This window comes from Peromyscus maniculatus, chromosome 4, assembly GCF_049852395.1.
Source record: "Peromyscus maniculatus bairdii isolate BWxNUB_F1_BW_parent chromosome 4, HU_Pman_BW_mat_3.1, whole genome shotgun sequence".
Classification (NCBI taxonomy): Eukaryota; Metazoa; Chordata; class Mammalia; order Rodentia; family Cricetidae; genus Peromyscus; species Peromyscus maniculatus.
Genome location: NC_134855.1, coordinates 58,354,958 through 58,499,136, shown reverse-complemented (window position 1 = coordinate 58,499,136; position 144,179 = coordinate 58,354,958). Strand labels below are relative to the sequence as shown.

The following is a 144,179-nucleotide window of genomic DNA, read 5'->3' as shown; positions in this document are numbered from 1 at the left end:
CAACATTTCTCAGCAGAGGAAGTGAGGTCTAGAGAAATAAACCCATTTGCCAAATGTCACGTCACTTGTGATCCCAGATCCCTTGATTCGATATATAATGCAGATTCTATTTTGTTGAAAGTATTTTAAAGGTAAAACCATTCACAAAGCTGGCCTGGGTGCAGAGGTGGTGGCAGCAGCACCATTCTTGGGCCTGTAGTACTTGCAGGAGAGAAAGAAGCAAAATGCCATGAGAACCAGGCCAGAGAGAAAAGGAGGCATTTCACCCATGGGGTGGCATTGTCTGTTTCCACCAGGATCAGTAAGGCGTCATTCTGGGAGAGGGGTATTCAGGAGTATCATTTTAACCTCTGTCTGGGTTGCACATGGTCATGATAACTTTAATGAGAGCATGATCATTTAAAGATAAGGATGAGATCAAGATAGTAACACTCCCTTGTGGAGGGGTGGAGGCTCACAAGGCTCCTCCCTTCCCTGAAATTAAATGATGTGAGCATTGACTATGGGGTGGGACCCCCCTACCCAGCTGTGCAGCTTTTCATGAGTCATCCAGAGGCCTGGGAGTCCTTCAGTGGTGCATCAGCCTTTGAGTCATCAATGCTTCTGTAACTAACCCCAGTAAACTCACTGACTCACCAAAAGGGACTCGAATAGACTCAGTGCCATTTCCATCTGAAGTGATCGAATATTTACTTCTTTAGGTCTCTCCAGGAGAAGAAATGAAACATTTGACACCCCAAACAGGAACTGGCAGAATCAAAGATGTGAGGTAGAGCATCACAGTGGAAATTCTGGTATAGGCATCTTCATCGATGTGGTGGGGTGGTGTGCTTCCTTGTCGTGACCACACTTGTACAGCCCTTACTATGAGAAGTAGAACATTCAGCTGAGACTGAACTGTCTGCTCAGAGGGAACTGACCCATGTAAGGGAGAAATTAAAATGGAAAATAAGCATATCGGAGGTATCCTCCATGTTAAGTTCTGATTTAGAAGGATGAGATACTCACTGGCTTGCCACCTCTCAGCTGTGGGTGTAAGGGACAGACAAACCTGTCTGAGTTACTCAAAGCAATGGTGTCAAGATTTGTGTCAAGCCAGATTTCCTACGGGAAAATTTAACAAAAAGCCAGATGCTGCGCTTGTAAGCTGGACATCTTTAATAACTGCATGAGAGTTTGATGAAGGGGTAAAAGGTGAGGAGAGGACCATGCTCCCCTATGTACCACGTTACAAAGGGAGAGGATCTCCTGGGTGGCAACCAGTCAAGACATTTCCTCATGGGGTAGCCAATGCTTCCTTCCTTCCTTCCTTCCTTCCTTCCTTCCTTCCTTCCTTCCTTCCTTCCTTCCTTCCTTCCTCTCTCTCTCTCTCTTCCAATCTCTCTCTCTCTCTCTCTCTCTCTCTCTCTCTCTCTCTCTCTCTCTCTCTCTCTCTCTCTCTCTCTCTCCCTCTCTCCCTCCCTTCCTTCCTTCCTTCTTTCTTTCTTTTTCAGTTTTTCGAGACAGGGTTTCTCTGTGTTGCTTTGGAGCCTGTCCTGGAACTCACTCTGTAGACCAGGCTGGCCTCACACTCATAGAGATCCACCTGCCTCTGCCTCCCGAGTGCTGGGATTAAAGGCATGCACCACCACTTCTTAGCACCAATGCTTCTTACAGGCAAGGATTGCACGGGGTGATAAGGGACCCATGCTGAATTATAGATTTTTTTTTTTTTGGATTCTCAACTAATGTGAAGAATACTTGTGATTTGCTTTGGTATGGAAGTGGAGTGCACCTTAATTCATGGTGACTTCTGAAAGTCCCAGGGGCAATGGGCTGCAGTGGGTCGATAAGGAGACAAAGCAGAGCAAGTGGAAAGGTTAAGCTTGATCTGTGGGTAGACTGTTCACCCAAACAGTATGTTTCCCTCCTGCAAGAAAGTATTCTGGGGATGGATATACTACTAGGAAACACACTGCATATCACACTTGAAGAAATTTTGTCTGTAGGTGCAAATTTTAAAGTTAGTCAAATATGGTAGGATGAAACTGGAACCAAAGAAGTTGAGAGAGATGGTTCATCCAGCCTAATGTGGAGGCCCACAGAGACACCCCAGTAAGGCCTTACTTAGGGTCTGAAAGTCTGAGCTTGCTTTACACAGCTGGGCTGCATAATGGGATGATTTGGCCAAGGGCAAGGTTACCAGGTGTTTTGAAGGGTCTACACTTGTTGGTACTTTTTACTTTGACCTTGGAAGGGGGTGGCCTTTTGCCTCTCCCCTTTCTGATGTATAAAAAGCCTATTATGAATATGTCGGGGCAGCTGGGTATTTACCCAGGACCCTCCTGAAGATATCCTGTGTCTCTCTTGTGTTGTCTCCATCTATACTTCTTTTCGTTCTCTTTTTTCTTTCTTTCTTTCTTTCTTTTTTTTTTTTTTTTTTTTTTGGTGTTTCAAGACAGGGTTGCTCTGTGTAGTTTTGGTGCCTGTCCTGGATCTCGCTCTGTAGACCAGTCTGGTCTTGAACTCACAGAGATCTGCCTGGCTCTGCCTCCCAGTACTGGGATTAAAGGTGTGTGCCACTACCGCCCAGCTCCATCTATATTTCTATCTAATACTTCCTCATTTCTCCCTCCTCCCTCCAAGAACCCTTTGACAGGTTGGAGCTGGTCTCCCACAGCCTGAGACCATTTCACTGACAGAATGTGGCCGACAAGGATCCCAGATAGCTTTGAGGCAACATTATGGTTTATGAAAGGTTAGATGGAGTAGATCACCTCCCTGATGCTGCTCTGCTGTACTCACTAATACTTTTTTTAAAACGTTTTCTCCCACTTTCTGATAAAATTATTTATTATTCTGTGTGTGTGTGTGTGTGTGTGTGTGTGATGGATGAGTGTAGGTGTGTGTGTGTGTGTGTGTGTGTGTGTGTGATGGATGAGTGTAGGTGTGTGTGTGTGTGTGTGTGTGTGTGTGTGTGTGTGATGGATGAGTGTAGGTGTGTGTGCTTCGATGGCTCAAGTGTGAGAGTCGGGGACAACACTGTACAATGTGTTTTCTTCTTGCATGTTTGCATTAGTTCTCCTGGTTGAATTCCATCCCCAGGCTTGTGCAGCAAACGCATTCCCTCAGAGCCATCTTGCTGGTCCCATTACTTTTTTTGACAGAGGAATTGATACAAGTGATGGGTGTCTTTTTATACTGTTTTTATATATATACACAAAACACAGGCCTCATTTCAAAGGGAATAAGAAAGTGTTTCTTTTTAGCCAAATGTGAATGATCATGGTCCAGAAACAGATGGAAGTTGTCATAAATGACATGTGCCATGCCAAAGTGGTTTTGTGAAACTTTTAAAGTTATAAAACAAAAGAAAATCAAGTTATTTCCTATTGGTGAGATCATCAGGTAGGTGGGTTACAGTCAAGGGGGGGGGGACTTCCCACCATCAGTTTTAGATGCTCACTAATAAGAGTCTTACTTAGCTGGTGGGTGTTGGAGCTGGCTATCTGCTATGGGTTTCAACTGATAGGCACGAGGATATTATCCCACAGGCCTAGAGAGATGGTCCAGTCGTTAAGAGTACTAGCTGCTCTTGCAGAGGATCCAGGTTCAATTCTCAGCACCCATATGGCATCATACAACCATCTGTAACTCTAATTCCTGGGATCCTACATCATCTACTAGTCCCCTCTGATACCATGCACTCTGTCTTTAACATAGGTGTGGCCTTTTTTCTGTAAAGTTCAATTCCTGGCTCCCCTCGTTGGGTGAGTATTACGTTTGTTCACATGAAGGACAAATGTTGGCATAGTACAACCCACATTTAGGGTGGGACTTCAATTAACGTAATTAAAAAAATCCCTCACAAATATGTCTAGAGGTTGTATCCATGGCAAACCTAAATTTATCAGATTCGGGCCGGTCGGTGGTGGCGCACGCCTTTAATCCCAGCACTCGGGAGGCAGAGCCAGGCGGATCTCTGTGAGTTCGAGGCCAGCCTGGGCTACCAAGTGAGTTCCAGGAAAGGCACAAAGCTACACAGAGAAACCCTGTCTCGAAAAACAAAACAAAAAACAAACAAAAAAAATCAGATTCATAAGATTAACTACCACAATCATTAATAACTATACATTTACCTTTTGGGTGTATACTATCAAATATTTCATTTGATACTTGGAATATTTAAAATAATGCATTATTTTTTAATTAAGTTTATTGGGGAGATGATTTTGTAGCTATGGTCTCATGTGGAGGTTTTAATTTTTAGAAAGACTGGTCTTTCATGTCTGTTTTAGTCACTGTTCTATTGCTATGAAGACACACTATAACCAAGGCAACTTTTTTGTTTGTTTGTTTTTATATCCCAATCAAACTTTCCCCTTCCCTCTCTTCCCAGTTCCTTCCCCACTTCCCCCCAACACACACACACACACACACACACACACACACACACACACACACCCTATTTTCACTCTTTCTCCACTGTTTCTCTTCAGATACAGGCAGATTTCCCATGGATATCAGTCAGCCATGGCATACAAAGTTGCAGTGAGATTAGGGTCTTCCTCTTTTATTAAGGATGGAAGAGGTGATCTGGTAGGAAGAATGGGTCCCAAAAGCTGGCAACACAGTCAGAGACAGTCCCTGCCCCTGTAGTGGGTAGCCATTCCAGTTTTGATCTGGAAGTTCCAACCCTCACACTTACAAGGTGGAGCCAAGAGAGGACCCTGAAGACCCGAGATCCGGATGCACCGCCTCACTTGGTTCCTGGAACCTGGACGCTGGAAATAGACCGAGCAGAGTTCTCCAGAGAACACCGCTGGACTGAGCTACATCTTTCCCAGACCCTGCAACCTACCTATCCCTTCATTTGTAAGTTATGCCATTAAATAAACCTCCCTTTTAACTACATGGAGTGGCCTTAATAATTTTGCCAATATGCCCCCACTGTTAGGAGTCCAACAAAACGACCAAGCCACACAACTGTAACATATATACAGAGGGCCTAGGTCAGTCCCATGCAGGCTCTCTGGTGGTTGGCTCAGTCTCTGTGAGCCCCTAGGAGCCCAGGTTAGTTATTTCTGTGGGTTTTCTTATGGTGCCCTTGACAACACTTAGAATCCTTCCTCCCACTCTTGTGAAGGATTCCCCAAGATGCACCTAATATTTCGTTGTGAGTCTCTGAACCAAGACAACTCTTACAAAAGAAAGCATTTAATTGGGGTCTTGCTTATAGTTTCAGAGGGTTTGTCCATTATCATTATGTTGGGAAGACCTGCTCCCACATTTATGACCAGGGAACTCTTGAGGGGGGAGAAGTGAGAAATATTTAGATAGAAAGAGATACCTAGATGACAAGAGGAAAGATAGAAACACAGGATGGCTTCTGGAGGACCTGGGTCAATATCCAATAGCCCAGAACTTTATTCAAAAGGGCTTTTTATCACATTGCCAAGGGGAGGAGCAAAAGACTTCCCCCTTGCTAGATACAGCCAAGTGCAGACTCTTCCAAACACCTGCACTCAGGCCCATGGTCCAATCATCCTCTTATGCAGCCCTGCTGGTAAAATAAGCTCAGATCTCACTAGGAAACCTCTGTGAGCTACAACAATGGTAGAATGCATGCAGATACTGAAGCAGTCACTGAGAGCTATGTCGTAATCTGTAGGCAGGGAGGGGCAGGGACACTGGGCCTAGCATGGTGTCTGTAGCACGAATTTTAACTGGTCTTAATAAAAACCTGTAGCCAGATATTAGGGTGAAAGCTGAAAGATCAGAGCAGAGCAGCAGCCACTAGAGTTCTTCCCTCTATTGAATCTTCAGCCTGAAAGAGACCTGAGCTCCTGTCTCCTCCTACCTGTCTCTCTCTGCCCAGCCACATCACTTTCTGTCTCCACTTCCCTAGTACTGGGATCAAAGGCATGAGCCTCCACTGCCTGGCACTGTTTCTCTTTTAGACTGGATCAATCTGTCTAGCTCATGGTGGCCTTGAACTCACAGAGATCTGTCTGCCTCTGCCTCCGGAGTGCTGGGATTAAAGGTGTGCACCACCACTGCCTGGCCTCTGTGGCTAACTAGTGGCTTAGCTCCCCACTCCAATCTTCAGGCAAGCTTTATTTGTTAGATCACAAACAAAATATCACCACAGATGTCTTAGTGTTTCTACTGCTGTGAAGAGACACCATGACCACGGCAATTCTTATAAGAAAACATATTTGGGGTGCTCACTTATAGTTTCAGGGATTCAGTCCATTATCATCATGGCAGAGAGCATGGCAGCATGCAAGCAGACATGTGCTGGAGAGGTAGCTGAGATTCCTGCATCTTGTATGCAACAGGAAGTGGACTGTCACACTGGGTGAAGCTTAAGGAAAAGAGACCACAAAGCCTGCCCCTACAGTGACGACACATTTCCTTCAAAAAAGGCTACACCTACTTAAACAAGGCCACACCTCCCAATAGTGTCACTCCCTATGAGTTTATGAGAAACAATTACATCCAAACTATCACACATGGACTTTTGAAACCTCAAAGCCCACCAGGAGTGAAACTCTTCCTCGTAAGCCTTGTTATCTTTTCAAATAGTGCCACTCTCCATATGAGCCTATGGGGGCCATTCTTATTCAAACCTCCACAATGTCCAAATTATTATACTTTTTATTTATGATTAGTAATTTCATTTGTTTTTATTATTTTGGCATTATACCAGATTCTAACCTGGGGAATTAAATGGACAGTCACATTACAGAAAAAAAAATCAAATAACAACATAACTTTAATTTCCTTTCTAATGAAGTTGAGCTTTCTTCATGTAATAAATATTATTAGTGACATTAGTAGAGACAAGAGGCCAGAATTGTGAGAAATCTGGATTTCATAGACTTTGTGAGATAATTTTGGCTCTGGATCTATTCCAACTCTCTACCATCACAAAGCTTCTATCACTAGTCTTATCAAATCTAGGTGTGAATCTTTTTACCCTAGGAGTATCAGCTTATACTATGCTGGTAAGTCCCTTGGCTGCTAAGTCCCAAGTCCAATTTTCTCTCATGAGATGGATGGCAACAGACCTTCTGAGATCCTGTCCACCTGACACAAAGCTGCCATTAGACAATGCCTCCCATTGTGACTTATGGATTTGAAAAAGCCATAAAGAATAATAGTGAAAACAGAAAAAGACAAGACACCCTGCATGGGTGAGAAAAGGAACTTTAAGATAAAGTTATTTTGCAAAAACCCAAATGCTGAGAGTATTGACTGACATCCTGAAACACAATACAAGCTATTATCACTATTGTTGAAGACCCTAAGCCTTGAAGAACATGGAGAAATCAGGCTGGGACAGAGCTGGAAGCTCCCTCCTGATTGTCTGGTATTCATAGTGCTTGAAGGCAGTATGTGGGCTGCTCTGAGAGAGTTGTCAGTGAATTCCCAACTATGGAGCTTGTGTTTTATGCTACAATAGGGTAGAGGAGACATATTCACAGGTGCAATCACTGCATAACTTTTATGAATGAAAACAACTCTTCCAATTAGATCTCAGTCCCTCCCTATAAGAAGGAACCTGTGTTTGGTACTGTGAGCCCTGGCAAAAATCTGTGACTGAGGAAATCACAGGCCCCAACCATCTGCATGTTACTGCTGCTATCAGACCAGTCAGAGGAGGCTTCTGTTTTGCAGTGGTTAACATGGAGGCATGTGACTGGGGTGGTGGTTGACTGAGAATGGGCTCCATAGGCCCATATATTTGAACGCTTGGTCCCCAGTTAGTGGAACTGTTTGGGAAGGATTAGGAGGCATGGCCTCATTGGAGGAGGTGTGTCACTGGCACAAGGCCTGTGGTCCCGTCTCTCTCGTCTTTCTGCCTAGAGATCAGTAAGTAAAGCCTCAGCTGTCTGTCCAGCACGATGCCTGTCTATGCATTGCCACAATTTCCACCATGATGGCAATGGACTAACCCTCTGAAACTGTAAGGAAGCCCCCCAATTAAATACTTTCTTTTATAAGAGTTACCTTGGTCATGTTGTCTCTTCACAGCAATGGAACAGTAACTAAGACTGTAGCTGGAAGAATTCCTGTGTCCCAGCCTGCCGGCAGTGAGGACAAATCTCTCCCACTCATGTCCTCCAAGTAAACACACAGAGGCTTATATTAATCATAACTGCATGGCCAGGGCTCAAGCTTTTTGCTAGCTAGCTTTTATATTTTAAATTAGCCCATAACTATTAATCTATATATTGCTACATATTCCATGGCTTGACCTGTGTCCCATTACATGTTGCTCCTTAGGCAGCTGGCTGGCATCTCCTCTTGGTCTTTTTCCTATCTCCTCTTTGAATTTCCTGCCTGCCTCTAAGCTGCCTTGCCATAGGCCAAACAGCTTTATTTATCAACCAATCAGAGAAACATATTCGCAGTACAGAAAGACATTCCCCCATCATAAGATAACTGGTCAAACTGCTGAGAGTGTCTGGTGCTGTGGCACAGAAAAGAATCAAAACTATCTTTCTGAGTCTGAGTTTCCTCACTCAGGATGATATTTTCTGGTTCCATCCATTTGCCTGGAAATTTCATGATGTCATTGTTTTTTTTTACTGCTGAGTAGTACTCCATTGTGTACATGTACCACATTTTTTTTTTAAATCCATTCTTCAGTTGAAGGGCATCTAGGTTGTTTCCAGGTTCTGGCTATTACATCGAGATCATGATGGGGAAACCTACAGAGACAACCGAACCAAGCTAGTAGGAACTCATGAACTTTAGACCAACAGCTGTGGAGCCTCCATGGGACTAGGCTAGGCCCTCTGCATAATCGAGACAGTTGTATAACTTGGTCTTCTTAAGGGCCTCCCTGACAGTAGGATCAGGATCTATCCCTGGTGCATGAACTAGCTTTTTGGAGCCCATTACCTATGGTGAGACACCTTGCACAGCCTTAATGCCGGAGGAAGGGCTTGGACCTGCCTCAACTGAATGTACCATGCTTTGCTGACTCCCCATGGGGGGCCTTACCTTTTCGGAGGAGGGAAAAGCTGGGGAGGGGAGTGGGAAGAGAAAAGATAGGGGGATCTGTGGTTGGTATGTAAAATGAATAAAAAAATTTTAAAAAGAATCATAAATAACACACACACACACACACACACACACACACACACACACACACACACACACACGCGCGCGCGCAGTTTGGAGATCACTGTAGAAAAGAAGTAGAACGAATGTAAGAGCCAAAGGAAGAGTGGAGTTTGGTGAAGCCCATCTTGAAGCAAACCAGCTGCGATGACCCACATCAGAGTCTCACGAGATCAAACCTATTACTATTCCCTCATGAGCTGGGTGTAGTGGCATAAGCTTTTAATCCCAGCACTCAGGAGGCAGAGGCAGGAGGATCTCTGTGTGTTTGAGGCCAGACTGGTCTACAGAGTGAGTCCCAGGCCAGCCAGGGTTACAGAAAGACCTTGTCTCAAAAAAACAAAACAAAACAAAAATTTTCCGCATGGAGGGAGGATGGAGGTCCCCAAAGCCGTCAGGGTAACCTTTCCCGGAAGTAGTCAATGGAGAGGGGTGACCTCCAGCGCTTCAGCTGCCGTCAGTAAGGCATGGATGGTGTGCGACGTTCTGAGGCTGCAACTGCCTTTGAGTCACTCATACTCCCATAAGAAGCTTTGATAAACTAATTTGCTCTTTCAGCTGGACATGAGTAGAATCCTTTCTGTGGCCTGCCTGTGCCCGCTCTGTCTGGATGACTACCTTTACAGCTTCTCAGGGGTCACACAACAAAGGCCAAGGGGACTGGGAATGAAGAGCAGGAAGAGACCGGAAGTGAATCTACCCTGAAACACGCTTCTCTGCTCTCCAGATAATTTCTCGTGTTCTCTTCCCCTTCTTTTTCCTCCTTTCCTCCCACGGTAATAAGTATTAAGCCTGCACTCCTGAACATGCCACGCAAAGTACTCTACAGCCCCATTTTCGCTTTTGGTTTGTTTGTTTTGTTGGGAGAAGTGGTCTCACTAAGTTGTTCAGGCTGACTCTAAACTCATTACATGTAGCCCAGGCAGGCCTTGAACTGGCGTTCTTCTGTCTCAGACCCCTGGGTATCTGGGATTATGGGCCTGTGCCTCCAGGTCTGGCTCCCTTTCTCTGTCTTGGCAGATTTAGAGTGCCTATGCCAAGTAGTACACTGGGCATTTTCCCAGCGTTGGCTCTAATCTGTCTGAAAACCTCAATTTCCACAAAATAACTAAAATGCAAAGCACCAGTAAGCCGCAGATCTTGTGTCCTCTCTGAGGTCTGGATCTTAAGACTCCTCTTCATCTTGCCGCACTATCTGGCCTGACATTTTGCATGATAAAATCTGCCATGGGAACATGTGATCTTTATTAATTCAGAATGACTAGATGGGTAAAGTCTTTGTGCGAATGTGGCAGTCAGAATCCTTCCCTTTGCATTACAGTTTCTGGCCCGAGTTGGTGATCCCATCTGCAATCGCTCGGGAAGCAAAGGCACAGACTGAAATGAGCGCAGGGAAAAGCTCCTCTTGAGGGGTTTGGCACCTGCTCCCTGATCTTTCCACAGACATTTAGAAATTAGATAAATTACAGCCAGTTTGAGCGCAGATTTCCTTTGTGAATTCAATGCCTCATAAGTGAATTTGCTAATGGGACATTTTGTCCCACAATGTGTTTTTATCTTATTTGCATGGCTCTATTTATATTATAATAATATAAAGAGAAACAATAAGACAGAAATAGATCCTTCTGCCTTCCCTACAAATATTCATTATTTGAGCATTTAGGGTACTATTTAAGTACTCTGCATTACCTAAAAAAGCAGATCTTTTCAAAATTTAGAGAAATTTGGCTTAGAACATAATTCAGAATTTTAGTCTTCTGAGATATACTTTATACATATAAAAAGTAGGGTTAGCATAATTGTCAACTTCTTCTTCATCTGTTCTTCCCTCAAAAATAGACACTTTATAACTTACTTTTGAAATTAATGGCATGTTAATTATATGATTATAATTAAATGATATATATGTTAATTAATGAGATGTTAATTATGTGAACTATATTACAGTCATTTATGCTTCAAAACCTCATGATGAGGAAATCAACCAATAATCTTCTGGAGTATCTGCAATGAGTACTGTGCTTCATCAAAGGCTAGGAAGTAAATATACAGAAAAATATCCTTACTGAACTTCAGGGATCATTCATTGTAAGACATATCACTATTTTATGTCAAACAGAAAAGAAATATTTCCAGTTGAACAATGTCACATGTATAAAGCACTTATTGTTCATAATATGCATTCTAATCTCAGAAAAAATTAGTAAGATTTTTTAAAATGTACATTCTAATTGATAAAACTCAAAAATAAAAAAAAGATTCTGATTTTCAAGAACCTACAGGTCCATAGGAGAGGGATGAAAACCAAGCCAGAGCAGGTGAAGAGAAGGCTGAGCAGTCAAGAGCATTTTGCTGTTCTTACATAGTTCAGTTCCTAGCACCCACATGGATACCAGCTCACCATACTCTGTAACTCCAGTTTCAGAAGGTCTGATGCACAGTTGTGGTGCACACACATATACTCCGACACACACACACACACACACACACACACACACACACACACACACACACACACGTACATAAAATAAATTTTGTTTGGGGAAAAAAACAACTCAGAAAAGAAAAAAGAAATCATAGAAGAAGAAAATCCACATTATTAACAAAATCATAGGTGTAAAACTTAAAACATGTTTGCAGGGATACATCCTGAGTATAAAAGGTACAAGTTTAAATTAATTTCTACACTGTGTATTAATCAGGGCTCCCTAGAGAAACAAACTTAAAGGATGAATATACTGTTACAAAGGGGATTTATTAGATTGGCTTACAGGATACAGGCTGTCTAACAATAGCTGTTTGCATGCTGGGGAGGCTGAGAAATTGGTAGATGCTCAATTTACAGGGCAGGATGCCCCTGCGGTTTCAATCTGGTACTGAAGTAAGGATGGCAAGATTCCTGGGGAGACATCAGTCTTCAGTTCATGCTGAAGGATGAGAAAGCTGGGTTGTGACTGTAGTGAAATGATGGCAATTGCCACAGTAACAAGTTAGACACACCGGCGACCAGTGGAGGTGAGCAAGCAAAAGTCAACAGTGCTTTCCCCTCGGGACCACTGCCAGAAAATTTTGTGTGCTACCAAGGTCTTCCTCTTCATTTAATCCTCCCAAGAAATGCTCCTGCAGACCCACCAACAGATGTGTATCTTAGCTGACAGTCAAGATTAAACATCATATCCATACTAGATCACGTAAGCCTCAAAGACCATGCAGAGTTATTTGGGTTTATAGTGTTTATGAACATTGGGGATGTCATAATCAAATATTATTACAAGAGCTGAAGAAAATGTATCTGAGGACCGATTAGGAAACCAAAGTATTAATTTAGTTATACGGGACATGAAAAACTTGATTTTTGTTAAAACCCTTTTGAAAACATGACTCACCAGGCACTGTTTTAAAACATAATTCATAGGGGCTAGAGTAATGGCTCAGAGCACTCATTGCTCTTTCAGAGGACCTGGCTTCAGTTCCTAGTACCCACATGGTTAGCTCACAGCCATCCATACCTCCAGTTCTTGGGGCTTGGACTTCCTCTTCTGATCTCCATGGATATCAGGCACACATGTGGTGTACTTACATACATGCAGGCAAAACAATTATACACAAAAACTAAGTAAATCTAAATTTTAAAAAATAGTCAAGATGTATATAGGAATTGAAGACAGATGCCATTACATGGATTTTTGACGAAACATAAATAAATGTCTTTTTCCTACAGGCAGAGAGAGCACCAAGGGATCAAAAGGATTCTCTCCAAGTTCAGTTGAGTCAATCAGTGAAGTTATCAATGTTACTCACAAGAACATAGGTGACTCATTATGCAACTCTACCAAGATGTCCATCCCAGTCAACTGTTTGTCTCTTAAACAGTGGTGACTGGAATCTTGGGGTGTGGAGGGGTCAAATGAGGATCTCATGAGACTCCTGAGTCTTGTAGTGATCTCATCTCCATCCATAAAGGAGTGTTGATCTCATGAGGATCCCATACAGGTCAACACAGGTGCCTTGCTTCAAAATGACTAGGATAATGTCTTCTCTGAAGAAGACAGTACAGAAGCCCATCAAAGATAACATGATTGTATTTAGTCAGTGAACATGACATTAGTATTTAATTTACATGGTGTGTTTTATTGTTTGTTTCTTCTTCTGTTTTGGGGGAAGGTTGTAGGTAAGCTATCCTTGAACTGGTTATGTGGCAGAGGATGATCTTGAATGATCTGCCTGCCTCCAACTCCCAAGTGCTGGTGTTATGGATGTGCACCACCGCCCTCATTTTAAAAGTATATTATTAACCCTAGAATTTGACACAGACCACATCATCATACATTTTTAAATGTGCAGACTCTGCTGGCCCTTCTACCGCCAGAGGTCATTGCTGAATTAAATGTTATTATTTTACAAAAAACAGGGGAAAGACATGACTTCAGTGTGCATGGGTTGTTGTGTATTTGTGTCTATATGGCTATTTATGTCTCAGTAGCATAGATGATTCTGACTCGCCAGCTGTAGAGTCATACAACGGGTGCTCATCTCTATGGCAACCATTTCTAAGATAAACGTGTTCCTGAACAATGGGCCCAAAATAGTCTATTACCCATGTTGGTAGATTTCCACCATAGCAGCAAAGAACAATTTAGAAAAACCTGATCCATTCCTTAACCAATAAGCACATCGACAACAAACACAGGCAAACCTGCAGAGAAAATAAGTGTGTCTTTGGGTTTAGGGAGAGCTATTTTTTTATATTACATTTCACATTAGTGTGTGAACAGCTTCTCTCTTTCCACTGTGTGGGCTCTGGAGATCCAACTTAGGTTCGTGGGACTTGACAGCACGAGCCTTTTACCTGAGTCATCTCTCCAACCCTGTTTCATGCTTTGGGGGCTGAAGCCTCAATAGCTAAGGAGAGTTTTAGAACTGCCCTAACAACCAGGTAGACTAAATACTTTATCTAATTTTAAAAATGTGTTTGTGTATGTAGGAATGCATATTTATACCTGAGGATGTAGACAACGCCAGGTGTCATGCTCAGGAGGGCTGCCTACTTCCTTTAAGACGGGGTCTTTTGTTGGCCTGATGCTCACAAATTAGGCTGGACCCACTAGCAAGCAAGCCTCAGGGGTCCTCCTATCTCTGCATCCGCAGAGCCTGGATTATGAGGACACACCACCAAGCTCAGCATTTCATGTGGGTTCTGGGGTCAAACTCATGTCTACTAGTAAGGCCAAATGTTTTACTGGCTGAGCCATCTCCTAGCCCTTGTCTGATTTTATTTATTTATTTTTATTGGAGATGGTTGCATTTCCTTAAAGATTAGAGATAAGAATATCTTAAATATCTTAATTTTCCTAGAGAGGAGAGATTAGAAAGGGTTCGGGGTTCTCATATTGGGGCAAACACCATCACATAGTTTTATGGGTAGCACAATTTGGTCTTGAAGATTTTTTTTTTTTCCAAAAAGGACCCAAAGTTTGGGTGGGTAAGGAAGTGGAGGTGGATTTGGAAAAAGGGGGGGGGGCAGCAAATATGACCAAAACATATGGTGTGAAATTCTCAAAGACCTAATAAAAATAAATCCACTGACACCCCAGTAAAATGTATTTACTCTACAAACACACCTCTACATTCCTCTGCTGGGGTTTCAACTTCAGAGTCCCCCCAAGGAGCAGGAAATACTTTGAGACCATCAAATGAGTGTGACCAGGAAACTGTCCAAAGATGGATAGAGTCCTGAAGGCAAAGATGACTCTACTCAACCCTTTCCATTGCCTGAAAGTAGAAACCTGGCTCCACGGTTTTTGTGGCTCTATTCAATATCATGTCACAGTTTCCAGTGCCATTAAACTCTCTGTGGTCCAAGATTTAGATAGAAAGGCACCTCAATGGCAAGTACCCAAGTGTTCTTTTATTGGTGTGGAATTACTTAGAAACATCAGGGCTTGTGTGTGCTATATGCCTCCTATACCCACTCCCTTCTTTGACAACCTACATTGTGTTCAATCTACATTAATATAATCAGTGTATTTGTGTGTAATTTGAGAAGGGAATTTCTCTTAGGGGCAATTTCCAGTAAAATTTGAAATGTAAGAACCTGTTCACATTTAGAAGCTATGAATAATTTGAATGCTCTTGACAGATATTAAATTAATCTCCAAAAAGGTTAGAGCCATATGTGGAAGTACCTCTTTATATAAACCAAAATCGATTTGGGCTGGGGAAATAGTTCAGCTGGCAAAGGTACTCCCCTCAAGCCTGACAATGTAAGTTCAATCTCTGGGGTACACTCTGTTACACCGTCCTCTGACCACCAGGAGTGTGCCTTGGAATGTGTGCACCTATACCCACTCAAAATAAATAAAAATAGAATAAAGATTTTAAAAGCAATTCTTTTATAAACTTAATTTTGTCTGTTTTCTTTTTTTTTTTTTTTTTTTTTTTTTTTTTTTTTTTTTTTTTGGTTTTTTCGAGACAGGGTTTCTCTGTGTAGCTTTGCGCCTTTCCTGGAACTCACTTGGTAGACCAGGCTGGCCTCGAACTCACAGAGATCCGCCTGCCTCTGCCTCCCGAGTGCTGGGATTAAAGGCGTGCGCCACCACCGCCCGGCTAATTTTGTCTGTTTTCTAAAATGTAGAATCTTGGTGCTCTTAATTTTGAAGATCACTTTTTTCTCATGGTGTAAACAATGAAGGAAATTAGGTGTGGGTAGTTTTGTGTGTCATCAAGAGCAGAATTTTATTTCACAAATGACACAAAATTATAGAGGTTAATATTTCACTATTTTATTATAGCTCTTTTCAATGACTTGAATTAAACTTAAAATTTACTAAATAAGAATTAAATGAGTATATTGTCAATAAAGCTACAGATGATATTATCAGCAAAATACAAACAAAAAGCTCTTTCATTTTTTTTTGTAATGGAAGGAGGGCTCATTATTTTTACTAGTTGACTCAAAATAATTTTATGTTTTTCTTGTCAGTATAAATCTCTAGCAATGTTTAATATTGAGGGAGACAGTCAATAATACTTCACTATGAGTACGAATATTATCTGATTAGAAAATCAGAAGTTGTTTTTCCTTCTATCTACATAGCAGCCAGAGTACTTTTTGCATAATCAAATTCCCTGTTCTTGTCTCCTTGGCTGAATCCACTGAACAGTCGATAGTGGAGGAGTGTTGTGAACAGAACGGCAGCACCAGGCTGGACTGGTTCAGCCTGTGAGTCTGTAAAGGTTGAACTGGCTGGGAGAAGAAACGGCAGTTATTCTGAAGGGGGATTCTTGTTCTTTCCTGCCAGTGACTCAGCACAGTGAAAAACCCCATGCATTCTTCATCTCAAAGATACAAACAGTTAGAAAGCAGGGATCATGTGGCTACCATATCACATGCTGTTAGCTTAGGTTCCGTTTGCTAGAGATATGCATACTTAACTGATCTCATAAATTTGGCCCTCCGTAGTGGCTGCTGCCAGAAGTATCACTTTTGAAAAAAGACTTACTTTTTATTGTGTGTGTGTGTGTGTGTGTGTGTGTGTGTGTGTGTGTGCTTGTATGCATGTATGTGTTGTGTGTAGTGTGTGTATGTGTGTGTATGTGTAGTGTGTGTGTAGTGTGTATGTAGTGTGTGTGTAATGTGTAGTGTGTATTTAGTGTGTGTATGTGTGTAGTGTGTTTAGTGTGTATGTGTAGTGTATATAGTGTGTTCAGTATTCTGTTTTTTTCTGCCAGGCTGGAGGCCAGCAAGACCCAGTGATGTTCCTATCTCTGGTCCCTCTCAGATCTTGGTTACAGACATGTGTGCGGCTCCTGGCTTGTTACATAGGTGCTGTAGATACAAACTCTGGTACTCATGATTACACACCACTTATTCAGTGAGCAATCTCTCCAGCCCCCAGGAGTATCATTTTGATATTTATTCTTAGTTCTTTCAAAACTTGCTAATAATTACCATTAATAAATTTGAAAAAGAAAAAAGTCTGGACCAGCAAGATGCTTCAGATGATAAAGCAATTGCCAAACCACTGAGCCGTCTCTCCAGCACCCATTAAAAAAAATCTTTTAAAGAGGAAAATGAAAATAAAATTAGCCTCATCTTGAAAATATTGTAGATAGCTTCAGTGTCTACCTGAGGGAATTAAGAATAGTTGTCATTGAAAAAATGTTTCAGAGCTTATTTTAAGAGGTTTTGAGGGCCAGTTGTACCAGGGCCCCAGACTTAGTGAGTCCTGAGTCCATGGTGGAAGTACCATTCAGGTTGTAAAACAAGATGTAGACAGCACCACCTGCCAAAACGAAAACAAAGGCCTAATCCATCGACGTCTGTAGTCCTGGGAAAATCTCTAAATGTACTAACCTTGCCTCTTTGACTTCTGTGGTCCTGCTTCTGGCTAAGTGTTCCTTTTAACTGTAGTATGTCAATCCAGAACATGGCTGTGTACTTAAAAGCTCACCCTGAGAAAGGCTCACAGATACACTGGAATTCCAATTGCCGGCCTGCTAATAAAGACTTTCTATTGGCCTAAAGCCATGTACAATCTTCCCTGGTAAAAACCTCACAATATTTCTGGAGGCCCCAGCAAGACCCCAGAGAACAGACCTCGAGACATTTGAGGTCTCAGAGCCCCTTGGAGCTTGGAAGAGTGCAGTGACCAGTGACTCCAAAGAGGTGTACAACCTGAGATGTTCCAGGTCCCCAGGGGTCCCTTTGATCAGTCACTTCCTAACACTTCAGAGAGGTCTGACACTTGTGGTGGTTTGAATAGAAATGACTCCCAAAGACACATGTTTGAATGCTTGATCCATTGGGAGTGGCAGTATTAGGAGGTGTGGCCTTCTTGGAGGAGGTGTATCACTAGGCCGTGGGCTTCGAGGTCATATATGCTAAAGCTAAGTCTAGTGTGGCAGTCTCCTTCTGATGCTTGCAGATCAACATATATAACTCTCAGCTCCTTCTCCAGCACCATGTCTGCCTGCACACTGCCGTGCTTCCTGCCATGACAACAATGGACTAAACCTCTGAAACTGTAAGCCAGTCTCAATTAAATGGCTTCCTTTATAAGAGTTGCCGTAGTCATGGTGTCTCTTCACAGCAATTGAAACCCTAAGACACACCTCCACCCCCAAAGAAAATAGAAAGCCGCCTGGTCTGTCACCTCCAGAGGAAAGTCTGGTTAAGGCTCTGTGGTAGTTTCAATATAATTGTCCCCATGAGCTCATAAAGAGTGGCACTATTAGGAGGTATGGCCTTGTTGGAGGAGGTGTGTCACTGTGGGGGTGGGCTTTGAGGTCTCATATATGTTCAAGCCACACCCAATGAGTCAGTCCACTTTCCTGTTGCCTTTGATCAAGATGTACCCAGCTCTGTGTCTGCCTGCATGGCACCATGCTCCCCACCATGATGATAATGGACTAAACCTCTAAAACTGGAAGCGAGCCACCCCAATGAAATGTTTTCTTTATAAGAGTTGCTGTGGTCACATCTTTTTACAGCAATAGAAACCCTAACTAAGGCACCTTCTGTTTGGACACATAGGAGAGGTCAGATGTGGCTGCTGATCCAGTGTCCAAGATCCATGTGAGACATCACTGGATCCCTCTGCTGTTTAGGTGTATGAATGTGTAGTGGCCACCCCTGGTTGTCTTTACTCATGTGTGTGTGTGTGTGTGTGTGTGTGTGTGTGTGTGTGTGTGTGTGTTTATGCGTTTCTGTCAGTTCTGTTTCCCTGTATTGACCAGTGGCTTTTTCTCATGTGAGAACTCCATGGCTTAAGACCCATGCCCCCTCCTTTTAAGGACCTAAATCCTTTTGGCTCTGCCAGGTCATCTAAAGAAATCCAAAAAACCTGCACTCTGGGAGCAGGAGCACTTGCTTGTTTCCTGCTCATGGTCAGGGTCGGTCCTTGTATAGGGGTGGGGAGAGGTTGGGCCTTTCATCCAGGGCCCCCTGCTAACTAAGCAGAATACACACAGGGAGGGGGAAACAGTTCCCCCAGGTGAGCATTCCCTCTGCTCCACTCTGTTCTAAGTGGCCCCAGGAACGGAGAAAGTTATCCTGAGATAAGCCTGAAGAAAAAGAGAAAGTTCCACTCCTTTCTCTTTCATAATTTATATTTCTTTTAAACTAATTATCTGTAAAATGAACAAATAAAAAACAAAACAAAACAAAAAAGTCCCTGGGCTGGGGAGGGGAATTAATGGATTTTCCCTTCTGCCCAACACTGACCCAGGAGACTTTAGAATTCAAGACAGCTGCTAAAAAGATTTCCTTTGTTACCCAGTTGGCCCAAGATACTAGAAAAAAGTTATCAAAATTAGAAAAATTTAAAGGTATTACGTAGGTCCCAATTGCTAGAGGTAGCTTAAAGGTGCTTAACAACAGAGACCTGATGGGGACAAGGCCCTTTGCATAAACTGAAAGCCACCGTCACCTTCTCTGATGATGAGACACAATTAGACTTACAGAGAAATTCCCTCTGTCCGAAGATTATCTCCTAGCTGAAAGTTCTGCCTCCAATCAAAAGATACAGTTGGACAGTCTCTCAGATTGACAACAAAGATTCCAGGGGATGTGGGCAGAAACCAACTCCCCAGGACTTCCCAACACCAAGCTCCCATAATTGTTCAACTAACCAACTCAGCTACGTCCATCCAGATTAAACAATAGCCAATGACCCTGGAAACAAAAGGGTAAGTTGTTGTAAGTTGTTGGTTTATAGAGCTGGACATCCTGGTGGCCTGCTGGTCACTCTGGAATACACCTTTCCTGCCTATGAAGAAACCTGGGACCTCGGATTCTCATGAGTCCGATTCTTCCAAAGAAACAGGTATACACTGTCATGGACCAAAAAGATTCATTCTTTAGCCTCCCATTGGCAGAAGTGAGTCAACCCATCTTTGCTTTTAAATGGACAGATCCAGTGCGATGTTACAGTGGGCAACATAGCTGCACCAGGTTGCCCCAGGATTTAAAGACCCTAAACACAGACTTCCTGCCTCTCTGTAAGATAGTTCCTAGAAAAATAGATTATAAAACGGACACTGAGGGACTGTGGCCAGAGTTACACACCGTGGGCTACAGTATGTCAGCTAAGAAAGCCCAACTTTGTACATCAGAGGCTACCTATCTCGGCTGCCAGCTGAGGGGAGGCAAAAGGAGCCTATCTCAGATAGGACTGCTGCTGTCCTTCAGATTCCAACTCCAAAGACTAAGAGACAGGTTCCAGAGTTCCTAGGTGCAGCTGGATACTGCTGCCTCTGGATACCAGAGTTTGTGGAAATAGTAAGGCCTCTATACACTCGTACAAAGACTGGCACTAAGCTCCTAATCTGGACTGAGACTAAACAAAAGGCATTTGAGGCTTTAAAAACAGCTCTGGACTTCGGCTCATGCCCTAGAACCTTTGTTTGTCCATAAAACAAAAGACAGAAGGGGGTTTTAACTGAAACTTCAGGGCCATAAAAACGCCCTGTGATGTAACTATCTAAATGATTGGAGCCTGTAGCCACAAGATGGCTCACCTGTCTGAGAGCTGTGGCAGTTACTGCTAGTTTAATGAAAGAAATCAAACAAGTTAGCTCGGGGCCCAGATCTTATACTCACAGCACCCCATGACACAGTTGAGGCCCTCCTCTGAGAAACCCCAAAATGCTGGCTATCTAATGACTGAGTGACCCAATAACAGGCCCTACTCCTGACCCACTCTCAAGTTCGGTTTGAGAAACCCACAGCCATCAGTCTGGCCACCCTCTTGCCTAATAACCCAGGTGCTCATCCACAACTGTCACAAGATGAAAGATGAAGAAGCCAGGTACCTGGGAGCTGCAGTAGTTACTTTAACCAAAATGATCTGGGAACAAGTCAGGTGTCTCAGCCCAGAGATAAGAACTGATTGACCCAGGCTTCAGTACCAAATCCTACTCCTGGCCCACCCTAGAGTCTGGTCTGAGAAACCCACCACCATCGATTTGGCTAACCTCTTGTCTGATGACTCAGGCGCTCACCCATGACCACCAGGAGATGAAAGATGAAACTAGGAACGTGGGAGTTGTGATAGTTACTTTAACCAAAATGATTTGGGTGCAAGCCAGGTACTTCAGCCTAGAGAGCAGAACTGATTGATCTGACCTAGGCTCTCAGATTGGGAAAAGGAAAGTCCACCACCATATACATGGACTATCAGTTGGTATGCTTTTACTACTGGGCCTATCCACAGTATGATCTATATAGAAAGAGAGGTTTTCACTGCAGGGGGAAAAGGACATAAAAAAGTTTTGGCCTCCTAGAGACTATTTAGTTTCTGCTACAAATTGCTGTCCTACACTGCTGGGCCACTGACCTGGCTGCCCAACAAACGGCCCTAAGACCAGTGGGGCATATTGATATTCTGATGAAATGCCACACCCTGGAGCTGCCTGAGACTCATGGTAAAGAAGAAATGGACAGCTTAAACCCACAGGTTGATGGAGGAAAAGATCATTCTCCCAGAAGCAACTGGCAGGACTCCGGTAACTGACCGTCACCAGGCTACTCATCTGGGATCCACAAAACTTTCTGAGTTGCCCAGATCAAGGTATGTTATAGCTAGACTGGACAGCCTAGCACAGGACACCTTAGGCAGATGCCAGGTTTGTGCTTAAGTGAATCCAAAATAGAGAGCCCTTACCAACCAAGGTTTCAAGTGAGGAGCCAACACCCCAGCAAACTCTGGGATAACTAACTTCACCAAGATCTGGTCTGCTGTGAGAGATAAAAGTAGTTGCTAGTTTTTACTGATACCTTTTCTGAGTAGGTAAAAGCATTCCCAACCTGGACTAAAACTGCTAAAAAGTTCCTCCCTCCCTAGCAATGGGGTCTGACAAATGCCTGGCTTTCATAGCCAAAACCTCTCAATTAACAGCTAAAGCTTTAGACATAAATTGAAAACATTGTACATATAGACCTCAGAGTTCTGGCCAAGTTAAAAAAAATAATAAGCAGGACATTAAAAGAAACTTGCATCAAAACTCTCATTGGAGTCCAGCAAAGGGTGGATAGGCCTCCTTCCTTTGCTTTGCTCTAGCCCACTACCTATAAGGGAAGGATTTATCCCACTATGAGACTATGTTTAGAACTTCCCCCACTGCTTCCAAGGCTCAGAGACCAGCAGTTGGTAGAACTCTCTAACCATTCCTTTCTCAAGTTATTACAGGTCCTCCAGTATTCCATACAGGCTATTCATTGAACTATCTGAGAGACCTAACTGACCTCTGAGTCCACAGCCAGTTTCCCCTTGCTTGAGTCCAGTGATACTATCTGGGTCAGGTGAATAGACAAAGGGATGCTGAAACTAACCTGGAAAGGGCCCTGCAAAGTGATTTTCTCCACTCCTACAGTGGTGAAGGTAGCTGGTATTATTCCATGGATCCACACCCAGGTCAAGAAAATGAAAGCTACAGATACTGCTACCAAATGGACAGTCTCTGAACTATGGGCCCGTAGAAATTAAGGTTTCATTAGACTATGGGCCTTTCGACTCCCTGTCCCTTTACTTCCTCCTGAGTCTTGTGTTTTGCAGAATGAGTGTGAATGCAGGGTCATGGTACAGCCCCCACTACTCTCAGGCCTGGACTGGAAACTGAAGGAGACAGACACAGGGAAGGTATTAGCTGGTGTGACTACAGACCTGTAACCCATATTCCATCTTGTCCCTTACTTGCTGATGTCTACTTTAAGTGTCTGTTTGTATGGAGAAAAGGAAAGCTATGGGAATTTGTCTTTTGAGATAGGAAAACAGAGTTTAAAAACAACTATGCATGCCCTGTGGCTGGGCTCCCAGCTTCCAGAAACAAGAGAATTTCCATTGCAAAAATTGGGGTTGTAAAACTGAAAAACTCGCTGGGGGGTGGTGGCTCACGCCTTTAATCCCAGCACTCAGGAGGCAGAGGCAGGCAGATCTCTGTGAGTTTGAGGCCAGCCTGGTCTACAGAGTGAGTTCCAGGACAGGCTCCAAAGCTACACAGAGAAACCCTGTCTTGAAAAACAACAACAAAAACAAACAAACAAACTGAAAAATTCCTTCTAAAAGATTCTGGCCTTTGGGAAACAGGAAAGACCTGCAGATCAGACTCTATGCTATAGAAAGGGACTCTGGGAGTAGAGTTAATCATTCCCAGCCAGAAATCAGGCAAGACTGCTGGTTATGCTTAGCCCTGCAGCCCCTGTACTTCATAGGAATAGGAACTAACTAGACTGTCATCCCATTGATTGACAAAGCTCATTTGTGACTGGGGGCAGTCCAAATCAACATTAGAGGGCTTAGGGTCTAAAAGTTGTCTAATATCCTAAATCTTTAACCCTGACACTTCCCGTTATTCCTATGCCCACTCTTCTGCCTTATGGGTTAATTCATCTTGATAAGAGCAATATGACCAAGCCCCCGAGGCTACTTGGTGGGCATGTACTAACGGTTTGACTAAACATGCTTCTTCAGATGCTTTCCAAACTAAGTAGACAGGTTGATCAGGACCTAGAGGTATTATAACAACAGTTAGATCCCCCTACAGAAATGATCCTACACACACACACACACACACACACACACACACACACACACACACACACGGGGGGGGGGGGGGGGGCGGGGGGATGATTCTACAAAATTGGAGAGGCTTAGACTTATTCCTCATGAGATAAAGGAAACTATGTCTGGCTTTGAAAAGAAAACGGTTGTTTCTATGCTAACTTATCAAGAGTAATTTAAAAAAAATTCTTGCCATGTTTGGGGTAAAAAAAAAACCCTCAAAAAGAGGAAGAGACAAAGACATAAATCAGATAATCGGTACCAGTCTCTCTTCTCTGGTCCCCCTGGCTGACTATTCTGCTATCAGCACTGACTGGGTCTTTAATTCTCATTCTGATTGAATTAATGGTGGGCCCCTGCCTGCATTTTAGACTCTACGGCCCATTATGTATCAGTTCAGTAAAATCAGAGGTCCTTAGGACCAACTACACCTCTTCAGAGCAGGATTAGCCCACGATTTGACTCATTCACTAAGACCAGTGGGGAATGTAACACAGTCCCAGACTTAGCAGGCCCAAGACTTTAATGCAACTGACTCTGTGGTGGAAGTACCATTCCGGCCGGAGACAGCACCACCTGCCAAAATAAAACAAAGGCCTAACCTATCAAAGTGTATAGTTCCGTGAAAGACTCTAAATGTACTGATCTTGCTGTTTGGCTTCTGTAGTCCTGCTTCTGGCTAAGAGTTCTTGTTAACTGAAGTGTGTCAATCCAGAACGTGGTTTTGTGCTTAAAGGCTCACCCTGAGAAAAGCTTGGAGCTACACTGGGATCCTATACATCCAGTGTAGTCACCAGCTGGCTAATAAATATGGGCTTAAAAACCACGTCCGAGTAATCTTCTCTCGTGAATACCCCACAGCACAGTGAAATGGCTTGATAGATAAAGGCACATGCTACCTGAATTCAAGCCCCAGGACATACATGGTAGAAGGGGAGGACCAAGCCCTGTTAGCTGTCCTCTGATCTCCATCCAATACCATGGGACAAACACACAGACCACACACAAATTGATAAATGTGACTAAAATAAATAATGGGCTAGAGAGATGGTTCAGAGGTAAGAATTGAACTGCTTTTTCAGAGGACCCAAGTTCATTCCCAGCACCCAAATCAGCTGGCTCACGACTATATAACTCAGCTCCAGGGGATTTGAAGCACACTTCTACCTTACATGGGCACCTGAACACATGTCACACAGATACACATACACACACACACACACACACACATACAAACACACACACACAAACACTTTCTCACACACATACACACACACCCATAAAAAATTTAAAAAGTTTTTAAAAATAGAGGAAAAAAAGTTGTTGACTATCATTTATATTCTGTTTGACATAGCAATAAAAATCTGGTTTAGATTATAGGCAAATAAACTATTTCACACTTAAGTTTGGAAAAATATCCCTAATGAGTTAAAGCTGGCTGTGCATTGTAGGGAACACCTCTAATCCCAGAACTCAGATGGCTGAGGCAGGAGGATCACGATGAGTTTGAGGTCAGCTTAGGCTACATTTCAAACCTCTGTCTCAAAAAAAAAAAAAAAAAAAAATTGAAAGGGCGGGGGGGGGGGGGGGTGTGAAAGCTGAGTGACCTCTACCAGCAAAATTATATCTCTGTCTCTCAAAAGCTTTAGGAAACTCAGAACCTTCTCATTAAAGGCAAGACTGTTCCTTTAAGTTCGAAGGACACAAAGAAAAAGAAACCACTCACATGAATTGAACTAATTTGTTCCCCATGGACCGAAGAAAACAAATTTCTCATTACTTGTAACTGAGTATCTTTTACACTGAGTTGTTCCACAGAGTCCAGCCTGCTGCCCTAACTCTGGTAACCATTGTTACTTAATACAAACTGTTCGTTAACTTTACATGAGAATAATCCATGGCTTTTTACTTCCTGTTTTTCTCCAAAGAAAACACTAGCAGTTTGAAACAGAGGATCAATTGTATCAGCGGGTGGGATTGCCACTTGTTCCAAAAGTCAAGGGAGGTATTTACCGGGAGGCTCTCAGCTCTGAAGCCTGTGGGTGTCTGGGTGTTTGAAAGCCTAGCAGTACTAGCTGCTTCTTCTTTGGTGTTTGTGATCATTGTGGTAGCTTATGTCTCTTCTTCCTCCTGTTAAGTCTTCTTAGGAAAAGGATAAGAGGAGGGTGTACCAGCAACAGATTTCCCGCGACACGTACTGCTTCACACAGAGCAGCTTTGAAACCTGAAAAACTGGCTGCGTGTACTTCAGCATCAGGTTTCAGAGTCTAAATTTGCAATGTTTCTGCAACCGTTCTAAGGCAGACTAAGTATGGCTTGTGTCATGTGCAGAAACCACGGACTTGCTATAAAACACTGCATTTAATTTAGGACAAAACAGCCAACCCTGTGCTACTTACAGCAATAGGGGAAAGGGAAACGCAGACAAATGACAACCTGCAGACAGTTTAAATCCTCATGCTAAGCAGCAGTTTCCACTTCTTCCGTTCCATGAAAACATTTGGCCAAGGTGTTCAACTGAAAAGCAAAACGAATTGGGTTTCACATTTCTATCTCTCCTTCTATCTTCTGTGGGAGGTGCCAGGCCTGGCAGCCAGAGAGCGTGATAAAGAAGGAACTTGAGAGGTTGATCTATTTGGGCTATTTGGCCTTGATAAAATGTTGATTATAGAGGCTACCCTGCTGCAGAGGCTAGTGTATTGAACTCATCAGGAAATCTCTACAGCTCTAGATGACATACATTAAAAACTTCACTTTCTGCCATGTATGTCCAGCTTAAACATGAACACTTCACAGTTACTTGCTCCGATTATGTCTCTTTTCTTTTTCCTAATTCCTCTTTTTTTGTTTTGAAACAGTTTCACTAGATATTCTAGGTGGACTAGAGCTCCATATACTCTTGCCTCTGCCTGCTATGCTTTTTATGGGCTGAGAGCTGGGATTACAGGCATAGCTCACCATGCCTGCCTCATTTTGTCTCTGATGAACGCTGTTATAATAGAGTTCTGTGGCGGTCTCTGAAGCTTTCTATACAATTAGTGAAACAACGAACTCTTTAAAATTGTGCTGGACTACGGATGGAGCTCACCTGTGCAAAGTCTCGGGTTGGATGCTTAGCACCAAACAGAAACAACAAACCCCACAAAAAACAGCGAACTGTGCTATGAGCCACAACTCACAACTGTACATTGTTCAGATACCCTAGTTCCTAGGATTTATAGTAGGATCCCTGACCAAGAGCTAAGGAGGAATCTTAGTACTCAGAATAAATTCTGTATCAACATGTAAAGAAAAAAAAATGACTGCAATCACTACAATCATTGTACACAGCCAGGTTGCCTTGGAATGACTGCAGAAACGCTGTAGTTTTGTATCTTGATCTCTTTTGACTCCTGGGGGAAATGAGTGAAGATGACTTGTTCATTCCATTCCTTTCTTCTGAGTCAATTCATAGGATTCGAATCACCTCACCCTCTTTTCAAACAAAGCTGTCCAGATGAACTCTGTTATTTCCGACCTGGGCTGTGTCGGCCAAGCTCCCTGTCTACCATATGCAGTTTCTGTCGTTTACAAACAAGCACATGCATGTTTACCTCAGGCGTACATGGCAGAATTGCTAGCATTTTAAAACAACTTACCAGCATTTCCTGCTCAGGTCAAACAATTGCGTTACAAAAATCCAAGACAAGAAAGTATTAACATATAGTAAATGCTAAATTTCACTTTGCTATTTTAATTGTATAATCAACTATGTGACATAAGTAAATGGATAATGGATGGGATTTTCTTCTCTTCATAAGCTAAAAGCAACTTGTTGGTTTTTTCATTTCTCATATATACAAACTAAGACCATGGAATGGGAAAATGAAAAAGGAATTGTAGAAGGTCTGAGTAAATTCTGATCCTAAAGGGATCAGAGCAGCCATGAGTGGAAGCAATTAAAAATGATATAAGAAATGGTGCAACTTTAGTATGGAAACAACCTAGGTGGCCTAATATATCTTCATGTTTGTAGTTGAAAACCTCGTTGAGAATTCCTTTCCCTCTCCAACTCCTTTCATGTAACCTCCCACACTTCTCCAGTTCACAGCCTCTGCTAAAGTTATTTTACAACACACACACACACACACACACACACACACACACACACACACACACACACACACACACACCCCTATGCAGTCCATTTACTGTCAGTCTTATATCCATGTGTTCAGGGTCGACCACTTAGTACTGGTAACCTATCATATGGCTCATACTCAGAGGAAACTGAATCTCTGATTTTCTCTCCCTCAGCAGCAATAGACTTCCTGGAGCTTTTTGTCTAGGGATGGATCCTTGTGGAAATTTCCTCCATCCATGTTGGCATATTAACTGGTATAGTCTTGTGCAGGCAACCACACTGCAGAGCTCATGAATACAGCATCCCTGTCATATTTAGAAGATACTATCTTGCAGCAGCATTCTGGTCCACGGGCTCTTATTATCTTTCTCCTCCTCCTTCCATGATATTCCCTGCTTAGCCGAATTGTAGATGGACCACTTGGGGCTGGGCACCACAGAATCACTTACTCTCAATTTTGACCAATCGTGGATCTCTGTAATATTCTCCATCTGCTGCAAAAAGAAGCTTCTTTGATGCAGGATGAGAACTGCACTTATCTATGGGTATAAGTAGTAATATTTAGAATGCAGTTAGAAGCCACATTGGTTTAAGAAAACTGCAGCAGTAGGGTCTTCTCTCCGGCTATAGGTTAGTTAGCTAGGTTTCTAGTACCAGGCATGACTTCTGATCTATTGAGTGGACCTTAAGTCCAATTAGACAGTCGTTGTTTACCCCAAAATATAAGTGCCACTATTGCACCGTGGGGGATTTCTTGCCATTCTGGTCATTGTTATGGTTCACAAGCTTTGCATCTGGGTAGGACTTACTGTTTTCCTCTCTTGACAGCTTGCACAGCACCTTCTCAGATTACGTGACTCAGTCCTCAGAGAGGAGGATTCCAGGTCAGTTCCAGCTTAATTACTCCAAGTCTTGTGTTCAAAGTATGTGGTGTCTTCAGCTATAAAGTCTTACCTTCAAGTTCTGTGAGGTAGCCAAGGGTGATGACAATAGCCTATACGGTTTGGGGAGTCTCTTGAAACCCCCTGACCAACAATTTGAAGAGAGGTTTTCCATGCCTGGCACTGGGGTTTTGTTAGCTAGTCTATGCCTTTTGGGGTAAGTACTATCAACCTGTGTGTCATAATTCCATTTAATATATATAAAATGTACAATGTATATTAATGTTATATTATGTATAATGTATATTATAACACATAATGTATTAATATATTGCATATTATATACAGATTATATGTTTAATGTTAAAATATTTATACATTATATATACTAATATAACATATTATATAAGGTTTTCAAGTAAGCTTAACACTTTTCAGGCATCCTTAGTGTTACATATCTCTCCTTCCTCCCTCTCCCTCTGTACTACCCACCCTTCTTTTTTCATGGTTACATACAATTTTTTGTGTATGACTGTGGTATCACTGGATTTGCTTGTAGGGGTGAATGCAAAGTTGGATTTATTTAATTTTTAAATTGTATTTATTTTGTGTATATATGTGTATATGGTACGGCAGTGTGTGTGTGTGTGTGTGTGCCAGCGCGTGCGCGTGCTCATGCAGGCATCATGGTACAGGTGTGGAGGACTGAGAAGAGTTTTTTGTGGTTCATTTGTCCCTTTCCACCTTTACATGGGTTCCTGGGATCAAGCTCAGGTCATCAGGCTTGTGTAGCAAGGGCCGAGCCATCTCTCCAGGACCTACACTATTGAATTTAAGCAGTAGTGAACACCTGAATTATTAGAAACATTTAGACTGCAAAGATGTCTTAATGAGGAAAAATCATCTTATGATGAGTTTGTATACTTTAATATACTGTATATTTTATAATAAAGAAAAAGTTAATGCCCTTGGCATTTGCATATAATCACCTTAGAATTATAGTGATTATTGTGTGTGCCTCACGTGAAACAGTGAAAATATCATTTTCAGAAATTATTACTTTGAAATAGAAGTTTTTCAAGCAAAGCAATTTAATATAATTAGGTAGGTTTGTAATTTTTTTGGTTGAATGCTAAAACAATTGTGTTAGCTATTTAAAGAAGGCTATTATGCCATAGCCATCACCCTACTCCTTTTCAGCTCTCTTCCTTCACTGTACTCAACTAAAAAAAGAAAACCCACAAGCTTCTATTTTTCCTGCATGCAAATGCATGTACCAATGTACAGTGTACAATGTACAGAGAGGGGAGATAACAATAACGATGATAACCATAAAAACAGTGACAGCAGCAGCATTTACAGCCCATCTTACCGTAAATTTGTATCTGCAGACATGGTCTCATACAACAACAGTCTGGTGAGGTAGGTCCAATGATGACTACTGAGGTGAAAAATCAACATTTATAGAGAACTTCGGCCACATGCCCACAGCCACACTGCAGTGAGAAGCAGAGCTGGGTTCCACCTTTGTGCATCTGACCTTTAGCTTGGGTTGTTTTCTTCTAACCATTTAAATGCATAACATGAAGCTTGAGGGAACATTGGATTTTTTTTTTTTTTTTTTACTGTGCCTGGGGTAGAACTTAGGAACACTCACATGCTAGGCATGTGCTCGCCATTGAATTACACCATCTACCCTAAATATTTAACATTTTCTCACATGTGCCCCATGTTTCGAGAAGCTGAAATACTTTTACTTCATTGAAAAATTAGGAGATATGATAAGACTTTTCTAATTTCCCCAAGAAAATTATTTTTAAAAATTATGTGTATACTTGTGTGTGGGGTGGGGTATGTGCCATGTGTGAGTGAGGGTGCCCACAGAGTCCAAAAGTGGGTGTCAGATCCCCTGGCACTGGAATTATAGGTGGCTGTGACCCAAACTCTGGTCCTCTGCAAGAGTAGTGCTCTTAGCCCATCCAGTGATGAAGATGTGTGTGTGTGTGTGTGTGTGTGTGTGTGTGTGTGTGTGTGTGTGTGTGTGTGTGTAGGTCAGAGGACAACTTTGTGAGTCTCTCCTACTCTTACATGGATGGGTGCTGAAGATGGGACTTAGGCTTGCATGGCAAGCAGTTCATCCAACGAGCCATCTCAGTAGCCCTTAACATGTTGGGTATGGAGGAGGAGCTCTGTCCCTTCCTTCCTCAGTATGAGTTTAGGCAAGACTTCCTTCTCTGCTCAACAGGAGCAATTGGATTTAGCTCTTTACAAGACTCTGCTATGTAGATGGAATTCAGTGGCCCGTATCAATTCCGAGGGCTCAGTACTGATGAGTTACCACCACTATCTTTTACCCCCACCCTCATCAAAACAAACATTAGTCTGGCCTCCTGTCAACTACTTCCGCTCCATCCCTTTCCTTCTTCTCTCTTTAACGTGCCATGAACTCGCACAAGTCCTATGAGTGCATGTCTGCTTAGTTCTTTCATTGTCAATTGCTCAGTGCAGGTGGGGACACCCACCCCTCCATGAGAGAGTACAGACGGCATGTGTGGGGCAACCTGAGTTCAATTCCCAGCGCTATTATAAAAAAACAGAGCAAGGCAGTGTCCAGTGCTCGTTTTTGGTTGACCACGACTCACTGAAATACTTTCTCTCTTGACTTCCCAGAATCCATTTGTTTATGATTTGCAGGTACCTCATGGGCCATTTGCTACCTTCATTTCCTTGACCCAGGGCCTACAGTTCGAGTCTGTCAGGTATGGGGACAAGATGGACAAGTTCCTATTTTGTTTACTCAACCTATTTTCCCAAAATTATCTAATTTAATTGTATAAATACCAACTGTACTTTTTTTTTTTTTTTGGTTTTTTGGCAATTGGTTTTTCGAGACAGCCATTCTGTGTAATGGCTCTGGCTATCCTAGAACCTGCTTTGTAAACCAGGCTGGCCTTGAACTCACAGAGATCTGTCTGTTTTTGTCTCCTGAATGCTGGGATTAAAGGCATTCACCACTATACCTGACCCAATTGTTACTCTTTTTTTTCTTTTTCTTTTCTTTTTTTTTTTTTTTTGGTTTTTCGAGACAGGGTTTCTCTCTGTAGCTTTGCGCCTTTCCTGGAACTCACTTGGTAGCCCAGGCTGGCCAATTGTTACTCTTATGGTTCCAATTTGCATCTCCTTGAAAGCCCCATTTATTAGCATATTTGGTTTCCCTCCCAAGTTTTGAAAGAACATTCATGCTTGGAATAGACCAAATGTAAAACTGTGAACAGATAACCTTTGTTTCAGTGGAGAGTTGGGATTATCACAGGTTTAACTTGTATTCTAACTCCAGTTCTGTTCCAACATTAATACTGCCAAAATTGTATGTTACAATCTAACATAATTGTGTATAAGGTGCTGAGGATTGAGGCCATCCATGTCTTATTATTTTATTTTTATTTAAGGTCAGGTCTTTACACATGCTAAAGAAGCATGTTCCTTTCAATTTCATTGCCAGATATATAGTCTAATATGTAAAAATAAACCAAACCAAAAAGTACAATAAATATTTGTATACACTGATATGGATTCCATTACATGCTATTTGCATACACAAAATAAAAACCTCATGAGTCATTTATGTTATGAAAATAACAAGGAAAATTAAAAAACAATCATGTACTTAAGTTGTTCATTGGGTCAGACTTGTTCCTATAGAAAAAGTTGAAGTTCTTTGGATGATTTTTAAAAAGGAATCTAAACTGGACCTTGGTTGTGCAGTATGGAAGTGTAAGTATGTATGAGGTATATCACAGAAGATCTAGTAAGCTGTAAGCTGACACTATCTGGATGGGAATGATTAAGCTTGGGGCTGTAATTAATTTTTCATTGCTTTCTTTTTTATCTTTTTGTATGGTTTCTATTTCTGGCATCTCCTCTGCTGACTGCTGGAGATGGTTTGCGTTTCCTGTAGGCTGTCTTGGTTACTCTTCCGTCATACTGTGTTGCACTCTCTGCTGAGTTTTAACTCCTTACTCCACTTTCTACAGATACTAGGATACCATTGCACCATCTTTTCTTAATTCTCTTTCTTGATCATTTTTAGTGGTGTAAATCTCTTATCTTATAGTCTCTGCCATGCTGGAGAACAGAAACTGCAGTAACAGTTTAGCATGCATCTTACTATCTGTCCTTTCTAGGACAAATGTTAAAACTATAATAAAACCTCCCATACTGCACCATAGTTTTTTGCCTAGAGTTAATTCCTCTGTTTACATTACAGTCTCACTAAACACATTCTTTGGAAAAACTTCATTAGTTTACTATTCTTTTGCTTGACTGTTCCCACAGTTTGCCCCACTTTTTTTTCCTCTCTGAATTCCATTTTGGCAGAATGTAGCAGTTGCCCAAAGGAAGAGATGAATGGCATATGTAACTAATATATGTCTACTACTCTAGTCTTGGGTGCTTTCAAGGAGAAATATGACCATCTATTTTGAGCTAGCAGTATCTAGTTTGAGGTCTGATAGAAGGAAAACTGTTGGATTTGTCTTTAAGAACAGGGAACTATCACTTTTGACTGAAGACATCCTAATCAAAGGGTTTTTAACCTAAGCACTCATGGAAATGCTGCCAGCAAGTTTTCTGTCCTTTTATTATGTAGAGAAACAATAGAGGGCTGATGTAGTAAGCTTTCTTGTCAGGACTGTCAGCCTGCAAATAATGACATAGAGATTTATTATTAATTATGAAAGCTTGGCCTTAGCTTAGGCTTTTTTCTAACTAGCTTTTATAACTTAATTAACCTGTTTCTATTAATCTAAATTCTGTCATTTGGCTCAGTTACCTTCCCTCTGTCCTGTATGTCCAACGTGTTCTACTTCTGGTTGGTGTCTCTCGAGCCCCTAGATTGAACCCGCTGACTTCCCCTCTCTGCTGGAAATCCCGCCTATCTTCTCCTGCTTAGCTATTGGCCATTCAGCTCTTTATTACACTGTCAGGACCAGCCGTCCTGTCGAACAGCACCTGAATAGGGGAGTGAAGATTAAGAAAGAAAGAGACAAGAGACAGAAGATAGAATTGGGAGGGCTCTCAGTGAGCAGCAGCCCTGAATTTATTTCTCGTAGCCTTTTTTATACCCAAAGCAAGCGAGGCAAAAGACTTTCTTACCATGGTTCAAGAAACAAACATGCATAAACACATACTTAATTCTCAAAACATCCAGTAAACATGCCTTTGGCCAAACATCCTGTTATTCAGCCTTGAGAGAAAAAACAAGCTTGAACTCTCTGACCTTAAGTCAAGATGGAATCAAGCCACAAGCTGGAGTCACTGTGGCTCCCACATTACACCAATCACAACAATATATCTTTACACAGTGTACAAATATCCCACAACATTTCCCCATTTTTGTCTAAATAAGAAGGGAAAGTTTTAACTCTAACATAGTAAAACTATATACAATAAGAACAATTGGCTGGGCAGTGGTGGTGCACATCTTTAATCCCAGCACTCGGGAGGCAGAGCCAGATGGATCTCTGTGAGTTCAAGGCCAGCCTGGGCTACAGAGTGAGTTCCAGGAAAAGTGCAAAGCTAAACAGAGAAATCCTGTCTTGAAAAACCAAAACCAAAACAACAACAACAAAAAAGAACAACCATCAGGTAAGAATTACATTCACAATTTCCAGTCCATGTGTATTTAGTAAATTTGGAGAAAGTATTCCATTATTTATCCTATCTTAGTAAGTACAAAGTTTTATATCTAAACTACTTTCTACCATAACTTGTATTACCATCCTAAGAATATCTTTTTAGACCTAAAAACATTTCCTTAGATAAACAACTTAAGCTTTTATGTCTCTCAACCTTATGCATTTTACATCTCTTACATAAGTCTCTTTTCTGAATTGTGTAACAAGGAAAACTGTAACTATAACTATTTGGTCTTCAACCCCATCAAAGACCTAAGAAGGATAAAATATTATCTGAGTAAACAGGAAATGCAGAGTAAGCAACTTTCAAAAGTATAGAAATGACAGAAACAGCTGGATGCCTGGACAGTCACCTAAGTTTCCTCTGCAACACTGGGGCATCCATCTTTGGTTTACAGGCTTAGTATATCTGACAGATTTTTTCTGTGAAGCAGGAATTTAGAAGAATTGCCCTACCTGGTCTTGGCAAAGTTCAGTAGTTGCCTTCTTTTGTTTCCTGCTTGTTGAATTTGGAGAGCATACTGTCAGCAGTCGAGGCAAGGGCAGTTTCTTTGCCTAGTGGCTAACTGCCACATAGAAAGCAAACTCCACATGGAGGTTCTTCAATCACTATAATCCTTTTTTGAAGTAAACTGGTGCTGCCAAGAGCAGATGTGTCTCACTGTCATGAAAAGCCTTATGTCATGAAAAGCACCTATCCAGAAAGCAAACTCCATATGGAGGTTCTTCAATCACTATCATCCCTTTTTTGAAGTAAACTGGTGCTGCCAAGAGCAGATGTGTCTCACTGTCATGAAAAGCCTTATGTCATGAAAAGCACCTATCTATCTAAAATATATCTGTTTCACATTGAAAAATACCTAACATGACTACAAGTTTGTTATAGACGACTAACTATTAACCTGTCTTTCTTTATTATCCTTAATAGCTTTCAAGGACCAGAACTTTACATTATATTTTTAAATGAGCTACATCAGTATAATACCTTAAACAAGAATAAAAACATATACGCAGTATAACAAAAATAACCTTAAATTTGTATCAATATACAAAAATGGCTTAAACAAGAGTAGAAACATATATATAGTATAACAAAAATAAGCTTAAATTGGTATCACTATACGAAAGTCCATACCAATGTAAACTATTTGAGACTGGCAGTTGCTTTTTTAGTTTGAAAGTAGATTCAATAATCTACCTTTATCCTATAATTTCTATATTCCCCCCTTTTCTTTTCAGAAAGAGATCCACGAATCCAACCTCCCTTGCTTTGTTCTCTCCCTTACCATGATTAATAGCAATTTGCAACCAACCACTCCTGAACAATGACAGACATCCATAACCTACCAAAGAACAAAACCAACCTACCCTACCTCTTGGGAATGTGGTTGTGTTCTCTAGACTACTTCTTGTTGTCTGGAGGCAATGGCATCTTTAGGGGACCATGAGAAAATTGAGAAAATGGTCAAGTTCTGGGAAAACCATCAATAACATTTGTTGTCCAATATTTGTGTAAAGTAAAGTGCAGGGCTTATCTGAAGTCCTGGCTGGAATAGTGCATGAGGCTGGACATCTTAGCTAGCAGCTTTGCATTTTTTTGAATGTAGAACTCTGAGGACACTGTAACAGAGGAATTCTGAGAGGGTGGATCACCTGGGCTACTTGTCTTCATTGGTGTTGGTCCCCTTTTTTTCTGAAAACATATCAATTTTTAAAGGTAATACACACACACACACACACATTAACACAAGTATGGATTGTGCAGTGTGCACAAGTCACCTAAAGATGATTTTTTTTTGTTCTATGTTTGAGCAGGTAAAAGTCATTTGTTAACTGTATAAGTTTATTTGGATTATATAGCCAAACCTCTATATCCATGTCATATGAAAGGATGACATATAATAATAAGTCAGGAGGATTCTGTAGCCAACAAGATTTATCATGTCTCATCTAGTCTCAGAGCTGTTCTCATGCAGAGAGATCAGCATATATGTCACCTGTCCCATAGTCTTTCCTGTCTTCCTCCCTCATGTCTGTGGCCAAGATCCTCAGGAGGTCTCCCTTGGTCAAATCTGATCTTTATTAACTTTGAAGGAATCCATAGCTTTTTGTTTCCTGTAGAAGCAAAGACATAACATCTTCCCCAATGCAACACATTTCCTGTCTTCTATTCTGAAGCTAAGACATCTCTAAAGTATATAGGCTAGTTTAATTCAGCAGTCCCTTCTGCAATCCAATGACTCTCAGCAGCAGCTGCTCATTCATCAGCATTCAAAAAATTCAAAGTCAACAAAGCACCATACAGGATCCAGATGTGCTGTGGAATAATTCTTCTGTACACTGTGAATATATATTACTCTCATTGGTTAATAAAAACTGACTGGCCGGTAGCCAGGCAGGCAGTATAGGCAGAACAGCCAAACTGAGAATGCTGGGAAGGAGAAGGGTAGAGTCAGTGAAGTTGCCAGGAGACCCAGAGGGAGCAAGACATGCTGGAGGATAGGCAAAGCCATGAGCCAGTTGGCAATACATAGATTAATAGAAATGGGTTAATTTATGAGATAGTTAGTAATAAGCCTGAGCTACCAGCCAAGTATTTATAACTAAGATTAGCCTCTGTGTTGGTTATTTGGGAGCTGGTGGGCAGGACAGAAACTTCTGCCTACACAGATGTCCTGCACAATTCCCATCCTTATGTGGCTTATTATTTTTTATTACTTTATTCTTACTTTAAAGACTTTATTATTTTTAAACTGTTTTTTTCTATGACTGTCTATACTCGTTTTTACTGCATCTGTTTAAAGGTTTTCTCGGTCTGGACCGCTTTATTGTGTACCTGCAGCCTTCTCTGACAGCGCAAGCCAAGCCGCAAACCTGCTGTGCAGCTCCACACAGGGCACTGACTGGCTCAAGCCCACAGGCAGCAGCAGGGAGCCATGTCTCTGTAGCCGAGGTGGCCTGAGACACTGCGGGACTAGGAAGCCCAGTTCAGCTCTGTGTTTGCATGTTTGGAACTTAAAAAAAAAAAAAAAAAAGCTTTCTCAGGTTCTATGTGGAAATATGTACCTCCACATTGGATGCCATAAGGAGTCTTTCTCTATCCCGCCAGCCAGCTACCAAATAATGACATGGAGACTTCTTATTAATTATGAAAGCTCAACCTATGGCCTAGTGTTCCTAACCAGCTCTTATAACTTAAATTAACCGATTTATATTAACCTATATTCTATCACATGACACTACCTCTCTCTCATCTTGCACCTCCTGTTTCCTCTCCGCTTCTCCTAGCATCTTCTGTGAGCCTCAATTCCTTCTCCTCTTCCTTTTTCTCAACGGAAATCCCACTTATACCTCCTGCCTAGCTATTGGCCATTCAGCTTTTTATTACAAAAATTACAGCAATACATCTTCACACAGTGTACAAATATTCCACAATAGGCTGGGTCAGCTAGTTGATTTAAAAAACCGTAAAGAGTCTTCACAAAAAAGGAAAATCAAAACAAACAAACAAAAAGCCAGTAAGACAAGAAAAATCAAAACAAAACAAAACAAAGCAAAATTTCACAGAAGCAAAACATGGGAGTTCTTTTGTGTTGGCCAACCACTCCTTGCCCTAGAGTGTGGTTGATGTCCTCAGTGGCACTCCATTGGAGGAAACTGATTTTTGCTTTGAGGGTGGGAAGGAGTGGGGGAGAGAGAGAGTGATAGATTACACGAAGCTGAGTTGTGAGGAGGTGGGGAGGATTTAGGAAAAGTCGGGGGATGGAAAAACAGGATCAAAATACAGTGAATGACAAAACAAAAATCTCCCACAACACAGAAAAGCTCCATAGGCTATGGGGCTGCAGGATGCAATTTCCATGTTAAAAAAATAAAAATAAAATAAAATAAAATAAAATAAAATACATAATCAAGAAAACCCCTTCATAATTAGTAAAGAGCATTACATAAACAATTCTCTGTAGTTTCCGGAGAAAGCAAAGCTTATGTATGTGTTGTACCTGTCAAAAATAGGTCAGACATTCATTAGCTATGAATTGAAGGATGGGAACTGAAGGAAACATTCATGGAGATTGGATGGGGTTAGGGGACTATAGAGGAAAATGTAGATACTTGTTGACCAGATGAAACAAGATACAATCTTACCCAACTGATCTTTAGTACTATTACAGTAAACTTCATGCATGAATTTCGGAGTCAGATAAGAAAAGGGATTCAATACCAGATCTGCTATGGTCAATGGGGTGGCCCTTCTGCAGTTGAAAATTAGTTATCTACATGTCAGTTTTGTTATCTCATAGTACAGTGCTTGCTTAACATTCATCTAGGACCTGGGTTCTATCCTCCAGCATTGTAAGGAAAGAAAAGTAAACAGAAAGGTTAGAATGACAGAAGGGAAGGGAGGTGTGTGTGTGTGTGTGTGTGTGTGTGTGTGTGTGTGTGTGTGTGAGAGAGAGAGAGAGAGAGAGAGAGAGAGAGAGAGAGAGAGAGAGAGAGAGAGAACAAGATTATACAACATCTCAAATGTTTCTTCTTGAGATAGGTAGTGTGCTTACTAAAACTTGACACATAGTATAAGTGTTTCTAATAAACACTAACTTAATTTCTACCTTATTTTATTTTAATACAGAGATTACATTAGTTGAAAAAATTATTATCATTAAAATCAAGTTTTGCCGGGCGGTGGTGGCGCACGCCTTTAATCCCAGCACTCGGGAGGCAGAGCCAGGTGGATCTCTGTGAGTTCGAGGCCAGCCTGGACTACCAAGTGAGTCCCAGGAAAGGCACAAAGCTACACAGAGAAACCCTGTCTCGAAAAACAAAACAAAACAAAAAAAAATCAAGTTTTGCTGCAGTAAACCCATCCCCCAAGAGGCCTCAAATCAATTATTGTACACACACACACACACACACACACACACACACACACACACACACACACTATTGAGCTGTTGCCTGCATGTGTATTTGTTTAGGGCTGAACACTTGGAATTGGATTCCCGATCAGGGAGCTCATCTGTGGAGAGGACTAATTCTCCCTCTCCCAGCAGTCATTAATTAACTGACTGCAGCTCTTCATTTAGGGGTAGAGTCTTGTGAAATTTCCCCAACCCACAATGGCATGTCAATTGGTGTTATCATTGTGCAGGTCTTGTTTAGGTGGTCATACTTTTGAGATTTCAGTGTGCAGCTTCCCAACTATATCCAGAAGATACTATCTCACAGCAGATGTTCTGGTCCCTCTGGTTCTTTTAATCCTTCTACTCTCTCCTCCACAATGTTTCCTGAGCTTTCAATGTAGAGATAGTGTTGTAGATGTGTCAACTGGGGGTGAGTACCCCACAGCCACTTATTCTCTGCATTTCACCAGTTGTGACTCCCTGCCATAGTTTCTACCTACTGCTTAAAGAAGCTTCTTTGATGAGAAATGAGAGCGACATTTGTCTATGGGTATAAGTAGTAATATTTAGGATGCAGTTAGAAATTATATTGGTTTGGAAAAACTGCAGTAATAGGGTCTTCTCTAGGGTCTATGACCTCTCCAACCAGTTATTTAGCTAGGGTCTAGTACTGGGCAAGACTTCTGTTTTACTGAGTGGACCTTAAGTCCAAATAGATAATTGTTGGTTACCCCCAAAACATAAGTGCTACTATTGCACCCTTGGGGATATCTTGTTATAGTGGTCTTTGTTGTGGTTGGTAGGCTTTATATCTGGGTAAGACTGTTTTTCTTTCTTGTCAGCTTGTATACCTTCCCATATTATGAGGGCCAGTCCTCAGGTAGGAGGCTTTCAGATCAGTTCCAGCTCAATTCTTTGAAGTCCTATGATGGGGAATGTTGTTCTGTATGTTATGAATATGTGTTGCTCTGATTGGTTAAGAAATAAAGCTGTTTGACCAATGGTGAGGCAGAATAAGGTTAGTCAGGACATTCTAATTAGAGAGACAGGAAGAAGGCAGAGAGAGACGCCAGCCAGCCACCCAAGAAACAACATGTAATGGGATGCAGATAAAGCCACAGAAAATGTGGCAAAACATAGATTAATAAAAAAGGGTTAATTTAAGATATAAGAGCTAGCTAGCAGGAAGCCTGCCATGGCCATAGTTTAAAAATAACATAAGCCTCTATGTGTTTACTTGGGTCCGAGCGGCTGCAGGACTGGTGGGTGAGATAGATCTGTCCTGACCACAGGCCAGGCAGGACACAGGAAAACTTTCAGCTATAGTCCTATATCTGAAATGTGTGGTGTCTTCAGCTATAGAATCTTACCTTTAAGCTCTGTGAGGCAACCAAGGACAATGGCTATAACCTATATTGTTTGGGATATCTCTTCAATTCCCTTGATTAAATGAAAATAACTTTGATTTTTTTTTAGTGTGTGTGTGTATGTGTGTGTGTGTGGTTCCCTAATGTCTTTTACTCAAATGGATTTGGCTTATTACAGTGTCAGGTTAGTTTGTCTGAAAATTAGTTGTATAAAAATTAAGTAAGATTAGTGTGCTGGCTAGTTTTATGTCAATTTGACACAAACTAGGGTCACTGGAGAGGAGGAGCCTTAGTTGACAAAATATGTCCATAAGATCAGGCTGTAGGCAAACCTGTAGGACAATTTCTTAATTAGTGATTGATGTGGGAGGTACCAGTCCATTGTGAGTGGAATCACTCCTGGACCGGTGTTATGGGTTCTACAGAAAAACAGGCTGAAGCCAGGCAGCGGTGGCACACGCCTTTATTCCCAGCACTCAGGAAGCAGAGGCAGGTGAATCTATGTGAGTTTGAGGCCAACTTGGTCTACAGAGGGATTTTCAGGACAGCTACAGCAACACAAAGAAACCTTGTCTTAAAAACAAAAAAACAAAAGACAAGAAACCCACAAAACCAAAAATAAAAGGGGGAAAAAAGGAAGAAAGAAAAAGAAAACAGGCAGAGAAAGCCATGAAGAACAAGCCAGTAAGCAGCACTCTTCCATGGCCTCTGAATCAGCTCCTCCCTCCAGGTTCCTGCCCTCTTTTAGTTCTTGTCCTGACTTCTTTTCAAGATGGACTGGGATGTAGAAGTATAAGCCAAATGAACACTTTCCTCTCCAAGTTGCTTTGGTCATGGGTTTCATCATAGCAATGGTAACTGTGGTGGTTTGAATAAGAATGGCCCCTTAGGCTCATATATTTGAATGCTTAGTCACCAGAGTGGCACTATTTGAAATGGATTAAAGGATTCGGAGGTGTGGCCTTACTGGAAGAAGTGTGTCACTGGGGGTAGGCTTTGAGGTTTCAAAAGCCCGTGCCAAGCCTGGAGTCTCCCTCTGCTTTCAGATCAGGATGTAGTTCTCACGTACTTCCCCAGCACTAGTCTGCCACACCATGCCATGCTCCCTTCCATGATGATAAAGGCCCAAACCTCTGAAATTGTAAGCAAGGCCCTAATAAATGCTTTCTTTTATAAGAATTGCCGTGGTCATGGTGTCTCCTCATAGCAATAGGACAGTGACTGTTGTAGTTACTACAACAGCAACCCTGAGGAAGGCAATGAGTATCTACAGACTTCTTCTATTGGATACTCTAAGGTACAAGCAGCTGCAAGTATTCAAGCTCATATGGAAACCAGGCATGGTATACATGCCTGTAATTTCAGCAGTCACAGGAGGCAAGGCAGGAAGATGACTGTGGTGGTTTGAATGAGAAATGTCCCCATAGGCTCATGCTTGAATACTTGGTCCCCAGTTGCGGAACTATTTGGGAAGGATTAGGAGGTGTGGCCTTGTTAGAAGAGGTGTGTCACTGGGAATGGATGGGCTTTGAGGTTTCAAAAGCTCATGGCATTCCTAGTTAGGTCTCTCTGCCTCACATTTAAGGATCAAGATGTAAGCTCTCAGTTACTGCTCTATCACCATGCCTGCCTGCCGCCACGTCCCCCACGATGGTCATGAACTCTAACGCTCTCAACATAAGCCCCCAATTAAACTAGCTCTTTTATAAGTGGCCTTGGTTATAGTATTTTATCGAAGATTAGAAAAGTAACTAAGACAACCACCAAAAGTTCAAGACTAGCCTGAGCTACATAGTGAGATGTTATTATAAAACAAAACAAAATAAAACAACAACCCTTTCTACCCCAAACCACAAAGAAACAAAAGATCATCTGGAAACATGATAGCCTTTCTTGAAGAATAAGAATTCTGTTCAAATTTATGTGTCATTTTCTTGCTCTGTCTAGATAGTCAGAGTTCCGCCTGAGCTGAGCCCAGATTGTCATTTAGGACATTTTCAGTGGCACTGCTATTTCAGGGGCCTGATTTGGACCTAACACAACTTGTCCATAACTCCAGTGCCGGGAGATCTGACACTCTATTCTGGACTCTGTGTGTACCAGGCTTACACATTACGCACTAACATACATGTACGCTAAAACATTCATACACAAAAAATAAAAATAAGTGCATCTTGAAAAAAAAATACTGCTACTCATCGAGACAGAATTGATTCCTGGTTTCCCTACAGACACATACTGCTTTCTACCTCCAGGGCCTTCACATTTTCTTGTCTGGCTGTCCCCAAATTCACAGCAGCTTTCCCTTCCCAGTTTCCTCTTAATTGTCTCGGGTTCCGACCCCAGCCTCTGGTAAATTTAAATGTTAGCTACCAGCCTGGCAAGTAGCTAAGTAAATTAAATTTCCCAATTAGTTAATAACAGAGTAAATAGCTCAACAGATGGTTTCTGAGATGGAGGGGAGAGAGAAAGGAGCAGGAAAGGAGAGAGAGAGAATACATACATTGAAGGCATGCAGTTCTATGTATACTGCACACTGACAGATAAACTTTTGTTTTTTTTTTTTGTGGGACTAGAACTCTAAAACAATCCTTAAGGAAGATCTATTCTGTGTACTCCGGTGGATATCTGTAAGATAGCAGATACAGTAGCTTTTTAAAATGTCTTGGAAACTATTTGTTACATTTCATTCGAAAGTTGCTTTGATGAATCCCGTACCTTATTAGCCTCAGACTGCCTTTTATTTAAGGTGGTGGGGCATTTTATGATTGATTTAAGTTAATGAATACATTATAAAATTAGCTCATATTAGTTAAAGCCCCAAATATCCAAGTGACCTGAGTCCCCTGCGGTGGAAGTTTTTTCACTCTAGTCACTCACGTGGAGACACAATTTGTTCATGTTTGAAACCCTGAGTGATCAGGGGTGGACCTGGAGTGCGAAGGGAGGTAGGTGTGTGTGTGTGTGTGTGTGTGTGTGTAAAAGTAGGATTGCTTCCAGAAAGGCCTGGGGTTTAAGGTGGAGGCTGGGGGCGAACCCTCCTTCACCGAACAAACACTTTTTATTTTTTTTGCCTACCACATGCCAGAGCCCTAATTCGTGTCTCCTCCGGATGGGTGCCGGCCCTTGATAATTCTCTATTCTGATCATCTCAGGAACTCGAGTCGTCCTCACTTCCGACCTCCTTCCTCGGAAAGCCGGCCGGAGGCGGGAGCGAGGCCCGGGAGGTGGCGCGGCGACGCCGGTCGAGCGGAGCCCACATCTGCCGCCTTCTCCCGGGAGCGTCTGTCAAGGCGTGGGAGGAAAACCACGCTCCGAGCCGCCAGCCCCCTCTCGGGGTGGGGGATTCGGGGGACAGTCTCCCGAAACACACCCTCCCGGCCCCGCCACCGCCGCCGCGGGTCCTGGGGTGGGGCGGGGAGCGGAGGCCACTTTCGGGGGAAGTCGAGGAAGGAAGGCGGCCCGGCCGGGGGTCGGGTCCCGGGAGCCCAGGCCGGGCGGGGCGCCCCGGAGCGCGGGCCGCAGTTCTCCCGGCGGCCTCGCGGGGGCGCCGGCGCGGCCCGATCAGGTGACCGAGCGCCGGTCCCGGCTACGGGGAAGCCGCCTCGTTCTCAGCCGCCGCCGCCACCGCCGCCGCCGCCGCCGCCACACCTAGCGGAGGAGCCGGGAAAGGCGGCCCGGGTGGGGTGGGGGGGGTTCTGGGGTGGAGAGCGCCGCGGGTGGAGGCGGAAGGGCGGCGGGCGGAAGCGAGCGCCGCGGCTGCTGTGTCACGGCGCGGGTGGGCGCGCGGCATGGGCGCGCCGCGCTGAGGCGGAGGTCGCGGGCGGGCGGGCGGGCGGCGGGCCTGAGGGAGGCGGCGAGCCGGGGAGTTGCGCGCCCGGCGGCGGCGGCGGCGGCAGCGGCGGCGGCCACGACGGCCGCACCATGTCGCGCTCCGTGCTGCAGCCCAGTCAGCAGAAGCTGGCCGAGAAGCTCACCATCCTCAACGACCGGGGCGTCGGCATGCTCACGCGCCTCTACAACATCAAGAAGGTGCGCACGGGCCGGCGAGGCCGGGCGGGGTGCAGCGGCGGCGGCGGCGGCGGCGGCGGGGGCGGGCTGGGGGCGGAAAAAGGCCGCGCGGGCGCGAGCTCGGCCTGCTCGCGGCGGGGGGCCTCCCTCCGGGATGCGCCGCGGCCTAGCGTGAGCGGCCGGGCAGCCGGGCGGCCGGGCGAGCGGGAGCCATTTCCTGGCTCCCGGCCGGGCGCGCGGGAACCGGCCGGGCCGCGCATGGCCGCCGCCGCCGCCGCGGCGCGTTGGTTTGCGGGAAGGGGCAGCGCGCGGCCTTCCCGGGCTGCGGCGAGCGGGCCCGGGGTTTCTTGGCGTTGTGAGTGTGGGAATGTGGCGACCGACCCTCCGCTCCCCACTTGGTCACTCGATGGTTTTTTTTTTTCCCCTCGGTCGCTGAATAAAAGCCCACCTCCCCCCCCCCCCATCCCTCCACCCCGACAGCATGTTGACGTTTAGGATCATTTCATTTTGGAGATGGACGCGGGAGGGGGAAGTGAGGGTGGAACCGGTTTTCGTCTGAAATACTTGTAGGCTGTGAGTCACTGGAACAGGAATAACAACCTTTCCTCCCTGCTCCTCCTCGCTGTAGTTTTCCCAACCCTGCCTGATTAGCACCGTTCCTTAAAGTACAATGGCTGTAGAAAATAAAGACGAAATCTGTGCCCATTGCTGTTCCCTTCGCAGCGTTAATAGTGCGATGATTTGAGCAAGTGGCCAGTGGACCTATTGGAAAGCTGTGTCTTCAGGTTAGGGAGTGGAAGGCAGTTTTGAAGTTAAGAAAAGTAGAGATTAAAAAAAAAGTAGAGAGAGGAAATGCCACATTAACTTACCTTAGAGGAAAACAACCCCAGATCCATTTATTTTAGGACAGCTTTGATAAGCCTCGGTGAATTTAGTAGAGAAAAAGTTTGCTTTTGATACAGTTGATATCTCTACATCCTTGTGGGTTTCTGTGTATTTGTGTCATTTTTTCCCCCGTAATCTCGTTTTTTAAAAAAAAAATATAATGTGAACTCTTGCCCTTAGACCATAGCAATTGAGTATAGGTTGTTTTAATTCTTTTAAAAATTAAAGTCAGAGCATTCAGGATAAACTTGTTTTACTCATCCAAATTGATTTAGACACTAATTCTGAAGCACACTGTTTTAAGTCAGTAATGCTAAACGTTGGGAAAGGGTAGCTGTGGTGTTCTGATTACCCACTTGGTTTCAATGAATTATTGTCTCTAAACCCAGCACACTCTAGAGGAGCTAGGATGTGCCCATTCAGTTTGTGACCTGAAAACACCCTCTGCATCCACTCCTTGATTGTAACTTTATGGGGTTAGGAAAAATTTTAATTTGAGGTAGTAGGAGTTGCACTGATGACGACTTTTGGATTTCACTGCTTAAGAAGTTTGGAAATCAAGTTCTATACCGACTTTGTTTGAAAAACAAAAAAAAAAAACCCAGCAAATCAAATGTTACTAAAAGTTACCAGACGTGTGGTATTGTGGTTAAAGGAAATGGTTTTGATGGTTTTCTAGAAGAGGAAGTGAGAGTAACATCAGAAGTGTTGGGTGTTTGAGCAAAATAACTTTCTTTAATGCAGTGAAGTCACTAAACATTCTTAGAGAATAAATGTAAACCGACTTTTAATACCTCATTTTCATGGGTAATAGTAGATGGAATTCTAAGCATTTAAACTCATAATTACAGTTTGCTGCCTTTTTCAAAGTGTTTTTCACTTCCTGTTTTGAGACACTTCAGGCTGTTGTGTTGACTACTGCAATGGGAAATAAGTGAATGCGACCATTATATCTAACTGTCAAGCCTTTTGAGTTATTGAAATGTTGTATTTTAGCACCTATGTATAGTTAGTTTCTTGAAATATTTTGCCTACTTGGCTTATGAATTTCTTCTGAGAAGAGTAATTCATTTCGAAGACTAATACTTAGGGCATTCATTATCTAGCACACAAGGCTTTGATTAGTACTCACTGAAATCGACTCTGTGTGTTAGACGCATCTGATGTTTATTTGGAGAGAGGAAGAGAGGGCAAGCAAGCAGGTGTGTGTGGAGGTTAGTGGATAATTTGTAAGAGTCTGTTCTCTCTTCTACCTGGAGGGTTTCTGGGATCAGACTGGGTAGTCAGGTGTAGCTGCAAGTGCCCTTCCCCTCTTTACCATTTGCTGGCACTTTTGGTGGAATTTTCATCTTTTAGCCCATGGGACTGCCTGTCTGTATCAGCTGCCTGTCTATACCCAGTTGGCTAAGGATTGAAACATTTGTTCAAATATCTTGCCAAAGAAGTAAGATGTGTTCATGTGTCTATAAGGTTCATGTTGTCTGTACTCTTATGGCAGTATAAATCACATAATCTTTTTGTTTTTATGTTGTTTAGATTTTTAAGTTTTATATGTATGAGTGTTTTGTATTTCTGTACCACCTGTGTGCCTGATGCCCACAGGGACCAGAAGAAGATGTGAGAGCCCCTGGAACTGGAAGTAAAATAGTTATCAGCTCCTACTCATGTTTCAAAACCTGGCACAAATGTCCCTATCCATCTTCCTTTCTTTCCCAGTCTAAAATCTTTAAAGTCTCAAGTCTCCCACAATCCTACTTACATACTGCATTTGATTAACTAGCTACACATCTTTCTCTAATCAAGAAGATAGGAATGTCTTGACACTGGACTTAATATACTTGTTTCTCCAGTGCTAAAGGAGACAGACATTCAGTAGATGGAGATTAAATGCATGGGGGGAAGCCCTCTCAACATCGAGACTACCTAAAAGATGAGCTTATAAGGAAACATTTCCAAGATTCTTTTAAGAGATTATTTGAAATTGTCATATATACAAATCTGTTTACACATTAACAATTTAAGGCTTTATGAAGTTTGATATTATTATTAAAATACCCCAGTGCTCTGCTTCAACAGGGAATAGTTTCATCATTGTCTATACATTTTACCAAAGCCTACAATATTGTTAAATTCTTAATAACGGTATCAATTCTTATAATCTTAAGAACTTACTATATTCACTAACAAATTCAATATTGAAAACAATGAGCAAGAAATCTTAGGCGTGTGATTACTATTAATTAAGCTATTACACAAACTGAGTATTATTAATGAAACAAACAGGCTAATCATGATTCCTAATTGTATTTCGTGTATTGCAGGTTATATAGTTTTTCAGTGTACAAAGTTATTATTTGACTTTGTGATTTCACACGCAAAAGACAGTGCTGGAAAACAAATCACAGAGGCTGTGCTTGCTAGAAGTGTTCTGACACCAAGCTAAATTCCCAGCTTCACTATTTGTCTTTGAAGATAAAAATCTAAAATGAAAATTACTGAAGAAAAACTGTATTTCACTGTTTCTCTTCCAATTTTCTGTTTTCTATATATTTCTCCCAGTTTAAGCAAAATGTCCTATTTATTTCTGTTAGTTTCTCATGTGGTTAGCTTTTATCTTGTACACATTAAAATGCACCAGGGACTAAATCTCAGCAGTAACCATAAAGAGAGCAGAGGAGAGAGCTCATCTGGAAAAGGGTTTGTTACACAAGCATTAGAGTATGAGTTCAGTCCCCAGTACTGACCTAAAATTTCAGATTTGTAATCCTGGCTCCAGGGAGGTAGAGACAGGTGGATTCTTAGAGCCTGCTGGCTAATCAGCCAGCCTAATCTAATCAGCCAAATCAGCCAGCCCCAGGTCCCAGTGAGAGACCCCCCCCTCCCCCCCCCAAAAAGGTTAGGTAACTCCTAAGGAATGACACCAAAGGTGACCTTTGGCCTCTACATGTATATACATGTGCACACACCTACAGCTGACCCATGTAAAGAAAATCACAAAGGAAAATAAACTTAACAAAGTTGATGCAAAATATATTTTACCAAAGAAATTTGAGTTAAAATTTTAAATTGCTAGTTTAAAATTATCTCTCCTTTTAATACATTACAAAATCAAACAAATCTCCACTAGTACTCACTGATACACTGATAACATATTGAAAATGGTCTTTTCATGCAAATTTTATCATAAATAATCTACAGTAAAAAGAAAAAATATGCCTCTGTGTACATTTCTGTAAGATTATTGGCATATTACTATTAATTGTATATTTGTAGCTAGAGTTTTCCTGCCTGGCCCACAGTCAGGACAAATCTCTTGTCACCTGCCAGTCCCACAGCCGCTCAGACCCAACCAAGTAAACACAGAGACTTATGTTGCTTACAAACTGTATGGCCGTGGCAGGCTTCTTACTAACTGTTCTTATAGCTTAAATTAATCCATTTCCATAAATCTATACCTTGCCTCGTAGCTTGTGGCTTACCGGCATCTTCACATGCTGCTTGTCCTGGCGGCAGCTGGCAGTGACTCCTGCCTTCCTGTTCTTTCTTTTCTCCTCTCTGTTAGTCCCGCCTATACTTCCTGCCTAGCCACGGGCCAATCAGTGTTTTATTTATTGACCAATCAGAGTACACATTTGACATACAGAACATCCCACAGCATATAGTCCTTTTAGATGTTTAAAAAAATTGAATTGGCCCTATTCACAATCAGATTTCTGAAGAACCTACTATGAAAATTTCAGGAGCAGTGAGATGCTCAGTGAGTAAAAGCACTTCTGCCAGACCTGGTGACCAGAGGAGGATTTAAGGTCCACATGGTGGAAGGACAGAGCTGACTCTGGAAAGCTGTCCTCTGATGTCATGTGATGTCTCCATGGTACATGTGAGCATGCCCCCTTCCACATCTCTCTCTTTCTGTAACCCCCCATGCACACAAAATAAATAAATGAATAAAAGATGAAATTTTCTGGCCTGCAGAGATGGCTCAGCACTTAAGAGCATTAGCTGCTCTTCCAGAGGACAGGTTTTGATGGCCAGCACCTATATGGTAGTTCACAACTGTCCTCAACTTCAGTTCCAAGGGATCTGACACCCTTTGCTGGCTTCTGGCAGCACCAGGCATGCCCACAATGCACAGGCAGGATTAAATCCCACACCTTTTGTTCAGTAGAATAAAGATACAAAACATGTTCTAACATACTCGTGCTGATATTTTTATTTTTTAATCTCTGTCTCTCTCTGTCTCTGTCTCTGTCTCTGTCTCTCTCTCTCTCTCTCTCTCTGTGTGTGTGTGTGTGTGTGTGTGTGTGTGTGTGTGTGTGTGTGTACACCCCAGTGTCAGTCAGAGGGCAGCTTGGGGGGAGAGGGTGTTCTTCTCCATTATATGGATGTTAGGGATTGACTCCAATCATCAGGCATGGTGGCAAGACTCTTTAACAGTTGATCCATCTAGCCAACCTTATTTTTTTTTAAATAGACAAACAAACTATACTTCCCTGTATTTAGATTTTCTTTTTCCAAGTCTTATGATATTGTGTGTTGACAGTCACATTCTAGGTAAAGCTTTAGTACTAATTTGTTTTAAGGTTGCACAAGGCTCTCTTTAAATGCAAAATGTCTTCACGTTATGTACCTGCCTTCAGGGCCTGTTAGGTGCTGGACCTACATCTTTTTTAAAGTCTTACTAGCCCTGCTGGTTTTACGCCAGCACTCTGTTGGCGCTGTATCTCTAGTCCTAAGTATTAGTGATTTGCATCCTTGAAATCTTAAGTAAATATTCCAGTTCTCCCATGTGGTACAATACTGTTATTAGCATCATATTTTGAGAACTAAATGGGTTTATTTATGCCACATATTAGTACAGTACCTGGTAAAAAGGGATAAATGAGCTGGGAGAGATGGCTCACTGACTAAAGGTTCTTACTGCTTTTCCAGAGAACCTGAGTTTGGTTCCTAGCTCCCATATCTGGCTCACAGATACCTGTAACTCCAACTTAAGGGGATCCAACATCCTCTTTTGGCCTCTACAGACACCTGCAAACAATACCCCCCCTCCCCCCTTAAGCTTTAAAAAAGGAATAAACAGGATAAATGTTGGCTGCTGTTACTCTGTTTCTTGGTCTTGGAACAGCAGACACCATAAATGTTCACGCCACTTCCCATTAAGTCCAGCTCTGTTCCACCTTTAGAAACATTTCTTAAGTACCCTTTTCAATACTTGAGAGTATAGTTAGACATTAGTGTTCATACAGAGTAATTGCAGAAGTGTGTTCTGCAGTAGTTCCTTTTTTTTTTTTAAAGATTTATTTATTTAGTTTATATATGAGTGCTCTATCTGCATGTACAACTTTATGCCAGAAGAGGGCATCAGATCCCACTATACATGGTTGTGAGCCACCATATGGTTGCTGGGAATTGAACTCAGGACCTCTGGAAGAGCAACCAGTGCTCTTAACCACTAAGTCATCTCTCCATCCCCCCCTGCAGTATTTCTTTAAAGATCTACTTAATATTGAGCACAAGTATGTCAGTGTGTAAAATGTAAAAAAACAATCTTTGTTTCATAAACAGATATTCTGTATATCGGAACTCAGACATGGAAGGACATAGTTATCTCCTTGTGAATTGGATAGTTGTTAGAAACTTTCATGTGAGCCATTAAAATTATTTATTAACTTTTTTTACATTTATTTGTTTTATGTGTGTGGTTGATATATTATATACCCTAATAAACTTATCTGGGAGTCAGAGAACAGAACAGCCACTATATTAAACATAGAGGTTAGGCAGTGGTAACACATGCCTTTAATCCTAGCATTCAGGAGGCAGAGATCCATCCATATCTCTGTGAGTTCAAGGCCACACTGGAAACAGCCAGGCATGGTGACACACACCTTTAATCCCAGGAAGTGATGGCAGGAAGCAGAAAGGTATATAAGGCGTGAGGACCAGGAACTAGAGACTTTTAAGCTTTTAGGCTTTTAGCAGCAGTTCAGCTGAGATCCTTTCAGGTGAGGACTCTTCTAGAAGCTTCCAGTTTGAGGAAACAGGATTGGCTGAGAAGTTGGCGAGGTGAGGTTAGCTGTGGCTTGTTCTGCTTCTCTGATCTTTCAGAATTTACCCCAATAGCTAGCACTGAATTTTTTCTTTAATTTAATAAGACCTTTTAAGATTTGTCTTACATATGTGTGTGAATGTTTTGCCTACAAGTATATATGTGTACCATGTGTGTGCCTGAGGAAGTCAGAAGAGGGCTTTGGATCCCCTGGAATTGGAGTTACGGATGGTTGTAAACCACCACATGTGTGCTGGGACTCAAACCAAGGTCCTCTGCAAGAGCAGCAAGTGCTCTTAACTGCTGCGCCACTTCCCCAACCCAGAATTACAAAAAATTGTAGTAAATGATTTTGAAGGATGTAATGGTTTGAACCTCTTAGATCCTGATTTTCCCAAGATTTGTTCCTGGAGAACAGAAATTATAATTTCTTTATCTTTAGATTTGCAATTACTATCTTTAATTAAGAGCTAGAATTATTAATAAAATTACATAAATTTGAAACCATTTCTAGTAATTTTGACACACTTTTCTCTCAGCCTCTAAACTATTAGTGAAGTATTTATTTTTTTCCCTACTCAAACTCAGGGAAAGTACTAGTTTAAAGTAGAGTTTATGTTATATTTTGGCTGGCCAAAATATAGGAGGCACAGGAGAAAAAAAAATTGGAATAGTAACCCCTGATTCTGCAATTCAAGATTGTACTATATTAAAAAAAAAAAAAAAAAAAAAAAACAACTTGCCAAATTAGTCAGTTTTGAGCAGCTGAGTTATGATAAGAATGTAGTACATTTTTATATATCACCTTGGCATCCATCTAGAGATATATCTTCTGGTATTGAGAATTTAAGTTACGGGTTTGTATTTAGGTCCTGCTGATTAGTGGTTAAACCCTTGACTAGGTCACTTTTTTTCTCTGAAGCCCCTCTATCCAGGAAATCTCTAAAGCATGGGTGCCTTTGAATACGAGAATTACCCAGTAAATGTTGCCTCTGTTCTCTTCTTTTCGATTGTTTTGTTGTTTCTTGAGTTTTGTTCATAATCTTTTATGATTAGGTAGTGGAATTTTGAGAGTGCATTATTTGACCTTTTTTTTTTTTTTTTTTTTTTTGTCTTGGTAAGTTTTTGGAAAAACATGTAGCTTTAAGCCTGAAAAATTAAGCTGTGGTGTGTAGTGTTAGCTGTAAACACTTGAGGAAAGGACTAAAAAGGATTTCAGTGGTAGGTTAGTGGAAAAAACTCTATCAGATCTTGTCTTAGTGTTTCTAGTCAAAGGCATTTATTTTGTGACTTACATAATATATGTTTTCTGGAAATCTATTCCTGGTGACAACATTCAATTTTGCTTTTGTGAGAAAATTAACTTATAGATGTTGAATTAGCATTATGAATGTAAAATTGGAAATCCACAGATTGAAAGTTTTACTTTAAATTGAGAAGATGTGATTTAGAACTTATTAAATACTTATGTTCTAGGCATTGAGATAAGCACTTTACTTACCCTATAATATATATTTTAATCTTATGTCCACCTATAAGATAGGTAGTATTAATATCCTTAAATAAATCAGTTGGGCTGTAGGCCACTTGGGCCAGAAGACAGGTCCTCTGCCCCCCTTCCTTCCTTTCTTCTTTCCTTCTTTTCTTTCTTTCTGTACTGTGCATCCATACTGGGTGAGGGGAGTGTTCTGAGCATGCTGGGCAAGCATTGAGTTACATAGCCAGCCCATCAAAACGGCATTCAGGCTAACGTGATTAGTCATCAGGCCTCAAGGATCTGCCTGCCTCTGCCCTCCCCCAGTGCTGGGGTTGCAGGCATACTGCTCCGTGGGCTTTTGCTCGGTTACAGGGTCTGAACTCAGGTCCTCATGTTTGCACAGCAGGGACTGGCCTGATGAGCCATGTCTCCGCTCCTTTTGTTAATATGTTTAGATCCAGTCTTCGTTATGGGCCTTTCTGCATGTATTAGTACAGATAGTTTTAGTAGCTAAGTGTTGTGATGTTTGTAGTTAATAAAAATCTGTACTTCTAGGATGACTAATCAAAAGTAAAGGATTAATTATAATTTTGATAGCATGAAGTGCTTTCAAATATGTTGACAATTCCTGTTCTAAAACAGTAGTGGGGAAAATTAATCTTTATAGACGGATTTCTGACCAGTTAGAATTTTTCTGCTATGGTAGTATTATGTGAAAACCATAACTGAGTTACAGTCATAGCTCCTTGCTAGCATGTATCTTACCTAGGTAATTTAGTCAGATTATAGTTCAGTTTTTCTTGTACTTTTTCCCCCTGAGTATTCCTCATATAAATATCTTTCTTTTTATTAAGTAAATATGTTAAGTAAGTTGATTTTAGAAAAAGTAGAATGGAACTTGTGTATATTCCTTTTATTTGTATTAGTTTTTTATTTTATTTTTTTTTTATGTTCATGGTATGTGAAACACACCTATAAGTTCTTCACACCCACAAACACACCACACCTCTGTAGTGAATGTAGAACTTTTTAGGACAGGTTGTAAATACTATCTCCAGTTTAGAAGACACCAAGAGATGAAGGATAAAATCATTAACTCATGTGACCTAGCCGGGACTTGAACATGGGCATCCTGTTTTAAAATTCATGTTCTTGGGCTATAGGGATATAGTGGTAGAATATGTTCTTAGCATATTTGCGTTCATGAGTTCAGTCCTCAACACCAGAAACCCCAAATAAAACATAAAGGTATATTCTTTCTGTAAGTAAAACAAATACAGTATGTTAGACTCTCAGATAAGTGAGAGAAAGGGATAATGTGGTTGAGAGAGAAACTTGCGGTTGTTAAGGAGGTTACACTAAATGTGCTGGTTCTAGATACTGTGCTATAGACCATTACTGATGACCAGTCTCCATAGTAGACTTTGGCTTAGGTGATTGTCATATTCTTTATTATAACCATTCCTAATAACGGTGTACATTTTTGAGCACTTACGTGCCAGTCCCTTTGTTAAATGCTTTACATGGATTACCTAAGCTCTTCAAACACTCATAATGACACTGTGAGGTAAGTACTCTCTCTCCCTTGGGCCTCTTACAGAAGGAACTGAGACTAAGAAATGTTATATATGTAAGGACCCCGAGCTAGCGAGTGGTAGAGATCGGAGCCTAGCTGCTTAGCAGAATCTGGTGTCACCTCTCAGGGATGCTCTTACATAGGTCCACCGAGCAGCATGCAGAGAAGTTATGTATACTTTTATTTGTCCACCGAACTGAAATTTCTTTTTTATTTTGTTTTCAATGTAAGAAGAGCTGCTTATATACAGATTTCTTTTGTGATCTTGGGAAATGCACATTGTTTTATTGATAGCTGCTAATACTGTTAAAGTTAATATCTGGGTTTTTAAATAACTGGAATATAAAAGATACATATGAAAAGTCAATGTTGAGTCACTTTAGGATTCTGTACTGTCATAGGCATGCTTTATATAAGGAAATGCTAATCTGTAGCTATTTTTAAAGGGCAGTTTCTTAGTTGTATGTGTCTTGGTTATGTGAATCTAGTTTGTGTTATAAAGAGGACAAATTAGAAGACCAGTCTATAAAAAAACTATTTCAAAGAAATTATAGTCTGAGGAAAAGTCAGATTATGCTAATATTATGTAGAAGTGGATTAGTATAGTAGCCTTGTCAGTCTCATTAAAGGTTAAGTTCTAAATTTAAAAAATTGTTTGATCTAATTATACTAAGAATGGGTACTGCGTTCCTATTTCCAGTTATAAAAATAGGAATTTTTTTTATTGGCTTTCTTTTATAATTTGGCTTGGAAGTTAGGTGGTATTTGAAACATAGTTTCAATTTGAGCTGAAGTACAAAGTTCATCTTGTAACAATTCACTTTTATTCTTGGCTACCGTTTCTTTTTAAGGTATGTAAAATTTCACTAATGGTCTTTGCTCCTATTTTTATAGCTGCATGTAGTCTTTATTTTTCCTTTTTTCTAGTATTATTTTAAGTTGATTTAGAAAGACCACCAAGATACTGACATGGTTGTACACTTACACGGTAGTATTTTATCTATATGAATACTATAAACTATATAAATCTACTGTGTAATAGAACTCGCTACTTAAGTACCTTATAAATTGTAGCACCATACAGTTCTCATTTTGTATTGTTATCCGTAGTCTGCAGTGCATAAGTTTTCTACTGAAAAGTATGTCATATTTGACAATCATTGTTTACACGTAATTTTCTCTCTTTTTATTACAATGCTTCCCCAGCAAGGACAAGTTTGGAAGGTTTGCAAAGCTTTTCACCTTCCCTCTGCCCGCTTGCCCGCTTTCAGATCAGTCTCATGTTTCATAACTTCTCTTTCTGTAATCCACAACATAGCCATAGTAAACTAGAAGGTCAGGTTACAGTACTGTATCTCCTCACATACGGCAGACATCACTATAAAAGCATATGCTTTAAAAATGGAATAAAAAACTTAAGCAAGAATGATGTGATTTTTGATATTTCCCTAAGAAAAAGCATCTCACACAAGCAGTGAACTGTCACATATTGTACTGTTGGTACTTCCTGTTAGTCCTTCCCAGTAGCATTTCTATAGTGCTTTCCAGTTCACTGCAGAGGAGGTTGTGCTGCTGATGGGATCAGATGGAGACATTGCCATTATTCTGTGCTTATGAGATAAAGGACAGACGTGGGTGCATTGCTTGAGGTGCTGCTGGTATGAGGGAACACAGTGTTGTAAACGCAGATGACCAGAGGAGCAGGCAACATGTGAGGAGTGTAGGCCAGCTTCAGTGTTAGCAGCTTCCAGTTCTTTTGAACTAGGACTCTTGTATTAAAATGTTGACATCGAATGAGGAAAACATTTTGGAAAAGACATTTTCAGACACAAGCCTTCATTTTATAACACTTAGAAACATTTCAAGGACTTTACTTAGTATTTGATTTTGTAATACTTTATTAGCTTCAGATGAATACAATCCTACCTCAAACCAAAAAAGTTTTTCATTTTCTTTTCCTTTTTTTTAGGTTTGAGCTTTTTCCTTCACTGCTGTTCTGCGCTAACTGCTTTAAAACTTTCCATGCGTTTTTTTCAGTAGAAGAACATCTCTGTACTGTCTCCCATCGCATATTTCAGCTGTGATAATCCCTGCACTTTGCCTGTTCATTTTATCACCTGCTCACCAAAAACAATAAATCTTTCTAATTTCTGATTTCAGATTTGCTATTCTTCCTTGATTTTAGGAAGATACATTTCACTCTTTTTCATTACTGTTGTTTTTTTAGGCATGTGGAGATCCCAAGGCTAAACCATCCTACCTTATTGACAAAAACCTGGAATCTGCTGTGAAATTCATAGTCAGAAAGTTTCCTGCTGTAGAAACACGCAACAACAATGTAAGTTGTCCCAATTTTCTACTTGGTGTCACCCATCTCTGAGAAGAGCAATATGCAGTGGAGTGTTGTGTCTCCCGTTTATCTAATGCTATGTGCAACATTTTCATGCACAGATTTTAGACCTTGTTTAAATGCTTTCAAAGACAGTATTCATGTCTCTGAAACTAGAAAAGCTTCTAGCTACATGTTATGTGGAAAAAGTTAAATTTTAATTTCTTACACTATTTTCTTTGAAGTTACAATAAGAATATTTAATGTATAGATAAACAACACCCCAAATGTGTGTGTGGTTACTTGGGGCATCTTGTAATCCTTACATCATTAATTTAATTTTCTTTTGAGGTTGGCAGTGGCTTCATAGAGCTTTTATTGCTTTAGTAGGCAGCTGTTTTTCTTTTGCTTCCCTGGCATTTTCTTGGTTTCCAAAAGCATTTCTGGATTAGTGAGGTTATGGTGCTAGGGTCTTTATTCCCATGTTAGTTCCTACGTGGAAATTTTCTCTTGTAAAGTTTGGTCCTATTTAGTCTTTTTGGCGTGTTTATCTGGGGGCAGTTTTTTATAGTAATCTTATGAATAACCAGTTTTAAAATTTAGTTTTTTTTTTTTTTTTTTTTTTTTGGTTTTTCGAGACAGGGTTTCTCTGCGTAGCTTTGCGCCTTTCCTGGAGCTCACTTGGTAGCCCAGGCTGGCCTCGAACTCACAGAGATCCGCCTGGCTCTGCCTCCCGAGTGCTGGGATTAAAGGCGTGCGCCACCACCGCCCGGCTTAAAATTTAGTTTTACTGTAGCATTTTTATAAGTTTTATTGACTTGGAATCTTTTCACAAGTCATCAGTTTGCTTTAATTTTCCCTTTGATATTTCCATACTGCACCCCTTGCTTTCTTTTTTGCTTTCTATAAAAATTTAGTCTAGCAATTTCCCCTTATTATGAGTGTCCTAGTCTTGAGAATCTATTTAAATGATACATTGTCATGTTTTATCCTCAAATGATATGTGATCATAGAAGATTGATATTTCCCTTGTTGTAAATACTTAAAACATTTCAATGTAGAGAGAAATGTTAGCTAGAATTAGTAAAAATAAGTCAAGTGCTTTTAAAAAAAAGTCTTGGTTTGGGTTTCTTCTGCTTTTTAAATATTTTGTTAAAGTTTTTTTTTTTTTTTTAAGTTTTGCTTGGTAAAAATCTTGGTTTTATAAAAGATTGTATTAGTATTTTATAATTGATTATATAAAGGAATCACAAAGGTCTTGATAAGAAAAAATTTATTCAAAGCACACACTTTTTAAAAGGCAGTTATTTAATGTGGATAATTTAAAAAACAGCATGATGGTATTTCATTGAATAATTTCCATAAAATCAAAAATTAAAACATGTATTCATCTTTATTGCATAGTAAAATATTTGCATGATCTGCCAGGTGTGGTGGTACACTCCTTTGGACAGAGGCAGGTGGCTCTTGGTGACAGGCAGGATTGGTCTACATAGGGAGTTCAAGCCCCCAGGACCACCTAGTGAGCCTGCCTCACAGTCTCTATGGAAAAGACAAGTGTGTTAGCTATGAACATTAATTTGCTCTTTCTTCTGAGAGATTATATAATCACCCGAAATGACAGTTTTAATGAAAATCTGTCACTTAATTCTGTAAATACTTATTCCTAATAAAGTGTCTGACATGAAAATCTCTTAAATTTAGCATGTTAATTTTCATATGGCACATTTACTGAATATGAGATCTTATTAGGAGCTGATTAGGTATTTATGAACTGTTTAATAATAATAAACATTTTCTTAAGAAGCTGATTGATAATTTTACTGTCCTCAATATGCTTGGCAAACTGCTTGTAATAATAATAATGCTCTGCTGATCTTTGTTCTTTAATACTTTTTCTTGCCTTTTCAATATTAGAAAATTGAAATTTTTGGTAAACACTTTATTGAGATATATACACACGCTGTACAGTTTACCTCTGAAGTGTACAGATTAGGGTTTTTAGTATCTGCACAGAATAATTCTGAGTCACAGGTACCATATTGTTGTCCCACATGAAATAAACTGTTCATTGGTTTTTAGTGTATTCAACAACTCGGTCAGTTCTAGAGCAGTTAATCACCCAGAAGAAATTCTGCTTCCTGAGCATTCAGGATCCCTGATTCCCTGCCAGCCTCCCAGTCGTAGGCAAGCACTGGTACTTTCTGTGTTTGTGCCTATTCTAAAACTCTTAGGTAAATATAATCTGGACATATCATACTTTGTGACTGGCTTCTGCCATTTAGTACAATGTTTTCCAGGTTTATCCAAATGTTAGCAGATTTCACACTACATTTCTTTTTATTGTAAAAATTATCCCACTGTGAACATGAAATATTTTATGGATTCATTCACAAGTTGATAGATGTTTGTATTGTTTTTATTTTTCTTGGCCTTGCATGATACGGTATTTTGAACATTTTGTGTGTGTGTGTGTGTGTGTGTGTGTGTGTGTGTGTGTGTGTGTGTGTGTACTTAGTTTGCTTTTTAAGGCATAGATTTATGAGTAAACTTGCTCTGATATGTGTTTATTCTTTGTTGAACTTATAAAATTGATAATGATGTTAACTGTGAGGACTATATGTACAATTAACTCTGCAGAGCCTGTTTGTCATTTGCTTTTACAATTATTCTGTATATGATATTCTGTGCTATCTGTTTTTTGTTTGTCTTTAAATACACATTATATTATGTATTGACTCTGAGAGGTTTTATTTCAACTTTGGTCTGGGTCTGCTAAAATACTGATGATAGACTCCTAGCTAGTTTAGATTAGGAAGTAAGAAGTTGAGCTTTGTAATTATTTTTCAATTCCATAAAATTAGTTAATGAAGGCTACACATTTTATTGCAACATTCAAGAGGCAGAGGCAGACAGATCTTTGAGTTTGAGGCCAGCCTGGTCTACCAAGTGATTTTCAGGCCAAGTAAGGCTATATAGTGAAATCCTGTCTCAAAACAAAAATTAGTTAATAAAAGTTTAAAGATCTGAATGGCAGTGTCTGGGACTGATAGGAAGTGGCATCTTTTGTCTGCTCTGCACTGTCGTCTTTGTGCCACAGGACATGCTTATGTTTACCCCACAGTTGGCACTATTTCTGCTTTGATTCATGCCTTAGAAATAATACTTGTCCTCCATTTAAGAAAAGGAACTCAAGAATAGAGATTGTTTTAGTGAAAATTAAACAATCTTTTTGAAGTTTCTAAAATAGATTGTTTAAGAAAAGGGTTACTCCTACAACATTGTAGCAAGAAATGTTTCTTGTTTTTGGTCCCTTCTTTAATAACTGACCTCATCTTATCTCTAAGCTTTTTAGTTCGGTTGGAAGCCATGAGGACAACTTTCAAGTGTATATCAAAGAGAGCAGTGCTGTTGGCAGCAGGGTGGCCTGTAATGCATCCTCCTTGTTTTCATTATATTCCTACTCAGGACCTTTTGTGGACATTTATTGATATTTAATTCTGGATTTAGGGGGAAAAAAACTATACCAAAGAATGAGGGGTGCTCCCCTCCCCTGGCTATAATGTTGAATTAAATGCCTCATATGCTTCAAAGTAAGTTGATGAAATGAAATTTTATTATAATTGTAACATACTGGTTTTATAATTATAGTAGCCACTTACTTGTCTTTGTATGTGCTGGACTGTGCATTTTGGTAGATTTTATTTTGTTTCAGACTGTCCAAATTATTGAACTATTATTTTCCTTTATCTTGGATAGTTCAACTGTGAAGATGTCCATATTTCTCCTGGATGTCTGAAAATCTGTTATGATCCAGTATGAGGAATGCAGTAGAAATCCATTTAAAACAATACTACTTTTCATAGGAAAAATTTTAAATCCTCACATTGTCCATGTGTATATTTAAAAATTCTTGCTATTTCTTAAAATAATTTTAACTTAATTTTTTTCTTCTGTTTCTTTCTTTGTATTTACATCTAAAAAGTAGCTTGTCATATTAAAATAAGAATAATACTAGTTCTTGGGAGGTGGAGGCAGGAAGATCAGGAGTTCAAGGTCATTCTCAGTTACAAATTCCAAGCCAGCCTGGGCAACGTGAAACCATGTTTCAAAATGCAAACAAACAGGTGTAAAAAGAATTCTGTCATTACAGAATTTTCCTGTTGTGCATTTGCATATAATATTTTGATTTTAGTTCCCAATGTAATTGGAAAATACCAATTACTGCCATATATGTGTTGGGTATAACTTAGGTCTAAGAGCAAGGGCATTGTTGGTGAGTAGAGAGCAGCAGAGGTGAGATAGAGATTCTAACCAGAACACAGGCAATTGTCAAAATACTTGGAAAGTCTTATTTTTGTTTTGTTTTGATTTTTCAAGACAGGGTTTCTCTGTGTACCCCTGGCCTGGCTGTCCTGGACCTTGCTCTGTGGACCAGGCTAGCCTCAAACTCACAGACATCTGCCTGCCTCTACCTCCCAAGTGCTGGGATTGAAGGCATGCACTACCATCGCCTGGTTGAAAATCGTATTTTCAACCAAAGAATAATATTTTAAGTTATGGATATTATTTATTAGGGAAGCATAATATTAGAAGAGGCTGTGCAACAAATATTTTCGGTTTAAACTTATATTATAAACACCTTTTTTTTTTTTAAACCCTGGTGCCTGATAATAGAGAATATCAAATATTTGATAAAGAACGAGTCTATTTGGTACCAACTTTCACTTGTATTAAATGTTGCCCTAGACTTATATCAGATCTCAAAATCTTTTTTCTTTTTTCTTTTTGTTTGATTTTTCGAGACAGGGTTTCTCTGTGTAGCTTTGCGCCTTTCCTGGAACTCACTCTATAGACAAGGCTGGCCTCGAACTCACAGAGATCCACCTGGCTCTGCCTCCCAAGTGCTGGGATTAAAGGCCTGCGCCACCACCGCCCAGCTCAGATCCTAAAATCTTTTTAAGCTAAAAAATTCTAGTGCTGTTTAAAAAGTAAAGTTAATGCAACTCTCATTATGAATGTTGTAGGGCTCCTGAAAATAATCTTGTAAAAGAGTAAGATTCCTAGCTTTAAAAACATAATGAGTTGTGGGTGTGGGGTGGTACTGGAGTAAATGTAGGACTGCCCTGACATGCCCACTGTGTGAAGAAGTTAGCAGGAAATGGTAATGGCATTTCAATTCCTTCTTAGCCAGCCTTTAAGGAGCTTTTCTTGTTTTGCCATGATTTCTGTCATGAGAGAAGTATAGTGGCTAGAGAGTGGACTTTGGGGTCAGAATTTGAGGTCACATACCAGCTAAGAGACTTTAGGCAAAATCATTTGGCATCTGAAGGCACCATTTTTCGTATGTCTAAAATGAAAATAGTTCCCATCTGAAGGGGTTCAATATGCCTTAAAGCATTTAGCGCACTCTGACAAATAGCTTTGAAAATGGTAGCTGTTGTTTATACTGTCTCCCTAACTCCCTGGTTTACCTCAAAGCCAGTGAAGTGTATTTCTGAATGGTCCCTTCCCCCAAAGAAATCCCACTTCTGCTTCTGTGGCTTTGATGAAACGACGTTCTATTTTCTATGATTTGAATATCTGCTGTCCTTTGAACAGCTCCAAGTTGAACAGCAATTTTTTTTCCTTTCTATTGTGTTCTCTGCCTGAGCCATTATCGTGTAACTTGGTTGTTTAAACTAAAATCCTTATAGTCTCTTTTCACTTTTATAAAACATCAAGCTGTTTCATTGGGGCTTGTCTTCAGCTCTGCACAGTTTCATGAACTTAATTCATTCAGGTGCATGTTATCTGTGGAGACAAGTACTATATCATAAGCCAAACATTGATTTTCATGGTTTCTAATCTCCCCCCTTGCTATTCCTTCCATTCTCCAACAGGGGGAGGAATTTCTCCCTGACACCTTGCATATCTGTCTTTATGGACCAAACCATTTACTCATTTTTGAATCTCTGATGTCTAGGAGATATAATCTCTGATGTTTAGGAGATATAGGGCAACAAATAAAACTGGTTTAGAAGGAATCACTGTGGTATACAATATTATACACATTGTGGCAGTGTACTTCAGCATGAGTGTATTCATTACCTGATGGGAACTTGATAGAATGTTGGTTTTAACTAAATTAAACCTGAATTCTAAAAAAGAATTTCAGTACAGTGAGAAATAACTGAGGCAACTATTATTTTTAAATGACAACAAGAAAGAAGACCTGATGGTTTTAAACAAATACCAATATTTGCTGAGGAGAGAAAGCAAAAGATAAATGGACTCAGTGGAGGTTGTATACAACAGCTCAATCTTAATGTGTTAAGCTTGAGAGGCCTAGTAGAAATCTGAGGGGAGACACTGGCAACAATTTGTATGTTCCAATCTAGAACTCAGACTAGAGTGGGATAAGCTAAGAATCAAAGAGAGCTAATTGTTGGGGATTTGAAGAAACTTGAGAAAGTGCTTTACCCATTGAGGAAAGAGGGAGAGTCACTTGACAGTAGAAACTGAAGTTGTGTCCTGACTCAGTTATTGTTGGTGATCATGGAATTAGATTAGGCCAAGACAGCGTGTGTATGCTTTCTCCTACTGTAGGCTTCATCAAGCAATTGTGAGAGGAAGAGAAGGACCAGAGATAATTGTAATGATGGGCCATTTAAAATTAAAATGGGTAAGAAAGGAATTAGGGTATGATGATGAGTGACAGTTAAAAAAAAAAAGTAGGGTGAATAGTCAAGGGAGCCTTGAGTTCAGAGATTTGGTGGAGGTGTAAACATTCTCTCTCTAATGCCATCTAATATCCCCAAGCTTTTCAAGAACAATTGATGTCCAAAAACAACTAAAAGAAGCCAAGATAACTTAAAATAAATTTTATAGTTTTGTTTTTTGGCTTGCTAATTAAGGAAACTATCATTCTGTCCTGTCAGTATGTACCCCAGATAATCCATGGGTTTCCTTGGTTCTAGGCCCATCTTTAATTTCCTCCACCAGACTCACTGTCCTCACAATTCTTTGAAGCTATGGCTTTGCTTACTATGGTCTTTCTTGTACTACAACACAAGATTTTACCCATTTCCTGTGATTACCAGTTGGTGAGTCCCTATGGCTTGAAGCAAGTGTGGGAACTATGGTTTCCCCACCATCTTTGAATTTCTACCTAGAAATAGTTGTGGAACTGGCTTCTAAACTGTGTATTTAACTTTAGCAACAAACATGAGAAAGTCTTACATATGTGTATGTATATGTACATCCCTTACTATACAGCTCATTTAGATAGCCTTTGTTCATACTTTTACTCAGCTTCTCCCAAAATGTCTGATACTTTCTTTGCAGTATTTGTTTACAAATAATGGATGATGTTATTTAGCAATCAAATGACATTCACTTGGCTGCCTGAATCGCAGCTGAAAACTAAGAAAGAAAGCAGTTCTAATCAAAGAAAATCCAAAATTTTTCAGACAAAATAAAAATGTCTTTCTGAAGACATTTTGTAGCAGCATTGATTATTCATAATTCCAAACTAGAAACAGTTCAGATGCCTATCAACTAACTGATTAATGAATAAACAAAATGTGATTAACACTCAAAGGATACACTACTGATATATACATATTTGTGCCACAACCAAACGTTGAGGACATTATGCTAAGTGAAGGAGTCAAATAAACCAGCTGTGCATACAGTTGGATTTTTTGCTACAGGAGGTGTCTACAAAAGAGGGGTTTGTTCAGACAGGAAGCACAGGGCTGAGAGTCAAACCTAGATTAATTGTCAGTAAGCACAGGGAACACTTTTTGGGATGATGGAAATATTCTAAACTGAATAGGGTTGGTGGCTTAGTGAGTATAAATATACTAAAATTATATAAAAATTACTCTTGAGAAATAAGAAGTGATATTCTATAATCAGTGAAGTTTATTCAGAGGAGGACTTTCTGCTTCCATGTCCCAGCTAGTTGATTTTTCTTACATGTAATTGTACCAAGAATATATGTATTTTTAAACACATTGTACATTAAAGGGTACTTTTCCTTGGAAACATGATTATTGGTAGAGAGAGAAATAAAAACCTTAAAAATACAGTGCCTGGGGGTGGGAACCAAGGAGATGGCTCAGTGGATCAAGTTTGGTTCTCAAGCAAGCACATAGGTAAAGCTGGACATGGTAGTGTGTCTGTAACCCAGTGCTGGGAGTAGAAGTGGCCTCAGAGACAGGTAGATTATCAGAACTTGCTGGTCAGCCAATCTGTCCAAGTCAATGATAATATATATGTTGAATTTGAAGTGGAATCCTATGATACTTTAAAAAAGAAAGAGAGAACAAAATCTTTGTTTTAATTTGGATTCTCAGGTAACTTTAAAAGATTTGTTCATTGATACACACATACCATTCTTTTTAGTTACTTCTTCTTTTATACTTACCTGGTCTGGAATGGCATGATCAAATAAATATTTTGCCCAGCTTTAGGGATCCAGTCACTGTATATGTTAAGATACACTCACCTGGGAGATGAATGTATTTCAGGTTTTGAGTTCATTTACTAATCACAAAAGTTTAAGGCTTCCCTTATGATTTTTGCTTTGAGAAATTTGAGGATGAGTGATCTGTTGTTTATAGTGTGCTCTGCACTCAGGCTGTAGATGCTGAAGCTCTGAGAAGATGTAGAATTCAGTTCAAGTGGACATGGTAGGTGACAGTGAATAAATACACACTTTCTTCTTGAGATAAGTGGGAGAAAGAAATAGAAAGCAAGGTAGGGTTTAGAGCAGGGCTGCTCACCCTCCTAACACTGGGACCCTTTAATGTTGGGGTGACCCCCAACCATAAAATGATTTTCATTGCCACTTCATAAGTGTGATTTTGCTACTGTTAGGAATCGTAAATATTTTATACACCGGATATCTGATATGCGACCCTTGTAAAAGGGCCATTTGACACCCCCCTCCCCCAAAGGGGTCACTACCTACAGGTTGAGAACCACTGGATTAGAGACTACTAGGAGGGAAGCTTACTTTAGATAAGTAGCCCTCAATAGTATAGCCTTCACTGAAGAGAAGTGAGCAAAGGACATCCCAGACATGACTAAAAGCAGATGCAAGAGCTCTGAGGTTGGTGACATGCAGCAAGGCCAGTGTGACAGCTATGGATACTGGGGCAATTTTTGAGAAAGAAAAAACATCAGGTACTTGTAAGATTGTATTTTATTTTAAGCATGTCAGGAGATTACTGGAATTTAAAACTTTGTTTTGAAATAACATTAGACTTAGGTACATTTTTAAAAAACACCGAGTTCTCACACTGTACTTCCCATTGTGTTAACATATTACATGATCTTCATTAGAATTGCTTCTTTCAAGGTAGAGCGGTGTGTACCTTGAGATGTACACTATGCTGATGCTATGTGAAGATGTGTGAGCACACAAGTCCAAAGACCAGTTAGGAACCACTGTAGTAGTCCAGTTGAGTGAGCACTATGACAGTGGAAGAAGGTATCTCAGTATTTTCTTATTGAAATGTATCTGATGGTGGACTCTTACTAAGACACTGAACAGTTTTCCTGAGACTAGACTTCTTGTTTTTCTGGTTTTGGTTTTTTTTGCATAGTTTTGAGACTAGATGAAGCTAGGCTGAAATTCTCAATCCTTCCTTAGCTTCCTGATTGCTGGAATTATAGATGTGTGTCCCTGTAAAACCCAACCTTCTCCTTTAAGAGCAATGATCTAGATCAAGAAAAAAAAATTATATACAGCATCTTCAGCAATAAAGAAGGTGATAACTATACTTAATTAAACTTAATTAAAACCTTTAGCCATGTTCCCTGTGTTAAAGATTAATTAGCCTTGCTAAGTGTTGGTTCCTTCAGTAATTTACTAATGTCTTTCTTAGAAAATAACGAAATGCTAAATTTCAATTCACATTTAATTTTGTCTGTCTGAAAAATGCTTTCTTGATTGAACTGAGATTAATCAGTAAGATATTCAGTGAAAAGATATGCAATTTCCATGACTGATGTGCGCTCTATTTCAGATTTTACTTATTTTAATATTAAGAACAATGGCACCAAGCCAGAAAACATAATGAAAGCATTATACGAATGTTTTGTTAAAATATTTTCATGTATCGCATGAATATGCTTTTAAATTGTTGAATACATGATTTTCAAATGGAACCTCTAATGTTCTATATTACAACATCAGTAATTATTGCCCATGTATATTTTAAATCATCTCTAACCTTGGACCTGGCATTAATGGTTTTTAGGTGTGTCATTCACTTTGAAAACCAAAATGTAGTTCTTTTCATTTTTTCCCCTTGTAGTTGAACCCTGAGAACTGAATTATTTGACACCTTTCATGCACAGTTTTATGAAGTTTATTTTCACTAAAATAGGAAACATAATTGTGACTCTTAGGTAGAAATCGTGTGATGTTTATAAAATACTAGGAATAATGCTGGACACCCAGTGCACACTCAGCAAATACTTGTTTATTCTGTATACTATGAGTAGTGGTAGGATTAATTATACAAGTGTTAGTTTTTGCTTATTTGGAGTGGTGGTCTGGGGCCTCCTTTATTATTCTCCTAACATTTGATACATAGTTTCTAGGTATTAGCCACTATTCATTGTTGTCATGTACCAGTTTATACAGTTGCCATGATTAAGTGTATGAATTAGTTTTCAAGTGGTAATGGTGTTAGACTTTGAGCTGCTAAGTCACTTATCCTTTTCTGTTTGCACAATTGGACATGGACTTGTTTTTTTTTTGTTTGTTTGTTTGTTTTGTTTTGTTTTTTGAGACAAGGGTTCTCTGTGTAGCTTTGGAGCCTGTATTGGAACTTGCTCTGTTGACCAGGCTGGCCTCAAACTCACAGAGATCTGCCTGCCTCTGTTCCCCACCCCCACCTCCCAGTGCTGGGATTAAAGGTGTGTGCCACCACTGTCCACCTTTGGAGATGGACTTTCTAAAAGCATTTCTTCGCAGATATGTCAGCTGGCAGTCTGCATTATGATCCGTCATTTAATACATTTGGATTGGATACTTATGTGTATGTAGTGTGGTTGACTTGGAGTCTTGAACGCTGTCTCTGTTGCTGAGGATGACAGTGACGAGCTGGAAAGCAGCGATGACTCAGGAGGGGGGATGTTCAGTCAGGGGTGGTGTCTGGAAAATGGGCTTAGCATTTAAGATGAGTGCTTTAGGGCAGTGGGATTTGGATATAAATGGTGAGATTTTGATATCCCTGTAGGGAAACAGTTAGAAACCATGAACTATGCATAGAAAATAGCAAAGTTTGTTTACTGTGTCATCTATGGATGTAGGGAAGATTAAGTCTGGAAAGTAAAGGGCCCAGATTGTAGAGAGCATTAAGAACTTACTCAGAATTTCTCATGTAGTCACTATAGCTGATACAGAGCCTATTAATACATGCTTTGGGAAAATTAAAGGAGAAATTAGACTAAAGGAGTTCTGTTATTGATCAGGGAAATGGCAGTGAGACTAGACACATTTGAGAAGAAAGTGAGATTTCTGATCTTGACTGTTATTAAGTAGATATTTAACTTTGCTAAATTTGTTTGGAATTTGTAGGTAGTTCGTGTAATTTTATGAAAATTAGTAATGTGATTTTATGAAAATTACATTCTTGATACATGATATGAAGGTTTGTGTAAAAGATTATTAAGATTTGTAAGAGTATGATGTGCCATTAACTGGAAATTAGGATATTGAGGTGGAAAAGAAGGCACTGTTAATATGTAAATTGGGATGAAGAAGTCCCATAGCAATCATATGCTCTTCATATCTTCTTGTTTGTGTTTTACTTTTTGAGGTAGGGTTTCTCTACATAGCCCTCACTGTCCTGGAACTCACTATATAGATCAGGCTGGCCTGAAACTCAAAGAGATCCACCTATCTCTGCCTCTGACTGCTGGGGTTAAAGGTGTAAACTACCACACCTGGCTTTTTCATATCTGGTTTTTTTGAGCCTGCTTTTCTCTGTTGTACATTGGAACTCAGATTTATAGAACTGAAAAACCAGAAAAAGAATTATATCAGTCAAGAAGTGTTTAGTAAAGTTATTGAACAAGGTTAAGGTGTAATTGGAGGACAGGGGATTATTCTTAAGTAGTTATTCACCTGATAATGCTGGAGTAGTAGTGATTAAGAATACAGAGAAACATGAAATTGTTTTGAAACAGATATATTCTACAAATAGTTAACTACTCTCATAGAGGAAGCTGCACATAGAAGTTATACATCACTGCAGGTGCACAACTCTTGATTTATGGCGAGAAATGAGATTTTAGTTACTCATGTTTCCCAGGCATAATTCCTTCTTTAGATGTCTGTACATGGAGGTATCTAGGGTAATTTGCCACACGGCTTGCTGTTTTCAATCAGTTTTTCCAGAAGAATCTTTCCCTGATGTTGTAAACTTTCTGACTTATCATAATGGCTCAATATAGTTATGTATAGGCATTTCTCCCAATGCTCCCATGTAAGTATACATAACCTTATGAAGACCTCAAAATTGTATGGGCTCTTGGCATCATGTTGGATATTTTTAAATGCTTTTTTGTAATTTTCTGACGTCCTGCATGCTTCTCAGACCTTTCATGTATATTTAGATCACCTGAGCTATGTTGTTTAAAAGGCAGATTCTTACTCAGCAGGCCTGAGGTGGACCAGGGATTCCACCTTTCTAATGAGGCCCTAACTGATAATCATTAGACAACACACAGAATATCCAGGCTTAATGATCCCTTGGAATCCTGGACACCCTGTTACATAAGACACCAAAAAGGACTAGTCTTTTAGAAATTATGGTAATAGTTGATTTAATAGGAAAAGGTAGTACTTGTAAGTTCAGTAATTTAGCTGATTGGAATACTTGTTTTCACGTTTCCTTCTTTCATGTCTAAACTCTAGTCTTGCCTTTTTTTTTTTCATTTCCTTTTTGTTCTTGTGATTTTTGCTTTTGTTTAAAATATTATTGTGTTCTGTGGGTCTGATCAGGGAACCGTTACTGTATTTTATGTTTGTATCTACATTTTATTTTGCATGCGTAACGTGGCTTTGCCTGGATGTTCTTTTTGGTAAGTTCCAACTTTATCTAGCGTATTGTTTTTTGTAGTGTAAGCTGTAATGTTTTTCATCTTTTTTTCTCCCACTTCTAGTGAACATAATCATGATTTGTTTTTAATTTTTTCAAGAGTTCATCTGACGTATCTTCTCCTAACATTTTCCCGTTTTCTGTAGTAGTGCAGTTTGGTACTAACCCGCCTTGATCTGTGTTATGGCCTCTCACTGTCAGCTGCTGATCACATTAGCAGTTGCTCTCAGGTGATTAGGGTTGAAAAAGCCTAATCACTTAGAAGTCTAAAAGCTTGTGCTTCCATATAGCAACCATAAAAAAGACAGTGTACAGTGAAATTTGGTACTTCTATTCTCTCTGAAAATAAACTCTGCTTTTGTTTTTACAGCAACAGCTTGCACAACTACAGAAAGAAAAATCAGAGATTTTGAAAAATCTGGCGTTATATTACTTTACATTTGTAGATGTTATGGAATTTAAGGTATGTATTTTAATATGTAAACTTTAATATTACAGAAATTGATTTAGTATTTATTAATTGTATAAACTGCTTTGTCACTTATGTAAGAAAAAATAATTCTTCCAGAACTAAAGTCTAAAGTATACTTTATACATTTGTGTTTTCTGAATTTAAAGTTATTTATTCGGGCCTTAAGATGTGGCTCAGCAGTAGAAGAAGTACTTGCTAAGCATGCAGAAACTCTAGCTTTAATCTTCAGCACTTCCCTCCAGAAGTCATACTGATAAAAGTTTAATTAAGCTTTCCTTTTCAGGACCATGTCTGTGACTTGCTGAATACTATTGATGTTTGCCAAGTCTTCTTTGATATTGTGAGTATCATTTTTGGGAAAACATCCTAATTTTCTCTTGTTTCCAAGACCTCAGGGAACCGATTACTTTTCTCTAAAGAAACGTTTTATAAGAGTATAAAGTTATAACATTGTTTATTTGACTTGTTGAATACCTTTTTTAAAAGTAAAATTGTTATCAGATATTTTTGTATGTTATTGAATATAAGTCTTAATTCATTTGTAAAATAGCTGTTAAATTTAGCATTTTATCTTAATGCACCCAACTATAAAAACTGGACAATATTTTTCTTGTAAAGTCATATTTGCTAAGAGTTTTCCTTTGTATGGCATTTTGTAGATGCAGGAGGTTGAGGTGAGAAATATACCCAATAACTTAGTAGTAAAAATATGAAAAGTTAAATACTCCTTCTTGCTTGGTGAGATTGGTACCAATGTTTGTTTGTTTCTTTTTCTCTCTTCCTCCCCCCCTCTTTCTTTCCGTTTTGTCATTTTCATTTATTACCAGCTTTAATACAATAGCCAAAGTCCTTTTTCTTCCTTCCATAAAATTATGTCACAGACAAAAAATTGTTACTTATAACTCTCAAATTTTACATGTTTAGAGAAAAAAAATCAGAAATCCAGAAATGGGAATAAACAGAGCTATAGAAAAGTATGTAGATTTTTGTGAGTTTTAAGAGTTACAGGAGTTAAACTTTTTTTTTTCAGACTGTGAACTTTGATTTAACAAAGAACTACTTAGATTTGACTGTAACCTATACAACTTTAATGATATTGCTGTCCCGGATTGAAGAAAGGAAGGCAATCATTGGACTATACAACTATGCACATGAAATGACCCACGGAGCAAGGTAGGCAGACATTATACAGATGCTTCTAAAGTTTTTAATTTGATGGCTTATAACTCACTTGAATTTAATGTGTGTTATTTTAAGTGACCGAGAATACCCACGCCTTGGTCAAATGATTGTGGACTATGAAAACCCTTTAAAAAAGATGATGGAAGAATTTGTACCCCATAGCAAGGTAAGAGCTATTTTTTAGATGTGTAACAATAAATGTAAGGGATTGCTTAAGCTTGGGGAATTAAAGAGATAACTTAGTTTGGAGGTCAAGATTATAATGGTTTATGAATAACTTTTTATTTATCTGTGAGATAGAAAGCTGATTCAGATTCACAATTGTGTGAAGACTCGAGAATGTATTGATTCATACGGTTATTAAATTGAATGTAGCATTTAGAGGTAGTAAGGGTGCAGTGTAGTATTCTCAGGTCTGCCAGTATACTCCGAAATATTTTATGTCACTTAACCAACTTTCTTGTTTTTCACTTCTTTTTTTTTTTTTTTTTTTTTTTTTGGCTAAAAATAGTATTAAAATATTAGTCATCTCATGTGGTTGTTATAAAAATAATGAAAAAAATCACTTCATCAGAAAAAGTTTGGATACATAATATTGCATTAAGAATTTAGATTTGTTTGGCTGGAAGGTTGAACACTGAGTGTCCTAAGTGGACATGAACATGGTTGTGGTCATAGTATATTGGTGCTTGCAGATTACAGACAGTGGGAAACCAAAGGGACACCATTAGGAACAGTTCAGAAGAAGCTTGCTGCACGAGGGACCCATGGGCTACTTTCCAAACAATGTCACCTTCATGAGCATGTTAATAAAAGCGTCCAAAGGGGATTTGCTGCACTTGTGGTAGCTATAGGGGCTGAATATTTCCTGAGTTCCCAGAATAAGAAGCATCACCGAAGACAGCACCTGGAATTATCTTGTGACTTCTCTCTTATAAAAATAAGATTTCCTCACTATAGCGTCCTTAGCTGTATGCTTATCCTTGAAAGAATATTAATATAGTTTAATAAAGTAAGGAAAAACTTAAAAAAAAGAATTTAGATTTGAGGCTAGAGAGATGGCTCTGCAGCTAAGAGCTCAGGCTGCTCTTCCAGAGGACTCAGGTTTGATTCCCAGCACCCACATGGCAACTAACAACCACCTGTAACTCCAGTTCCAGGGAAAATGGCCTTTGCAGGCACTGCACACATGTAATACACAAATATAGATTTCAAAACCCATATACATACATCTCAAAAACATTTTAAAAGGTTTAGCTACATAATATTCCATCCTAAGATTTCATGTTAATATTAATATTCATAATATTTCATTCTGAGAGTTATAGTGTTGAATCAGTTTTAGCTGTATTATGGTGTCTTAGTCTATTGATGAGAAAAAGATGACAGGGACTTTATGGAAATATATGTAATGTCCTTTTTAAAGATACATTGAAAGTTACTTCTTAATGATATAAATTTGATGGGAAGAAATCTTGTCATGGTAACTGTCCTGCAGCAGGGTCTGTCATAGACCTACAAGCTTCCAGAAAACTTCACATATCTCATCCAACTTCATCATTTATAGGTAGAGATTGAAGGTTGGGGAAGATGACCAATGAAAGCCCCTTGGCAGCAGTGCCAAAACCAGGACAAAGGCTCAGAGTATTTGAATCTTGGTTTACTGTTCTCTTTGTTAATTAACTGAACTTTTGGATAATACCATGTTTATATGATGCTATAATTTTTCTTGACATTCAGTTCTTATCAGCAATTTTTTCAGTGCTTTCTCTCATGAAAATTTGGAGATACTTTTCCAATTTAATTTCTTTTCCTGGCTATATTATGTAGGTTAATAATCTGAAAACCCCAGATTTAAAATATCCAGAGTCTAAAGCATTTTCCTTTTGAGCACTGACATGATATCACATATGGGAAGTTCTTCTGACCTCATGCTTGGGTTTCGGTGAGAATACAGGTCCACTAAAACTGTTATACAAAGCTGCCTTCAAGCTCTGTGTAAATGTATAAGACATATAAGTATATTTTGTGTTTGAAATCGGATATACATATATTCCAAAACTTAAAAACTCTGTATCAGTTCTGTTACCAATGTTCTAGTTAAGGGATATTCCGCCTATACCCATAAATTCACATATATTTTTTTAAGAAGAAATCTTGAACTTAATTAGGTTATTAATTTGAAAGAGTTTGAAACAGGCTAGTGGATGTCATCACTTTTGAAGTAACATTACCACTTTGGCTAGAAATGTCAAAATTCATTAAAACACTTAACATGCTGAGTCTGCTCCATAGCTGATTTGGTTAGTACTTTTCCCTTACTACTGCCATCTCTCTACTCCTTTCTTTTTTCTGTGAGTCTATTCTGATTTTTCTCTAATCAGGTCTAGGCTTGTTTTTATTTGACTACTGCACACTTTTTTTTCCCTCCTCTCCATTGAAGTCAGGATCCTTCTGGAAAGTTCTTTAGCCTTTGAAAGTTCTGTTAGGATTAAAAAAATAAATGTGTCAGGAAAGTATTGCCTGTTTGAGGAACTACAATGTGATGGTTACAGCGAGCAATCTTTAGCATTTAGTAGATTATTACTAATTACCTAGGAAAATTATTCATTTGAGCTGGGTTAGTTATTTTGTAATGTTGATTTTTCTTATATTCCATGACACTTCCCAGTTTTGCAATTAATAGAATGTCTATCATGCATCTGCCATATATATACATATATATGTATAATTTAACTGAATAATTTAAAACAGTTAGCTACATCGGAATCTTGTGTTAGAATCTAAGTTAGAGATTTCTGGTTTCTTTTTGCAGAGGTTAAGCATACAACATTTTAATGGAGACCTAGATTCTCTTTCAACTAACAGTTCAACTAGATTAAAGAATACCTCTATACAGGGGTTTTAGGAAGAAAGGATGGATAGATAGCAGGGACAGTCACAACACAAAGTAGGAAACAGCTTGTCATAGTGGGGCACACCTTTAATCCCAGCACTTGGGAAGAAAAAACAAGGGATCTTTGAGTTTGAAGCTGACCTGGTATACATAATGAGTTCCAGGTCAGCCAAGGCTACAGTGAGACCCTGTCTCAGAGAAAAGCAGAACAAGAACTAACAATAAAAAGCATGAAATGGGCTGGAGAGATGGCTCAGTAGTGAAGAGCTCATTGCTGCTCTTGTAGAGGACCAGAGTTCAGTTCCCAGTACCTTCATCAGGTAGCTTATTACAACAGACTGTAGCTCCAGCTCCAGAGGATCCAGCATCCTCTCTAGATTATATGTACCTCACATGGGTGCATGTATATACACACTAGACACACATACACATGAATAAAAAAACTTAAAGGTCAAGAAACATATGATGAGTAATGAAATACCTTTGTCAAGAAATGCATTAAGAGTATAGGGGTGGAGAGATAGCTTAGCGTTTAGGAGCTCTTGCTCTTCTTCTAGTGGACCTGGTGTTGTGTGACAAAACTTTTTCTGTGGAGATGGAATACGCAAGTCTACTTAGGAATGTGATCACGGAGTCCTTTTATTTTAGCAAGAATCATAGCTTAGACAAAAAGCATGAGAGTTCAGTGCTACTGTTTGATAGGTGGGTAGGTAGATATAGATATATAAATAAATAAGATTCCCAAGGTTGCCACACATTTTAACCTTTCAGTAAGTAACTTGTAGAGTTGGAGATATGGCTCAGTGGTTAAGAGCACTGGATACTCTTCTAGAGGACTCGGGTTCTAAAGGACCCAGGTTCAATCCCCAGCATTCATATGGCAGCTAAAAACCTGTATATAACTCCAGCCCCAGGTGATCGATCCCTGTACCCTTCTTGTAGATCTTCTGAACTCTACAAGGATCAGGCACATACATGATGGACACACATAGATGCAGTCAAACACCCATCTAGTAAAATAAAGAAATACTGTGGCTTTTTTTTTTTTTTTTTTTTTTTTTTTTTTTTTAAGAAAGTAACAGTGGTTTCCTGAGTAAAGTTGTTGCCCAGGAATGTAGACTGTAACTTTTGTAGAATTCAAAACAATGAAACAAATTTAGAAGAGACTTGAAACCCACTATAGGGAGCATGGTTGGAATTAGTTAGACAAGTATAGCCCTTGAGACAGAAGTCTAAATGGAAGAGAAGCAAACTGTTCTTCAGCTTATTTCCTGTTTTATCAGTCTCTTTCAGACGCGCTGATTTCTCTTCAGATGGTGTATCCTAGACGGAACCTTTCGGCAGAGCAGTGGAGAAACGCCCAATTGTTGAGTCTCATCAGTGCACCAAGTACAATGCTCAACCCTGCCCAGTCTGACACTGTACGTCCTTTTTACCTTTTAAATGCATAATCACTTATCATTTAAACATGTCATTGCAATGTTTTTCTAATTAACATTAGTCCATCTGGTTTATTGTAAAATGAGTATAAAAGTCACACAGCGTTTTAAAAAGCGTTCTTAGATCTCAGAAATTGAAGTTAATACAAATGACGGTTTTATTTGGGGCTGGTGAGATGGCTCAGTGAAGAGAAGCTCTTGCTGCCAAGCCTGACAGCCAGAGTTCGATTCCCAGACCTAGGGCATGGTGGAATGAGAGAGCCAACATAGGCGTGCGTGCCCACACAAATGACTGTCATTTTACAAAATTGTTTACAACATTGTATAAAAATTAGAAGATGTAGACAAGTATAAAGAAAAAAAACAAACACATGTCATATCTTACCAATTAACAGAAAATCATTATTATAGTCTGCTATGTTTCTTTTCAACTCCCTGTTGGTATTTGAACATGGATATTACTATTTCAGAGAATGCACACAAACCATTGGTTCACTTAGGAGGAGATGCAGAGGATCCAGGCACAGGAATATCTTTTCACTTGACTAAAATAAATCATTTGGAAAAATGCAGACTCTTAAAGTGAACTTGAAAATTAGAAATTTATCATTTGCCAGAAGACAGTTTGGCATCAGTATAGTTCAGAGATGGCTGAGGGTGTGCAAATGTGAGACTACAGCTCTCGTTGTCCTCTGCTGGTTGTAAGTTTAAGTAATTATTCATTTTTACCCAGTGTCTCCAATTTCTTGTGGTATTTGAACCAAGAATTGGACAGAGAGAATTAGGAGGAAGAGAGGTGGAAAGAGACTAAGTAGGAAACTGCTTAAAGAATTTTTGTTAAGTGCAGGTGTATCTGTTCTCTTTTTAAGATGCCTTGTGAATATCTCTCCTTGGATGCAATGGAGAAATGGATTATCTGTAAGTAAAATGGGTTAGTTACGAGATTACCTCTTAGGTTTAAGCTTTAACAAGGAAATACCTGGTAACGTGCCTTCACTCTGTAGTGAACACCTCTGTGCTTTACCTCATTCGTTCCTCATGCTGACCCCATCGGATGTAGATAGTCATATAAATGAGAATCTAAAGATAGATCACAGAGCTCCTGAGTGACAGAGACCAGGGGAGAGCTAAGGCCAATGCTCAGAAGCTACATTGTCACTGGTAGCATTTTCAGTGTCAAACTGGTGCTTTTAGGAAGTTTTTTTTTTTTTTTTTTTTTTTTTTTTTTTTTTTTTTTTTTTTAATGCCACATCTATTTAGTTAAGGTGTTTGGTTTTAATTTGCATGTGATAAATGACTTACTGTTTGGCAGTTTGATACATTCACGAGAGATAAAATTACTAGTGTCTGGTCCTAGGCAGCTCAGAAACTGGAAAAATAGACATGATAAAGAATGAGAGTTAGTGTAGTATATAGTCACGTTCCTTCTTCCCACTGCTCACTGCCAGAGGGAATAGTTTTGAATAGCTTGTGCTTATTTCTTGATGTATTAACTGTCAACTTTTTATTACAGTATTTCTCCAACTAAAGTGAAGGACCATTTTTCTTTAATAGTTCAATAAAATAATGAATGAATTTCTTTTTAACAAAAACAAGTATTAGATATAAAAGTCCATAGTTTTGTTAGAGTTAGCATAATCTAGCAATTAGATATTATTAAGTTTGTACTTTAAAATTACTACAAATTTTGAAGTACTCAACCTATGTACAAAATCTCATTATAGAATGGTACTTCCGCCAGGCGGTGGTGGCGCATACCTTTAATCCCAGCACTTGGGAGGCAGAGCCAGGCCAATCTCTGTGTAGTTTGAGGCCAGCCTGGTCTACAGAGCGAGATCCAGGAAAGGCACCAAAACAACACAGAGAAAACCTGTCTTGGGAAAAAAACAAAAAAAAAGAATGGTACTTCCAATAACATTGACTTAAATATGAAAGAGAAATGTACTAGCACATACTACCTGTGCTTAGACATTTTAGTTAATTTTGTTACTTTTCAGATTTGTGATAGTAATATTTTTTCCTTGAAAGATAGTTTACATTTCTATGCCTTGTCTAGTAACTCGATTTTAAAGAAAGGTAAGGCGTTTGAAGTATTGCTTTTGCTTGATTATATAATGATTCTTAGTTTTTACTTTATGTATTTGGCTGTGATTGAAGAATTAGGTTGAATAATAAGATTGGCTGTATGGGCCGGGTGGTGGTGGCGCATGCCTTTAATCCAGCACTTGGGAGGCAGAGGCAGGGGGATCTTTGTGAGTTCAAGGCCAGCCTGGTCTCTAGAGCGAGATCCAGGAAAGGTGCAAAGCTACACAGAGAAACCCTGTCTTGAAAAAACAAAAAAAAAAAAGATTGGCTGTATGGTAACCATACAGCTGTCTGGTTAGGATTTCTGTTGCTGTGATAAAACACCATGACTAAAAACAACTCGAGGAGGTTTATTTCAGCTTACATGTCTTGATCACAGAGAAAATTCTTGGCAGGAATTCAAGGCAGGAACCTGGAGGCAGGAGCGGATGCAGAGGCCATGGAGGGTGCTGCTTATTGGCTCATTCCTTTGGTTTGCTCAGCCTGCTTTTTTATTCACCCCAGGACCACTAGCCCAGGGTGGCTCCAGCAATGGGCTGCAGCCTCCACATCTATCACTAATTAAGAAAATAACCTACAGATTTCCTTACAGCTCCATTTTATGGAGACATTTTCTCACTTGAGGTTCCCGTGTCTTAGATGCCCCTTGTTTAAAATTACGCTAAGTAGCCAGCACTTTGGAATTCCATTTTAAAAAAATAGGAGTGACTATTGAGAAGGAAGAAAATTTCAACAAAAGTTGAAACTGTGCATATGTGACAAGGACCAAGTAAATGTTGAATGAACAATGAGGCTTCATGCCTTTGTATAGAGGGCTAGAGAGGGCATTTGTGTATATATATATATATATATATATATATATATATATATATATATAATTAAACTTTTGTGTAGGGTTTCCAGATTGGGCAACCAAAAGTAAAAGATATTTAGAACTCATATAAAGAGAGCAACTTAATACATGCAAAAATGTTGGACTTTAAGAGTTAATATTTGGGCCGGGCGGCGGTGGCGCACGCCTTTAATCCCAGCACTCGGGAGGCAGAGCCAGGCGGATCGCTGTGAGTTCGAGGCCAGCCTGGGCTACCAAGTGAGCTCCAGGAAAGGTGCAAAACTACGCAGAGAAACCCTGTCTTGAAAAAACCAAAAAAAAAAAAAAGAGTTAATATTTGGATTCTTCCTTTTTTTTTTCTTTTTCTTGAAACAAAGTCTCCTGGCCTAGACCTGGCTAGTTTGGGGCTCATTGTGCAGACCAAGCTGGACTCGAACTCACTGCTTGCCTGCCACTGAGTGCTAGGCTAAAGACGTGTCCTATCATGTCCTGCCTGCCTCTGTTACTTTTTTATTGCTGGACTCTCACTCCTTCAGCTGTAAAAGAATGATACTGTCTTGTCCACTACACAGAATAATCACATGAGGTAATATGTGTGCACAGATGAGGAAGGGAGAGACCACTGAGACAAGCACTGCTGTTACTCTAGCATTCCGTCTGGTGACCACAAATGTTGACTGCTTTTATTTTTCAGTGACTTTAACAGCTGTAATGATTATGTATTGATTTCTGATCTTTTGCTTAAAATGTTTTTAATGTTTGATTTTTTAAAAAATTTCATACCTCCTTCTAAAAGATATTTTTCCTTGTTAGTGCATCTTCAAAGAACTTACTCTGCAGAATATAGAAAATTATAATTAAAAACATTATTCATATACATACACATATATGTATAGATATGTATGTATTATGAATCTCTTAGGAACCTCGATTCAGTGATGGAGGTTGTTTCCTCATCTGTAGAAAGTTACACTGTAACCAAAGGAACTTGTCTGTGCAGTACTTCTAACTTGTACTTGTTTTTCTTTGTGTTTGAAGTTGGCTTTATCCTGTGCCATGGGATGCTGAATACGGAGGCCACAGCACTGAACCTTTGGAAGCTAGCTCTTCAAAGTAGCTCTTGCCTATCTCTCTTCCGGGATGAAGTTTTCCACATTCACAAAGCTGCAGAAGACTTATTCGTAAACATTCGGGGGTATGATGTTTTCAGTTTATTTATTTTGAGGGGGAGAAGGTGGTAAATGCAGTGTCTTTAATAACACATTTTGGGGTTAGAGAGTTGGTCATGTCCTACGGGAAAGTGTAGTCTAGACTCTCTTTGATGCCAGCAGGTTGCTTTTAACAACATCTTGATAATGGTAGAAATAATACTCTTATAGGTAGTTTTACCAGTTAAAAATCTTTAGGGTTTCTTACCCTTTTAAAATTTGTATTCTAGACAAATGTGTCCTCTTTTTAATTCATACATGATTTCATGCATAATTATTACTAAAAGCAAAATATAGGGTATATTTCCCAGCATGGTGTCTCACACTTTTAATTCCAGCACTTGGGTAACAGAGGCAGGCAAAACTCTGACTTTGAGGCTTGCTTGGTCTATAGAGTGAATATAAGGCTATACTAAGAAACCTTGTCTCATCCCCTCCCCCAAGTAAATAACAGAGTGTATTTATAAGAGTTTGAAGCAATCAAAGTCATTAAATTATAGTGACAATTACAGAAGTCTAATCACAGCACGTAGGAATCGTGTTCTTGACAACAGAGTGCACCCAAATGACTTAAATTAATCATTCTTTGCAAAGCAAATACTTCTCTGGAATGATTGTGGACGTTCCCTTTTTTACTATATTTAATAACTACATTTCTCTTGAGGACCTGTAGCCTTGTTAAATTCACACATGAGAGTAGTCGTATAATCTTTTGAAATAAAGAGCAGATAAAATACCCTTAAATTGCTTGCTGAATATGTTGGATATGGTAACTTCAGAAAAAAAAAAAGTGAAATTTGTATATATTTCATGTCCAATTCAGTATTTCATGAGGTTGAGCTTTTATTGGTTGTTAAAAACAATGTGTCTAGCACTAATAATTTGAGCCAGTCTTGTATCTTAGTGGGCATTTGAATTGCCCTGGGAATGCAAATTGAATACAGGTTCTCCAGCATCATTATTATTGTGGAGAAAATAAAGTAGTTTGTTCTGTGCACCCTGAGTAATTTATTATTTATATTTCCATACAGAGCAATGAAGTCTTAGGGATATAGCTCAGTGACCTTGTGTGTGCACACTCTTGAGCAGCCATGACCTAGATGAGAGTGTAGGATCTCTGTCTTCACAGATGAGCCTTGTGCCTCTCTAGACACCACTGCCATTCTTCCTCCTTCCTTTGTTACTCCTAAGCAACAGGGTTCTGTCATATTAGTCATAATAGATAAACAGTGCCAGGTTGCTTCTCCACTTTTATTTTATTGAGACTGTAAATGACAGACTTTGTATTATGTCTTAATATATTAGTCATCGCTTGATAGAATCACTTAAATACATCAACATTTTAAACCAGTTAATGTATATATATTCCATGAATTTACGCATAGTATAAGTCTGGTGATATTCCAAAATTATTTTTATCCTGTTAGGCTTCTTTTTTTTTTTTAAGATTTATTTATTTATTTATTTATTTATTTTTTTTTTTTTTTATATACCTTAAATCATTTTTTTTCTTTATTTATTTATTTTTTATTTATTTTTTTTTTATTTTCCATCACAGGCAATTTATTTTGTTCTATTCATTCACAGTTAATACAGAAAATACTTGGAAACATTTCCATATAATGTTTGACACAGAAATCATCAAATAGAAGTATACAATGTTGACAGGAGGCAGTATATTTATAATTTATAACCCCAAATGTATTTATAAATTAGAAATGGAAAGATCTACAAATGAAATTATGAAGGTTCACCAAAGTCATTTAATCTGTCACTTTCTCATTCATTTTTATGTCTTAATAATATTCTATTGTATGAATAAGCCACATTTTATTTCTCTCCAGTATTTGATAGCTATTTGAGTTGTTTTAACTTTTTTACTATTAGCAACACACTGCTGTAAACCTTCATGTACATGTTTCATAGGTGCACATTTTCAGTAGTTTGAGGATATATTCCTAAGGGTAGAATTGTTGAGTAACAGAGTAACAATGTTTTGCATTTTGACCAACCACCAAACTGTTTTGCCAAAGTGGCACACCATTTTACAATCTCACCAAATCCTTGTTTTTAAGGCTCTGATTTTTGTACAAAAGCATTCAATCATTCTGTCAGACCAAACCAGGAAAAGTTAGCTATACTTCAGAGCTGTTCTATTCCATTTACTATGCAAAGCCATTCTTGGCGTTTGCAACTCTCAGCCCTTTTGAGTATTCTTGCAGTGTTCACCTTTTCCTCCACCACTTTTTTTTTCTTCTTTTTTTCTGGTTTATTTCTATCTATTACAAATGTATAAAAAATCCTCCATCAACGCTGCTGTTAGCAGCAGAACCTTGAGAAATATACCTTTGGTTTGCCTCAGAAAAGGAACACATATTGCACTGTAAAGTTTATAAAATTGGCGCAAAACATTGTGATAATGTTACAATACCAGTTTTAAGAGTTCAGTGACTAATGGGGAGCCAATGGGATACATGCAGAACTGTGAAAGCAATCTCACTTAGCCAGCTATACACGTAGACTGTAAATCTACCTTCAGATCATTTCTGAACTAAGACTATCATCTCAGTTATCTGTTGAGGTCAACCAGGAAACCCTAGAATATACCTTGATTTTTGCAAAAAACAAAATAGGGGGAGGGGTTTCTTCAGCATTTCAGTCCACGAGTAACAGTATCCTAACAGGCAAAGTGTTCTCTCACTGTCAACATAGAATGAACTGCTGCTGGAGGTCAACTTGGGCTTTAATTTGCATTAGCACTTACATGCATAGTAGTCCAAGTTGTTGACCTCATGACTTTAAAAAGTAACTCTAAAAAAGTACAATGGCCCTTCTTGGAAGACTAAAGAAAGACATCCAGCCACAGTTGTAAAAAGTCTCATCAAAACAATATACCCTTTTATGAATTACGCCTAATTTAAAAAAAAAAAAAAAGTAGCCCCAAATAAGCAGCTCTGAAAAAGAAAATATAACTTAAGATATTTGAAAAAAACAAGGTGAATACAGGTTCAAAAATAATTAAGATACATTTTCTTAAGGCTACCTAGAATTAGGCTTTAAAGAATTCTACCATTTCAAGTTTACCACTAGTTACTAGATACCTATTTACAAACAAGATGTTCACCTTTTTTGTTTCTTTATCAAGAGAAAAATCTACCTTCAGACTATGAGGGTGGTGATGGGGAGGAACTAGAAAACAAGATTCAAACAATCCCATGCAAATATCACATTTTTCAAATGGAAGAACTCCAAACTGCACTAGAAGTTCCAATCACTAAGAAACTTTCCATTGAAATGATTTAAGTACAACTACATGGCACCAAGGTTTAGGCCTAATATAGGCCTGACAACCAAGTCCTTGTTTTCTGGAAGAAAGGCCTCAAAAGTCCCACTCAATTCCACATAACAATACTTCAAAGATCAGTTAGGTTTTCCTTTCCTTAATATTTTTGTTTTTGACTTCTAATCTTAAAGACTAGATTAAAACTTAGCTCATTTCCCAGAAGGCATTGCTTCCCTTTGCTCTATGAAAGAGTCCACCAAGACCTCTTCCTCAAAACCATCTAGCCCCCAGCCTCCAGCCTGTGCTTGTGATGCATCTTTCTCAACATCCTGATAAGGTAATGTAGGTAAAATATGCTCATAAACATTAAAACTAGTTGTTAGAAAGACGTAACTAGCTTTAAGTTTTAGAACATAAATACTTGCAGCTTAATCTGCACTGACAATGATTGTCGAAGCCTAGAATTCAACATTTACAAATTCTCATTCACACACACAAAACACACTATTATCACACAACTTGTATCTTGAGAGAATCTTCTGCTTTTTAAATCTTTGGCCTCCCAGTCAATCCCAAGTTCAACCAACTTTTCCAAGTTCTGGTAGTTACCTGGACCACTGAGCATTGCCACAAGACTTCTTCTCTTTTGAAACATCCTTTTTCTCTAGATATTAGGATAGCTACACCAGCTTGTTTCTTCTGTGGTGTATGTTGGTGTGGGATTATCTATTGCTTGATTTTTCATGGATGTGTTTAGCTTCTTTGGGTTGAATTTTCCCTTCTAGTGCTTTCTGTAGGGCTGGGTTTGTAGACAGGTATTGATTAAATCTGGTTTTATCCTGGAATATTTTGTTTACTCCGCCTATGGTGATTAAGAGTTTTGCTGGGTATAATAGTCTGGGTTGGCATCCATGGTCTCTTAGTGTCTGCATGAGATTTGTCCATGATCTTCTAGCTTTCATAGTCTCTATTGAGTAGTCTGGTGTTATTCTGATGGGTTTACCTTTATATGTTACTTGGTCTTTTTCCTTTGCAGCTCTTAATATTTTTTCTTTATTCTGTGTGTTTAGTGTTTTGATTATTATGTGGCGAGGGGACTTTTTTTTTGGATCCAGCCTATTCGGTGTTCTGTAAGCTTCTTGTATCTTCATAGGTATTTCTTTCTTTAGGTTAGGAAAGTTTTCTTCTATGATTTTGTTGAATATATTTTCTGTGCCTTTGAGTTGGTATTCTTCTCCTTCTTCTATCCCTATTATTCTTAGGTTTGGTCTTTTCATGGTGTCCCAAATTTCCTGGATGTTTTGTGTTAGGACTTTTTTGTCTTTAGTGTTTTCTTTGACTGATGAATCTATTTTCTCTATCGTGTCTTCAGTGTCAGAAATTCTCTGTTCCATCTCTTGCAATCGGTTGGTTATGCTTGTTTCTGTAGTTCCTATTCGTTTTGTCAGGATTTCTATTTCCAGCATTCCCTCAGCATGTGTTTTCTTTATTGTCTCAAATTCATTTTTCAGATCTTGGAATGTTTCTTTCATCTGTTTAATTGCTTTTTCTTGGCTTGATTTGATTTCTTCCCATTTTTTGTTCATTTTTTCTTCCATTTCTTTAAGGGAGTTTTTTATTTCCTCTTTAAGGGAAGTTTTTATTTCCTCTTTAAGAGAGTTTTTCATTTCCTCTTTAAGGAAAGTTTTTATTTCCTCTTTAAGGTAGTTTTTCATTTCCTCTTTAAGGAAAGTTTTTATTTCCTCATTGAGGGAATGTTTTATTTCTTCTTTAAGGGCCTCTATCATCTTCTTAAAGTCATTTTTAGGGTTGATCTCTTCTGTTTCTTCTGTCATGGTATGTTTAGGTCTTGCAGGTGTAGAATCACTAGGTTCTGATGTTGCCATATAGGTCTTTATGTTGTTGCCTGTATTTTTGCACTGGCGTCTACTCATCTTTTCCTCTGTGCGGTGCAGGTGGTGTCTGTGTCTGAGAGTGCCTCTCTTGTTCTAATTTTTAGTCTTGGTTTAGTAGGGGTTCTTGGTTAAATTGGTGCTATAGGACTGTTTCTTCAGGGACAGCTGATTTCAGTCGGTGAATTATATACTTATGATTCTGGTGATCTGGTTTAGTGGCTGGGTAGCGCCTTCTTCTGTGTTCCCAGGTCACGTTTTGTTCATTTGTCAACTCCTCAGCTGATCTTGTTTCTTCAGACTTCAAACTGTAGGCATCTGAATCCTCTCCCAGATGGGTTTCAGCTGAGCAGGGTAGTCTCACCAACACCTTCAAGTTGTTGGGTTTCACAGGATCAGCAGTTGGGCCCTGGGTTGTCCCCAGATGGAGTGCCCAGACTCGCCCTGGTTCTGACCCACGGAGATAGTCTCTTCCCCAGGTGTTGGGGCTAGGGGCTTCCCCGTTCCAAGCTGTGTCCGCCCCTCTCCGTCCCCGGGCCTGTCCACGCCTGTGGCCCGCTGCCACAGGCCCACTTGTGTCCGCTTGTCTCCTCTGCCAGGCCTGTATGGCCCTGTCAGCTGCCGCTGAGTCTGTCTGCCTCTGCGGGCGGCCAACGGGCCTGTATGTCTCTGCCGGCTGCCACTGCGGGCCTACCTACCTCAGTCTGTCACTGCTGCCGGGCCCATCCACCTCTGCGAACTGCCACCGGGCCTGTATGTCTCTGCCGGTTGCCGCTGGGCCTGTATGTCCCTGTCGGCCGCTGCCACGGGGCCCTTCCACCTCCGCGAGTCACCGACCTGCGTCTGCCTGTCTCTGCCGCGTGGCCCGTCTACTTCTGTGGACCGCCGCCGGGCCTGACTGTCTCTGTCGGCCGCCTCCGCTGGGCCCGTCCACCTCAGTCTGCTTATCTCCGCCGCAGGGCCTGTCCACCTCTGTGGACCGCCGCTGGGCCTGAATGTCCCCACCAGCTGCCGCCGGGACTGAATGTCCCTGTCGGCCGCTGCCGCCGGACTCGTCTACCTCTGCGGGCCGCTGCCACAGGCCTACCTGCGTCTGCTTGTCTCCGCCATCTTCCTTAAATCCAGATTTATTTATTTTTATTTTACGTGAGTGAATTTTTGCCTGCATGTATGTCTGTGTACTATGTATATGCTGGTGTCCAAGGAAGCCAGAAGAAGGTGTTGGATTCTCTGGAACTATAGTTATGGACACTTGTAGAGTTGTGAGCTGCCCTGTGGGTTTGGGGAACCAAACCCAGTTCTCTTTAAGAGTAGCAGATACTCTGAAGTGCTGAAACATCCCTTCAGCCCTGGTCCTGGATGGTATGCCCCTAACCCCCCAAGCCCACTTCCTTCTTCTTCTTCCTTTATTTTTCTGTTTTAAGTTATGAGTCCCATTAAAAAGAATTGTCATAGTCAAATCATGAGTATGAAAGTGTATTAATTACAAAGGCCCATCTTACACATTTTAGACATTTTCTTGAGGAGAAAATGAAACTCCGAGTGCTTACATACAGAAGTTGGGATTCATCTTAGTGTTAATGGCTCAGCTAAATTGTCAGGATGATTTTGTTTTTATGAATTTTGAATTTTTATCAGTAGTATTCATGAAGTTATTTATTAATACACTTCAGTGGTATATCTGAACTAAATAATACTGGAATTCTGTTTCTTTTACTTTTTATTAGAAGGCCCCCCTTTTTTTTCCTGGAGACTGGAGTCTCATGTATAGTCCTAGCTATTCTGGGAGTCAGTGTGTAGACCAGGCTGAACTTGAACTCACAGAAATCCACCTGTCACTGCCACTGCTTCTGAATGCTGGAATTAAAGGCATGCACCACACACACACACACACACACACACACACACACACACACACACACACACACAAATCCGTGTGTGTAAAAATAAGCCATAGTTCTTTCTGTCTCTCAAAAAAATTGAAAGTAATGAAAATGCTTTCCTGCCTTAGCTTTCTGTCCTCAAAACAACTACGTTCAAAGTTGCTGCTGTTAATTGCTCATTTGTACCCTTTTAGAATTTAGCTGTGCTTATGAGTGACCTTGCTAGTCAGAGCAATCATTGTTGCTAGAGTTTTCCTGCCTTGCCCACAGTCAGGACAAATCTCTGTCACCCGCCAGTCCCACAGCCACTCAGACCCAACCAAGTAAACACAGAGACTTATATTGCTTACAAACTGTATGGCCGTGGCAGGCTTCTTGCTAACTGTGCTTATAGCTTAAATTAGTCCATTTCCATAAATCTATACTTTGCCACGTGGCTGGTGGTTTACCGGCATCTTCACATGCTGCTGGTCATGGCGGCGGCTGCAGCCAGTCCTTCTGCCTTCCTGTCCTTTTATTTCTCCTCTCTGTTAGTCCCGCCTATCCTTCCTGCCTAGCCACAGCCGATCAGGTTTTATTTATTGATCAATCAGAACAACTTGACATACAGACCATCCCCCAGCACAGCCAAGTGCAGACCATCTCAGACACCTGCACTCAGGCCCATGGTCCTAATCATCCTCTATGCGGACCTGCTGGGTAACGCCACAAAGAACCCAAGAAGGGCTCCCACAGGACATACAGAACATCCCACAGCAAATCATTGTTTGAGTACTTTAGATACTTGGCAGTCACCTAATTGCATCAAAAGGAAATTTTAATGTATCTAGAGCTTAAGGAAATAACAAAATGTAATGAAAATGTGCATCATGAGGTTTTATTTTATTTTTGGATTTACTGTAACTAATGCTATCTTTCTAAGAAGATTTGATTTGAGTATGCAAAGTACTTGGAAAATACATTTTAGATTGATAGACTTCACCTGTCATTTCCTTTGTAAATCATTGTTATTGTTGAAAATAAGCATTTCAAATTGACTTTCTGTATTTCACTTCTTTGACTTTCTTTCAAATCAAGATTGACATGGTTCATATTTTCCTTGCACACAGCTACAATAAACGTATTAATGACATAAGAGAATGCAAGGAGGCAGCTGTATCACATGCGTGAGTAGTTCATCTGTGAGAAATTTCTTCTTAAAATACTACTTTGTTAAATGAAGACAGGTTAGTGATGTGCAAATGTATAAGATGAGAACTTTGTATTGAAGGAAAAGTAAGTATATAACCTTTATATTACTGGTAACTTTGTAATTAGTGTAGATCTTAGATGTTTTGAAATACTGATAAAGAAATTCCATGCAAAGGACTTTATTTTAGTTGTTACCTGTTTAAAATTTATTTTTACATGTATTTAGTTAGTGAGAATAGGCATGAGTGCATGACTGCTTATGTCAGAGTACATATATTGTGGCCAGAGGACACCTTGTGGGCATTAGTTCTCTCAGTTCACCACGTGGGTTCTGGGGAGCAGACTCAGCTGGTCTAGACTGGTGGCAGGTGCTCTGCAGGTCCTAGCCATTAGCTCCTGCTGCCACTGTGTTCCCCACAGCAGTGCTTTCCAAGCTGGGCTGACTTTTGTCCACCTTCAGGAGAACTGTTACATTCTTACATTAACACAAACAGTGGGAGAACATAATACACTTTCACAGTATGTGAACTCCTCACCTTGCTCCAGTTTTATATTCTGAAATTAAGAAATCTGTAGAAATGACTGTATTTCAGATCTGTAAACAACTTTCCAGTTTCCTTACGAAATAGATACCTTAACATAGATGTTTAATACATGATGACATATTCTCCCATGAGCTTAGAGAAGATGAAATGGTGATACTGTCTGATCCATCAGTGTTTCTATGGAGGACGGCAAATCACAAGTTTTAAATCTTCATTCTTTTTCTGTTATCATTCTGTGTCTACGTTTTCCGCCCAAGTGAAGCATGAGTGACATGTGATGATATCTTTCTCTACAGTGGCTCAATGCACAGAGAAAGGCGCAAGTTCTTACGGTCTGCACTGAAAGAACTGGCAACCGTCCTCTCTGATCAGCCTGGCCTGCTTGGTCCCAAGGTAACTGACTGATAAATGTGCCCTGTCAACAGCGGAAAGGCATGTCCTGTTTATGAAATTTGACTCAAGTTTGAGCCAAGAATGGATTTGCCTACTTGAGGCTCAACATCACACTTCTCTCTTTTCCTCTTTTCTTTTATGAACACTCATCTTTTTGGGTACTGCTCTGTGCTCTGTCTTGTACTGACTGTTTCTTTTAAACTTAGTATTATTTCTTGCTTGGGACTTTTCACTTAGAGCAAGACTATGAGCAGTCTTGGTCCTTAGTCATTGAATAATCAGTTGTTGTTTTTTTTTAATAGGCACTTTTTGTTTTCATGGCATTATCTTTTGCCCGTGATGAAATTATCTGGCTACTCCGTCATGCAGATAACATGCCAAAGAAGAGTGCAGATGATTTTATAGATAAGTAAGTTAGTCACATTAGAGGAACATCTATTTCCTGTTTATTTTGATTTATGGGTCATGAGTCTGAGGACTTTTATTAAAGCAAAGATGTTAAAGATGTTTTGAAAAACTCTTTGTGGTTCTTTATATTTGTAATAGAAGAAATGTTGGTAAGGTGGTATTAAATGATGTAATTAGAATACAAAAAGTCTTAAGACTTTTAGTGTTTCTCTCTATTATAGTAGTGATCAGAAAGTTGTTCTTTGGCTCTGTCCAGTAATATATATCCTATGCATTTGGTTTTCAGAATTAATACTGCACAAAACATTAAATAAGAATCGTAACATGGACTTGTTGCCATCAGTGTGGCATTTGAAATATCTTTTAGTCTCTGGTGTTTCAGTCAGGTAGAGGATTGAAAATAGAAATGAGTACATACAGAAAATCTTACTTCTTGTTAATACTCTGACCAACTTTTTTTAAAAAATGATGTAGCTAGAAGGGAAAATTTTACTTGCATTTGAATATTCTTAGTATTCAGTCTTAGCAATTTTCTTTCCATGCTTTTGTTGATATAAAAGAATTTTAAAAGGAAGTGATTGACATTAAAAATTAATAGCCTTTCTTAGGGGAATAGTTCTAGAAATAATACCAGAAACATTTAGTATATTCTGTGACAACAGTGAACTTATTCTCTGAAACCTTTGCTTTGACTTTTCACCCAGGCACATTGCTGAGCTGATATTTTACATGGAAGAGCTTAGAGCCCATGTCAGGAAGTATGGGCCAGTAATGCAGAGGTACTACGTGCAGTACCTTTCTGGCTTTGACGCGGTCGTCCTCAATGAGCTTGTACAGGTAAGAAGTCTCCTAATTTCCTTTGTTCTTTGTTTCCCACCTGTTGACATATGTACAACACGTATCAAATGGTATAAATAGAAGTAAGCCATGGTCACTTTCTGCCAGAGAGATCATTGTCGACAGGTCAAGAAACAGGTGTTTACATCATAGTTAGGTATTTCGTGTGAGTTTGTACAAACTTGAGAACGAACACAGTAAAGAGAACAGTTACCTATTCCCAGGATGATTGTATATACTAACCAAATTCAAGAGGGCCTTACAAAAGAGCATAGTCCTAAGTCAGGACTTGGAAAGATCATGCTGGCCCTTGCCTGAGGCCCAGGAGAAGACAGACCAGAGAGAAGAGCAGTTCCTGCAGTAGGCTAGGTAAGCACTGAGGCGAACCTGAGCTCCGACAGCGGCTGGAGATGTCTAAAAAGGGGTGGGGAGGAGGACTCCTTTTGAGCAGCAAGTGGCAAGGTGGCCATTAAATGAAAAATTCTGTCTGAATCTTATTCAGCTGTCCTAATTTTACTTTTGTTTTGGATTTTCCTCTTTGGTTTTTAATCTTTGCCTTTTGCTAAAAACATTTTTTTTCTGTAATTTCTTTACTTAGTCTTTTTTACTTTAACATAAATTGTCTTTGATTTTATTGAAGATAAACTATAATAAAAATAGTTATTTTATTTTGCCTCACCTTATAAACTCACAGGTACCTAAGACTACTGTAAATTAATGAACAATACAAAAAAGGAGCAGTAATTTAAAGGCTCTGGTTTTCCTGTATTCATTTATTTTCTATCCACTAGATGGCACTCAGACCTTTTTTTTTTTAAAGACTGGTCATTAAAATGGACTAGAATACCTGTTAAATTCCAAGAACATTATTGCTTTGTAATTTTATTTACAGTTTTTGACTGGATGAGTGTTAGCCTATCATTGTTTTTTATTATTTACTCATAATAGCATATAATTTTACAAAAAAAAAAAAAAAACACCCCAAACTTCCTAGTTTCATGTAATTTTTAAAACTATGTTGTAGCTCTTTGGATTTTTACTAAGAAATTTTACAGGTTTTTAATATATTGCTAAAATGTGTAAACCACTTAATATATATTGGTGTGTTTTAGCCAAAATAGAGTGTACTAACCCTGAGAAAGTTCTTAGAATTTCTCCTGGGATTGTAGTAAGATTAGTAGCAGTAGCAAGAACAATAATGTTAGAAGCTGCTGTGCCCACTGATGGTATATCTTATTAAGCTGCTATAGCTGTGAAGGTAGAGGAAATGGTCATTGTTGAAGAAAGGGGCTAATATAACTGGTTGGCATTTATAAGGAGCAGAGCTAGTGTTCAAATTTAAGTCTGAACAGGAAAGACAGCTTTTTACTTCCATCTTCTTTTCAGGATACAATCATGGGGCTTTTAACTTTTTGCTAAGGTGTAAATCTAAAAGTAAGATTACAAACCTGTTAATGAAGTCTATTGTCAAAGATGTTAGCTTTTATATTGCATTGCAAAATTTGAGCATTTTGGCCATTTTTAAATTTATAGTTCAGTGATATGTACACTTGTATTACTATGTAAGTCTTACTGTTTTCAAACTATATTTTATATACATTGTTTATGAGCTAGGCATCTACCATTGTTTAGTTAATTTTTTTTAACTTTTTAAAAAGATTTGTTTATTTATTTATATTTTATGTGGAAGGGTGTTTTGCCTATCTCTGTCGGCATACTGTGTGTATACAAGGTGTCCATGGAGGCTAGAAGAGGGTGTTGGATTCCCCTGAACTTGAGGGACAAACAGTTTAGAGTCGTCGTCATGTGGGTGCTAGGAATCCAGTGCAGGTCCTGGGAGAGCAGCCAGCGCTCTTAAGCCCTGAGCCATCTCCAGCACCAAGGCTGCTTTTGTTGTTGTATTTTGTTGTTAATGGCCACTTGAGATTCAGATGTTAAAATTCAGTTTTTGTTTTTGCTCTTGAAGTGCTGTGGATTAAACTAAGGGCCTGTTACCTGTAAGCAAAGAACACTACTGAGTGACATCCCAATCCCACAGATGCTCATTTTCTTAACCAGTTAAAATAGTTTTGCTTGGGAATTGTACTGTTCTACTGTGGCCCTGCCATGTTGAACATGAATAACTACCCCTGAAAGGTTGGCGTGGAAGTTTTCTTGTTGTTTCCTTGCTTTTTTTTTTATTTTGTTTTGTTGTGGGTTGTTGGTTTTTTTTTTGGGGGGGGGGTCCTTATTTTTGAGGCCCTTTTTTTTACATGTATTAAAATAATGTTTTTAATTTCTTTTCAATTTTGATGGAGTACATATTCATGTAACTCCCATCACATTTGACCTAGAACATTCCCAGCATCTTTAAAATTTTACTGTGTATCTTCATGTGGATTCCTCATAGATCTTTCCAATGATTGATGTCCTGTCCCTGCAGTTGTACTTTCTGAAACTTTTTTCTTGCATGTGAGATCCCACTTTATAATCTTTAGGTTTTCTTTCTTTCCAGTAGCATGTTCTTGAGATTGATTTAATTGTACAGATGTGCATTTAATTTCTTTTTCTTCCTGAAAAATAATTCTGAAGTGTGGATGTACCAGTTTACCTGTCCACTTGTTGATGGAGCTAAATGGAATTAGCCAACTAACTAGTTGGCTTTCATATTACTGTGTTGTTTTTTTTTTTTTCCAGAATCTCTCTGTTTGCCCTGAAGATGAGTCAATTATCATGTCATCTTTTGTTAACACTATGACTTCCCTCAGTGTAAAACAAGGTAAGTAAGGGCATGTTGTCTTTCAGTTAGAGACTTAATTTGATTATTAAACAGAAAGAACTTTAATGGTTAAATTTTTTTATGTTTGATATATTTGATCTGTTGCCTTTGTCTTAATTTAGTTATGTCAGAGCAAGGATTTCCAAATTGGGTTTCAGATGGTGTTCCTAAAAAGTTTAAGAGTCATTTTGTAATGCTTATTACTTAGGAGAAAAGAGGCACCTGTGACAACCAGGTGACATGGAGTGCTAAGCGTTGTGATGTGTGTGGCTCTGGCCCACCTGTGACAGCAGTGCATTGGTGTCAGGTATAGCGTGTTTATCTAAGCCGGGCCTGCTGGGGACCTCAGTCCCAGCTCTACATAGTGGGTTCCAGTGAGGCACTGATCAGGAAGCCAAGTAATAATAGTAATTCAAAGTCTGTACCAGTGACTTTATATATGTTGTCCCATTTAATCCACAACATTAAAAAAATTACTACTTTTATTTGTCAGATTTGGAAACTCTGATTTTCCCTAAAGGGTTAAGAATTATTTATAAGTAAGAATAGTAATTAGAGGTTAGGAATGCCAATCTCAAAAATTGGTGTTGCACCTATACCAGCTGGCCATTGTTTTGAACATTCTGTTCCAGTAGATTGATGTGCTTTGGTTTGTATTCTTTTTATATAAAAAGATGTCAAAAACCCTGAAAAGATCAGATCGATAACTGTATTTTAGTTCCATCAAGCTTTATGCTTAGTATGTAGTCAGACACCTACTACAGTGTTGTGTAGTGATGCTTGGCTTGTGTGGCATTACCTTATGGTAGGAGCTTTAGTGTGCTAACACTGGCCTGCTCTCTTAGGTTGGCATTGTAAGGACAAGAAGACTCAGAGCTCTTTGATAGAAGCCTGCTTCTCTCTTGGCAAGTTGCCATCCTTTACAGGATTTAAGAAGTGCTGAAGTCTTAGCAACTAAAATAAAATTTGTTGGTTTCATTTTTTTACTTAGAAAATTCACTTACCGTGCAACATCCTAACTTTTTCAGCGTATTGTACAGTTAGGTATTCATTGCCTAAGCACTAGTCTGCAGAGCTTTTTCATGTTGGAAAATTGGACTCTGGTACTTAAACTCCATTTTCCGCTCCTACAACCCATGGTAGCGCTTCTTCTACTTAGCATTTTTTGTAAATTGCTCTACAGCACTTCTTAGTGGAGCCATGTAGCTGTATTTTTGTGGCTGGCTGCTTTTGTTTTTTTTCCTTTTTTTTTTTTTCTTTGAGAGGTGATTTTGTATGTTACTTTAGGCACCCTCCAACTCTTGACATACTCCTTCTGCCTCAGCCTCCAAAACACCTGGGATTTCAGGTGTCAGCCACTGTACCTGGCTCTGACTCATTGAACATCAGTGTTCAGCCATATGTAGAATTTCTTTCCTATATAAAACTAATACTCTTTTGTGGTTTCTATGATGTTTTATTAATTCATTCATTTTTAGCAAACACTTAAGATACTTTCAGTATGGAGTATTTTGAATTACCCAGGTATGATGATGGGCATACAAATACCACTTTCAGACTCTGTTTTTCTTTTGGTTATATACCCAGAAATTGAATTGTCTTAGCTTTTTGTGTTTGTTTTGGTTTTGTTTTTGAGACAGGATCTCACTCTGGTTGTCCTGGTATTCACTGTGTAGTCCAGAATGTCCTAGAACTCAGAGACATCTACCTGCCTCTGCCTCCCAGGTGCTAGGATTAAAGCCCTGTACTACTGACCCATGTGTGTTAGCTCTTAAAGTATAAAATATAATTAATGACGTGTAAAATGGTTAATTTGTTTTGTCTCCCTTTTTTCCTTACAGTTGAAGATGGGGAAGTATTTGATTTCAGAGGGATGAGATTAGATTGGTTTAGGTTACAGGTAAGAATAACTTGATTTTTATTGTTCTGTTTTGTTTAAATACATTATAGTTTTATAACTTTATGAATTAACTTAAAACGTGAAATATTTTGTACATTATTAAACTTGTATAAATATATTTCTAACAAGCCAATGTAGAGGTTTTTAATAAAATAGGTTATAATTTTATGATATACATAAATTTATATCCCTAGCTCTCTTGGTTATCCTGATTCAGATATTTAAATTTTAATGTGAGAGTGCAAAGCTTCTTTTGACAAAACACATTTATAGTATAGGTATAAACTTTAAAAAAAGGTTGATAAAAACTTGGGCTTCTATGCTGTTCAGTACTTGGCATAAATAACACTTCCATTATAATACCAGAGCAGCTGCAGACAATACATAAACAGAGTTGTGATGTATTTCAATAAAGCTTTGTTTATAAAAGTAGGCAACTGGTCTGTAGTCCCTGGTCTACCATCACCTGATCCATTGCCCCAAACTTATTTCTGAACTACAGAACTACATAGTTTTGGACTTCAGTAGGATCACTTCATATTTATTTCTCGAGTATCCTGTTATCTTTGTGTACTGTAAACTAGCAGTAGTTGACTGCATTTTTTGTTAGTAATTACACAAAGAAGAGGAAGTTACCCTGTTTTAAGAGTTTTATAATCTAACTATGGAGACAAGGCATACAAAATTAAAAAAAAAAGTTGAAAATCTAAAAGACTGGGGCTGGAGAGGTGACAGCAGTTAAGAGCACTGGCTTTCCAGAGAACCTGGGTTTGATTCCCCAACACCCATGCGATGGCTCACAGCTGTCTGCAACTGGTTCTAGGGGATTCGATGCTCTCCTCTGGCCTCTGGGCACTCGGCATACAAATGATGCACAGACATGCATGCAGGCGGAATACCCATACACATTAAATAAATGAATAAATTAATTAATGGTTTGTAAAGGATTGAATTAAGAGATACCACATATATGACTGTTAGCTAATTACAGCATCGAGAGGGAGGAAGCTCAACTGGTAGTAATAACTTTTACACAGTTAGAAAGATGAGTGGAATTTAAATATGAAGAAGGCAGCTTGTGCAGGAGAAGGACAAAACTAAGTGAAGTACAAATCCACTCTGGAGTGTGAAGTTTTCCTGTGAGAAGGAGATACGGATGATAGTCCTTGTGTGGCTCACAGTTGATCCCAGGCTGAGGAAGGAAAGGGTTAGATAAACAGGCACGGCCGGGGGAGCTGAAGGGTGGGTTCTGCAGACACCAGCAGTTGTGGCAGTAGAGCAAAGCCGGAAGAATTAGCCTTGGGAGAGTTGCGGTGTGTGCTTCGCCCTCACTGGAGTCCTACCCAGTTTTAATTCTGAGATTGTTGGTTTTTATAGATCATTTTCATGTTTCACTTTTTCCTACTCTTGGGAGTTCTTTATCTATGCATTTTTAGTCATTTTCTCTTACCAAAAGATCACATTCCCTTATCAGTTTAGTCCCTTAGGCACTTAGGCATCTTCAATTCCATTCCAAATGTCATCTTCCTGTCTTTCCTTTATTTGTATTGGATTGTTCCTGTCTTAAAAATGGTGTATGGTAACACCTCTTCCATTGTTATCAGAAGTATGTTTTCAGCCATTTCCCTTGGCACTGTTTCTTCTGAATCTATTTTCACAATGTTAGTTACATTCTGAGCTTTGCTGCTGTTGTTGTTGTTGTTTGTTTGTTGGGGTTTTTTTTGGTTTTTTTCAAGACTGGGTTTCTCTATGTAGTTTTGGTGCCTGTCCTGGATCTTGCTCTGTAGACCAATTTGGCCTTGAACTCACAGTGATCCGACTGGCTGTGCCTCCTAAGTGCTGTGATTAAAAGCGTGTATTACCACCACCTGGCAAATTCTGAGCTTTGTACGTAGGCACTAGTTAATGGAAATCTTTTTTAAAGTCATGGCTACAATTGACTCCTTTAAAACAGATTAAAGGCAAATAAATACAATTAGGCTTTTTTTTATATAAGTATTTATTTACATCAGAAAATTGACATTTTTGTTTCTTATTCTCTCTTTCTTTGTAGTAAAGTAAAACTAAAACATAAAGAACTGTGTTTTCTCACTTGTTATTAGTGAATGGTAATGTCATCTACCTGAAGGCCTCTTGCCATTGTAAGATTAAAGATTTTATTTTTCTGTTGCTTATAAAACAGAACTCAGTTTCCTGTCATTCCTTGATTGACAGGACATGGAACTCCAAGAGACCAAGTACTTGATTTTTCCAGCATGCATGTCAGCATGTGTGCATCATTTTTTCCTTGTCTCTGAGTCCTACAAGAATAGGTTAGGGCTTTGCAGATGAATGCCTTGTGTGCAGCAGATTATGTTGCAGCTAAGGGACCCTGAGCTTGAGGAATTGTCTGTTCTCTTAACAGTACACATGCTGCTTATTGTTTCCATGAAAACATTGCCTCATCTTTCAGATTTGATTGCTATCCATCCGTAGTCTGGGTCTTGAGTCTTTTTCATATTTAACAAATAGTAGGAGTACATGAAACTCATCAAGAAGTGCCCCCTAACAGCCAGAACTGTCATCAGCATCTGGAATTCTGTTGCCTAGCACACACAGTCATTTCCCACAGTGAATTATTTGAGTGACTATCACTGTAGACCAAGCCATCGTAGCTGTCTGACACATTGCCAGCATGTTCTAATAGGCTTCTGCCTCTGTTTTTGCTGTCTATCTATACCCAGTTTCCTGCTTCTTCCATATGCAGTCAACTTTCTTAAATAAGAACTGGCCATTAGTGGTTCACCCAAGGTTTTGAATCTTTTATCATGATACATAATCTGGTTGAATCTCATTCTTCACCACTTGTTTTCTTTTGTTTTTTCAAACTCTGGCTACTGTGACCTATATTTATCTGTAAGCACCTCTCCTGTTACTCTCTGTTGTTCTTTTTCAGTATCCGTTATTCACAGACAGGACTCTAATATTTGATTTGGTATCCAAGTCATGGGATTTCTTCCTCTACAACTTGCTTGAGAGTGTTAGTTAAGTCTTAACTTTCTTTGTCCAGTTCATTTTAATAGTTGACTTACTCACATATGTTTGTAGAAGCCATCAAATTAGTTTAGTCTATTACATTGTCCAGTTTTGTGTGTGTGTGCAGATGGTGCAGGACAGAGCACACATGAAGGTCAAAAGGAAACACTTGGGAGTCAAGGGATTAAACTAGATCATTTGGCTCAGCCACAAACAGGCCCACCTGCTGAAACAGTTGTAGAAAATGATGTTACTGGTACAGTTTTAATGTTTTTCAATAATGGACTTTTCCTCCATTTTATGACGATAAGATTTGAGTCTCTCCCTAAACTACTGTTGTTTGTTGTTGACCTGCTGCAGGCATACACTAGTGTCTCCAAAGCTTCACTTAGCCTTGCAGATCACCGAGAACTTGGAAAGATGATGAATACAATAATATTTCATACAAAAATGGTAGATTCCTTGGTGGAAATGTTGGTAGAAACATCAGATCTCTCCATATTTTGGTATGTCATAATATTCTTTAAATCTGAACTGGTAATGTTTATTATCTGAAGCTGCTTGATTGTTTTTTGTTAGTATAATTCTTAAGATAGTTCAGTATTGGACTCTTAACCATAAGAGGACAATAGACTTTTATAAAAACTTTGTAACAAGCTGGGGGCTGGAGGCTCACACCTTTAATCCCAGCACTTGGGAGGCAAAGGTAGACAGATCTCTTAAATTCAAGGCCAGCCTGGTCTACTGAGTGAGTTCCAGGACAGCCAGAGCTACACAGAGAAGCCCTGTCTCCTTTGTAACAAAAAGAAGCTTGTCAAATTAAGATTTTTATGTCTGGTTTTAGTTACTCTTAAGAGAAACTGTTCATGGTGTGAAATGTCTTTTTTCATTTCGTTTGAAGATGTGAATCTCACGTTAAAAGGGCTCTTTCACATATTTATTCTGAGTGTAAATATGTTGTGGATAAATCAAGGAGAGCAAATATTGGAACTGGTAACTTCATGCCTCTAGTGTTAGACAATTGAGTCATAGGAATGCGCTGGCTGCTCCCTGCGTTGTTAAGCACGGCCTCCTATTACACTTAGCACTGTCATTCACTTTTCTCTCCAGAAACTTTTTTTTTTCCCCCAGAGCTGAAGACTGAACCCAGGGCCTTGTGCTTGCTAGGCAAGCGCTCTACCACTGAGCTAAATCCCTAACCCCTTGAAACTTATCCTTAAAAGGAGGTTATGTTATTGTCTCCATTTTGGTCTAAAATACTAAGTGTTTAAGAAATGTTGGAATAAATGAGTGAACAAGGTCATGGTCAAACTCTAGTACTGTCACTCTGGAGCTGTGTGGTACTGGCTCAGTTTCCTGCTTCTTGGCCCTTTAGAAGGGTGAATTGGAACACCATAACATGCCTCCTTACTTCTGGAGTGCTGAGATATCTAAATGGATAGCAGTAGTGGTGTCAAGGTGTTGCATAGGGAAGATTGTCAAAGGCTTTTTGATTTTAGCAGTTTGTGAGGATAGCTTTTATTACTAGGGCTGGAGAAGAAGTCACCAGGAATGAAGGCCTGCTTCTCAAAGGAACACATCAGTCCATTCTGTTTGCGGATCTAGAGCCCTGTATGTTAGTTACATTTACAAGAATTTTAAGATTATTTGGACGCCTCTATTACCGTCTGACCCAAAGCCTATCCTAGAAAGAGGATGAATCATTTTTTGTTTGGTTCACTTTTTAGCCCTTGAAAGGTTCCTGTTGTAAAAGAATATAGTTAGAAACTTCTTTCTCCGTTTTTAGAGATAAAAGCACTTTGTATAATATTTAAATTTTGTTAATTGTCAGTCATATTTGGTTAACTTTATCCATATTTTAAAAATTGTTGGCATGTGATTAGTTAGTTAGCAATATTTTTCTCAATGATATTCAAACTAATAGTGGTCTTTATAATTGATAATTCCTTAGCTATGATAAAATTTGAAGATAAAGAGTTTTGAATGTGTGTATTCATATTCTATAGATATTGCAAATTACCTGTTGAAATTTTTGTTTAAAATGTTTTGATGTTATTGAAAGAGTATTACTCTGAATGAATTATTGATATGTAGAGGGTACTTTGGGGGGGATATTCTTAAGGGAATAAAGTTGGTAACCTTTATTCACTTGAGTTTCAATTAACCAGCCACTGGGCACCATATCATTTCTGTCTGCATGTCAGCTGTGAGTGTTGCTGTTTGATGCCTTCGCTGTCTCTCCTAACAGTTTTTACAGCCGTGCTTTTGAGAAGATGTTTCAGCAGTGCTTGGAGTTGCCCTCTCAGTCAAGATACTCAATAGCATTTCCTCTCCTCTGCACTCACTTCATGAGCTGCACACACGAGCTGTGTCCCGAAGAGGTAACTTAAGCACAGCGCTGTGGTTTACATAGGAAAGCTAGATCAGTGGGTAGCCAGCCGAATGTTTAAAAAGACTCAGTTATTAAATTTTTGTTCTCACTTAAGCCTCTTTATGTAGATCAGAAAAATACTTGAATAAATACATGATAAAACAGTGATCAGGAAGATGTAGGATAGAGGTATGGCCACTAAGAATATACGTGGGTGAATAAACATTCATGTATATCAGTCTTTTACCTTTTAAAATAACTGATATGACTGGTATTACTGTTTATAGATTCAATAATTCAATTGAATATTGAATTTAATAATTAAATTTCTGTACTTTTCCCCTTAACACTGAAAGAACTTGAAAATTGAATTTATGGATTACTGACTCATTAACATCATGAATATGCTAGACAAAACTCAGGTTTGCTAACACTTGTGAGGCAGATATAGACACACAGCTCCTGAGGACAGCTAATCAGTAATTTTGGAGATCCTAAGTATCTGTCAAAAAATATGCTGGGTATCAAAAGGAAAGTTGTAGCTTGAACTAAGTTTCAGTGGTCTGTTACACTGCATGGTGACAGCGGGCATGGTAATCCCAGCGCTCAGGAGGCTGTGGCAGCAAGATAGCAAGTTCAAGACTAACCTGAGCTACCTAGAGATACCATCTCAGAAAAGAGTAATAATAATGACTATTTTAACTGGCTAAAAAGAGGAGAATTTTAACATTCTTACTACAGAAATCAAGTTGGTGAAGTGATCGAGTCTTTCTACGGTGTACACACATCATAATGTCAGGATGCTGGGAGTCCTTAGTGTGGTAGAGTGCTTGCTGGGTGTTCACAAGGCCCTGGGTTTATCCCCAGAATAAAAGAAAACCATAAATAAATAAAACATTACACTGTCTCCCAATAGATGCACTTATGTTAGACAACCAGTAAGGAAATAGAATGAAAAGATGTTTTCTCTGGTCTTTAAAAAAATTATAAGTATGGCAAGACTATACATTAAAATTGAGTAATGTATGTCTTTGTAACTTAGTGTTTACTCTCTTTTCTTAGAACTGCAGAATATGTTGAAAAGAAACTTGAGGTAGCATATCTCTAGCTTGTGAGTATTCCATGGGAAGAGGACTTTAGAGATAGTGATGAAGCCACAGGAAGCTTTTTGGGAACTGAAAGAAAGACTTATATGATATGTTAAGAGACCCAGCAGAGTCTGTTGGCCCAAGCCTATAATCTTCACTACTTCTGAGGTTGAGGCAGGGGGATTGCATGCTTAAGGCCAGGCTAGGCAACTTATGAGATCCTGTCTCAAAGTAAAGAAGGCAAATGAAGGTTGGAGATGTAGTTTATTTGTAGAGTGCTTACCCAGTGAAACTGTACCTAGCTCTTGGTTCAAGTCTCAGTACCTCCCTCCACAAATCCTCAGCTGCCACCCACACGTACACATACAAATTGACCAGTATTGAATTATGTTTGGCTACAGTCTCTTTTGTGTGGATTCCTATTAAAGTTTAATAGGTCATTTAAAATAAAATTTTAGGTTGATAGATTCAAGAATGATTATTTTATGGGTCAGATATTTGTATGTTGTATAGCATTATTTCAACAACATAGACTTTTCTGTATGTTACATAAATATGGAAGACAGAGAAAGACATTTTTTCTTAATTTCTCTAAAATATCTCATGTATAGTGGAGAATTTATGCCTTCATATACTAAACATTCTAGTTTTTTGTTTTTTATTTGTTTGTTTTTGAGACAGTTTCTTTGTGTATCCTTGGCTCTCTTGGAACTCATTCTGTAAAATGGGCTGTTTCGAAGATTTTCAGTCAGCAATTTGTTTTGTTTTGTTTAGTTTTTAATTTTTCGAGACAAGGTTTCTTTGTGTAGCCCTAGCTGTCCTGGAACTCGAATTCACTGTAGATTACATTGGCCTTGTACTCAAAGATCCACCTGCTTCTGCTGTGTTGGGATTAAAGGCGTGTGCCACCACCACCCGGCTCTAATTATTTTTAACAAAATCTCACGAAACAGCTACAATCCACCAGAACTAAACAAATACAGACTTCTCTAGAGATAAGTAGGTTGTCTGTTACATATTTAGGTAAAGCTCTATATACATACAGATGTGTTAATAATATCCTGAAATAAAGTACAGCATTCCCCCTGCTGTGTTCAAAGAATGCATGTTCAGTTTTGTTTTTCTTTCCTTTCCCATCCCCAGGAAGCAGGAAGCAAGGAGATAATTTCAGGAATTTTAAACATCTTATTTATTTTACCAACTTGATTTCTAATACTTTTATTTATCTACTTGAGCTCTTGCTTATTTATTACAGAACTATGTCAGAATTTATATATGATGTAAATATTAAAGAGTTAAGATTAGAAAACTCCAACTTAAATATGCTCATGTACATTGTGTGCTTTATTTTTAGATACTGAATATCTAGATTTAGAACTTGGTGAATTTGAATGATGAAATACATAGTGTATTGTCTTTCTTTCTGAGATAGAGTCTCAGTCTTGTGATCCTTCTGCCTCAGTTTCCCAAGTGCTCGGATTACAAATGTGTACTACCATGCCTGGCTAAAACATAGTTTTATGCTTTATAGTGATCTTTGAAGATTTTGCTCAATCATAATTTTCTTACATTGTCAATGTTACAAAATACATATTATTTTATGTGAACTGTGCAAAGATAATCGTAGTTTAATTTCTGTAGTAGAGAAAGCAATACACATATACTTCCCCACCCTTAGTTAGAATAGGACTTTAACTGAACTTTCAAGCTTATTTAAAGTGTTTTGTTCAGATGACTTTCTTGTGACCTGTGTTGTTTCCATCTGCCTACCAGCGCCATCACATTGGAGACCGCAGTCTTTCCCTCTGTAATATGTTCCTGGATGAGATGGCCAAACAAGCTCGGAACCTCATCACTGATATTTGCACAGAACAGTGTACTCTTAGTGACCAGGTAATCATTTTTTTTCAACATATAGGAAATGTGTAAATGCAAAAAATTAAGTCATTAGATGTTTATTTACTTTCCTTTTTAAAATTCTCTGACTCTCAAAAAAGCCCAGTTATTGCCTCTTGTAAACTCCAATAATCGAACTTCTTATATATGTAAAGTCTGTCCATGCCTGTTCTTTTTTCAAGACACATTCATTGTCTACTTAACTTGATTTTTGTGATTTTAGTACTTGATTTCATTATTCTTTGATGACTGCAAAATGTCCTTTCAGTTCTCTTATATTTAGTGGTTGTGGTACATTTTCATAGATTTTTCTCATCTGCTTCTACTCAGTGGTATAACTGTAAAGGAAAGCAACAAAACACTTGGCTGTTTCCCTTTGTTTCCTAAGTGACTAGTAAATTATTTTATACTATAGTGGGTTCCTGGAATATACCATGTTTGATAATTTTTTTAATTCACTATATTTCTATACTGAAAGTCAGATTGGCTCATCTCTGGCCAGTGGCAACCTATAGAGTACCTGAGAGCCTTCTTGCTTTCTTGCAAGATAAGACCTGGGATAGCACATGCATCCTCACTTACCTAGTATGTATAAGGGCCTCGGTTCAATCCCCAGTGCCAAAATAAACAAGTGAGTTCATTTAAAAGTACCAACTTCATCTTGTGTATATTTTTACTTAGACAGCTTCTCTTAGTTTCTTTCAGTGGGACGTGTCAAGCTCCAATCTGGACACGAGGGTGCTTCCTGGTTATTTGGGTCTCATGAGACATATGCATTCATCATCACACACAGTCCATCATCCCACCACTTCAAGTTCAGGACTGCAGCACTGCTGTCTTCTTGTTTTATATCTGTGTCCGTTTTCCACATTGAGAATCTCGGTTTCTAGAACACAGAAGATGAAGAATTTTAAGTTCCCACGATTAAAAATTTATTTCTTCAAACATGCACAGGACAGTTCCATAGTAATAATATTAATTTTTTTTTTTACCACAGATACAGAATTACTGACAGAAATTGACAGTTTTTTCCATATGTTCCTGGCGCTAACCCTATTAGTGATGATGTAATGACATCAAGCTTATAAGTATTACATGCTCCGCTCTGTTGGTGTTAACTTTCACTCACTTTGCCACTCCTACTTCTCTGAAAATGTGTTTGATGCTCCAGTTCTACTTCATGTTTATCTCTTTGGTGGCTTTATTTATGCACTTATTGCTAGAGTTCATTTTCTATTTCCAACAGGCTTTTGTTGATTCTTTTGGGAGGGTTTGGTTTTGTTTTTTTGGAGATTATAATATAATTAACAACATTTCTCCATTTTCTTTCCTCTCTTGAAACCCTCCTATAGATCTCTCCTTCCTCTCTTTTTAATTTATGGCCTCTTCTTTCATTAATTGTTATTACATGCAAACACATACACACACTCAGACATTCCTAACTATAACCTGCTCAGTCCATATGTTACTTATATGCATGTTTTCAGGGCTGACCAACACTGGCACTGGACAACAAATTGGTATGTTGTCTCCACTGAGGAAGATAACTCCTCCCCCTCCCAGTTTTCCTCGGTTTCCTGTAGTTCTTTGTGTAGGGTTGAAGACTTAGGGACTTTTCCCTGTCCACCTTGGCAGGTTCGTTGGTGTCATCCTTGTTCAGCTCACATTTGGACAGTCATGTTTGTAAGGCTTTTGGGGCATAGCTTCTGATGTTACTGGAGATACAATCTCACAGCAAACTCCCTGATCATCTGGCTCTTGAAATCTTTCTGACCCTCTTTTGCAGTGTACCCTGAGTATTAGGTATAGGAGTGTTTTATAAATCTATCCACTGGGACTGGGCTCCACAAGTCTGCATTTTGGTTGTGGTTTTCTGTAGTGGTCTTCATGTGTTGAAAAGAGAAATTTCCTTGGTGAGGGGTGAAGACGAAACCAATCTTTGGGACAGATGTTTATAGATTGTTGTTAGGATTATGTTGGCTTAATAAATTAGTGTTGGAGATGCTCCTCCAGTATCCATGACTTCACTAGCACTGAGTAGTTATCTAGGTTTCCAGTACTAGACATGGTATCACTCTTGTTGTATGGGTCTTAAGTCCAATTGTCAAGCTGTTGGTTATCACCAAGGTATGTACGCCATGACTGCGCCTTTAGGGTTATCTCCCCTCCATGCTGGTTGGTGGTGTGGTTCATAGGTATCCTAGCTGGGTAGGACTGTTGGTTGCCTCCCTCCTTTGGAAGCTTGAATAATGCCCTTCTGGTATAGTCCTCAGGGAGGTAACATTCAGGTTAGTTCCAGCTGAGGGGTCTCTGGGTTATTTCTTAAGTGTATGGTATCTTCAGCAATATACTTTCCATCTCTGGGCAACCAAAGGGCAATAGCAATAGACTGTATTGTGGTGGTAATCTAATTATACTGAAATGTCTTTTGGATAGCCTCAGTTGTTGGTTTTTTAAATTAAATTATGTCTCATTATTATCCTCTTTAAGATATTATGTAATATATTTTTTAAACTTGTGTTTTTTGAGTCTGGTATTCATCTATGAAATTTTTTGTTGTTTTTGTTGTTTTTTTTTTTGTTTTATTTTTATTTAATTTTATATCCTGGGTTTGGGTTTTCCTTGTACTTTGATTATCTACAGAAGTAATCTTTTAAAAATGTATCAGTCTTTTTTCTTACATCAGCCTTTGTGTGGAATTAAAACTTGGTATTATTTCTTACTTACTTTCTTATGCAGTTTATTGTCTTGGGTTTGTGAAAGGAGTTAGCAGCCAGATGGTTTTTCTTACTTTCACACACTTTGCTGATTCCACTTGACCTTAACAAATATGGCTGCTTGCTGTTCAGTGTTCCTCACATTGACCTATGTCCTCTCTTTCTTTAACCTCTTTAATTCTTACCATGAACAATTTGATTCTGTTCCCAGAAGGTTCTGCTCAACATGGGGCACTGTCTTGGTAGAGCTTGGAGTTGAATGTTGAGAGTTAGTGGGACTTGAAGTCCTTCAGGGCATTTGTAGGGCCCTTTCCTTCCTTCCTTCCTTCCTTCCTTCCTTCCTTCCTTCCTTCCTTCCTTCCTTCCTTCCTTCCTTCCTTCCTTCCTTCCTTCCTTCCTTCCTTCCTTCCTTCCTCTTTCTTCCCTCCCTCCCTCCCTCCGTCCCACCTTCCTTTTTATTTTTTTCCGGAGCTGAGGACCAAACCCAGGGCCTTAGCGCTCTACCAACTGAGCTAAATCCCGAACCCCAATAGGGCCCTTTTCTTAGGGTCTCAGATTCCCTATTTGCTCTGTCTGTTCCTGAGGGGACACTGAGCTTCAGATTCCTGCTAGGTTTATTGGGGTGGAATTTTGGATGTTAGAGATTTGATTTTATGGTCAGGGTTGTTGATAGGTTTGGGTTTGTACTGCAGCAGGTTGTTTGTGAATTAGACTTAACATCTGGTTTTTAATTCGTAACAATGACGAGTTCCTTAAACATTTCATTTTTCCTCTTTATTAAAAGAAGATACTCCGTGACAACATACATTTCTCCTCACACATTCCCATGTCTTTAGTTAGTTACTGTACATATCTAATGACTAAATTGCTTTCAGGCCACCACTGGCCAGCAGAGAGGTGTGAGCCACATGGATAATTTAAATGTTTCTAGTAACCTTGTTAAAAATATATAAAAAAAAAAAAAGAAATAAGGAAAGTTAATTAGTTTTACTTATTCTGATATATCTAAATTTTTCATCATTTTAGCATCTAATCATAAAATGTTTTATACTTTGTACTAAATTTTTTAAATCTGATTTTTTTTACTTATTGGACATTGATTGGATAGGTACGTTTTGAGTATATAAGTGACATAAGGCAACTCTGCGGTATAGTACAGCCCTCATCCACCTTCTCATTTCTTTTTGCTTGATGTTATCTATCAAACTGAATTATTACTAGTTGGACTTGAGTTTTGTAATAGTGGTATTAGCATTGTACTAGGTAGAAACCTTCCCCCCCCCATATATATCTAGATTATTAAATCTTTCTCAAATCTGGGGGGGGGGTTGTATCTGTCTTGTCTTATTTTATACCCTTTCTCCACAGCTTGTTTGGTTGTCTTTGTTTAATTTTTTTCTTGTTTTAAATGTTTCTTCAGTCAGTGTTAGAATTAGCCTTAGGAAATATCCTTTCATACTATGGCTCCATTTGTAAAAACTGCCCGTGTTCAGGATTGCTTGCAATGTAAAACCTCACCTGGCTTCATTCTCAGGACCCTCTTGACAGCAGGAACTAGTACTTTACTTTGCACTTTATGCCCACTACATAGTATGCCCACTAGATCCTGAACAGATTTTGTTTCTTTTTTATAGGCCATTCGCATAATTGTAGTGACTGTTATATCTCTCACCCCATACTTGCCTTGTATGTTTTTATTTATCTTTTGAATAATAACTTGATACTTTAATAGGTTTCTACTTTTTTTCCATGCTCTGTAGACCTTGTGAGCTAGATACTCCCTACATTTCTGTCCTGCTTGCTTGTTCAGACTCAGCTAAGGTGTCCTGCATTCATTTATACCTTCTGATAAATTGGTGCAACAGTATAATGTCATTCTTACTTAATTTCAGTTACTGCCTAAGCATTGTGCCAAAACCATCAGTCAGGCAGTGAATAAGAAGTCAAAAAAACAGACTGGCAAGAAAGGGGAACCTGAAAGGGAAAAACCAGGTGTTGAGAGCATGAGGAAAAACAGGCTGGTCGTGACCAAGTAAGCCTTCTACTTTTATTGTATCTCTTTGTTTTGGTAAAGATTCTTTCCCTATGGTATTAGAACTGAGACACTGGTAGGAACTAAATAGATTTTCTTTTCTAGCGCTTACCAAGAAAACAATTATAAATTTGATTAGCTGTTAGTACTTTATTCTAAAATGTAGATTTTCTTTCTTTCTTCCTTTCTTTCTTTCTTTCTTTCTTTCTTTCTTTCTTTCTTTCTTTCTTTCTTTCTTTCTTTCTTTCTTTCTTTCTTTCTTTCTTTCTTTCTTTCTTTCTTTCTTTCTTTTTCTTTTTGACAGGGTTTCTCAGCGTAACAGCTCTAGCTGCCTTAGAACTCACTCTGTAGACCAGGCTGGCCTCAAACTCACAGAGATCCACCTGCCTCAGTCTCCCAAGTGCTGGGATTAAAGGCGTGCACCACCATCACCTGGCCTAAAATGTAGATTTTTGAAGATACTTTTGCTGTTATTGTGACAGAATACCCAAGAGAAGCAATTTAGGAGGAAAAGTTTGTTTTCGCTTATGGTTTGAGGGTGCAGTCCATCCTGGTGGAGGAGGTACAGAGGCTGGAGCTTGAGCCTTAGTCACATGTGCCTACAGCCAGGAAGCAGGGAGAGGAATGCTTGGTGTTCAGCTTCCTTTTGAGTTTTTGGTCCCTGGGGCCCCAGCCCATGGAATGCCCCTGCTCACAGTTACGGTGGGTCCTCCTCCCACCTCTGTTAACTCAATCGAGAAACCCCTCACAGACACCCCGTGGGTTTATTTCCTAGGTGACTCTTGATCTGTCAAGATGACAGTCGGTATTAATTCTCACATATATAAGAGATGGTATTTGTCTCGATGGACTGAACACTAAGGTCAAAAATCTGTCTCAGACTTTATGAGTAGCAGTAGAAACGATCTTAATCCTTAACTTAAGTCAGGTAACTGAGATTTTCAGCATTTGGCAATACATTAGAATGTATCTGATACCATCGTTTGAAAACACTGGATCATTTAAGTTTTTGATTGTTGGGAAAGAAAGCATATGTGGTCAGTAATTGGGTGAATGTTTTTTACTATTATGTTCTACTTGTTCCTAAGATGAACAAGCCATTGCCACTTTATAAATTGCTCCATCTCCCCTAACAGATCAGCACCGTCAGGTAGAGGTTATGCTGTTGAGTGCAGAAAAAGCACCTCCTTCCTGTGTTTGCTCAGTGTATTCATTATTAGCTGAATGTAGAGAGCGCGAATTTTTTAAACATTGCCTACTTGAGTTAAACCTAAACATTTTGAGCTTTCAGTTTAAGAATAAATAGAAAAATCAAATTCTGCAGTATTCTCTGTAAGACTTGCTATTTTTATAAAATGGATTTGGAATTGCTTATGATGAAGTATCATTTTAATTAATATTTATTACTGTTTTTTAGCCTTGATAAGTTGCACACTGCACTTTCGGAGTTATGCTTCTCCATAAATTATGTTCCAAACATGGTAGTGTGGGAGCACACCTTCACGCCGCGCGAGTATTTGACTTCTCACCTGGAAATACGCTTCACTAAGTAAGAGAGCACACAGATGGCTATCATTGCTTCAGTTTAATGAGCTGTTTTCATTGTCTAGTACCCATCTGATACTAGCTTTTATTAGACAAAATGAGGTGAACTGGTGCAGTACAAATAGCAGTGGACTGAGAACCATGTAGAACAGTGAACTGAGACTTCCCGGGCAGCAGGTTCCTGTCCCACGCTTATCACCAGTTATTGACACTGCTAACATCAGTAAGTTTCTTCCGGAGTTTTAGTTGTCTTTCGCAGACAGTAGGTGATTTGCCGATCTATCTTCAGGCTTATGAAGGGCAAGTGAATAAGGCTGGGAGGTTAATAGGCTGCAGTCGGTAAAGAAAGAGCAGAGAAGGAATACGAAAAGATGCAAGCATTGACTGTCATTAGTGTCTAGTCTGCTTTGTCTGTGCGCACCAAGCTGTTAGTTCTGAGTCGAGTTCTACAGCTATTTGACTAACACTGCATAGAGTAGCAAAAAGTCCTTTCAGTTCTATGAATGTACTTCAAACTTCTTAAAGTTAATTATTAAGGAAGTGTTTATCACTTAATAATTTATAATCTCACAAGTCTTAGTATCTGAAAATTTTGCCAAAGGATTTTCAAAGTTTTGTTGTCATTAATGAGTAATAGTCCTGTTGCTATATGCTTAACATTGTGGTAAGGAAATAGTATAATGCTTAAAACTTCAATTGGTATGGCAAGAATACTGCAACAAGAGAACAACATGGGACTGTATAAAAACGGATTAAATTGAGTATTGAACCATTATTTGGCTTGAGAAGCAGCTGGTGTTGAGAACTGCCTTTTGTTCCCTTTATCAAATCGGATACACACACTGACAGTAAAACTCTATACCTGGTACTTAACATTCTCAGCTGGGTGGATGGCAGACTCCTGAGGAGAATCGGAGACTCAATTTTCAGACCCTGTGTTTTCTTTCTGTACATAGTTTGGTTTGTAATCTGTGGACATACAAATATTTTCTTTTTCCTGAACCTCTGTGTAGTGGTCAGGATCAAAACAAGGGAGCAACTTGCTTTGTGTTTGTTTTGCTTTGTTTGTTTAGTTTTAGTCTTAGTACTTAAGTGCTGTATACCAAGAATAGAAGTTTTCATCTTGAGTTGACTTATCTGGGCGTAGTCCTAGCCATGGCTTTGTTTTGTCTGCTGTCTCAAAAATGGATCTTTACAAATACAAGTCTAAAATGTTGGCACATCTGATGCTTAAGGGGGCTTCTTAAAAAAGAGAGTAGGGGCTGGCAGCATGGCTCAGTAGGTACAGGTGCTTGCTGCCAAGCAAGCAGAACAAGGCAGGAGAGAACTGACTACAGCATTGTACTCTTACCTCCACATGTGTAACATGGCATGGATGAGCACACGCACGCACGCACTCACACCTGTATAAATAAATGTAATTTAAATTTAAAAAAAAATTTAAGGGAACAGGAGAGACTAATGCAGAAAAAGACCACTTAGAGAAGTGTCTTAGGGTTTCTGTTGCTGTGAAGAGACACCATGACCACAGCAACTCTTATAAAGGAAAAACATTTAATTGGGGTGGCTTACATTTTCAGAGGTTTAGTCTATTATCATGGTGTGTGATGTGGTGGCATGCAGGAAGACATGGTTCTGGAGAAGGAGCTGAAAGTCCTACATCTTTACCTGTAGCCAACAGGAAGTAGTCTGTCTTTTTGGGCGTAGCTTCAGCATATATGAGACCTCAAAGCCCACCTCCACAGTGACACACTTTCTCCAACAAGGCCATACCTATTCCAACAAGGCCACACCTCCTAATAGTGTCACTCCCTATGATCTTATGGGAGCATTTACATTCAAGCTACCAAAAGAACTATTTTCAGATTGGTGTTTCTTTTTTAGCTTATATGTACAGGGGGAATAAAGATGAGTTTAATGTGCTGTTTCGTTGTCATCTTGTCTTAACTGTTTTGCAGTTTGTTGAAAATTAACATTAAATCAGGCAGACATTTATGGATAAGTGCTCATTCATGTTGTCAACTTTAGGTGCAGGACTTATCCCTCCATAAATGCTTAATTAAACTATTTCTGTAGTTATATGTTTACATTTCTTCTTAGGTGTTTGGAAACTTTGTTCATTCTAGACAGACCACCTCCAAACAGTAACTTTTTTTAGTTTACTTATGTTTTGAACCTTAGGTTTTTTTGTTTGTTTGTTTGTTTATGAAATGTTAGTGATGATAACTATATAGTCATGTTAGTAAATATTGAGATTGTAGTTCATTCTCATAAAATACAAAAGGTTCAAGCAGCAGTGCCATGCAAATTTAAGCTATTGGTTAAATAACTCATCATCCTTGCTATATTAATGTAGTTTTTAAAGTCCTTTTTATGTTTAATCATTGTCATTAATTTACATTCTCAGAATGTTTTTTAATTATTTGTATTCCCAATTTATCATTTTTAGCTTATTAAGATAATGACAGTAATAATTTCATGGCTTTATTTTAAAAATCTTTAAAATTTTCATTGCTTATGTGATATTAGATGTTAGCAGATTGCATAGATTGTTTACATAAGTGGGAAAATCTTACCTCCTTTATTATCCCCAGATCAATTGTTGGAATGACTATGTATAATCAAGCTACACAGGAAATTGCAAAACCATCAGAGCTTCTAACAAGTGTAAGAGCGTACATGACTGTACTCCAGTCCATAGAGAACTATGTGCAGATCGATATCACCAGAGTATTTAATAATGTTCTTCTTCAGCAAACCCAGCACTTAGACAGTCATGGAGAGCCAACCATTACAAGTCTGTACACAAATTGGTAAGGAACACATTTAGAAATTTTGAATGATGGAAAGTTTTGTTTTGTAATGAACTCCTTAGGAAAATCATTTTATGATTAAGTGCTTATATATGAATGTATGTGTACTACGTGTATGACTGGTGCCCTCAGAGGCTAGAAAAGATGATCTGATCCCCTGGAACTGGAGTCACAGCTGGTTGTGTACCAGCACATGGGTGCTGTGAACCAAACCCGGGCCTTCTTGGAGAGCAGCCAGTGCTCTTACCTCTGAGCCATCTCTCCAACATCATGTTCTCATATATTTTATCAGTTGACTTGACACTTATATATAAGGATACATTCCATAATAAATTTTGAACAAACCTTGTCTTCTGATTATGAATTTACTTTTCTCTTTAGGTACTTAGAAACTTTACTAAGACAAGTCAGCAATGGCCATATAGCTTATTTTCCTGCAATGAAAGCATTTGTGAATTTACCCACAGAAAATGAATTAACATTCAATGCAGAGGAATATTCTGACATATCAGGTGAATATTACATACTAATGAAGAAAACCTGGTTGTTTTACATAACTTGATTTGGCTTGGTTCTTTTGGCTATTAATATGTAGTTTGTAAAATGGGGTAGTGTGGTATGTCAGTGTTTGTTAATATATTTGCTCTGTCAAGAAACTGAAATTAATTCATTTCCTTTCAGAAATGAGATCATTATCAGAGCTGCTAGGCCCATATGGGATGAAGTTCCTAAGTGAGAGTCTTATGTGGCATATTTCATCACAAGTTGCTGAACTTAAGGTATGTCAACCCATCTTGCTGTCCTTGTTTGCAGTATTGGGGTTTGAACCTATGAACTCACATGTGTTGGAGAGTGTTCTACCACTGTGCTACATCTCCAACCCTTTTCTTATTTTTTATTTTGAAATAGAGTCTTAGTAAATTTCCCAGGCAGGCCTCAAACCTCCTTTACCAGCCTCCCAAATAGCTAGTATTCTAAATGTAGGCTGCCAAACCTGGCTTTATTCACCTTTTAAACAGTAATTCTTGTAAAGCATTTCAAGAATGTGAGAAAACCTAGAATTTTAAATTAACCTAACATGAAATTACCAATATGTAAGTAAAATTAAAGCCTCTGAATGGTATTTTGGCTTAATTATACTCGAGAAAGCAAGAGGCCTAAAAAGGTGAATTAATTTTCAAAAGGGACTGAGTTCAGGTTTCTCAGTATTCTTAGTCAAGCCTTAATTCTGTTGCATAATGATGCTTTTATTTGATTATGTTGAAAATTCTAGCCAAAGTTATTTGTTCCAGTTTATCATTTGAGTATATTGTTTTCAACATTTCCACAGCTTGTGACATGAGCATTGTTAGGTTATTGGCATGTTAGAGATTGAATGCAAGGCCTCTCACATGGTAGGCAAATGCTCTACCACTAGCCACATACCTGGTATTTTAGTGAGGATTACTAAAATGCAATGGTGAAACATCACGAACCAAAGCAAGTTGGGGAGGGAAGAGTTTATTTGGTTTATACTTCCATATCATAGTCTATCACTGAAGGAAATCAAGATAAGAACTCAAGCAGGGCAGGAACCTGGAGGCAGGAGCTGATGCAGAGTCCATGGAGGGGTGCGCCTTTCTGGCTTGTTTCCCATGTCTTGTTCAGCCTGTTTTCTTTTTGTTTGTTTGTTTGTTTGTTTTTCGAGACAGGGTTTCTCTGTGTAGTTTTGGTGCCTATCCTGGATCTCACTCTGTAGACATAGTGATCCGCCTGGCTCTGCCTCCCAAGTGCTGAGATTAAAGGCTGTGCCACCACCACCCAGCTTCAACCTGTTTTCTTATAGAACCCAGGAGCACCAGCTCAGGGATGGCACCACCCACAATTGGCTGGGTGCTCCTCCATCTATCACTTATTAGGAAAATTCTGTACAGCCAGATGTTATGGAAACATTTTCTGAATTGAGGTTCTCTCTTTTCAGATGACCCTAGCTTATATCAAGTTGACATAAAACTAGTCAGCACACCTAGCTTCGTGTGTTTTCTTTTATTTTAAATCCTTTAAGCTGGGTGAAAAAAGTCTTTAGGCTGCATAGTGTTTAAATAAAAATATTAAAGACAGTAACATTTTAAATTACCATTTTTATCATTTTAGGAATATGTCAGTGCTAAGATGAACTATATCAAATAAGTACATATATATATATTTGTAAAATGACTATAGGTCTTGAGAGAATTTGATTTTGGGTCACTAAAAGTTTTGGAACTTACCAGACAAAAAGGTATGTTTTAAAATACTGTTGTGTATATAAGCATATGATGGTCCTTATTCTTGCTACTTATCTCTGCTGAATTTTCCTGACCTCTTCTTGAATTGGAAAAATACTGATCTTATGTAAACAATTTTGAGATTCCTTTATTAAAACAAAACTGTATAGTACAGAACATCTGGACTTTATGGATTTCGTTGTTTACTTTCCAGTTGTAACTCACAAGCAAGTTCTTGTGTCATTATCACAAAGGTCTGTGCCTGACTTGGCTCATTCTTCTTTTTTAAAGAAACTTGTGGTGGAGAATGTTGATGTGCTAACACAAATGAGGACCAGCTTTGACAAGCCAGACCAGATGGCTGCACTCTTTAAAAGATTGTCATGTGAGTAACTCATGGTCCTTTTTATAAACATTTGAAAGATTTAACATGCAATATTTAATTTCTAGCCAAAATTTGTAACATAAATGCAAGCCGAAAATTATGCAAAGTGCTCATTAGCGTATGAAGAGAACTAGAAAAAAGTTACAGTCAATGGAACTTTTCAGTATATATCTACTTCAGTTTTTTGTTTGTTTTTGGTCTTGGTTTTTTTTTTTTTTTTTCCTGGGGTGGGGGAGGCAGAGTCTTAACACAGATTGGCCTTAAAATTCACAAAGGTCTGCCTGTCTCTGCTTTCTGCGTTGTAGGGATTAAAGACATGTACCACTACACTGGCTTTACTTTCAGAAATGCTTGACTGTACTTTTAGTATGTGTTGATTATTAGCAAACATTGCTATTAATAAGTTCTTGAACCTATTAAATTTAATACAGTAAGTGTACATTAAGTAGACGACAAGATAATTAACTTGGGAGTCTATAACTTCCTAAAAGTCAGCTTCCCTGAAATGTGCAGACACGGAGTGAAGGCTGTGGAGTACACTGACAGGTGTCATGTCCCTGGAACCGTGGCCATCTCCACAGCCCTGTCTCTCTGTTGTCTTCTTCCTCCCCCTGCTCTCGCACAGCCGTTCCTGACCCCATAGATTAGATTCCTGTCTGGCTTCTTTGACTTTGTATGTTTCTTGGATTCACCTGTCTGTGTTGTCCACTGAGGTAATAATTTGTTCCCTTTTTTTGCTAATTAGTATTGTATGGCATGAAAACCCTGAGCCTGTCATTTACAGCTTAAAATTTTCTTTAAATATCTTCTTGAAATTGGTGGGCAATCATACTTTATTTATAATGGTAAAGGTTTTCCCAGCACTAAAAATTTAAGAAATCCAAAATAAAATTTATTTGTATTGGACAAAGGCAGAATGAGTTTATTACTGTCCAGAAATCTCACCAAAATTCCCAGGTTCCTAGGGGGAGTAGAGTGGGGGACTCAGTGATAGTGTACATGCTTAACAAATGCAAGGCCATGGCTTCTGTTGTAGCATTAATATATCTGAAACAGTATGAGTAATCTGAAACCATTAAAGCATGCATCTGATGAACTTACCACCTGACATTTTCCTTTCAGATGCTTAGACAATCACTTTATTGCCTGTGTTCTGCTTTAAAACGCCTGCTAACTAAATGAGCATAGTGCTGCAGAACCCTGGGCATGGTCTTGTAGAGCACAGCAGCAGTCCCCAGGACTGAGAAAGGAAGCAGCAAGGGAGTTTGGGGGGTGGTGGAGCTGTTGGCCATAGAAGCGATGTTGGCAACAAATTCGTGATAATTTCATAGAACTGGACACCAGGGGTGGGGAGTGAAGCTGAGTTTATCATGTGGTGGTTTTAAAAAGAAAAGAGATCAACTTGACAGTCTTACAAGGGAAAAGTAGAAGTAAATGGAAATTTTATGTTGTATTTTTTTTATTTTATAATTTAATTTAATTTTACATATCAGCCATGGATTCCCTTATAAATGGAAAATTTTTAACCTTTAATTTTTATTATTTTTGCTGTCTCTTTGTTTTCTTTATTCTTCTTCATTGTTTTTGTTTCTCTCAGTTTTTAGAGTCAGCTGATCGTGACCACCCTCCCAATCTTACTATACTTAACTTTCCTAGTAACAAGCAGTTTTTTGTTTGGATGTTGTCATTTGAAGCAACTAATACACTGAGCTGTTTAATACCCTGGTCCTTAACTCTACCTGTGCAGTTGAAACAAAAGGGAACATGTTTAAGTTTCAAAGGGGATTTGCAAACTTCTAAAATAAAATTTATTGTCCCATATTGAGATTCTATATGATTGAATTTTATGTATAATAAGACTGGGTGGGAATTTGGTAAAACTAAAATTTAAACTGACTCTTTGTGACCTATATTTATAAAATTAGCCTTTAAATAAAATATATTAAGCCTATTTTGTGTTTTATTAGAAAAAGAAAAGATGTGCTTGAGAGAGGCTTCTTCGAGCAGATGTCTATTCTTTGGGGTGAAATGTTTCTAAAATGCTCTTGTCCTTGACCCTCCCCCCTTGAACTTCCTTCACCCCAAATGCAGAAAGCCAGAAGTTTAATTTAGAATCAGCAAGTCATTATTTTAAAGAGACAAGGTATTATGATTTATTAAAAGTGGCTCTGAATTGGGAGTCAGTGTGGGACTTGTTTTGTATTTCACTGTAGGGTTTCTGTATCACTCAAGCAAATCTCATGGTGTCCCCGGTCCTTACTTTCTGTCCTCTGACAATCTCTCTTGGAGCCAGGCTGTCCCCTGCTTCCAGACCATTTTCCTCTAGCTTTCTGCTGTGATTCTTCCTTTTGAGAATTTATTTCATTCACCTTTGCCCTCCTGTCACCCTGTCTAAAGCTACATTTCTGCAGAGCAGTATTGAAGATGGCGACTTCACTGGAAATAATTCTTCCAATTCTCAGTTGGAGTTTGGAGTTCTATGTCCCCGTGCTCCGTTCCATTGGTGGTCTTGTGTCAGTCACTAATACCCATGTTTCTGACTCTCCAGATCACCTTCCCTTTTATTCCCCCTTTTATAAATTGTGGTTAGTGAAGCTTTCTCTTTTTGTAATTACGCTTAGAGTGTATCTGTGTATGTGGAAGGTTGTGTGGAGGTCAGAGGTTGGTTCTCTCCTTCAACCATATAGGTACTGGAGCAAGCCCCTTCAGTGCCTCCTGCTTAGCTTTTTGGAATGAAATGTCTTTTCTTCTTAGTCCTTCTGTATGCCAACTAGGATGAAACTTTCTCAGATGAATCTTCTCTTTGTTTTTGTTTTCCACTCATTTCTTTCCCCTGGTAGAAGCGTCTCTTTAGTTTTCTGTTACATTGCTTTCATTAATGGTCTGCTAGTCTGCTGGTCAGCAGGCACTAACATACTGTAGACAGATAAAAAGATGAATAGATTGCTTTTTGTGGAACTGATCAGGTATTTGTGACATTTTGTTAGCGGTTTTTATGTTTATCACATTTAGCTCATATTATTCTTGCTTCATTGCTTAATAAAAACTTTATAGTGTGTGTTTAAATTCTTAGAAAGTCCAAACAGAACACTTCAATCCCTTCTCTTCAACTTGCATCTGTGGTTTTTTTATACATCTTTTTCTAGAAATTTATTTGAATTGTTTCTAATATAAATGCAGTCAAATTTTAGAGGCTTGTATGTATGTGTGTGTGTGATATTTAAGTGAATGTGTACATGGATACACATTTCTAGAGCCCCAAGGCTTATATTAGGTGTCCTCCTCAATTGTTTCTCCATGTTATGTTTTTGAGATGAGGTTGTCCCAGAACCTGGAGCTTCAGTCATACAGGATGACTAGCCAGTACACCCTAGGGATCCTCCCGAATCCACTCCATGACACTAGAATTACATGAGTATGCAGGCATGCCCAGCTCAAGATGTGGGTGCTCAAGATCCAAACCACACTTTACCCACTGAGTTCTTTCCCTAACCTCCTACTTTCTTATCGATTAAGATTGCTTGCGTTTTCTTTTTTTTTTTTTCTTTCTTTTCTTTTCTTTTTTTTTTTTTTTTTTTTTTTTGGTTTTTTGGTTTTTTTGGTTTTTCAAGACAGGGTTTCTCTGTGTAGCTTTGCTGCACCTTTCCTGGATCTCGCTCTGTAGACCAGGCTGGCCTCGAACTCACAAAGATCTGCCTGCCTCTGCCTCCCAGTGCTGGGATTAAAGGCGTGCGCCACCAACGCCCGGCGCATTTTTCTATATTTATGTCATTACATAGTCCATTGCCTTGTATAGGGTACTTAGTAAAATATTCCCTTTGAGTCCCATTCTCTTATTTTGTTAGCACAGTTTGAGTATTAAGTATAGAGTAATCATCTTCAAAGTTATTTTCTCTAAGCAACATGCACATGATCAAGTCCATCACCATGGGTTCCAGTAACTTAGCTCTGCACCACCTATTTATAATCTCCTTCCCATCCAGCACTGATCAGGATGGTTCTGCTTAGCATCTGAGACCACAGGTGTTCGGGGTGGTATTTTCATAGACCTGCTTATGATCTTAATAAGCAGTTCTTCCATTTTTGGCCACAACTTAGGAATTTTCTCCAGGGGATTAGAGAGATAGCTCAGCAGTTAAAAGGTACTTGCTATTCTTACAGAGGACTGCAGTTTGGTTCCAGGTTCTCATCAGTAGCACACAACTGCCTGTAACCACAACTCCCAATTCCAAGGGATCTGATACCATCTTCTGGCCTCCTTGGACACTCACACATTTATGTCACACAGAGAGTCTCATAGAAATGCACATTTTTTAAAAAGGCATTTAAAAAATTAAAATGGGAAGTCAGGCGGCAGTGGTGCACACTTTTAATCCCAGCACTTGAGAGGCAGGCTCTGAGTTCAAGGTCAGCAGGTGTACAGAGCATGTTCTAGGACAACCAGGGATACACATAGGGAAACCCTCTCTTGAAACCTCCTCCAACCCCCCAAAATTAAAATACCTGGAGAGATGACTCTGAGGTTAAGAGCACTGGCTGCTTTTCCAGAGAACCTGTGTTCTACTCCCAGCACCCACATGGCAACATAACCCTCTGTAACTCCAGTCCCAGGGATCTGATGCCAGCTTCTGGCTTCTGCAAATACCTATCACACATACATGCAGTCAAAACATCCATACACATAAAATAAAATAAAATAAAATAAAATAGAATAAAACTTTTAAAAACAAAGTAAGTTATTCAAAGTTCCTATACCCTCTGAGGGTTTAACTCCTAACCATCCTGATGGCTTTCTCCCCAGCTCTCGCCCTACTCCTACCTCCACCAAGTTTATGAGGGGATTGCATAGTATTTCAAGATCTTGATGAATGTCAACTTCCAATACATTTACAAGAAAAGAGTTTTAATATATGTGTGTGAATTGATAAATAATTTAAAGTTTAAATATTGGCTATCAATACATTTACCTCTTTAAACACTGTTGAATTAAATTGCAATTAGTCAGTATTTATTCTAGAAATTTTGATTTTGAGAATTTTCTCTAAAGCTAAAAAAAGTCAGTTTATGGTTGTTGTTTTTTTTCCTTCTCGCCTTCCTTGTAATTTAGCTGTTGACAGTGTCTTGAAAAGGATGACGATAATCGGTGTCATTTTATCCTTCCGGTCATTGGCACAAGAAGCACTGAGAGATGTAAGAAATCATTTCCATATCATCTCTTTATTTTCCAAAAGTTAAAATTCACAGCAGTGTTTAGAGTCAAATTACAGTTTGCATAGTAATGGTAAATAAAGTATGTTTTTTGGTTTGGTATTGGAATTTGGTTAATACACTATTTCAGCTTTGCTCTACATTAAAGTGTTCCTTTTGAACTGTACTCATCTTAGCACTGAATACGTATCATTTCCATGTGTTTTGACCTTTTAGAAAGGTCCAGTGAAGTAGATAAATACTTTCTGTGTGCAAACTTGACCTTATCAAATGGTAGTATTTCATCAGTGTACATTGCTGACCTTTTTGTTTATTGTCCTGCCTAGGTTTTATCCTACCACATTCCTTTCCTCGTGAGTTCCATTGAAGATTTCAAGGATCACATTCCAAGGGAAACTGACATGAAGGTAGAGCTTTTGTAGTTTGTTGTTTGAAAGTGAGATGTTTGCCCACATGTAAAATCAAATGTAACAAACCTGAAAATAGCGTGCATGCCTGTGCTGTTGCTCTCTGAGCTCACAACACCAAAACTTCTTAAGCATTCTGATCAACTAAAAGGACATAAAATTTGTTAAAATTTGATCTCCCCCTCCCCCCCCAATTATGACAGCTTTTTCTTGCATGGTCATAAAGCAGCAAGATGAGTTGTTTTAAATTCACTTGTAGTCAGTTTTCAAAATAAATATTTAAAAGACTTGTAGAAAATTGCTGTAGTTTAATCAAAACCATGTGGGAGCCCGTTCTGGGGTTCCTCGTGGCTTTACCCAGCAGGTCTGAATAGAGGATGATCAGGACCACGGGCCTGAGTGCAGGTGTCTGAGATGGCCTGCACTTGGCTGTGCTGGGGGAGGAGGTCTTTTGCTCCACCCCTTGGCGTCTCTATAAAAACCCCGGGCCAGAGACAGTCGGGGCCCGTTGGAATAGGTTCCAGGCCCTCTCGAGGCTATCCTTTAATTTCTATCTGTTTATCTCCGCAAGATTCTCCGCTATAAATCCTTCTATCTAATATTTCCTGCTGCTCGCACTCAAGAAAACTCTGGGAAGCTGTGGGGGTGGTGGGTAAATGCCCCACAGAAAACCAGTTTTCTTTTTTTTTAAGTATTAAATGGAGTTTTAATAAAGTAAATAATGAGTATAACAAGAACATCTTGTCATGTGCAATATGACAAAGCTCATTGAAAAGTATATATGTTGCTTTCCTATAAGTAGCTTGCAATCCAAAATACATAATGGAAAACATTGATAATGGCATACTGTAGGCATCTTATTTTTTAATTAATGAATATAACATAGGAAGTCAATAGCTTTTTAAAGGTCTATAGTTATTTGTTTTAAATTTTTTGATCCATGTGATCCAACCACTGGTTTAATCCCAGCTGTGATTTCCTACTGTATTTAAATCATGTGATGAACAAAGAGGCGTAGTTACTGCAAGTGTCCATGTTTGAGAAATGATTTTATACTTGGTTGAGAGAGAGAGAGAGAGAGAGACAGACAGACAGACAGACAGACAGACAGACTGACTGACTGACTGACTGTGTGTCTGTCTGTCTCCCGGGGATCAAACACAGTTGTCAGGCTTGGTGGAAAGTGCCTCTGCCTAATGAACCATCTTGCCAGCGTCCTCTGCATATTTTGACTCTTGAATAGTATTCAAGTTTCAAAGTGATGCCTTCCAAACTTTAGAGTGGGATGGGGTTGGAATGTCTTCCTACATATCTGGACTTAGTATTTTACATCCGTGATTCTAAGACAACAGTAACTGGAGAATGAACCTGTGGAACTTGCCACAGAGGGGCTGCACATCTCGTTGTCCACTGTGGGTTAGCTACCTGCTTCAGCCAAGTTGCCAAAATCCTCTAGCATGTTTCTAGGCATAAATATTGTCTTACTAAAGTGAACTTTCTCACAAGTCTGTTAAGACATTGATTTCTTTGTAACTCTTGTCTTTTGTCAGGTTGCGATGAATGTCTATGAGTTGTCATCAGCTGCTGGATTACCGTGTGAGATTGACCCTGCCTTAGTCGTAGCTCTTTCCTCACAAAAGTCAGGTAAAGTGCATTAGCAGATATGTAGTATTCCTGCTAAAATGATAGGGCAGCCTTGGTGTGCATGTGGTAGTTACTTTTGCAAATGCCTTCTTAGTATTAAGCTTTAATTTTTTTAATTGCTGTTTGGAGTTTTCTGTAGTGTAGTCATTACATACATACTGTCTGAGCCATACTCCCAGATGAGTCTGTCAAAGCCACTTAGTGTAGATGGATGCATCAGTGCAGAGGAACAACACCATTTCAGCTTTAATGAGCTCAGGGAGGTGAAGGACCAGTGGAGTTAGAGAAAAACAAACACTGGGGAGAAAGCTCCTAAGACAGTAGAAAGGGAATTATCAGCTGTGTAGCGATAGTGAGCTGTGATGATGGGATCGCTGTCAGTGGACTTCTACACAGCGCTCGCTCAGATGAATGGGAGGAAAGGGATTGCACACAGTAAGTTTGGAACAGCTCTGTCGGGAACAAGGACATGATGTCATAATAGCTAGAGGAAGGAGGAAAATCAAGACTTGGTTTTTGTGTGCTTGAGCTATGCCCAAGCTTATGAAAAGGACTTTGTATGATGGAGAAGTTGAGAGCATTTGTATACTGGTAGAAGACTGTCCTTATGATAGCTAGGAAGTTGGTAACTAGAAAATAGTGTCCCCTTTTAATTAGAATAGATATTCACCATAAAAAAGTAGATATGTAATACTGATCATTTAGAAATTTTAAGACCAGTCCTTTGAAACATAGTACCAAAAATGTTCCATATAATTCTAGGTTTGTCCACAGTGTAAAAAAGTTTTGTTTTGTTTTCTTTGTATTGAAATGCCCTTTTCTACTCTTGATTTTATTTTATTTTTTAAATTTTTATTTACTTTGTGTGTATGAGTGTTTTGCCTGCACTCACGTATCTGTACCACATTCATACCTGGTGCCCAAGAAGTGAAGAAAAGGGCATCAGCCCTTGGGACTGGAGTTACAGATGGTTGTGAGCCACCCTGTGGGTATTGGGAGCTGAACCTAGGTCCTCTGGAAGAGTAGCAAGTACTCTTAGCCACTGAGCCATCTCCAGCCCTCTTTTCAATTTCTTTTGAGCCAAAGTATAGTCTTTGAGTTCATTACTTTTCCTATTAGTTACACTTCATTTTCATCATTCAAATGATTTATTATTGCTTAAAAGTACTTCTTATGATAACCCAAAATTTTAAAATACTATGTAATTTGGTTTTTTTCCTGTAATCAATCCATAGTTACATATAATTGCAAACTATTGGGGAACTAGAAGTTCCTGGGTATCAGGTTAGAAGTCAGGTGCTAGACAGAACAATTTAAATACCGTAAATATTTTTTTAAAAGATGTATTTATTTATTATGTACACAGTGCTCTGCCTGCATGTATGCTTGCATGCCAGAAGAGAGCACCAGATCTCATTTTAGACGGTTGTGAGCCACCATGTGGTTGCTGGGAATTGAACTCACGACTTCTGGAAGAACAGTCAGTGCTCTTAACCTCTGAGCCATCTCTCCAGCCCCCCCGTAAATATTTTTGTAAAGGTTATTATCTTACAGCTATAGAGCATGCTAGATATTCTCATTCATAACTGCTTCCTTTTGTTTTCTAGAATGGAGAAATAGGTACTGCAGTCCCCTTTTTAATATTGGTATCCTTTAAGCAATGTATTTAAAATGACATTATTCATAGCTGTCTTGGGGAAAGAAAAATGTTTTTCTTTCAGTGAGTTTTCAGATTATGAGATATAAATAATTTATAAATGGCGATATATATGGTGTTCTCATAATTTTTCATCACTTTTCAATTAGAAAATTTAGATAAAAAATTTTTATTACCTTTACTTTTTTCTAGGTTAGATTATTAGCTTCTAAATAATCTTGAAGCAAAGCTTGATCTTTATTCCTCATTTTTCTTTAGAGAACATTAGTCCAGAAGAAGAGTATAAGATTGCTTGTCTCCTGATGGTCTTTGTAGCAGTTTCCTTGCCTACTCTGGCCAGCAATGTGATGTCGCAGTACAGCCCTGCTATAGAAGGTACCTGCCTTAAAATTGTTGGGACACTGAAGGGTCATTGGTTTTAATATAACATATACTGTTTGCTGTGCGTTCTGCTAGTTTATGTTCTTTTCTGATAAAATATAGATTAAGTTCTGCCAAACAGTAGCTTTGCAATGGGCATCTGTTTTTTGTTGTTTTTTTTTTTGAAGTCGTAGTTTTCTAAATTATGACATGTGTGTAGGTCAGTCAGCTAGAAAGTACAGTGGAGGATGGTGAGTGAGCATGCCCAGATCATGGGGTGATTTTAGGGACTGAGAGATGTCGTGCTCTAAAGCAGCTTAGCCGTTAACATTTACATTTCCAGGTGTACATCTGAGTGTTGGCCTGCTAATGAAATACTGACTGATCATTGCATGCATCTTTGCTGTGATAGTTACGAGCACTCGTGCCCATAAAAGGAAAAGAGTAAATCACTTTGCACCCTAACTCTTAGCCATACTGCTGTTTATGTAGCCTGAGGAGTCATTAAAGGCTTGCCTTCTGTGTGTTACAAAGTTTTGGGGTCACACAAACTACGCATTCCTGTTTGTACTTTCTCAGGACACTGCAACAATATACATTGTTTGGCCAAAGCCATCAACCAGATCGCTGCAGCTTTGTTTACAATTCACAAAGGAAGTATTGAAGACCGACTTAAAGAATTCCTGGCGGTATGTCTATTCAGATATCAGAACTCATGGCATTTTACAAAGCAAACAAAATTTATGTAACAGTAAATTCCCGTTACTTTTACATTTTACTTAGTTTTTTTCCAGTGATATTTTTGTTCCCAATTTATTAAATATATAATTCTCGCTTATTTTTTAATGTTTTGTTTTTGGAAAGAGAACAGGTTACATCAAGTTTACCATTGTTTTCCCTCCTGCTTGGATGTCTTCCCTTCTCTGCCATATGACCTTTTTGCTTAAACTAATGTTTGGACTAGAGATTTTCTCCACATTTGAAAGATTGTTTTCTTCCTTTAAAGGAAAAATGGAAGCAAAGAGAGATAATGTGTCCTTTAAAAGATCACACACGGTGACAAACTCCACCATAAAATACTGCTTGAGAGCTGTGATGGAATGCCTATATTTTGACTAACGGGGAGGCAGAGATAGGGTTATAAGTTGCAGGCCAGCTAGCCTGAGCTAAAGAGTGAGAACCTCTCTCCACAATAACAAGGGGCCAGAGAGATAGCTCGTCAGTTAAGATTGTTTGCTTCTCAGTTCCCAGAACTACATTGCACAGCTCACAACCAGCTGTGACTCCAGTTCCAGGGGTCTGACATTCTGACCAGCATGGGCACTGGCACGCACATGGCATATTCAGGCACTCACATGTAAAAGAAAAATAAAAATAAGTAAAAATAAAAACAGTAGCAAAAGGTATTTTTCCTTACTTCCACTTAGTTGAAGAAACACTATTAATGAGGACAAACTCAACAATGAAAATATGATTTTCGGGGCTGGAGAGATGGTTCAGCAGTTAAGCATGCTTACTGCTCTTCCAGAGGAGCCAGGTTCAGTTCCTAGCACCCACACCAGACTTCTCAAAACTGCCTTGGGATCTGATGCCCACAAACTCATGCAGGCATATAAATACACACATAAACAAAAATAAACTATAAAAGTGTGACTTGCTACTAAAAGACAGTAATGTTAAATCTGTCAGTCAGACAGCATATCTTTTTCATATTTGCTTAAAAGAGACTTTAGAAAACCCTCTAGAATCTTTGAGTTTTTCTTTATTGAAAATTCTGTAAGCCTTTAAATTTAAAATATATAATTTAAGGAGAAAACTTAAGTTTGAAAATAGTATTACAATTCAGTTGTTTTCCTTTTATTTGCTGTATTTTGTTCTGGGTTTAATGTCCTTCCTTGCAAATTCAAACTATGAATTCAAACCTAGTTTGAAATTGTCTTCTTATTTAAGACCTAAAAAATACACAAAAAAATTCCCTCTTATCAATAAAATATGCATTCAAAGTCTCTCACCCCAAGAGGGTACCTGAAGCCAGGGGATAGGACTGAACCACATACATTGGGGTTGGGAATTTAGCTCAGTGGTAGAGCGCTTGCTAGGCCCTGGGTTCGGTCCTCAGCTGGGGCGGGGGTGGGGGTGGGGGGTGGACAGAGAAAAAAAAGAAAAAGTATATCCAATAAGTATATACAATATACACAGTCAAGAATTACATTAACGATGTCTAGTCCATTAACATTTGACAGATTCAGACAAAAAACTCCATCAATATATAACAATGTCCAGTCCATTAACATTTGACAAATTCAGACAAAAAAATTTCATTACTTATCCTATTTCAAATAAGTAGTTCCTTTTTAAAAGTAGATTCCATAATCTCCCTTTTTATCTTATATCTATATTCTCTCTTTTTTCTTTTCATAATAGATTCAATAATCTTATTTTTATATCTTCCCCTTTTTCCTTTTAGAGTAGATTCAATGATCTACCCATTTATTCTATTATTACTTTATCTTTTTTCTCAGAGTAGATTCAATAATTTACTTTATGTCTATAAAATTATCATGACTTGCTACCAAGAGAGACTAGTGCTAAGTCCACCGGTCAGATGTGGTTTGGTGTAGTTCTTGGACATTAGTATTAGTATGCCAGATACTGTTGGTAGTTGGGGATTCTCAGCAGCATTTAACAGAAACCTTTTAGAAGAATACTGTAATCAGCAGTTACTGTATGTTTAACTCATGAAAGCTTTGATGCAGAGGTTATAATCCTTCAGTGACCATGTGGTTGACTTCAGTAAACATGAGGAAAATGTCAGTTTTAACAAATATTTCATTATATGTACCTTAATTGTTGATTGATGTAAGGTCTCTAGCTCATCATACATAATACATTGAATAATTGAACCATACTGAAAATAAACAAGTAAATGAGCAGCGTTTTATTGCCAACCTCATTGATTACATGTATGTACTTTTAAGCTTGCGTCTTCCAGTCTACTGAAAATCGGCCAAGAGACAGATAAAACTACAACAAGAAATAGAGAATCTGTTTATTTGCTACTGGATATGGTATGTCTCATTTCAGTTTAATTAACTTTTACTGATAACAAAAAAAGATCCAGTCCTTAGAATGCCCCTTCTTGGCAAGTAAAAGTTTTGTTGGTGTTTTGTTTTGTGTTTGTTTCTTTTGTGATTTTTGGTTTTTCTCCATTTCTGTGTTCACTCCACCCAAACCATACACTTTCTAAAAATTCCTGCAAAGACTGACACCACTCCCATTTAGCCATAGGTCAGTAATAGGAAGTAATAAGGCCAAAGGTGAGCGGTAACTGTGTGACGTTCTGTAAGGATGTGCATCCTGTAAGGATGTTCACAGGCCTTGTATTTGCCTGATATGTCAAGTTCGGTTCTCTGAGCTTCCCGGTGGCTGTGAATCTGCCTTGAGGCCCTTCTCAGAGAATTTTCCTTAGCCTTGGAAAATCAGCAGAACTCATAGCTCCATTGTTTTCCCTGATGATCTTTCCAATCACACAGGCTTGTATTAATCTTTTTTTCTTCCTTTTGAACTCTAGAATTTACTGCACTCCATTTAATTATAGTTGGTCTTATTTATTTTTTTTTTTTTACTTGACTTTCTAGCTTGGTTTTGGGCCTCTTAAAATGTGCCATTATATTTTAAATATTTTTGTATTCATTTTTATGTTTAGACTATTGCCAAGGATTTATGTTCTTGTGTTTCTATTGATTAATTGATAAACTTGAAATAGCATTTAAAAGTATTTTGATAGAATTCACTATGCCACGTTTGTATTTTAGATTTTGAAATAAAATGGTTTGTGTCTGTTTCTAATGAGAAGAATATAGAGTTGTTGTTTACTACTCCCATTGAGTAATTTGAATTTTGACAATTTTTTTTACTTTTCCAGATTGTACAGGAATCACCATTCCTAACAATGGATCTCTTGGAATCTTGTTTTCCTTATGTATTGCTGAGAAACGCATACCATGCTGTCTACAAACAAAGTGTTACATCTTCTGCATAGAATACTTACTCAAGACAAGCACGAGTTTTTGTTGCCTTGTTTATCTGTAAACTGTGGAACTCTTTTACCTTAAAGCCTGAAAACAGTTTTGTGGATCAAATTTTCTTCATGCTGTTGTATTTTCTGATCATTGGCTTCCTAATATGGTTGTACTACGGTATACTTGGTTGATTTAGTTGCACATTCTCAAAACTCAGTGAAATTCTATGATTTTAGAGTATCATTTGTTTGAAATACCATAACACTATGTTTTTGATAACTGATAATGAAAAAAATCCTTGCTTGTTTATTTCTGAAAATGAATTGTATTTAGTGATTATTTTAGATAGTGATATGATAGCACTCATCTGTGTGTAAATTATTTCATATAGGGAGAGTTCTGATCTGTAACTATGGTTCTTACTAAGATCAAGACTGGATGTGCATTTCTGTGATGCTTACGAATACATTTCTACTTTATTTTGAACATTTGCCAAACTAAATACTCTAACACTATTTAACCTTAGAGATGTTAGACAGCGTGAGCATTGGAAGCAGATTCTGAGTCTCTCAAACAGCAGCGTACGCTGTTGCCTGTAGAAAGCCTACTGATGATCTCGCCCCATGTCCCCGGTTGTCATCAGCACTACCACATACCCTGCTGTATAATAACAACCAAGACACTTGTCGACTGTTGATACAGGCGTTAGTCCCAAACCACTTTTTATATGTTTTAAATTTTGAAATTCAAGTGTACCTGCCATAACATAAATAAACACTAGACTGTATCACATTTTGAATTATTTCTTTAATATCTTTGGACATTTATTCGACAATATGAGGTTTTTAGTTTAAACTTTGTTTAAAGTAAACATAGGTTTAGGGATATCTTAGAGCATTTGATAGCAGATCCATTATTATAAAATTTGTTTAAATGTTTTAGAAAATACTCCACTGGAAGAAAATACTGAAATTAGGAGTAAGACTACATGACATTGTTTTAAAGATAAGAACTAAAAGAAAGCACATGCGTGCGTCCATGTGTATGTCATTGGCTTCCTCATTTTCTCTGTTACCAAATGGAGTTGTTGAAGAGTAAAGAAAAATGCAGTGACCATGGAGCAGTGCTGTGTTGTTAAGGACCGGGTCAGTACTGGGTGGAGATTCACAGAGTGCCTCTGCTTTGTGCTTAGCTTGGACAGCGGGGCAACACATTCAGTGTTGCCTTCTGATTCGTGTAAGATAGCCTCTTCAGCTCTGTCTGGGAAGCACAGAGAGCTGCTGTTCATACACTGATAACATCACTTCCCAACTCATTAAGCCACTCATATAAGATCCTTTGTAATTGCTTTCAGCTCAAGCTCAGGGTGCCACCAAATTGTTAAGATTTCTTTTCATCCCTTAGTGACTAATCAGTAAACACATTTCCCCTTCAGTGTGGTTTGAATATTTGTTTGTTGATGGTGATATAATTTTATTGAGACACTCATAAACTTTATATGCTACTCAGTATTTTCAGAAACCATGACATTGCTCCTTTTCAAAATACTTGAAATTTAGAAAAAAAACAGTAGAAAGTTGTTGCTTTCTTATGCATTTACTGCATCATACAGTAACTTGAAAAATATTACCCATAAACTTTGGGATATGTCTGAATATTCGTGTTTCCCCAAGCTTCACATGGTGAAATGTCATCTCCAATGTAATGATGGAGTGGGCCTGTGGGAGGTGATTATGCCTTGAGGGAAGAGTTCCTTATGCCTGTTGCCATATGAAGGAGGACACAGGAAGGAAGCACAGTCTCTGAACCTGGAGGCACGCCTCGAAGACACCAGATCTGCCAACACATTGATCTTGAGATTCCTTAATATTAGCCACCCAGTCTGGGGCATCTAGTTAGAGCAGCCCACACAGACTGACATCCTGGTTCTGGAGGTGTAACTGGAGCGATATAACTGGTGTTCAAGATGAAAATTCTGCTTCTGAATTTGCAGTTACATGTTGTCATCGTTTAATGATGTGCACACCAGTTATAGAAAAACTGTAACAAATGTCACATAAATGCTTGCATTATAAAGACATAAAAGAGGAGTTCAAGTTACAGCTAGAATGAGTATATTTATTTAAAAGGAGATTGAACTGTTAATAAATGAGAATGCCATACTAGACAGGGAGAGGCAACAGGATTAAGAGTTCCAGACCAGCTTGGGCTATGTAGTGAGACCTGCTCAACTGTGTTCACAGCAGCTTTATTGATAATAGCCAGAACCTGGAAACAACCTAGATGCCTTTCAACCAAAAAATGGATAAAGAAAATGTGGTACATTTATACAATAGGGTATTACTCAACTGTTAAAAACAATGGCATCATGAAATTTGAAGACAAATGGATGGAACTAGAAAGAGAATCATACTGAGTGAGGTAACCCAGACCCAGAAAGACACAGTATGTTCTCACTTATAAGTGGGTATTAGCTGTAAAGGAAAGTATAACCATGCTACAATCCACAGACCTGGAGAGTCTAAGTAACAAGATGGGCCAAAGGGGGACTCATGGGTCTCCCTGGGAAGGGGAAATAGAAGAGATCTTGTGGGTGGACTGGGGACAAGTGGGGTTGGGAACATGAGGGGTGAGGTTGGGGGTGGATGGAAGGGGAGAGTACTGAAAGAGATGACTGGAAAGGAGGGGGAGGCATTTGGGGGTCCGGTAGAAAACTGGTGCAATGGAAACTCCCAGGAATCTATAAGGACAACCCCAGCTAAGGCTCCTAGCAATACCGAATACATAGCCTGAACTTGCCATATGTGACCAGGCAATCCTTCCAGTGGAGGGATTGGGACACCAACCCAGCCACCTAACCTTTGAGCTACAGTCTGTCCTACCTATGGGATGTCCTGGGGTTAAGAGTGGCACAGAGATTGTTGGAGTGGTCAACCAGTGACTGATCCAACCTGAGACCCATGCCATGAGAGTGAGCCTACCCATGACAGTGCCTGGAGTGCCAGGACCCAGAGGCTGGATTGCCCAGAGACCTAGGATAGAACCGAACATGATTGGAGAAAGAAAGTCAATATAATGATGCCTACTGATACTCTGCTGTACTCTTAGATAGGTGACTACCCCAGTTGTTACCAGCCTTCATCCAGTAGCTGATGCGAACAAATTCAGAGACCCACAGCCAAACATTAGGCTGAGCTCAGGGAATCCTGCTGAAGAGAGGGAGGAAGGATTGTACAAGTCAGGGTGTCAAGGACATCACAAGAAAACCCACAGAAATAACTAACCGTAGGCCTGTAAGAGTGCTCAGAATCTGAACCAACAACCAGGGAGCTGGCATGAGACTGACCTAGGTCCTCTGCATCTATGTGACAGCTGTGTAGCTTGATCTACTTGTAGGACTCCTAATAGTGGGAGCAGGGGCTGTCCCTAACCTTTGGCTGGCTCTTGAGAACTTATTCCTCATGCTGGGTCACCTTGCCCAGCTTTAATACAAGGGGAGGTGCTTAGTCCTACCACAACTTGATATGCCATGCTTTGTTGATAACCATGGGAGTCCTGCCCCTTTCTGAACAGAAACAGGAGGAGTGGATTTGGGGGGTGGGGGAAGAAGAGTGAGGGAAAACTGTGGTCAGATGTAAAATACAAAAGCTAGCTTACAGATTAGATATAGTCGTAACCTATATGATGACTGTCGTTAGTACACACGTGGGCGTCATAAAGTATGATGAAGTAGGCATTTAGTTACTTGTTTAACCTTGCAGAGGCTAACACTAAAGAGTAAAGAATACACTACTTCCCAGGTCTGAGCTGTCATTTCTTTCCTAATTTTTACCTAACAGTCCTGGTGCACAAACAAGGATCTTGTGTGCAGCCTGATGCAAGGTCCAGCTGGAAGAACTTGAGGAGGCAAGGCAAGGAAAAATTTAACCTTGGCCGGTGCTACTGACTGTCCATGCCAACAATACTGGCTGAGGCAATAATGAGAGTAATGTTTATTGAGAACTTGCTATGTATCTTGTGCTGTATTTTATCGAAATGTAACCTTAAGCTAACATTCATTTAGTTCTCAGTCCTATATGATGGTAAGCCCATTTACTGGTGTGGTTACTGAAGCTCAGGAAAGACATTTGTATAAACACTGCAAGGAACACAAGTGAAGGAACACAAGTGAAGGTGCAAATGCAGTCCAGAAGCTGCATGTTTGCCTCTTAGATTACTCACATAAGGATGTGGAGTTTTCTGTTCAACAGCACTGAAAGCTTGTGTACTCACTGAAGTGCAAGGCGTAGAGAGCAACACTAAGTTCTTACACTACTCGGGTACTTTCATGTCCATGTTTGTTTCATCTCAACCAAAGTGCTCACTAGGAATTTTCCCCAGTTGTCATAAATGAATGAAGAACTGTCTCTCAAATAGGTCTCCTGCATAGTATCAATAGAACCATTGAATAATAATGTTAAAGTGCGTGAGTGTTGCCTTTCTAGGCCCCCATTTTTAATACTGTGCCATGCTCTTTTCCAAGTACTAAAACAGTTTCCTTGGTGAATGACTGGGTGGGCTTGGTACTGTGCCCACTCCTTGGTCCTTACTGATCCTAATTTTGTTATTTGTCATCTGTCACTCCTGTTGGCCTCAACTTCATGTACTGAATCAAATCCCATTCCTCCTCTGTTTCCATGTTATCGTTTGAATCTGTAGTGCCATACATTCAAGGACTGGTTAACAGCACACCGTGAGAGGTTTATGAATCCTGATGGCTCTGCCTTAGTTCTCTTCTGCATTGCTATGACAAGGCCCCTGATAAAAGTAATTTAAGGAAATAAAGAGGATTTCCCTCACAATTTGGGGGTACATGCCATCATGTAGTATAGCATGAATCTTAGATGGTCTTATTAATAAAATCAAACCCAGGGCCAGGTATTGGGGTGAATGCTGGAAGATCAGAGAAGCAGAACAAGCCACCGCCACCTCACCTTGCCAATTCCTTAGCTGATCCTGTTTCCTCAGACTGGAAGCCTCTGTGTCCTCATCCGAATAGGTCTCATCTGAACTGCTGCTCAAAAGCCTAAAAGCTTAACCAGCTCTAGTTCCTGGTCCTCACGCCTTATATACCTTTCTGCCTCCTGCCATCACTTCTTGGGATTAAGGGCATGAGTCACCATGCTTGGCTGTATCCTTGAACACCCAGAGATCCAGATGGATCTCTGCCTCTAGAATGCTATGATTAAAGGCATGTACTACCACTGCCTATCCTCTATGTTTAATATTGTGGCTTTTCTGTTCTGTGACCACAGATATGTTTATTAGCGTGCACAATATTTCAGGGAACACAATACCACCACAATGTAGAGAAGCCATGTGAGGCAGCTGATCACTTTGTATCTTCAGTCAGAAAGCAAAGAGTGGCGGCTGATGCTCAGTTCCTTTGATTCAGTTTGAGGACCCAACCTATGGAATTGGTACCACTTTCACTTAGGATGTATCTTCCCACCTCAGTTCACCCAGCTGTGATGGCTACTTTTGACTACATCTAGAATGAACTAAAACAGCTAGGTGCTGTGGGATGTCTTTCTGACACTGTGAATATGTGTTGCTCTGATTGGTTGATAAATAAAGCTGCATTGGCCTATGGCAGGGCAGGATAAGGTTAGGCGGTACATTCAAACTAAAGACAAAAGGAAGAAGGGTGGAGTCGAGGAGATGCCAGCCCGGATGCCAAAGGAGCAACAAGATGCCAGCAGACTAGTAACGCCACGGTCATGTGGCAACATATAGATGAATAGAAATGGGTTAAGTTATAAGAGCTAGCTAGCAAGAAGCCTGATCATAGGTTGTTTAATTTGGAATTAATATTAAGCCTCTGAGTGATTATTTTATAAACAGCTGTAGGACCGTGGGGCCAGGTGGGACCAGAGAAACTTATGGCTACAGTTGTGCACACCTGTGAGGGAACTTTCTTGATTGGATCATTTGAGGTGGAAAGACCCACCCTAAATCTGGACCATACCTTCTGGTGGCAGCCCACAGAAAAGGACAGGAAAGAAGGAAGCTTTTGCCTGCTTGCCCTCACTCTAACTAGCTAGTTCATGTATCCTGCTGCTGAGGCATTCCTTCTCTGGTATCAGAGCCTATTTCTTTGGGATTATGCTCTATATTAAAGACCAGCTGAGACATCAGCCTCCTGGACTGAACAACTATTGGATTCTTTGACTTTACTGGCCAGAGACAGCCATGGTTGGACTATCTGAACCACAGCCTGTAAGCTGCTCCAATAAATCTAAATAAATAAATGTAATTATATATATCTAGCTATATAAATTTATATTTATTCACTATATCATTTTTTTCTAGAGAAACCCATTATACCAGCCAATCTAGAAACTGCCTCCCAAACATATCTAGAGGCATGAGCCAACAAATTTAGAATCATGATTCTAAATTCAGTCAATTTGACAGTTAAGATAAAACCATCACAGGCTCTGACCTAATCAACAGGTTAATCCCTAATAGGTTTGAAATATGACATCATTCCTAGAAAGTGGTAGAAATCAGAGGTGAGAACTACTTGGAAGAAGAAGGTCACCACAGACAGTCCCTAGGAAAGTAAACAGTGTTTCCAGTCCCTTCCTACCTGCTTTTGCTGCTTCCTGTCTGCTATGGGTTGAGAGGCTCTGTTCTCCCATGCCTCTCACCATGATGCTCCATCTCATCACAAACCAGCCATGGACAACTGAGATTTCACCAAAATACACTTCCTCCTTTAAACTGTTTCAGATGTCACTGTGATGACCTTCCTGATATGTATATAATGTTCACCATAATAGTAATTTGTGGTGATATTTTAATTGTGCTGAAATGTGATTTTATTTGTATGTTAATAAATAAAGTTTATTGTAGATCAGAGGTCACAGAGCAAGGTCATATTGCCATAAACAGGAGTCAGGCAGTGGTAGCACACACCCTTAATCCAATCACATGGCAGGCAGAGTCTCTCTGTGGTCAAGGACACAGCCAAGCATGGTGACACAAGCCTTTAATCCCAGTACCAACCATAGAGACCTGGAGGTCTACATAGACAGACAGTGATGAGGAAGTCATGTGGCTGGTCTTAGAGCCAATGAGAAAGCAGAACAGAAAGGCAATAAAAATACAGGTTACACAGGAAGAAGCTCTCTCTCTGGGGAAGTGATGGTGGCAAGGTGGTAAGATAAGATAGTTGTGGGTCTTTGCTAGTTCTCTGATCTCTTTGGCTATTACCTCTATATTTGGCTCTATTTTTCTTATTTAATAAGGCTGTTTAGAAATTTGTCTACATTAATTAGCATAGTGATTCATCTCATATCATTGAAAAATTGGCTTAATAATAACAGCACAAATGAGACAGATTCTTTCTTTGGAATCTACTAATTTACCACAAGAACTTCATTCTGTTAATAATAACTGGACAGCCAGATTTAATTCTATTGATAATAAACATAAATACTTAATGGATAATACAATAACTCTTCAGAGCAATCTTAATGCCATTCAGTTAATTTCTAAGGAGGAAAGATCATTGCTAATTGATAGAAAAACATCTGGAATCACATGTTTCTGAGGAACATAAAAAATTGTGTGATTCCATGAAATTTCCAAAATCCTTTATTACAGAGGAGGTTCAAACCCTGCAACAGGTGGTAGTTAATCAGTTTTAAGCTCTATAAGAGTCTCTCAGTAAGGATAATAAAGGAACTAATAAACAGAAGAGCAGAGCCATACAAGTAATAACATCACCAGGTGGCTCTTATAAAATGGCTTATCCTGTCACCATCCATGAGAAGCCAGCAGATGATACATATCCTGAAGAATATATAGAATATCTCTGGCAACGTATTCATGTGAGAGATTTAAAAAAATATTAAGGAAATGGTAGCCACTTATGGAATCCATTCAACATATGTAAATTATGTTAAATACATGGTCTTCTAGAAACAGAATCATACCAGATAAAAGGAATCGGTTCATTTCATTAACTGTATTAGAGTACAGCCAGCAGTTATATTGGATAAGCTGGTTTAGAGAAGAGGCTAAGGCCCTTGAACAGCAAGGTAAAATCAGAGGTTTTGAGACCTCCCAAGATCAAATTCTTGGTGAGGGCTGTTTTGCTGATTTAAATTAACAAACTATCTTGGATGAGCATATATTATCTTTATGCTGTACAGCACTTTTAAATGCTTGGGGAAAAAAAAATTCAGAACCAGGGAAACCAACTGATCTATATATGAAAGTTTTCCCAAAGTCAAAAGAACCATTTACTGATTTTTTACAAAGGCTGACCATGGTTGTAAACAAGACAATATCAGACCCACAATTAAGATAAGTATTAAGTCAATCTTTGACTGATAATGCTAATACAGAATGCAAAAGAATACTTACACCTTTGAAGGTCAGGTCAGTACCTTTGGAGAAATGGATTCAACATACAAATGGTATTGAGTCTCTTAACTATGGTAATGATAAGGAGAGGCAATTTTCAAAGGTGGAAGGAGGTGGTACACCAGGTCATATAAGAAGAAATTGTACACAGGGTACTCCTAGAAGCAATGCTTCTTATAGAAATAACCCAAATAAGAGACCTCAACTTTCTGGATTATGCAGAAGATGCGGCAAAGGCCGACACTGGACCAATGAATACAGATCAATGAGAGACATCTGAGGCAACCCTTTACCAGCAGGAAATGCCTTGGGGGGGCCTCTTGCAGGCCCCCAAATCTAATGTGGTTCAAACATTTCCAATCAGTGTAGAGGAAATTCCTCCCCAGGATAATTAAATAACCCAGTGTGTAATGTGAAGAACAATATTGCACTGGATGACAGAACAACTTTGATAGATGGATCAAAAATTCCAAAAAACACCATAAAAGGAATATTTTGGCAGACTTCCATAAATGAACAAAGACCAAAGCTTAAGGTACAAATTAATAACATTTTTCTTGAAGAAGTAGTGGACACAGGTGCAGATGTGACTATAATTACACCATAATTATAGCATCTGAATTGGTCTCTTCAAGAGGACAATGTCCAATTTCTAGGGATTGGAACTGTCTCTCAGGTAAAACAAAGTTTGAGATGGGTTGAACACATAGGGCCAGAAGAACAAAGAGGAAGGTTGGAGCCGTATGTGGCAAATATAGCAATGAATCTTAGGTGCCAAGATCTGTTACAGCAATGGAACACCAGATTAAAATTCCTCCAATCTCAGGAGTGAACTATAGGCCAATTCATGTTTCTGAGAATAATATGATAAGATACTATAAAAAACAGCCACCAACCATTCGGGCTGTACATAAACATAGCACAACTGCCATTGAACTCTCAGAATTACCAGTGGCCCTACCTTTAAAATGGCTAGCAGATAAACTTGTCTGGGTTGGACAATAGACTATGAAACAAGAGAAACTACAAGCTTTAGAACAACTAGTTATGAAGCAGTTAAATGTTCAACACATTGAAGAATCTTCCAGTCCTTGGAATTTTCCTGTATTTGTTATTAAAAAGAAATATGGTAAATGGAGAATGCTGACAGATCTGAGAGCCATAAATAAAGTAATTCAGCTTATGGACTCCTTACAGAATGGGATACCCTTGCCTTCTCTGTTACCAAAAGAATGGCCTATTGTAGTTATTGACTTAAAAGATTGTTTATTTACCATACCTCTACAAGAAAGGATAGAGAAAAATTTGCCTTCACAGTAACTACTTATAGTAATTCCTAGCCAGTCAAGAGATATCAATGGAAGGTTCTCTCACAAGAAATGTTAAATAGCCATACCCTGTGCCAATATTTTGTGCAAAAACTGTTGGAAATAATTTCGGCAAAATTTCCACAATCTATACTCTCCCATTATATGAATGATATCTTATTAGCTGATCCAAAGTTATGTACCTTAGAAAACATGTTTGAAGAAGTAAAGAAAGTTTTGCCTCACTAGGGATTACAAATTGCCCCTGAAAAAATACAAAGAGGAAATTCTATTATTACTTAGGATATAAAATAGATCTACAAAAAAATTAGACCTCAAAAGCTACAATTCAAAAGAGATCGATTGCAGATTCTTAATGATTTTCAAAAATTGTTAAGAAGTGTTTCCAACTTACAGACCATCATTGGAATATCTAAAGATGGACTAGTAAATTTGGCCAGTACCCTAAAAAGGGACAAGGACTTAAATAGTCCAAGAGAATTATCAGCTGAAGCTGAGAAGGAATTGACTCTGGTAGAAAAAAGAAATATGAGAGGCATGTGTAGATCATGTGAATCCAGAACTTAACTGCATTCTGGTCAAACTCCCCTTGAGATACTCCCTGACAGGGATTTTGATGCAGGGGGAAGATATTATATTGAAATGGATATTTCTACCATGTAAACATATTAAGAAGTTAAAGACTTATATAGAAAAGATCTCTGATTTAATTCCAAAAGTAAAATTAAGGCTTAGTCAATTAACAGGAATGGACCCAACAGAAACTTTAACTAATAAGGAAATTTCCTGTTTATGGAAAGATAACAAATACTGGCAAAGAACCTGCAGTAACTTTTTGGGAGAGATTAACAATTGCTATCCCAAAAGCAAGAGAATAGAATTTATAAAAAGAACTGAATGGGTCCTTCCTCACACTCTACTGCAAAAACCAATCTCTGGAGTCCCTACATTCTATACTGATGCAAATAAATCAGGAAAGGCAGGATACAAAGCAAGAGACTTATATAAAGTAGTTCAAAGCCCCCACAATTCTGTAAAAAAGTTGAAGACTAAATAGTTCCAGTTCCAGTTTTTTCATATCTTAGCTAGAACATATTAGTACTAGAGTTAGACTCTTCAAGATAGGACAGCTATTGGAGTAATCTTTTTTTTTTTTTTTTTTGGTTTTTCAAGACAGGGTTTCTCTGCGTAGCTTTGCGCCTTTCCTGGAGCTCACTTGGTAGCCCAGGCTGGCCTCGAACTCACAGAGATCCACCTGGCTCTGCCTCCCGAGTGCTGGGATTAAAGGCGTGCGCCACCACCGCCCGGCTGGAGTAATCTTGATAATTTGCCATTTACCTATGTTATGGACATTTAGCATGTCTTTCTTGTTTGATGTTATTCATGTTGGTTGTAGTTCCATTTTTGTTTATGTTATTACCCTTTGTTTTTCCTGGACAATATTTGATAATCATTCTATTATATATAGCTTGTATTAAATTTAGATCCTTTTTACTTTGACAAAAGGGAAATGTAGTGGTATTTGCTCTGCCCATGACGTTGGGCTATATGGCCCAAAGGAGGCAGTGCTTCCTGCCCTTGTACATGACTTCTTAAAAGGAGAGAGAGAAGTGTAGCTGGAGAGCTTCCCTCTGGGTCCTGTCAAACCTCCCAAAGTCCCACAGTCCTTTTATAAAATAAATATACAGACGCTTATATTATTTAAACGGTTTGGCCTAATGGCTCAGTGTTGCAGGAATCTTAAAAGTTCTTATTAATAAAATCAAACCCGAGGCCAGTTATCGGGGTCAGTGCTGGTAGATCAGAGAGACAGAACAAGCCACAGCTATCTCACCTTGCTAATTCCTCAGCTGGTCCTGTTTCCTCAGACTGGAAGCTTCTGTGTCCTCATCCGGAATGGGTCTCAGCTGAACTGCTGCTTCAAAGCCTGAAAGCTTAACCAGGCCAAAATGCTTCTTGCTCCTGGTCCTCACGCCTTATATATCTTTCTGCTTTCTACCACCACTCCCTGAGATTAAAGGCTGGCTTTCTGGGATTAAAGGTGTGTGTCACCATGCTTGGCTATTTCCAATGTGGCCTTGAACTCACAGAGATCCAGAGGGATTTCTATCTCTGGAATGCTAGGATTAAAGGTGTGAGTGCCACCATTTTCTAGCCTTTGTATTTAGTGGCTGTCTGTTCTCTGACCCCAGATAAATTTATTAGAGTACACAATATTTTGGGGAACACAATACCACCACAGCTCAGGCTTTTAGTTATTTAGTTTTTATATCTTAAATTAACTCATTTTTATAAATCTATTCCTTGCCACATGGCTCATGGCTTACCAGTATCTTACATGTTGGTACTCATGGCAGCAGCCGGCAGCATCTCCTCTGCCTCAGCCTTCCACCTCCCAGAATTCTTTCCCTCCTTGTCCCACCTACCCTATCCTTTCTGCCTGGCTACTGGCCAATCAGCATTTTATTTATACAGAGCAATATCCATAGTACTTAAGTACTTAATGCTCAGTGGAAGGCTGAGTCAGAGAGGCTGCCAGCCACCACCATGACAAACAACATGTAAGATACTAGTAAGCCATGAGGCACGTAACAAGATATAAAGTAATAAAAATAGGTTAATTCAAGATATGAAAACTAGATAACAAAAACCCTGCCACAGCCATACAGTTTGTAAACTGTAAAATAAAAGTCTCTGTGTGTTTACTCAGTTGGGTCTAAATGGCTATGGGACGGGTGGGTGAGAGAGATTTGTTCTGACTGTGGGCCAGGCAGGACTGGAGAAAACTCCACCTACAGAGAGGGGTCACATGCCCCTTCTCCCTGCTCCTGCCTGTGAGGTGGAGTCACTCCCAATCAGAACGGAGGACGATTTCAGCTGTCTACTCCATTCTGTATTCATGAGTGTATTTCCTCAATTTACCTTAATAAATTTCCTTAATACTTCTTAAACAGACTCCCATAGATTTATTGCTTTAGTTCTCTACCCATACAGTGGAATGTTTTCTTATATTCTGGCTGGTAAACTCCTGATCATGTTCTCAGAATTGAGTTTGAGTGTCAATAACCTCGTTCCTTAATGCACGACTGTTTCTTTTCAACCTTGCAAATGCCTTTATAATTGAATACACTAAAACATAATATGGTTTTTACATGTGTTGTGTCATTCTGGGAATATCTTGAGGTTAGGGTCTGTTTATTTATCTTTCTGTGTGGCCAGATCTCCAGCCCTGTATAGCTCAGAAACTATGACTTAAGGTGGAAAAGGTTGATGGCTAGGCAAGGCAGATGCTGCAGATCTCCTTTGGTAGAGTTGCCCTTTGTTTGGCTTCATGTGGGGAACAGGTGATTCTGTTTATCTTGGTTCTGGTGGGGTTGCTGAGCATCATGAGTTACGGCGGATGAGAGGATTTCCATTACCTGGAATATTGACATCTTGATGGTGACAGAAAGAAGTGGTCTCTGCTATTTCGTACAGCAAGATAATTCACTTGCCTGGGAATTTTGACAAAGATACAGAATAGCATTGGTGGGATATCAAAAAATATTTTCCTTGTTGCAGAAACAAATTAATTTGGAAATATAAAACAAAATATTGAAGAGGAAAGAGGAATTGTAAAGCAAGCCTTGAAGTAACTGTGCATGAATAAATATTTCCATTCTGGTGACTCATCTCTAACTGAAGTCACTACTTAGTAAAAAGTGCTTGGCTTAGTGGTACTTAACTGTAATCTTACCCCTTTGCTGAAATTCCTCCTGCACTCAGGCTGGCCTGGTCATCTGATGTCGCCAAGCGCAAGGGATTAGTAAGCCTTGACATTTTATCCCATCAGTGTAATACACCGGCTTTTCTCAAGATTGCACTGGCCATTTCTTTGGCAGCTGATCACACAGGGAGAAGCATAGAGGCTCATAGGCTTTCAAGATAGCAGAACAGCCTTAGAGAATGAATGTCCTGCCTGCTGCAGGTCACAGCACCCAGAAGTGACTAGAGGTGGCAGCTGATGGCCTCTGGAGCCTGGAGTCAGCTCTGCTATTTCTGTCACCGGTCCAGATGCTGCTGACAAGTGAACTGTGTCACACCCCCATTCTGAAGGAGAATACAGCTCTGAACTAGATTCTCTTCAGCTGTGAACCATGAACCATCTTCAAAACAAGAAGCAGTTGAGACCCATAGAGACTCTCACAACTGAGGGGGGGAAAATGTAGTGTTTTGAGAGAAGTTTCTAAAGCCCGGGCCACACTGTGGAGCACCTGCTCCTGAGGTTCCGCTTTGCTTCAAGGCTGATTTTATCATACCTTGAGAAGTAAAGGTTCCTTCCTAAGTATACACAGAAGACCAGCCTCCAAGACAAGGTGTGAAAGGGAGACCTTGAAAGTTCCAGCAGCCCTGGGACAAGCACCGAGGTAGAGGTGACAGAAAATGCTCTGACAACCAGCGAGAACAGATTCCTACCTCAAACCATCACATATGGCCTTCATTTTATCACCCTTTACAAGCTCATATTTTTAATTTATTTAAGTCAGGACTCCCTGTGGGAGTTGGTTCTTTCCTTCTATCATCTCGGTCTCAGGGATTAGATTTAAGTCATTGTCTTACTTAGGGTTTCTACTGTTATGATGAAACAACATGACCCAAAGCAAGTAGGGGAGGAAAGGGTTTATTGGACTTACATTTCCACATCATAGTCCATCACTGAAGGAAGTCAGCACAGGAACTCAAGCAGAGCAGGTATCTGGAGGCAGGAGCTGACACAGAGGCCATGGAAGGGTACTGCTTATTAGCTTGCTCCTCATAGCTTGCTCAGCCTTCTTTCTTATACAACTCAGGACCACCAGCCCAGAGATGGCCCCACCCACAAGGGGTTGGGCCCTTCTCTATCAATCACTAATTAAGAAAATGTCCACCAGGTGGTGGTGGTGGCAATGGCGGAGGTGGCGGCAGCGGCGGTGGAGGCCGCACACACCTTTAATCCCAGCACTCGGGAGGCGCAGGCAGGCAGATTTCTGTGAGTTCGAGGCCAGCCTGGACTACAAAGTGAGTTCCAGGAAAGGTGCAAAGCTACACAGAGAAACCCTGTCTCAAAAAAACCAAAATATATAAATAAATAAATAAGGAAGAAAAGAAAATGCCCTATGGCTGGATCTTATGAAGGCATTTTCTGAATTGAGGTTCCCTCCTTTCAGATGCCTCCAGCTTGTGTCCAGTTGACATAAAACTAGCCAGGACAGTCACCTTTACCCATCCTTCCCAGACTCCATTTTTTAGAGAACAGAGGGGAAAGGCAAAAAAAAAAAAAAAAAAGGTCTCTACAAAACAACAACAACATAAAAGCTGATTGCTTGCTATAGCATCATAAAGGAATTTTTAACCTGTGAAATTCTGTACCATCTGTCCAGCCATTAACCTTTTTCACCCTGGAGAACATTTGGGGTTTAGGACGTAGATTTTACTACAAGGAAATTTAATTTCTTGATTTTGGAATCTTGAATTTAATGATACAACATGTCTTGACATTAAAATCGACTTAAGGGATTTAGAAGAGAATATGCTTATTGTGGTAATTTTAATATGAGAAGTGGACTGGGGTGTGGCTCAGAGGGTAGAGTTCTTTCCTAGTATGAATGAGGCCCCAGGCTCCACCCCCAGCACCACATGTACCAGGCATAGTGCCAACGCCTATAATCCAAGAATTTGGGAGATTGCAGGTTATCCTCTGCTGTGGGATGGTTTGTATGTCAAATTGC

At 39.2% G+C, this 144,179-nt stretch overlaps 1 protein-coding gene across 4 annotated transcripts; it reads left to right on the top strand.

Moving 5' to 3' along the window:
* The first annotated feature begins 44,485 nt into the window (after nt 1-44,485).
* On the top strand, nt 44,486-129,476 carry Nckap1 (NCK associated protein 1). 4 transcript variants are annotated; one of them, XM_076569770.1, is made up of 32 exons: nt 44,490-44,675; nt 55,851-55,868; nt 56,872-56,982; nt 70,450-70,542; nt 70,835-70,891; nt 71,582-71,724; nt 71,809-71,899; nt 75,913-76,050; nt 76,938-76,986; nt 80,024-80,180; nt 88,361-88,417; nt 89,284-89,380; nt 89,683-89,789; nt 90,493-90,625; nt 93,302-93,383; nt 95,225-95,283; nt 98,659-98,804; nt 100,547-100,679; nt 103,531-103,650; nt 108,263-108,402; nt 109,820-109,951; nt 112,542-112,760; nt 113,142-113,272; nt 113,442-113,539; nt 115,298-115,391; nt 120,499-120,581; nt 120,926-121,006; nt 122,557-122,650; nt 124,566-124,682; nt 125,247-125,356; nt 127,646-127,735; nt 128,593-129,476. In XM_076569770.1, the coding sequence occupies exons 1-32, from the start codon at nt 44,568-44,570 to the stop codon at nt 128,707-128,709; spliced, it is 3,405 nt and encodes a 1,134-aa protein (XP_076425885.1). In that variant the 5' UTR covers nt 44,490-44,567; the 3' UTR covers nt 128,710-129,476. The 4 variants fall into 4 exon arrangements, with proteins under 4 accessions (XP_076425887.1, XP_076425885.1, XP_076425886.1 ...); XM_076569771.1 differs by having other exon boundaries at nt 44,504-44,675; nt 70,456-70,542; XM_076569772.1 differs by lacking the exon at nt 55,851-55,868 and having other exon boundaries at nt 44,486-44,675.
* The last annotated feature ends 14,703 nt before the right edge of the window (nt 129,477-144,179 follow it).

Coding starts and splice junctions, on each gene's coding strand:
- Nckap1 (XM_076569770.1), top strand. CDS start 44,568: ATGTCGCGCTCCGTGCTGCAGCCCAGTCAGCAGAAGCTGGCCGAGAAG. Junction 70,543..70,834: donor TAGATGTTATGGAATTTAAG/GTATGTATTTTA, acceptor TTTCCTTTTCAG/GACCATGTCTGTGACTTGCT. Junction 109,952..112,541: donor CTGGAAATACGCTTCACTAA/GTAAGAGAGCAC, acceptor TATTATCCCCAG/ATCAATTGTTGGAATGACTA.